Source organism: Rhinolophus ferrumequinum, chromosome 23 (assembly GCF_004115265.2).
Source record: "Rhinolophus ferrumequinum isolate MPI-CBG mRhiFer1 chromosome 23, mRhiFer1_v1.p, whole genome shotgun sequence".
Classification (NCBI taxonomy): domain Eukaryota; kingdom Metazoa; phylum Chordata; class Mammalia; order Chiroptera; family Rhinolophidae; genus Rhinolophus; species Rhinolophus ferrumequinum.
Window position 1 is genome coordinate 17,250,375 of NC_046306.1, and position 125,450 is coordinate 17,375,824.

The 125,450-nt window shown below is 45.5% G+C and overlaps 2 protein-coding genes across 3 annotated transcripts; one reads left to right on the forward strand and one right to left on the reverse strand.

Moving 5' to 3' along the window:
* The first annotated feature begins 35,124 nt into the window (after positions 1-35,124).
* Positions 35,125-35,475, forward strand: LOC117016163 (60S ribosomal protein L28-like). The gene has a single exon (XM_033095285.1). The coding sequence runs from the start codon at positions 35,125-35,127 to the stop codon at positions 35,473-35,475; it is 351 nt and encodes a 116-aa protein (XP_032951176.1).
* A 14,289-nt stretch (positions 35,476-49,764) lies between these two features.
* Positions 49,765-120,759, reverse strand: DHX35 (DEAH-box helicase 35). Of its 2 annotated transcripts, none has more exons than XM_033095249.1 (22): positions 120,613-120,759; positions 115,052-115,185; positions 110,923-111,015; positions 103,703-103,780; positions 98,207-98,311; positions 96,395-96,456; positions 95,489-95,558; positions 92,794-92,853; positions 86,035-86,147; positions 84,555-84,651; positions 83,524-83,682; positions 81,136-81,346; positions 77,264-77,388; positions 73,462-73,516; positions 70,231-70,326; positions 68,290-68,384; positions 66,535-66,612; positions 64,775-64,904; positions 61,761-61,842; positions 59,658-59,729; positions 57,085-57,196; positions 49,765-51,006 (listed from the first exon to the last, which is right to left on the reverse strand). In XM_033095249.1, exons 1-22 carry the CDS (start codon positions 120,650-120,652, stop codon positions 50,962-50,964), a joined length of 2,112 nt encoding a protein of 703 aa, XP_032951140.1. In that variant the 5' UTR covers positions 120,653-120,759; the 3' UTR covers positions 49,765-50,961. The 2 variants fall into 2 exon arrangements, with proteins under 2 accessions (XP_032951140.1, XP_032951141.1); XM_033095250.1 differs by having other exon boundaries at positions 98,207-98,331; positions 120,613-120,674.
* Between the last annotated feature and the right edge of the window lie 4,691 nt (positions 120,760-125,450).

Consider the following 125,450-nt stretch of genomic DNA (forward strand, 5'->3'; position numbering starts at 1 on the left):
CTCTCCAAATAACTTCTTTCTTTTCCTTCCTGGTGATTGCTTGGATGTGTTAAGAGCTTTCACCTCCAGGACTTCCCATCCCCAGACCCTGAATGAAGGCTGGTCAGGACACCTGTATCCACCCAACTGGAGCCTCCTTGCGCTGTTTTTCTGAAGCGTCGGGCCCCACTTCCCCCTGACCCTCCAACCACAATGGCATTCTCCGGGCTCCTTGGACACATGACGTCCTTTGCTGTCTCAGGGCCTTTGCACTCACTGTCCCTTCTGTCTAGGACACTCTTATCCACACTCTTCCCATGGCTGTCACCTCATCCTGCAGGTCTCAGCTAAACGTCACCTCCTCAAGAGGCTTTCGCTCTCCATCCTGTCTCCGTTGGCACCCCGCCCCTTATCTCTATGTCGGCACCCTATTTATTTTCTTCATGGCGCTGGTGTCAACTTCTAATCACAAATGTATTTGTTTTCTTCCTCACAGTCTGTCTCTCCCAATAGACGATATGCCCCTCTGGGAGGGAGGGAGAAATCTTTTGTTTTCATGACAAGCACAGCACCTGGCACAGAGTAAGAGGCTCAGTAAGTATTTATTGAATGAATGAATGAATGAATGAATGAATGAATGAATGAATATTCCAAAGTCACCCTAGTGATACAGGCTTCACAACACCTGCTCCCCGTTCTGGAACTCCTAATGGAGTCACCAGGTCAAGCTTACAGACCACAGTTAACCCCCCCACTAGAGAGCCCCAAAGCCAGCAGTTGGGGCCCATTGTCAAGGCCAGAAGCAGACCCAGGACCAGCCCAATGCGCCCCCCTGGGGGACGCAGCTCACATCACGCGCCATGTGAAAAGTGCCCCTGGGGCTGTGCACGGCAGAGCCTGTGTACCATATAGACCCCAGCTGCAGTGCGGCCAGGCAGGGCAAACAGATACTCCCATACAGCTCGCTGTCACACAGCGCTCTAGAAACCTTTGTTCAGCCCTTTCCTCAAACAAAATCTTACGTGACAACCAAACCATAAAGGTGGCACTGCGTCAGATGAAGTAGAAGCGTGTGCAAAGCCTGCCCTGGTGGACTTCAGAGCCCTGGAGGGTGAGGATACAGGGCGTAGAGGCCCCGTGGACAGGGCACCTATGCACCATGGTGCTGACGGCAACATCTTATTTGCCCACAGGCTCGGTTGGGTCTCTGGAGAAGCAGAGGCTCCGACACTAAGTGGAGACAGCACCGGTCCTGGGTGCAAGACCGGAAGTGTGAACTCCTTCCAGGACCACTCCCAGACCTTAGGCACCTACCGCTTTCCTCCACTCCCCAAGCTGGAATCTCCAACCCCAGAGGCCAGGGCCTGGACTGCCTCCAACACACTCCAGTCCACTCTATCCACACTCACCCCCACTGGATCTCAGAGGAGACATAAATTGCCGGAAGCTACCGAGAATAAAAGGGAATGTCCCACAGGAACTGGGGGCCCCAGAGGCAGGGCTGGTACCTGCTTGAGAGGCTCAGAGAAGGAAATAGCATGTGAACGCAGACTTCAAACCAGACGAGAACTGAGATCTCCACGTAGCTGCCCTGACCCAAGCTGCCTAAAGGAGCCTGAGCTCCCAGGAAATCTCCAGCCAGCCCCTGTCCCCTCCTGCCAGGGCTCAGCCACCTCCTGACCTTACTCTCCTCCCCCAGGGCAGGACTCCAGCACTTCTCACCCACCTCCATGCTACACACACACCCTGGAAATCAGGGCTCGGATGATTACGCTGAAAAACCCCATGCAATGCCAGGTACGAAATTATGCACCAAGTAGCATAGCAAGCAAAATCAGTTCATCTTCCCTTGGTGAGCCAGGTGTCAAATCTAAGTACGGGAGGAAGAGACGGAGGGTATTGGATTCTGCGTGTCCTGCTGAAACTCTGGCGAGAACCTGGAAAGGTCAACTGGTCACCCTAAGCCCCTTCCCCGGGCCAGAAGGCCAGGAATGAGTAACCACAGCACAGCACCGTCTGGGAGTAGCAAAGAGGTTTTCAAAGACCGGGCACCTGCTTCAGGAAAGAGGTGACATTTGAATCGAGACCCCGAGGGTTCTGTAGAAGCATGAGCAGGGTGAGCAGGGAAATCTAGGAATAGGGAGCAAACGGAGCAATAGCCCGGAGGCACAAAATTGCATGTGGACCTGGCATCTACATAGCTGTTGGGCAGGCTAGAGGTGGCTGCCAGGAAAGGAGTCAGCTGTTTCCTGATTCTCAGGGCAGGTGCTCCTGGTCACCATCTAAGGGAAGTGTGGAAGAAGGAGGGACTAGTCAAATGAAATGGGTACTGAAGCAAAAAGAAGTAACATGACTTACCCAAGACTGCACAGTCAGGAAATGGAAGAGCCAGACCCTGTGGGACGCCCACTCCTCACCCCTAAGCCTCATACTGGTTAGTAACCAGGGAGGTTCCACACCCTGAGCCGCCATGACAGTAAACGCTACAATGGGCTGAGCCCTGGGGGCCCTGGGTTAGGCAGCTCTCTGCTGCATTCACGCTACGTAACAAGCAGCCCCAATATCTCAGCAGCATACAGCGATACTCACAGGTCAGTGGTCAGCAGGGCGGGCTTCACTCCTGACTGCAGCCCACATTCTAGTCGGCGCCACAAGACTCACATTCGGGAACCAGTGACCGACTGGAGCGTCCTCTTCTCGTGACAAATAGAAGAAGCACAACAGGGGTGAGCACAATGACACAATGACCACAGTCCTGAGCCCAGCTCCGCCTCTGGCACCCAGGCCCCCTTCCCCTACTCCCAGCTGATGCACTCAGCTCCTTCCTCGAGCCCACCCAATTCCTCCTGCTGTGCCCAGGGCCCCATAAGGATATGCCTTACGCCCTCTACCCAGATCACACTTTATTGCCCCCTCCCACGGGGTCCGCCTTCCTGAACTAAAATCGTGCCCGGGAGGCAACCTCAGGAGAAAGCGATGCCCCGGAGACGGACTCTGCTAAATGCTGTCCCCAGGTCCAGGTGAGAGCAACGAGAAAACACCGTTTTTCCTATTCCCCCAGCTGCCTCAAACACGCCCCAGCTCAAAGGGAGGGTGGCCCCCTCCCACATATCCTGACCCTGGTTCCTAAGCCCCAAGAACTCGTTCTTCTCAGTTAGGGCTCCAGGACAAGGGAGGGCGTGCTGAGAGCTAAGAAGCCACGCTCAAGAAAATATCAAACCCAAAAAAAAAAAGAAAATATCAAACCAGAAAACTTCTTCTTGATTTGGGCACAATGGGAGGAGAGGAGAGAGGAGGAAAGGACCTGCTGGCTTCCTGCGTTCTTAATTTGAGGCTCCAAAAGGAAGAAATAATAACAACAATAACCATCCTGCTGCAGCCACAGCACTTCCCGCCCGGGAAGGCGTCCGAGAAAGTGCTGACGGGGAAGGCTGACAAGCCACGTGTATTGTAATTCACCCCATAACGGCATCTCCAGGGCTCGTGGATTTCTCATTGAAAAATTATGTGATGTCTTCTTGGAAACCCAATACTGAGTTATTGATATCGTGAAGGCAGCAGCCTCACCACTTGCAGCTTATTAGCTTTATACTTTCTGAAGGACTTTTTTTCCCCTCTAATTTTCAACTTGGTTTTCCCTCTTCAGTTTAAATTGGCCCATTGCGCTTGAGTGAGTGTCTGCGAGTGTGTGTCTGGGGAGTGGGTGTTCTGTATACCTGGGGGTGCGTGCCCTTGGAAGCGTGTCGAGTTGTGTATTTGCGTGTTTTTCTGGGAGGGTATAAATGAGAGGGGGTGGGCACACATCTCTGTGCGCTTAGCTGGGAGTGGGAGAGGCTTCCAACTCTGCATATCTGTGTGGACATGTCCACGCACAAATGTGTGCATTGTGTGTCTACCTTCACGTCTGATGGGCACGTGTATAGGGGTGTATCTGCATGTATAGTGCAGGTGTATGTATAGGTGTGCGTGTGAGTATGTGTGTAAGTATGGATGCCAGATATGTGCAGATAGATGTGGGGGTGTAGACATATTTATATCTGAGTAGCTACATGTATATTGGTGTGTGTGTCTGTATAGCTGCAGGTGTGTGTATAGGTATGTGCCTCAGGACGCATACAGGGGTAGGTGTACGTGGATGTGTGTGTAGGTGCATCTTTATATCGGGGCAGCCGTGGGAATGTGAGTGCGTCCGTATGTCTGTCCACATATCCATGTGGGTCTCTGTGTTTTTATAGGCCTGTTCATATATACGTGCCTATATGTCTTTGTGTCCCCACGTGTCCTTAGGTCTGCACATGTGTGCCTGGGAGAGGCAGAATCCCTATGTTGTGGAAAACCCGAGTTCTGGGGTCCCATGGCATGGGGTCCAATACTAGTTTTGCCCATTGCTGGCGGTGTGACCCGGGGCCATTTTCGTAAGCTCTCTGGGACTCAATTCTTCATCTGCAAAGTGAGGATACCGTAGCCTTATGAATAGAGTTGTGAGGACAAAGTGAGCTGAGGTATGTAAAGCATATGGTCCAGAGACCAGCGAGCACTCAATTCACATGGGACACAGTGTCTGTGTCAGAGGTGGTGGCCCCACACCGACAAATGGCAACTTCTGTTTCCAGCTCGTACCTGCTTGAGCTCCAGGATGTGAATTGAATCGTTTTTGTGGCTGGTAGCTCCATGCAGGACGTTTACAAAGATGCTTCGTGGAAGTAACAGCCTTGGTTCACTGTGAACCACACTGCCGGGTGTTGGACGCGCGCCTCGCCCTGTAGATGAGGGACAAAGGTGAGTCAGGCCGCGTGCAGCCACGCAGGAGCTTAAGCCAAGAAGGGCACGGTGGGGGAAAGGTCTGGAATGGAATCCACAGGGTACATAACGTGCTCTGAGATCCCACGGAAGAACCCTGCAACCCCAGTATTGGGAAGGGAACAGCTTCATAGAGGGGCTGGCCCTCCAGCTGGGCCTCAGGGGGTGAAACAGATTTCTGCAAAAATCCTGGGAACCTAGAAAGAGACAGGGCCTTGCATGTTCTCCCTGGAAGCTCTCTCTGCTCCTTGGAAGTGGGCTGGCTCTGGGGGCTCAAGGAAGAGAGGTGAGAATCCCAACACCGGGATATGCCTGAGTTTAGGGGTTTACGTGGCCCAGAGAGGAGAAAGAATCATCCTGACTAGCTGACGTTGGGTTGCTCATCAATGTAGGGAGGAGCCACTCCAATGAAATCTAGAAAAATAAAAAAACGTGACGCTCAGCGGCTTGCACCCAAGGGCACGCAGTCTTCAAAACCTGGGGTATATTTTATACTGACAGCGCCCCTCAATTCACGTTTCCAGGGCTCGGTAGCTGCTTGTGGCTAACAGCTACCGTACTGGAGAGCACAGGTCTAGCCTTTCAGCACCAAAAAGCCAAATTCCAATTTGGAGGGTCAGTACAGCACCCTGCCCTCCTGGCGAGAAAATGACTTTCCTTCCTTCCTGCCAAGGCTGCAGCAACTGGGCAAGACCCAAGTTTAGGTGTCAGTACTGGACGGGTGGGGGCTGAGAGCACGGCGGCTGCAGCCAGCGGCAGACCTGGTGGGAAGAGGGGACTGGAGGGCAGGGAAGGGCAGGAGGCAGAGCGAGAGCCTGGACCAGACAGCAGCAGCGTCAAGGGCTTCAGACGTCGCTCAGAGCAGATACGTGGGACGGGAGGAAGGAGGAGGGAGAGGTGGGGGAAAGGGAGACAGCAGAGGAAGGTGTGAAAAACCTACTGTGTGCCAGGCTCTGTTTAAAGTAACCTTGTACAGATCATCTCATTGAGTCTTCCCAGCATGTGTATGAATCTGCTATTTTCACTTGAAAAGGGGCATTGAGGAGCATTTGGGGACCTCGCCGTGACTGGAGGGTGGGGAATCACCCTGTCAGGCCAAGCAATTAAAACAAATTGTCCCATTCAAGACACCGACAGTGCGCCCCGCTGAGAAATGTGGAGAAATTAGCCTCATTTTACAGGTGAGGAAACTGAGGCTCGAAAAGGTCAGGTGACTTCTAGGCACATGGTAGGTATTCAATAAATAATTGTGAAACAAATTATTAAAAATGGCTTGGATTCTTCCTTTGACACCTGGGACAACTCTGTGCCCCTTCCCCGGTCACCCCCCAGGTACCCCAGGTACCCCAACATCCAGAGGACACCTGGGCTTCCTCTACATTAACAACCTTCATCACCACCCATCCCTACAATCACAACTGAACCCCCAAATCCTCTTTTCTATCCTCCTGCTAATGGTAAAGAGGGCAGAGGAAAGTTGTCGACTTAGAATCAGAAAATCTGGGTTAAAATCCCAGCTCCTTAGTTAGGTAGCCTTGGAAAAAGCCATCCATCCTTTCATTCATGCTTTGATTCACTCATTCATTCATTCATCCATTCATTCATTCATAGCATATGCAAGTGCTCTGGAGTGAGGCAGCCTTGCCTATGGTCCTGCTCTGTCGCCTACGCTGTGTGAACAGTTCCCTAACCTCTCTGAGCCGCTCTTGTAAAACAGGCCGGTAACAGGACCCGTCTCCTCACCGCACGTCACGCGTTCAGCCCAGGCGTTTCATCAGTCAGTCTCCTGGTGACACCTTATCCAGTGAGTATTTACAGTGTACTGTGGGCTGAGATCCAGCACGAGCAAGATAGAAATGCACCCCACCCTCAAGGAGCTGTCATTCTCGCGGGGGGCAGGGCAATCAAACAGCCACTGCAGTGCCCACCACGTGACAGGAACAAGTCAGTGCTTGCCCGCTCACACGCCGCCCCCACCCCTACCCCTACCCCCAACCCACGCCCCCCCCACCACCCCCGCTTCCTCTCTTCTTTCCCTGATCATCTCCCAGGCATCCTGTGCATTCCACGAGGGACCGCCATTGCCTTAACCCCAAGTGGGACCAATGGCAAGTGGAAATCCGGGTGTTTGACATGAATGTGAGAGAAACATATTAGAACTCAGAGGTCAGCAGAGGTCCCGAGCTCCAAGTGTGGCCAGCACTTTGGGACGGATGCCCAGACCACACTCTGCCCACCCCCACTCAGACCCAGGAGGGATGGACCCCGACACAGACCCTTCCCACCCACCAGGGTCTGCGCATCAGGGTTTACTTAGCAGGCGGGGGCAGCCAACACCCCCAAACATTCCAGAATCAGTGGCTGCTCCTATGCTATGATAAAACAGCACAAATACCAATATGGAAAAAAGAAAAATGTCCTTTTTATTGGATGCTTGTAAATACCCCAGATGGGAATGTGTGTGCGCACACACACACACACACACACCATTTTTCTTTCCTTTCTTTTTTTTTTTTTTTTTTTTTTTGTCTTGCAGAGAAAGAGAAAGGGCCCCCAGCATTACGCTCCAACCCCTTTCCCTGGAAAAGGTGTTCCGAGCTGTGCCCCAGTAAATCTGTGTGACTGAGTTAAAAATGTGTTATTTCTGTTTTATTAAATGAATTGCATCATTAAATTACATTATAAAAGCTAAAAATGCACCATTAATTTTCAAAAACAATAGTAAATACATCTCATTTCTAATACATGATTCTGCATTTAATTATTGCCCGGGGCCTTTCCTTTCTTTTTTTCCCAGCCTCACTGTCTCCCTTTATGCAGACTCTATAAATGGAGCTAAATTGCCAAAGAAATTTTTGCCAAATGTCCATAATGTGAAAATAAATGAATTTGTAATTGGCTGTTGCACAAAGAAAAATTACTTTTTGATCTCAGCTCAGCCAAGCAAAAATCTACCTAGCTCGAGGAATAAGATACACACACATCGAAGGAAATGAACAGAGAGACAAAGGAGCAGCAAAGTGACTCTCCGAATGAAGTTCTCTCTCCTCCCTGCCTCCTTCCAGCCCTCCAGGAAATCTGGCCTCGAACAAACCCGGCAGAGGGGCCAGGCCGGGATCCAGCCCTCCAGGCGTCCAGCTCTCTGCCTTCACAGGGACCCTGACATCCAGCAGGAACATCATTCACCAGGCCCCAGTTGACATCCTCTCTGTTCCTTCTTGGGCTGTGAAACCCTGAGCAAGTTACTTGACTCCTCTCTACCTCCACCTCCTCATTTGTAAGATAAAGATCCTTTCTCCCTATCACGGACTTGTCAGGAGGTGTTGTGGGTTGAACTGTGTTCCCCCACAATGCGTACTTGAAGTCCTAGCCCCCAGGAACTCAGAAGGGGACCTTATTTGGAGAGAGGGCCTCTGCAGAGGTAACCAAGTTCAAGTGAGATGCTTAGGGTGGGGCCCTATTCCAATATGACTGCTGTCCTCTTAAGAGGAGGATTTGGACACAGAGACACACATAGAGGGAAGACGATGTGAAGACTCAGGGAGAAGACGGTCCTCTACACGCCAAGGCTGGAGGGCCTGGAACAGATACTTCCCCCACAGCCCTCAGAAGGAACGGACTCTGCCACGGCCTTGACTTTGGACTCCAGAACGGTGAGAAAATAAATTGCTGGTACTACTTAAGCCACTCCGTTCGGGCACTTTGCTATAGCCACCCTGGCAGACTCACACAGAAGTTTTTGAGACATTAACTCATGTTGCAGACATGGACCAGCAAGGGTGGCATCTGGCTCTTCCTACCATTATTCCAGGATGATCCCAAAAAGAGGATAGAGCGATTTGGGGTTGAGGTGTAAGGTTTGACCTGAACACCTAGCTTTGCCTTTGTCCCCAGGATCAAAGGGTCTTGGGAGCTGGAGTGCCCCTTGGACACTGAAGCAGTCCTTCTCTGGACCCCCTCCCCTCCCACTCCTAAGTGTCACACCTGACCTTATCATTCCTTCCCGGGGTCACGTGCTCCCTGGTACAGAGCCTGACATTGAAACCCCGTCAGGTTCAGGCTTCAGCCACCTCCTACACCCAACCTCCTACACCCACCCACCTACACCTACCCTCCTGCATCACACCACGGCAGGATGTTTTTCAGAAATTTCGGACAGCAGATTCCCTCTCTTCTCTCTTTCTTTCTTTTTTTTTTTTCCTTTGTTTCCCCTGCATTTTGAGCCTGTACCCCGAGCCTTTTGTATGTTCCTGCTCCCAGGATTTTGGAGAATAAACTAAGAGTCCCTGCCAGTTGTCTTCCTGGCTTTGATAACAAGCTCAGAGCCACTGGAGAGGTGGCCAGAGCAGGAGTGTCGGGAGAAGATATCCTAGACCACCAGGAGGGAGGAGGGAATTTCGTCCCAGACAGCCCATGACCCTCCCCATAGACGACCCAAGGAGTCACTGCGTCACGCACTGAGCAAGACCCCAGGCCTCGTGACACCCAGCCTGGACAGATAGGAGCTCAGGGGGGAGAAAGTCACGGGCTCCAGGAACTTCCATGAACTCGGACAAGGAGAAAATCAGCTGTAGTGGCCACTCAGAGAGCAGAGTTGAAGACTTGTCCCCATTGTCAGATGCCACCTGAGTCCCCCAGATTCTGGTGAGACCCCAAAAAGGCAGGGTCTCAGGACTGATGGAAAGTGAATTTCCTACCAGTTCAGGGGGCCCGGGGCAGGAGTTAGAATCAGATTTAATTAATTGAAAGAAAAAAATCTAACTGGATATTTTCTCCTGATCTGAGTTTCTGCTGTGAACTTCAAAAGAATACATCCATGTAGGGCCACACCCTAACTCCTCACTGTTCCTTGAACACATGGTGAGTTCTTTCCCTCCCACTTTGCATGGACTGCTCTTTCTGCCTAAAATAATGTACTTTTCTCCTGGCTCCACTTGAAGAACTCCTATTCACCCATGAAGCCCCATCTCCAATGTCCTCTCTTCTATGAATGTTTCTCTGGCCGCCCCAGGCTGAGTCAGCCACTCTCTGGACTTCCCAAGGAGCTTCAAGAAGGAAGGGCTGAGTTCAACGTACCTAGTTATTCTGTCTTTGCAATAAGTCTTCAAGGATCAGCAATGCTCCCCACTTCCACTCGCTCACCTTTCCCTGCTCTGGCTTCCCTGTCATAGTCATAAAATCCATCTCATTTCCATTTTGACAAACAACAGGCAAGTTGGACTCATTTATAAGAGGAGGAAACCAAGGGTCAGAGTGGTGAAGGATTCAGCCAGGATCACACAGCTCAGAAGTGATGAGCTAGGATTCAAAGCCAGGCAGTCTGGCTCCAGAGTCCAAGCTCACAGTTGCTACATTTTCACTGCCTCTCAGGTAAATGCCATGATTAAATTTGTGTTTGGACAGGTCACTCCAACTGCTTTCCCACAGGGGTTCGGTGAGGGGCCCCGTGGGACTTCAACTTGTCCAGGCCAGGAAGTGGGGGAAGGAGGACAGCTGAGGACCAGACGGGACCTAAACAGGCAGAGGCAATCAGAACAAATCTTGTTCTCAGCCACAAGCCCAAACTCCCCTCCAGAGAAGCTCCCACCTGCGTGAGTCTGTTGGGAACAAAAAGTACAGGTAGCATCTGGAGTTGTAAGCTCTGAGTTCCCAGGGAGGGATCTGGCCAGGGCTGGGCTGGGGTCCCAGACGGCCGCTCTCCAGCCGGACAAGGTCTGTAGGCAGAAGGCAGGACATCTAGGCAAGGGGGCAAAATGGTGCCAGGCGGATGGCCAACATCCCTGGATGCCCACAGATCTCTTCTGGCCCAAATGGGCTTGAGGTAGGGTCTAGGAAGACTAAGCCCCCACCCCAGACATAACTACCACCCCCTCATCCCTGGGGGATACTGAGGAAAGAGCGAGTGGGATTTGCACATTGAGCTTCCAGCGAGAGGATTTGGGGATTCCTTCAGAGAGGCTTCTGAGCAGAGCCAGCTCTAAGGGAGCAGAGAGAAAGCAGCAGGGCTGAGATGCAGAGAGACAGAGAGAGAGAGAGAGAAAAAGAGAGAGAGAGACCTAGTGACCCTGGGTCCCCAATTCCTAGGACCCAGGGTCCTCCGGCGTTTCCCTCAGTGCTGGGAGCTCTGCTGTCTTGAGTTTCTGCCATTTGCTACCAGCAAGTTCTGTCCAATACTTCCCACTTGAGTTTCATATACGTCCTGCCACTGTAACAACCCCTCACTAGTCAAGCTGACTTGAGGGGTTCTGTGTTCTACAACACAAGAGCTTCAGGTCACCACCGCCCCCCGAGACCGTACCCCACCTCAAGCCCCTTTCCAGCAGCCCCAGCCCTCGGTCCTGCACCCACTAGCTGCTGACCCGAGGACGCCCAGAATGACTCCAAATGCTGAGCCACAAACCAGGCAGTTTGTAAAAACAACCTATTTTCCCTTAGTGTACATATTAATTACCCCGAAACAGGTGCAAAATCAACCTCGCTTATTATTATTTCTTTGAGCCCGTAATGGCAGTTGCTGCGAATAAATTCCGTTAACCCAGGGAAAGGATTTATGGCCCCAAATTTACACCAGCCATTTAATCATAGCACCTTTGCCGCAGACAAGACTTTCTGAAGAACAGTCTTCCCGATTTGTCAGCGGGAAAATGGCCTCATATAAACGTTTGGAGGAAGTAAATGCTAATCCAAAGCTCAGTCTTTCATTCTCCTAATTGCCCAGGGAATTTAAAGGAGACAGACTTATTTACTCACAGCAGGAAGTGAGCTGTAATAAAGCATCACCATTGTGGGCTGACAGAGCCCCCCCACAGGGAGGGGGAGGGAGCCTGGGGATTTACACGGAGGGGAGTGGGTGGGTGGGCCACTGGGTGATGAGACAGCCCCTTGGCTCCAAGACTCTCCTGCATTTTAAAGAGGTGAGCTCTTGGAGCTGAGTCCATTCAAAGCAGACACATAGCTGGGAGGACATATCAGTCCTTCCCTCAGGCAACCCGGGGCCTGTCTGGCCCCCACATTGGCTGCAGGAAGGGTTCCTGGGAAAGGGGCAGGTTAAGCCCCCTCCGCTATCCTGGGGAAAAGAGGAGAGAGACTCAGAAGGCTTGCGGGGAGAGGTACCATGGGAGTGGAGGCAAAGCCCAGAAAGCCAGGACCCCTGCAGGGAGACTGAGCTCCAGCTCCCACAGTGCAGGGGGGGCGGGGAACCTCCTGTGGGGACCTCAGGTGCTGAGCAACAGAGGATGACGCCCCCAGGGGCTTATGAGCAGACCCTGTGATGCAGGAGAGACCCAGGATAGGATGGGGAAGGTGGGGAGACAGGGCTCACACCTCCACCCCATTCTCTCTTCTGCAGGGGCTCAGCGGCCCTGTTCCAGGGTGAGCAGACTCCCTGCCCCGTGGCATCATAGTCAGGACTGCTGAGAAGTCCTCCTATAACATAGGACGTGAACCACTTAACCCTCCAAGTGCCACTGTTTATTTAGCCAATCCCCTACTGACATCCATGTGGGTTGTTTCTAATATTTCACATCACTCGAGAATTTGCCAAGACCACTTCCACCACATTCTATTGGTCAAAGCGAGTCACAAGGCCAGCTTAGTTGCAGTATAGGGACATAGACTCTATTTCTTCCTGGGAAGGACTACAAACTACTGTGCTCGTGCTTTCCATTTATCACGGTCCACTCTCTGCCTCAATTACTTCTATCTCTCCCCCAGATTCAAAATATATGCTTTATCTCCCCCCCAAAAATGTCATCCCAGTATGGCTTCGTGTTCAAGCTTAATGTCCAGGACCTTACCTTCCTGTCTTAGTCCGCTCAGGCTGCCATAACAAAATGTCACAGATTGGGTGGCATAAACAACAGAAATTTATTTTCTCTGGAGGCTGGAAGTCCAAGATCAGGGCTCCAGCACAGTCGGGTTCTGGTGAGGTCTCTCTTCCTGGCGCACAGTCAGCCACCTTCTCACTGTGTCTTCACGTGGCCTCTCCTTGGTATGGACATGGAGAAAGGGTGAGACTTCTCTGCCTCTTCCTCTAAGGTCGCCAATCCTCTCAGATTAGGAACGCTGTATTTCTCACGATTCTATAATTCAACAGATTCTTTTGCTGGTGGGCTTACCTAGGGTGACAGAATCTGATTCAAGTGTTGGGAGCACTATGCTTCATCATCAGTCTACCAGTGGTCTGGGCACATGAGCTGTGTCCATGGGACTAAATATAACACAGCAAGAAAGGAAAGACAAGTGCTGTAAGTTTCCTCTTTAATGCAGTAGGAACCCCTGGAGCTAACCCTGCCAGTGCTAACACTGTCAGGTTCATTACCAGAGGGATTCATCAACAGAGGTATAAAGCAAGGAGGTGCCAGTGGAGCTCTATGCTGTCCTTGACACACCTAAAACATGAATTCCCCACTTCAAGAGGGGCTTGGCCAGACCTGAATGTGCTAAGGACTCAGCTTTACGGTGACAGAAGAGAAAATGTCATCCAGAGAGGATTAAATGGCATCGATTGGTGGGGAACATTTCAACCAGGAGAGGGGATGGCTGAGGGGACAAGATCCCATTGCTCTGGATCTTAACTGCCTTTGGAACTACTCGGTTAGTTCTTTTGCTTTAAGCTATGACGTGCACAAGCCGACTCTATGCTTTGTACCTGCCTCTTTTCATTTTTCAGTTCATCCTTATAACAAGCTGTATTCGTTGGGATTCTCCAGAGAAAGAGAACCAATAGAATGTGCATATATATGGCAATTTATTGTGAGAAATTGGGTCATATGATTACAGAGGTTGAGAAGTCCTGCGATCTGCTGTCTGCAAGCTGGAGCCAGTGGTGCAATTCAATCCTTGTCTGAAGATCTCAGAACCAGGGAAGCTGATGATGTCTCCCAGGTCAAGCACAGGAGAAAATGAGGTAAGGTCCCAGCAAAGACACCGAAGTAGGAAAAAGAGGGGGGAACTGCTCCTTCCTCTACTTTTGTTCTATTCAGGCCCTCAGCCGATTGGATGAGGCCCACCCCCATGGAGGAGGACCATTGCTGTACCCCGTCTGCCAATCCAAATGCTAATCTCATCCAGAAACACCCGCAGACGCACCAGAAATAATGTGCATCCGGCACCCTGTGGCCAATCAAGTTGACATAACATTAACCATCACACACACAAGGTGGTTGGAACTCTGTTATCCTCAAGTTCAGGGTGAAAAGACTGAGGCTCAATGTCTTCTTCGTTTGGGTTCCCCCAGAAAGAAACCCTGAAACAAGGGTTGAAGTGCAAGTTAACGAATGTGGAAGGTGATTCCTGGAAACACTGGTGAGCGAGAGGAGGTGAGGAAGAGAAGGAAAGGTAACCAGTAAAGAGACCATGATCAAACAGGTCACAAGGTGGGCAACTGGACGCCCACACGCCTCAGCATCGTCCATACCCTGCAGGTGGGGCAGCTGGGGCATTTGTCTGCCATCTGTGGAGGGCTGGCTGCTCCTAGAACATTAAGTCTCCAGTGCTTTGGACTTCCCTTGCATGCTGAACACCCCGAAGCCAGAAAACTGCCACACAGGCAGTGGCAGGGGTTTGCAGAAAGTAGTCTTTGGCCTATCGAGGTGCACTGAGGGAAGGACCAATAGCTTCTCCTGCACTCAGGCAAGTGACTTATACCTGTCACTTGGCGAGGGTGCGACTGAGAAGGATTTGAATCCAGCTCTGCCAGACTCCAAAGGGCTCTATCTTGTACACGCTGTTGGCAGTGGTTTCCTGACTGGGGTGAAGAAGGGGCTGGGAGCCACCGGCATCAGGGCAGACCCTCGGTGGAGGCTGTGGTTTGAGGAGTTAAGCCAGAGCTTCTCCATCAGAGCTCGCGGGGAGCAGGGGAGGCCAGCGTCCCAGGGGGGATCCAAGGTGAGGGCAGAGACTTGGGTTGCACAGACAGAGGGGACGACCTCGTGACCAGGGTCCCTGGAAGACACTGGCGATAACTTCTCCAAGAAATAGCCCTGGCTATCGCCAGGCCTTACAAGGATGCAACCGCCACATGTCTTCTTCACAGGGGCTCTGGAAGAGGGACCGTCACCCTCATCCTGTAGGTGAGGACACTGAGGCTTCGCAGACAGCGAAAACTCACCAAGCCAGTAAGCTTCCGAGCTGGAGTTTGAACCCTTTCATTCCCACTGGTGAGAAATCTTTGTTGAGCCTCTCCCGGGTGCTAAGCTCTGGCGACACAGCAGCAAACAGAAGAGACAACGCCCTGCCCTCATGGAGGCCGCAGTCTATGGGGAGACAGACCATAGCAAGTAAACAAATAAATGGTGCCTGGCACTAACAAAATAATAACAAGAAGACAAAATAAGGGTGCCGGTGCGTACCAGGCAGAGGCCGGGGCACAGGACCCAGAACCACTGCTGTATTATTAGAAGCGTCCAGGGTCCCTCTGCGTCTCCCACACTGCACAGAGAGATCCTCTTGGCCAGGGCTGGGATCTCTGGTTTAAGGCAGGACACAGCTTTCTCCCTGCCTTGTCCCAGCCGGGGCGCCTTCGACCCAACCTCCCCGGCCACGCTGGGCTCCCAGCTCCTGGCTGCTCCCTTCACCCTCCCAGCCCACCAGCCGCCCTCCCTTCTCTTCCCTGGAGTCACTCACTTCCCCAAGACAAATGGCAGCTTCTTCCTGCCCATCCATCACTGTTCCTGGGCCCATCCATTAGCAGCTGCTCCCCTGTCCTGCTCCCAGCCCCACCGTCCTTGCTCAGGGACGGGGTCCATTGATCAGAGACCCATCTGCCGCTTGTCACATCCTGGCAGCCCTGACAGCATGAGACAGAGCTGTTGCTGGTCAGGCCAGCCTGAGGCCAAGGGAGAGATGAAACTGCCCCACCCTCAGGACTGGGGAAAAGGCCAGGGCCCCCACTGGGAGGGGTGGGGGGGAAGGGGTCCAGGTACACCCTGCCCAGCCAGAGGCTGCTGTCTGGGGTCCTCCAGGGCTAAGTGGAAAATGAGTTCCCCAGGACAGTCTTGCAAAGGCTCCCACACCCCCTTCCTAATCCAAGTCTGTTCCAACCTGGATGTGCAAGGCTGAGGGTGACGGGGCACCTGACCTAAATGTGGAGGGCCCTTCCCCTCCCGAATCCAGCTCTCCCCAGACTTCTCTTCAGAGTGCCAGGCCACACCTGAACTTGTCACGTTCTCCCAACACGACGCTTCTCTGAGTTTCTTACCAGAAGCCCCAGCCCAGATGTATCCACTGGCCCACCCAGGTCCTCTCACCAGCCTCTTCCCCCTGCTAGGTGACTGAAGAAGGTGACCTATATGACCACTGGACCCCTGGCTTCTGGCTGTATTTGGACAAAGAGACGCACTGGAGACCTGAAGGAGGGAAGAGAGAGAGGTTGGGGCATTTATCCCCTGGCCTCTGCTCACAGCCCCCACACTCAGCTATCACCCCGTCTGACTGGGTCACGACACTCAAACACCTCCTGAGTCCCCATGCCCAAACAGCGAAAGTGTCACTGTTCCTGGGCCCTTCCATCAGCAGCTGCTCCCACATAGGAAGACCTTCTCCGTGGGGCCCGTGCCCCTCCACCCTTCTCTCCATCACCTCCTCTCTCTGCCCACCTAGTCTCCTGCTTCAGGGCCTTTGCTCATGCCATTCCCTCCATTTGGAATGCCTTGCCCACATTCTAATACAGATAAAGGTATCCCTGGTCTCATTAGAAGATGAGCTGCTAAGAAAGAATAGGAGGTTTTGCAGGAGGAGGAAAGAGAAAAGTCCCCTTGGGAGGGAAGAGTGAAGAGCTGCTGTGCAACCTGCTGGGGAGGCCGGGATGCCCTCGGTGCTCCCCTGTCGCCTCACCCATGATGCCTCACCAAGGGGCAGCGGGACCCGGCAGGATTCCCAGGCTTCCCGCTTCCTCTCCTTTGACCCGGCTTCCTAGCCCCTCCCTCCCTCCCAGACCCATTCCTCCAGCAAATAGGAACAGTTACTGCCCTTCCCTTCACACACATCTCCCTCGGGGTCAGTGCCACTCCTGCACCTGGGACTGCCTGCCTCTTGTCCAGTCTCTCCTTCCACATGAGGAGTCCATGGGACCAGAGGGCCATGCCCTCTGCGATCCTACACCCTCCCCCCAGATCATGTTCCAGGTACCTGCACCCCAGAATTCTCTGCCCAAATATCCTCAAGCTCACTCCTCGGATCTGCTGCACGGGCCTCTTCCCAGGTCTATGCTCCCAAGACCGACCATGCCACTGGCCCGGAGATGGTGACCCAAGAGCAGCAGGGGGGTGTAGACGGAGGTCAGACACGGAGCTGGGGTATCCACATGCATGCACACAGCGCCCTTCACTGTGCGAGGCAGAGCTGGAGTGAGAGGAGACGGGGACGGGCCAAAGCCTGCGGTTCCATTTGCACTCTTGCCCCAGGTCCTAGAAATGTTCGGGGCGAGCCTGTCCAGAGTCATAGGTTGGGGTCAGCATCCTCCTTGCCCCCCTTTTCCCCCAAAGCTGCTTTCAAACTCTATCACCCTGTACCATCAGGTAAAAGTCCCCGTGTTCTTGTGGCTCACTTCACCCACCTCTACCCCTGCGGCCGGCTACGTAACTTGCAGGGCCCAGTGCAAAATGAAAACGTAGGACCCCTCGTTCAAATAGCAAGAAACGTGCCACTGAAAGCACGAAAATATAAAACTCTTCCCTTTCGTTCACGGTTCTGCTCTCTGACTTGGCCTGTCGTGGTGTTTCTATTTGCTATTTACTGTTGCGTTCCTTCAGGCACGGGGACTCCTGTTGGCAAGTGGAGACCCTCAGGCCCACGTGCACAGCCCACTGGCTACCAGGATCCCTATCCTGCCAGCTGCTGGGCCCATGCACCACGCATGACGGTTGGGGGTGTAGAGGCCAATGTCCCCTTGCCACAGGCCTGCTGCCTTAGCCCACACGTAGACAACGGACAGGAAACACTAAGCACTGAAACACGGGTAGCAGATATATTATTGTTGTTTACTGTTTGCTGTAGCTCAGTGGTTTCCAACCAAGGGCGATTCAGCCCCTGTAGGGGCATTTAGCAAAGTCTGAAGACATTTTTGGTTATCACACCTGCAGGGAGGGGTACTACCTACTGGGGAGAAGCCATGGATACTGCTAAGCATCCTACCTTGCAAAATATAACCCCCTCCTTACTAGAGTTATTCGGCCCAAGATGTTAATAGTGCAGAGGATGAGAAACTGCCGAAGTAGATGCTATTTAAGCCCATTCATCTATCAAGAAAAAAAAAGTTTCCAACTCCTACTCCTGCAACTCAAGTTTCTACCACAAGGTGGCGCTTGAGCTAGCACGACTCATATCGGTGGATAATTCACAGCCTAGATTCACAAATTATTCTTTTCCATGATGCTTTTCTACCAAAAACCATGTCCTGTAAGATAGCAAACCATGCTCAAAGAGCTATATGGCGCTTCTTCTTTATACAGCATATTACAGAGCACGCTCACCCACATCCTCTCCTTTTTCCCTCAAAACACTTCTGGTATCATTCCCACTTTACAGAGGAGGAAACTGAGGCTTATAGAAGCAGTTCTCTCAAAACAAGGGCCTCCTTAACGGCATCACCTCGTTGTTGGTGGGGGCCTTCCTGGCCTTGATTTGAAGTCCTGATTTCACACATTCTGCGAGTCGAGAACCCTTCCTATGTTTGAGGAATCCCCCCGAGCTGACCCCCTCTGGCCTCTCTCTTTGTGCTCTGCATGAATCTACCTGGGCACTGGAGGCTCATCACCTGAACAGGTGGTTCCCAAACGTGTCTGCATGTTGGGATCCCCTGGGGAGCCATGGAAAGTTCTGGTGCCTGTGTCCCACCCCAAGATTGTAAGTTAATCTGGAATGTTTTAGAGATCCCCAATGTGTAGATAATAAGCCTGGCAACCACTGCCTTCACTGGCATCTTTTAAAATAAATTCCATTCTTCTCAAGCATTTCACTACTTTATACATTTTTTCTGAAGCGTTAAGAGGTCTTCTTCCATGTCTGGAACCCAAACACTCACAGCTGTTTCCGTCCCCCTCTCCCCCCTTGGACAGGCAGAGCCCCATCTCTGCCGTGTCCTACCAGAGCATTCACCCCACTTTCAGGCCTTGCCATGACTTAGGATCTGTTGCAGGCAGGCTTGTCGAGGAAGATTTCCCCCCCTAAAACTGCAGTGTGCTTCTGCAAAACGAATTTCTGACAAAACAAAAATAATTCCCAAAATAATCAATAAATGAATTTCTTAATTTTGTCACAATTATTTATAAAGTAAACCCCATCCAGAACAGAAGTTGGCGGCGCGTGAGCATCACCTGGTTTTCTTTTTCTTTTTCTTTTTTTTTTATTTTATTATTTTTTAAATTTATTGGGGTGACAATTGTTAGTAAAATTACATAGATTTCAGGTGTGCAATTCTGTATTACATCATCTATAAATTACATTGTGTGCATCACCTGGTTTTCTGAAACCCCCGTGCCCAAACCACGCCCCAGACCAATTCATCAGAATCCCTAGGTACAAAGCCACCGGGCCATTCAGTGTGCGGCCAAGTCTGAGAGCCGCTGGCCCAGACCCGGCCGCTTTAAGTGCGGCCCCTGGGCTAACCGCATCAGCATCATGCTGGCTGCTTCAGAAGATTCATTTTAACAAAAGGCATCACTCTAGAACCAAAAGGAAGTCAATGCACAGACCTGGGTACAATCTGCCCCCCTCTCCACAGACCTTCAGCAGCTAACCATCCCAGCCAGCTCAAGTTCAGTGCCTGTAGTCCTTGCACCCCGCCCCGCTCCTGGAAACGGTGCTTTCCAAGGATTGCTTGGTGGTGGGAGCCAAGGAAGGGGAGGTGGGCTTTTCATAAGCCACAGCGTTTTCCAACCATTTTATCTCATTCATTTATTCTCAGTCACCCAGTTTGTCCACACATTTATATTGAGTGTGTTCTATGTCCAAGCGCTGTGCTCGGTGCTGGGTGTGCCACGGTGAACAGGGCAGATACTCCTGTCCCCGTGGACCTTACCTTCTGGTGGACATTCAGGCAAAATGCAAGTAAACAACCAAAGCAACTCTTTCAAAATTGCAAGTTGTGATGAGTGCTGAAGAGGAAACCCACAAAACATTGGGATAAAGAATCAGAAGGCACTCACGGACACTTAGACAGTGTCCAGGTGGCCACTCTGCCGAGGGGAGGACAACCTGGAACCTGGCCTGAGAACTAACCAGCCCTATGAAGCGCAGGGAGGTGCACAGAGGCGGCAGAAGGCATGGCTCAGGCAGAGGTCTCTCCATGGGCAAGTGTCGGATGTTCCAGAAACACAGAAGAAGCCAATGTGGCTGAACCAGTGATTCAGGGGGCAGGCTAGACAGAAAAATGCAAGAGACAGGCAAGGAGCACGGCCTGGGCGGAGTCAGATTCCACAATATATGCAAATATGGGGGAGTGATGGGATGTTAGTAATGTCTTAGAAAGCTCCTTCTGGCTGCTGGCTAGAGAACAGCCTGGAGAGAACCAGTGTCCAGGCTACCTGGGTTCAAGTGGCAGGGCCTGCACCCTTCCCATCTGCCCAAGCTGTGCTGTGCACCTTGGCAAAGGCAGGGGGTTGGGAGGGAAGAGCTAGGAAGACTTGCTCACATTCTCAAAGGGTTAACTGAATATCTGCTATATCTTTCAAATGCAAAGTCAGACAAATAAAAGTGTATTCTCTGGAGCCTGTGTTTCCTACCGGAAACAGACAGAACATAGCCTTCCAGAAGACCTGTACCCATTTACCTGCAAACGGTGGGAAGAAATGCTGGTTAAAAAACGGCCTGAAGGGTCTTTGTCTCAGGACTTCTTCTCTTCCCTATAGAACCTCCTCACCTCTACCCTGCCTCCTGGCAAACGAGCCTGAAAATGACAATAAGGAGGGGGCTGCCAGGTTCCGTGGCTTTCTAGCAGGGCGGCTGCATTATACAGCAGGGCATCATTCTCGTCCAAGTCATGCACGTGGCGCCCCCGGGAGTCGTGCAGCCACACACAGAGATGCTGCCCAGGACGTGGGGTCTAGTGGGAGAGGGAGGCAGAGATGCCAGGTTGACGTGCTTGATGGCAAAGAAGGAAGATGCCCATCTTGAGAGCCGTCTAAAGAAACTGGACGGTGCGAGAGGGACACGAGAGGCTAGTGGCTTGAAAGGGCCGTGGGACAAGAGGGAGACTTTCCTTAGATGGGGAGAGCCTTGAACATGTCCAGATGCCGATGGGGAGGACTCAAGAGAATCCTCACTACATCGAGAGGCATGAGAAACATTAGCATGGAATCGGGACTTTCGCTGGTATTTCTTTGATGTCGGGTTTATCAGTCAAGGTCCCCCAGAGGCACAGGACCAATAGGCTATGGAGACGTAGATATGATATAAAAACAAGATTTCATATAAGGATTTAGTTCACGTGATTATGGAGGCTGACCAATCTGAAGATGTGCAGTCAGCTAGTTGGATAGAGACCCAGGAGAGCCGATGGTGTAGTTCCAGTCCTAAAGCCGGCAGGCCTGAGATCCAAGAAGAGCCAATATTTCAGTTCAAGTCCAAAGGCGGAGAAAAAAAACAAAACAACGTATGTCCCACCTCAAAAGCAGCCAGGCAGGAGAAGTTCTCCACTTACTGGTTCCAGGGTACCTCTGATGCCTACAATCCTGCCCACAATTCTGTCCACAGTCCCTTGTTTATATCTCCTCAGGATTCTGGTGAAGTGTGCTGAGGGCCGGCTTCCTGTGGGAGCCGACTGGGGGGAGCAAGCAGGAGCCCCGCCCTGAGAGTCTGCTGTGGACTCTCCTCCTCACAAGTTTGTGTAAGGCCCTGTGTTCTGAAAAGGCTCCAGTCAGCCCACAGGGTCACCCTAAGCTAACCCCACCCCCCCTCATTGGGATGATGAATTTGGGCCCTTAGCTGAGCCCAGGTCACTTTCTTTTGATGCCTCTCATTAGCTGTGTGACCAGTGGCAAGTCAGGTGACCTTTCTGAGCCTCAGTTACCCCATCTGTAAAGTGGGTATAAGACCTTACCAGGGGCTACTCTCTGCAGCTGACTTCATCCTAAACTGTGGACTCTGTCTTTGGGGAGGATTAAGTTTGGCCACTCACTCATTCATTCCCTCATTCAGGAACTAGACTGCCCTCTGGGCTGCCAGACTGTGTGTCTGACCATTATCCATCAGCTTAAAAGCAGCTTCCTTCTCTTTTCTCTCGTCTTCAGGTCTAAGGATTTTTTTAAATCAACTTTATTGAGGTATAATTTACATAAAATAAAAATTTATACATTTTGGGTTTATAGGTCAAAATTTTTTTTAATGTATATGCCTGTGTAACCCCCACCCTTGTCAAGACGAGCACATTTCCATGACTCTGGAAGGTTCCCTTCCCTTGCAGTCAATCTCCTACCCACCTCTTCACCATCAAACAACCATCAATCTGATTTCTGTCTCTTTCCCTCACCTTAAGTTTTCGTTTACTTTTATTTTTGCTGGTATGTTTTCTTTTTCCTTTTTGCTTTAGAACACACGTCTCCTTGGTAAAATAATATTCATTTTTCTGCCAGCTACCTTCTTCAATCATTGGTGATAATGGCCCAATACAACACATACACACAAACCCACACACCTACACATACCTACATATTTACGCACACAATATATTCACTCACACACCCACACTCACACACATACATAAAATACACAGACTCATACACATATTTTAGGTTAAGGAAAAAACTTTGGCGAGGCTCAAGAAGACATAGGTCGGGCCGGCCTGGTGGCTCAGGCTGTTAGAGCTCCATGCTCCTAACTCCGAAGGCTGCCGGTTCGATTCCCACATGGGCCAGTGGGCTCTCAACCACAAGGTTGCTGGTTTGAGTCCCGCAAGGGATGGTGGGCTCCGCCCCCTGCAACTAAGATTGAGCACGGCACCTTGAGCTGAGCTGCCTCCCGAATGGCTCAGTTGGTTGGAGTGCAGGCTCTCAACCACAAGGTTGCCAGTTCAATTCCTCGAGTCCTGCAAGGGATGGTGGGCTGTGCCCCCTGCAACTAGAAAATGGCAACTGGACCTGGAGCTGAGCTGCGCCGTCCACAACTAAGACTGAAAGGACAACAACTTGAAGCTGAACGGCACCCTCCACAACTAAGATTGAAAGGACAACTTGACTTGGAAAAAAGGCCTGGAAGTACACACTGTTCCCCAAGAAAGTCCTGTTCCCCTTCCCCAATAAAATGTTTAAAAAAAAAAAAGTAGACATAGGTCAAGGTAAAACAAAACAGTTTTGTTGTTATCGAAACCCTTCATATTGGTACACACACACACACACACACACACGCACGCACACACACACAGCGCCCAAAGCCGAGAGCCATTCACTACCACCTTCTGCTCCCCTGTCAGAGTCAGAGCACGAGGAGAAAAATCGGGATTCTTGCCCTGTCTCAAAAGTAAAAGGGACAAATTAGTTTCTTGTCAGTGCACTGCAATAAATACATTGTCATTTTTATCCCCCAGTGAATCATAGTCTCCATTTCTCCCGTAACTATTATACAGTCTGCTGGCACTATATCATTTTTTGGTAATTTTATTTTCACCAATTGTTTTATGAAATTTTTGAGTTTTATGGACACTAAAACAAATCTAGCCTGCGAGTGTTATAGCCCTTTAAATCATCAGCAGGAAATCTCAAGGTTCCTCCAGACTGTGGTGGAAGGAGGCTTTAGGGAAGAAAGATGGCCCCTAGCTTATAAACTGAGCAAAAACCCAGAGATAAGTTTGTAAAAGGGACATAGATCATGGCGGGTGAGAACTGGGGTGTAAAACATCTCCCTGCTCAGTTCCTATAAGAATAAAAATGGACTTTTATTTAGCAGAAACACTAAAGTAGTTGGGGGAACGGAACACACAGTCTACCCAAGCTTTCTTAGCCACAACCACCTGCATTTCCCTCCGAGTCTCTGTGAGCCACACACCACAGCCAAAGAGAAGGGGCAAGTTAGGGACCCCTCAGGGAAGCTGGGCATGACCGCGATGTCCCCACAAAACAGCCCTCCTGCGAATGTCAAAGTCACATCCCTGTGATGACAAGTGACAAAAAGGGATAAAAACAGATTCTAAAGTGCAGATGAAAAAATAGAAAACCCAACAAGATGAGAATAGCTAAATCGATTTGGAAAAAGCCTGGCCTTACCAATTATTAAAATGCATTATAAAGCTACAATAATAAAAGCAGTCTGTTACTGGCATAAGACTAGACAGATAAATCGATGGAATGAAATAAATAACCCTGAGTTAAGAACTTGGCCTATGAAAATTGAAGGATCACGTATCAGTAGAGAAGGGATGGATTATTCAGTAAATGCTATCTGTAAATTGGGCTATTTGGGAAACAGTCCATTTAGATCTTCATCTCATTCTAGCCAAAAAAATAAAAACTAATGGGTGAAACGGTTGCAAGTAAAAATAAAACAATAAAAGGCTAGAAGAAAATATAGAAAGAAAATGATTTGATGTCTGGATGCATAAGGTTTTATCCATGACCTTGGACAAAACTGCCAAAGAAAAAGACAGACAGATTTACCTTCCAAAACGCTTGTATGCCTGTATTTCAAGACATACAGGTAAAGGTCAAAAGTCAAACTGACAAACCTTTTTTTGTGTGTTTTCCATATATGACAGTAAAAGGTTAATGTCTATAAAGCGATAAAGAAAATCACCGGCCCTTAATACAATGGGCAGAGGATAACACCCTATAATTTAACAAAGAATAAATATAAATATCTCCTCAGCATAGGGAGAACTTTCCAACCACACTAGTTGTGATGGTTAATTATATGTGTCACCTTGACTGGGCGACAGAGTGCCCAGATATTTGGTCAAACCTTATTCGGGGTGTGTCTATGAGAGTGTTTCTGGAGGAGATGCACGTTTGACTTGGGAAATTAAGTAAAGCCGATTGCCCTCCCCAGTCTGGGTGGGGAAGGCCTGACCCTCCTCCAAATAAAACAGACTTCTTCCTGCCTGGTGGCCTTTGGACTGGGGCCTCAGCTATTTTCCCACCATTAGGACTCAAACTGAAATACTGGCTCTTCCTGGGTCTTGAGGCTGCTGACATTCAGACTGAGAACTACACCAATCGGCTCTCCTGGGTCTCCAACTCACAGACTCACCCTGCAGATCTTGGGGCTTGCAGCCTCCACAGTCATGTGAGCTAATTCCTTAAAATAAAGAAACAAACGAACAATCAAACAGACGAGCAAACAGGCATCCTAATGGTTCTGTTTCTCTGAAGAACCCTGAGTAATACAATGGTCCTCAGTGCGCAGGATGGGAACAGGGTTTGGTGAGGTTGGGGCATAGTTTTCCTACTCCAGGAAGCCAAAGGAGGGTGTCAGGGCCAAACACAGGACTGCGGTAAGCAGGTGAGTTTCCAATACTGGAAGTCACGGAGGCAGGGACGCGTTAGGGTCCGTGGTTGATATCCACAGGTCCTGCCTGCCCCACTTCCATTTCTCCTTGCATGCGTTCGAGCCGCCTGGTTTTACCCTGAGCACCAGCCTGCACTCACTGTCAGGCCACGGGGTTTGAGCTGGGCTGACCCAACCTCTGTGTGAGCACCAACCAATACATGCCTGGCCAGGCAACACGCCACATCCTGCCAGGCCGGTGACTGGTTCACAGCAACGTGAGTCAATCCTGGGTGGACGCTGAAACTATCATGAAAATAAAAAACCTTCTTAGCTCTGGGGTGGCTAAGCCGCGCAGGTGGAAGTCGAGGGCTATCGTTGCCATTTTGACTGAGAATCAAGAACACAGAACGGAAAGGAGCCTGAAAAGATAAAGCAGAGTAGATTCCTGTTTGACGCCCTGGATCCGGCTCTTCCTGAAGGCAGACAAGTCTCTAGATGCTTCGATGATACAAGTCAAGAAAGTGGCTGACAAATGGAGTTCAGAGCTCGGAGAGCAAACACAGGAACAGGACAGAAACAAAGGGTAGAAATCAGGGGCAAAGCGAAGGAGGACAGTGTCATTCCTGAGACATGATCTTGAATGGGTAGGGCCTCGGAGGAAAGGGGGGGACCGGGGCTGTCTTCCCAGAGTCTCAGGCGCCCGACATCCACCTCCCTAGAGAAAGAGAGAGGGCAGGGGACACGGTCTTCCACTCTTCCTGAAAGCGCCTCTCTGCCTCTAAGGTTCTGCCTGCCCTTCTGGAAATCCTCTGTGCACGTACCATCAGCGCCTGGGCGTCAGCCTCCCAACACCAGATGGGGGATGAAATCCACTGCATTCATTAGTCAAATGCCAAAGGTGCTCGTTATCCCCAGTGAGCTTTGCAGAAAGGAGCCCAGTCTCATGCTGTCTCGTTCACCTCCCTCTTATTTCCTCTTGCACCAGCTCCTCACCCAGCCCCCATATCTAATTCCTCCAAGCTGGGTCAACTCCCTAAATGTCCCTCATCCACCCTCATTTCTCTCTGTCCCCACTGCCTCCCGTGAGCCTAAACTTCCACCATCTCTCCCTGGACCACGTTGCGAAACTCCTTGTCCACCTCCCAACTTCCCTTCTTCCCCCGGCATCTTTTCTCAGCTCCAGCAGGGCGAGCTTTCCGAAATGAAAATCTGAAAATGGTATTCACCTGTGTAGGACCCCCCCCCCGCCCCCGCACCTCTGCACTGCTCACGGCATCTTTCACAACGTTCGAGTCCGAACGTGATCTAGTCCCAGCTAATGCCGCAGCTCTGTCTGTCTGTCACCTTCCTCGTCTCTCCCCACAAGTCCCAGGCACCCCTGTTTTATTTTCTCCAGCGTGCATTTTTGTTCAGTACACTTTCTGTTCTAGTATAGCATATATACAGAAAGGAGCACATGTTGCACGTATGGAGATTTACAAAGTGAACACATCTATGAAACCAGCACCCAGATTTTAAAAAGAGAATATTACCTGGGCCCCAAAACCCCTCATCAGATCCTCTTCTAGTCACTACCCCACAAGTGTAAACACTTTCCTGCTTTCTGGCCATAGATCCCGCTGCTCATTTTGGATGTAAATGGACTCATGAGATAGCGTCTTTTGTTTCTGGCGTGTTTGGCTCAACATGATGTCCATGAGACGCATCGTGTAGCAGGACTTTGTTTTCAGGGCTGCGTAGTATTCCAGTGAATGACTATACGACCGTCCATTGATCCATTCTACTGCTGATAGACACGGGGATATTTTCCAGCTTGGGTAATTGTGGCTAGCGCGGCTGTGGACATCCATTGCATGTGTATGCTTCTTGACAGACATAAGCACTCATTTCTCCCGCATCCTGGTCCTGGCATTGGAGCAGAGGCCACTTTGCCCAGAAAGGAAGCTCTCCCTGCGTCCCTCCTGAAGCTCGAGGAGGCACAGTACAAAGGGAGCACACACATGCAGACGCACACACATGTGTACACACACAGCTTTAGGAGCCGTGCTCAGGGAGCACTCATAACCATACACACCCACAGGTGTCATGGCTCTGAGAGGCCGGCTGGCTGGGCACACACTCCCAGGCCATCCGTCCACACGCACGCCCATTCCAGGTGGGTGACTCCCGACCCATGTGTGAACACACAAACACACAAACAGATCCACACATGAACTGTTGAATTTGTCTCCCCTGAGCTGTTCTCTGCTTCCAGAAAGATAAATGTCCTCCTCTCACAGATGAGCTGCCGACCCCACAAATCACTGCTCCTCGGCTCCGGTGCCCTCCCACCCCCCGACCCTCCCCCATTACTCATCCAAAGGGGAAATGCAAAGAGTGATATTAATTAGACAAGGACGGATCACTGCACTGGGTGGGGAATGGCTTCACTCCATAAAGGGCCGTTTCCCTAGCAACCAGGGCAGATGCTGCGGTGGGGGGGGCCCAGGAGACCCTCAATGTGGGGGTATGGGGGACTGCAGTCCAGGGCCATGTCTAGCAGGAGAAGTTTAGGGGCCCCAGGAGCTGGGGAAGGGGCACTCCAACCCCAACCCCAGGCACACTCATAAATTTTGCTTTCCAGGCACACAAGCAGTGAAAGGGAGATTGATGACAATCTGTCATGTCTTGTATTCTACATTAAATGGTGCAAATCTTGCCTTTTTTTTTTTTTCCAAAAGCTTATCTTTTGCTTCCAAAGAGTTGAAATTTCTAAAAACCGGTTTTAGTTTTAAATGTGATTACATGTACAGGATACTTGTTTTTTAAAAATCTATGTAGTACAAAAGTACATAAAGCAAAAAAGTGAAAGTCCCTGTTTTGTAAGCCCAGCTTTACTCCCCTGAGGTGGCATCATTACCCATTTCTAGAACTTTCTACAGGCACATACAAATATAGATACAGCCAGCAGGGTAATAATAAATCTATCTCTTACATAGCACGTCCTATGTGCCATACACACTGTTCTGAGCGCTTTATGTCGATTTGCTCATTCCATACTCTTCATAACCCTATAAGGCAGACACTGTTATAAACTGCTTTTCAGATAAGAAAGGTGAGGCCCAGAGGCCAGTGTGTAGCAGAACCAGGATCCAAACCCAGGCAGTATGGCCCAGAATCCAAACCTCTGTCTACCACACACTGCTGCTTCTTGTAATCCCTAAAATGAAATGCTAATTTCCATCTTATTTTCTGCCTTTCTGTATAGAATCCTTGAGGTGATAGGTCAGAGGGGGAGGGAGGGCTCCAAAGCTTGTTGAAGAAGAAGGCGGCGGCAAGGGAAGAGGGGCTGGGAGCTACAACCCAGGGGTGCTGGGTATCCTTCTTTGCCGCACCCAGGAGGGAGGGCTGGGGCGGCCCCGGGGATGCTGGCATTGACTGCCACAACTTCCGAGCCACATGAAGAGACCTATGCCCTGGCTTGGCACAGAGGAAGTGCAGCTGTCCATCTTCAGAGGATCGTACGGTTTGGGAACACAGGAAGAGGTCATCTGGGTAAACACCAGCCGCTCTTCCCATTTGGCTGGGCCATGTCAGCATGTGTTCTCAGGGCTGGGGGAGACCTCACAAGGTGTCAAGTTCAACTCCATAGCAGAAGCGTCAGCTCCCCTGTGGCCGTATCAGGGATGCCGTGCTGTGGAAAGTCCTCATCATTCGGAGCTACAAGCTGGATGTCTGTGAGTTCCTCATCCCTCCAGGGACATACAGAGAGAATGGAACCCCCATTTACATGTCAACTTTCATTCCTTCGAGAACAGCACTCTACCCCTGTGGGTTAGTTTCCTAGGGCTGGCATGACTCATTACCACAAACTCGATGGTTTGAAAGCACAAGAAATTATTCTCTCACAGTCCTGAAAGGCCCTCCAAAATCAAGGCGTCGGCAGGGCTGGTTCCCTCTGGAGGGTCTGAGGGACTTAGTTCCACGCTCTGCCTGAGCTTCTGGTGGCTGACAGCAGTGGTCAGCATTCCTTGCTTGTAGGTACTACCTCTGTCTTCACACCCCCTTCTCCTCTTTCTGTGTCTCCTCTTCTTATAAGGACACAGAGTCACTGGATGTAGGGCTCACCCAGGTATTCCAGAATGATCTCAGCTTGAGATCCTTACATTCATTACATCTGTCAAGACCCTTTTTCCAAATAAGGTTGGAAATATTCGTTGATTCCAGCTGCTAGGACAAAATACCACCAACTGGGTAGCTTATAAACGGCAGAGAGTTCTCTCTCACAGTGCTAGAGGCCGAGGTGCTAGCCCCGGGTGCCCGCGTCGCCATGCGAGGGTTCTCTTCCTGCTTCACTGTGTCCTCACATGTCGGAAGGGCTGAGAGAGCTCTGTGGGATCTCTTTTATAAGAGCACTCATCCCATTCACGAGGACTGTATCCTCATGACCTAATCACCTCCCAAAGGCCCCACCTACTAATGCCTCACCTTTGGGGGTTAGGATTTCAACATAGGAATTTGGGGGCTGGGGACACAAACATTCAGACCACAGAAGGTCACAGTCACAAGTCCCAGGTGGACATATCTTTTGGAGCTCCTTTATTCAATCTAATACACCCCTGAGTTCTTTTTTTTTTCTTCTGACATTAAGTACCTCTATGAAGTCACAGATTACATTGTAAACCAAGACACCAGAATGTAAATATACAGCTGAATGCTCCCTCTTCAAAATAATCACACGGAGGGGGCAAGCTCTTAGTTTTAAAAGGTTGCCGTTGCTGAGTGCATGTTGGAGCCTCTTCGGAAGTATCTTCACTCCCTTTGGAAGCATCTTCTGGATGTCCTCATTGGTGCCACATCTCCATCCTCAAAGAGCAGAATTACCTTTTTGGAAACTAGCTCCACATCAGAAGAGAAAGGAATAGAAAGGGCTTCCACAGAACGAAAAGCCTTGCTGTGGGCTTCCTGGCTGGGTCTCTGCATCACGTAAGCCCTGTGTCACAAGCTGATGGCAGATCCAAAGCACTGCTCTCCTCTGACTGGCTGCCTGGAGTGACTTTCTGAGTTGCGACAGCCCTCCAGGCAATGGTAGCACATCAGAATCCAGGAAGCGGAGGCGCCATATTTGTTAGGCGCCCCGAAGTTCTTTAGTCTGCCAAGAAAACAGCATCAGTTTTCCTGCCAATCCTCAGATGGCAAAATGTCAAGTCCATTTTATTCCCATTGGTACTGGTATAGCCTACCTAATGGCCCTCAAAAACCAGTAGACGTTTTTCCATCTTTTCCACCAAGATGTCCTAAGAAGACTTGGCAGTTGGTCAAGTTTAAAGTCTTGAAGCACTAACAAATTTCATCAAGCTACAAGGAGCAGGGCTGAGAAGAGCAAGCACTAGGCTTAGAGTTTGGCCCACTTAGCTCTGCATTGACTGGAGTGAGATTTTGAGCCACTCTGAGCCTCAGTTTCTTTGTCTGCAAAATGGGGATACTAATACCCAACTTGTATATCAATGCTGCAAGCTCTCTAATAATCTTTTCTCTCATCTTAGGCTTCAGATTCTTCCTAGCAATGTCCTTGCCAGTTCACAAACACCCCATTTCCTCCCCCACTCCACTCCACTCCCTCAAGTCCTTTCTGGGCTACAGTTACTATCATGTTCTGGTTAAGCAGCTACTGATTACAGGAAACAGAGGCCCAAGCACATTCGTACTCACAGACAGAGGCTGATCCAAGACCACTGAACAAAGCATGGGGGGGCCCTCATGGCCCAATGTAGCTGCCTCCACCCCTGCACTTACACCAGTGTTTCCCAACCCTCTTCACATGATGACACACACAGAATGTGATAATATCACTAAGCCTGGCTGAGTGAACAAATGAGTCTGTTCTGGCCAAAAGCTCCAGCGTGGGGGCTCCACCAGGCCAGGCCCACCCCACCTTTCCAAGGACAGAAAGGATCTGCAACCCAGCATCGTTGGAACCCATTTAGGATCCACCTTTCCATGCAAATGCCTTCCACCTGCTCTCCCTATGTCTGTGTCACCTCGTTCTCCAGAGGGAGAGTTTGATTGGTCATTGGCTGGCCAATGGGTTGACTGACCTTGGACCAGACTGCCCAACAAGCAGACAGATTGCTTTCAAAATTGACTGAAAGCAAGAGCTACAAAAGAAGTTAAGGAGGCGTCCACTTGAGATGTAGAATTTGAGCCCTTCGGAGGAGTTGGGGAGAACTCCTTGCACTTGGTAGGAGGGAGAGATTCAGGGAAGCCGCTGACCCTCCAAATCTCAGCTTGGCGCCTGGCACGTGATAAACACCCCACACTGCTGAGCCTTGAGTTGCTGAGACGATTAATGCTGATATTCCTAAGGAAGAAGGCAAGCGGAGTAAACGGGTGAGACACGGAAGAGAATCTGCTTGATGCCGGACTAAAGCAACACAGAGAATGGGGGGAACATTTCTTCTCTGTGCCCTTGTAACAGTTTCACTGATTCCCGGGGGTGAGGGTGGGGGATGGAGAATTGCTACCAGAACCACAGGGCCCCCAGCTGTTTGTTTTCATATTACACACGTATGCTCAGGTCGCTGTCATTACATCTGGGGATCGGGGGCTGAGCACCCACTAAGCTCTGGGCACTTGGCGTGGTCACCCCTCCCCCACTTGAACCTCTCCTGGCCTCGTGCTGCCACGGAGGGTGCAGCATTGAACTAAGTGGACAAGCCCTGCCCTCAGAGGGCTTCTCTTCCAGCAGAGCAGTGCAAATGGAGCAAATAAGCACCTGGATACATAACACGTATTATATAATATGCATCATGCCTTTTGTATTGTGTACTGTATTTTACATAGATATAATTTCAGGTAGTGAGCCATGCAGTGAAAATAAATACTGAAGCGGAGTAAAGAGGCGGAGAATGAAAGAGGTGTTGTTTTCGGTCAGGTGGGCAGGAAAGGCATCTGAGAAGGTGATATTTGAACAGAGACCTAAAGGCGTGCAAGTGTGAGCCAAGGAAGAGCTGCAGGGAGAGCATGCCAGACAGAGGGAACAGCAAGTGCTGAGTCAAATCAGAATGTGCGGAGGAATTACTCAAGACGTTTTTTTTAAATGCAGATCCCTTGGTCCCAGCCTCAGAGATTCCGGGTTAGTAGGTCTGGGAGGGACCCAGCTATCTCCATTTTCATGTTCCTCGAGTAATTCTGATACAGGTGGTCTGTGGTCTTACATTTCTCCTGTGGTGTAGGTGCTCGGTCATTCTCAGTGAATCTGCTGTATGCTTTTCCAAAAGCCCAGAGGCTTTAGGGTTTAAGACCTACAACGCTGGTTAAAGTCAGCTCCCAGAGCGTGGCAGATCCTCCCCACCCCTTCCTGCGCATCCATGTGGCCATCACCGTCTGATAATGGGGGCTCTGGATGAGCGGACTGGGGGTTGCACAGGCTGTACCTGCTGGTGGCCAGCCAAATACTCGGTCCCTCACCCCAGAGCCCTGCTCTCCTAACTTAGGGCAAGGTTCAGTGATGAGAAATGCCCCCTTCCAGATGCAGGCTTGATCCACCCACTTGGTCCCCCGGCATCCACACTGCACCCCTCAAAGACTCTGCAATAAGCAGAGTCATTGTGATAAAGGCAGCAGTGGGCTCTGGCAGACGGGGCTCACATCCCAGGTCCATCCCTTATGGACCACATGACTTAGGGCCAGTAGGAGAGGACACACGGAAAGCTATTGGTACAATCTCTGGTTCACAAAGGCGTTTCATAAAATGCAACCCTTAATACACATGATGTTACCATTTAACTCAAATAAATTTGCTGTACCCACAAGCCCAGTCTCCATATGGTGGCACCGTTAACAAAACACGTTCCAATAATCGGAAAGTTACTGGAAGTCATCCTACTCTTCCTCTGCTAGGATCCCTCAAAGGATGTCAAAGGATGTCAAAATCGTCACCCATCACACCGCGTCCTACGATCCCATTTGCACAGCCTCTATCCTTTGATTTTCTCACCTCTCCTCACCCCCCAAATCCTCTTTCTCAACTTCCGGCCAATACATTCTTTAACTTCTACCCACACGGCCCTTCACGTTTTCTTCCCCTTCTTCTTTTCCACATCTTCTCTCTATTGTAGATCCCAGCCTTTCAGATACAACTTTCCAGGCTCCACTTCTGTCTCCACACCCCCCATAATAATCATGACTGTCATTACAAATGTTGCATCTTTGGGGCGATCGGCAGAGGAAGTGACGATGTTTAACCCACAAGCACTCATGCTCATACCTCCAATGCGAATGGTGTGGGCTGTAGCCTGTGCACGGATATGCACACATGTGGCAGGCACATTTGTGTACACATATGTGATGTAACATGCATGTGTGTGCCCGTATGTCACGTGGCCATGGTAGATACCAGCATTGCACATGCATCCTTAAGCACACATATGCACATTTGTACACACATGGGCTATACCACGAATGTGTGTGCACACGTGTGGACATTATGTGTGCTGTCGCATGTGCATATACATGCACAAACATGCAAGGCACATTTGTACACATCTGTGCCCTAGCACGTGCCTATATGTGCATGCACATGCCGTGTGTAAATGGTGTGTGCTGTAGCGAGCACACATGCCCACATACACACATGCCATGTGGGCTCCGGGGTTCTGTGGGCAGGCCTGTGTCAAGGCACAAGACAGGCCAAACAGCAGCCAAGCTAGCCTCCCCACAGCCAGTCGTCCCTCCCACTGGCCTCAAGAAACAAAGACAGTTTAGCAAGAACTCCCCAGCTAAGCGGTTTTTATAAGACCTTCAGCCAGCAGCCGCCTGGCTGAGCTGAACGTCTCACTTTATTAGTGAGTTTGGCCTTGGGTGTCTGGCTGTTTGATCAATCCTGCCGGGGGTCAGTGATATTTCCTCCCAGCCCCCCGCCCCCGCCCCTGCCTCTCCACGCACCTGATGAACAGCGGTGCCCCTGGACCGCTGATCACCTATTGATTTTCCCGCGGAGGCTGCATCCCCCGCCAGCTGCCGTCTCCAGTCCTGTCACCGGGACCACTTGGTGACTAACTGATCCCCCTGACCCCTCCCAAGCCCCCCTCACTTCAGACCTAGCTCCCCTCCCCGCTGGCCCATCCTGCCCAACTGGCTTTGTCTATGTCCAATCCCTACCCTGTCTTTCAGGGCTGAGTGCTAGGGCCACTGACACCCAAGTCAAGGCCTTTTCCCAGTGACCTACCTGCTCCCCTCCCCCCCAGGCAGCCTGGCTTTAAATCCCAGCTGTGTGACCTTGGGCAAGTCACTTCAACCCCCTGTACCTCAGTTTCCTCATTTATAAAGCTGGGGCATATTAATACCTACCCATCCTATATATATGGCAACAGTTTCCAAAGTATGCTCTGGGGACCTCTGGGGGTCCCTGAGACACTTCTGGGGTATCCATAATAGTTAAAACTAAGTTCATAAAAACACAAAGATGTTCTTTATTTGTCTTTTTCACTCCTAATTAAAGATTTTTTTTTAACTCTCAGTGGAGTGTTCCAGAGACTACATGACATGTGATATCTCAAAAACTTGAATGCAGAAGCAGATATGAAAAGCCAGCTGTTTTCTATTAAGCCTGACATTATGGAGATGTGCAAAAATGTAAAACAATGCCACGCTTCCTTTTTCTTAAATGTTTTGTGTTGGGAAATATTGTTATAGCTCATAAAATATTTATGTTAGCATGTAATGTGTTTATTACTGCGATTTTAAATTATAAACAAATATTATTGCAATTTCTCCATTTTAACTCCTCAGATGGTAAACAGTGACAAATATGACCCACATGAGTAAGAGCTCTGAATAATTTTTAAGAGCATAAAGAGCTCTTGAGAGCAAAAAGTTTGAGAACTGGCCTCTATCCGTCTCCGGCTGCCACAACGAGGGGAACGTGCCGTGTCCGCACATCTGCAATGGATGGTCGTGGGCAACTACTCCAGCTTCCTGATCAAACGGAACAAGCAGACATCCAGCACCGAGCCCCGTAACCTGAAGGCCCCCAACTCCTTCCACTACAACGGTCTGATTCACCGCAAGACAGTGGGCGTGGAGCCAGCTGCCATCGGCAAAGGTGTGGTGGTCATCATGAAGCAGAGATCCGGCCAGCGAAAGCCGGCCACCTCCTACATGCAGACCACTGGCAACAAGACCGCCCGGGCCACCCTCAGCAGCATCCGGCACATGATCCGCAAGAACAAGTACCGCCCGGACTTGCTCATGGAAGTCATCCGAAGACCAGCGCCATCCTGCGCAGCCAGAAGCCTGTGACACTTAAGAGGAAGTGGGCTCGCCCCACTAAGAGCTCCTGAGCTCCTCCCTCCCAAAGCAATAAAGCATGAAGTGTCAGCCAACTTTCCCCCCCCAAAAAAAAAAGTTTGAGAACTGTTGGAGGAGACCCAAGATGGCGGAGTAGATAAACGCTGTGCTTGCCTCATCCCGTGAGCACATCAAAATTATAACTAAATTATAAAACACTCAACCTGGAGAATCCCCTGAAGTCTGGCTGAACAGAAGTTTTATAACTAAGGATATAAAGAAGCCATGTTGAGACTGGTAGGAGGGGCAGAGATGCAAAACAGGCTGGCCCCACACCCACATGTGGCAGCTGAAAACGAGGATAGCTATCTCTAGTCCCACTCCCCCCACACAAGAACGCAGGATATGGTGAGGCCAAAAAGGAATGCCCACGGAGCCATAGATAGGGGAGTCATTCCACTACATTCTCACTGATGGCTGGGTTGGAGACATGGGAAGCAGGAGCCACACGATCCATAATCCGCCGTCCACTTCTCTGCCAACCCACCGCACTTGCTAGCTCAGCCACGGCAGACAGTTATATCAGTGGCTAATGACTAACAGGTAACAGCTGATGGCCAACTGCTACCCGAGCCAGCACCTTTCCACGCGAGGCCAAGAGCCTGGAAACTGCTCTCTGGGACTCTGTCCCCACATTTGGCCACAGAGGTTCCCCATGAAGGAGTGAGAGGCTGACACCAGGCTCCCAGCCCAGAGTACTGGTGCCGGGAAAAGGAGCCCCCACAACTTCTGTGTGTGAAAAACAGTGGAGGTTCTGACCTTCCACGTAGGACAGAAGGCTGCAGGAAACCCAGACATCCTTTTAAAGGGCCCTTGAAGCACTCACCCTGTGCTCTGGCGGAAGGACAGTGACTCTGGGGGCATTGGAGAAAGACTGAATTGTGTAACTTCAGGGCTAGGACTGAAGAGACAGTCCCCATTTTTCCTGTGTGGAGCCCTACTCCCATGCAGCTGGCAGGCAGGCGCCATTTTTCCTGTGTGGAGCCCGCCCACACAGGCCAAATCTGAATCTGATTGGCCTGGTGAGCTCCACTGCTCCAGCCTGCTGACTCACTGAGACCCAGCCTCACACAACTTGTGAAGCACAGGCTTTATCAGCTGCTGAACCTTACAGGAGCCGGCAGGTGGCAGCAGGCCTCAGAGTGTCCTGGCTTTTTGCAGAGCTACCCCAGACCTGGTACTGGTGGCAGCTGTCCTCAGTTCGCATCGTAGCCTCTCCCACTCACCTCCAGGGTTAACACAGGCAGCGAACAACCGCAGGTTACTTTGTAGCTCTTACTAGGTAGTTCCCGGCTGGTCACAGGCAGTGAGTAACCTGGGCCTGCACAGGAGCCCCTCACAAAAGGCCCCAGAACCAAAATATTTAGAGGGTGGCTTCAGACCAGAGCAGAGCACCACCCAATTAACCCCACAAGTGGCACACCCAAAGGGCAGTCTCAACAGGCACCAGAGCCCACTGGGGCAAACCGCATTCAGTGGGGTAAGCCACCCACACAGCAACCTAAGCTGTGGACATGGCCAAATCTCACAGCCAATCAGCCTAAGGATCAATCTCACCCACTGACATGCCAAGAGCCACCAAGGCTCAACTATAACAGGAGGGAAGTTACACAACCCACACAAGGGCTACTCCTGGAAAATCCAGCTCAGGTGACCAAGGAGACTAGCCAGGGCCCCACAGGAAACCTACTACATAAGGCCAGCTGGCCATGACTGACAGACATAGCTGATCTACCTAATACATCGAAATAAACAGAGAAGCAGCCAAAATGAGGAAACAAAGAAGTATATCTCAAATGAAAGAACAGGAGACAACTCCAGAAAAATAAAAAATAAATAAATAAATAAATAAAATGGAGGAAAGCAACCTACCAGAGACAGAGTTCAAAACAATGGTTATAAGGATGCTCAAGGAACTTAGTGAGAACTTCCACAAAGAGAGAGCAAGCATAAAAAATGACATAGAAACCATAAAATAGAACCAATCAGAAGTAAAGAATACAATAACTGAAATGAAGGAATCACCAGCAGACTAGATGAAGCAGAGGATTAAATCAGTGTTTTGGAAGGCGAAATAGCAGAAAACACCCAATCAAAACAGCAAAAAGAAGAAGAAGGAGGAGGAGGAGGAGGAGGAAGTGGAGAAGAAGAGGAATCCAAGAAACATGAGGATAAGTTAAGATACCTCTGGGACAACATCAAGTGTAACACCATTCGCATCACAGGGGTACCAGAAGGAGAAGAGAGAAAGCAAGGGATTGAGAATCTATTTGAAGAAATAATGACTGAAAACTTCCCTTACTTGGTGAAGGAAACAGACATACAAGTCCAGGAAGTGCAAAGTCCCCAAAAAGATGAACCCAAACAGGCCCACACCAAGACACATTATGATTAATATGGCAAAGGTTAAAGGCAAAGAGAGAATCCTAAAAGCAGCAAGAGAAAAGCAATTAGTTACCTACCAGGGAGCTCCCATAAGACTGTCAGCTGATTTCTCAACAGAAACTTTGCAGGCAAGAAGGGGTTTGTACGAAATATTCAAAGTAATGAAAAACAAGGAACTACCAAGATTGCTCTACTCAGCAAGATTATCATTTGAAATTGAAAGACAGATAGCTTCCCAGACAAGAAAAAGTTAAAGGAGTTCATCACCACCAAACCAGTATTACAAGGAATTTTAGAGGGACTTCTTTAAGATGGAAAAAAAATCAAAAATAATAATAAAATGGCAATAACTACATATCTATCAATAATTGCTTTCAATATAAATGGATTGAATCCTGCAATAAAAAACATAGGGTGGCTGAAAGGGTAAGAAAACAAAACCCTTACACACAAGTATGCTGACTATAAGAGATTCACTTTAGATCAAAAGACACCCACAGATTGAAAGTAAGGGATGGAAAAGGTTATTTCATGAAAATGAAAAAAAAAATAAAAAACAAAAAAACCCAACCATGGGGTAGCAATAATTATACCAGACAAAATAGACTTTAAAACAAAGGTTATAACATGAGACAAAGAAGGACCCAGTAATCCCACTTCCTGGTATTTATCTGAAGAAATCCAAAATGCTACTTCAAGGGGACGTGTGCATCCATATGTTCATTGCAGCATTATTTACAATGGCCAAGATGTAGAGGCAGCCTGGGTGTCCAATGATGAAAGAATGGATAAAGAAGAGGTGGTACATATATGCAATGGAATATTGCTTGGCCAGGAAAGGGAATGGGTTCTTGCCATCTGTGGCAGCATGGATGGACCTGGAAGGTACTGTGCTGAGTGGAGTGTCAGACAGAGAAAGACAGATGCAATGTGATTTCACTTATATGTGGAATATAAAGAACAAAATAAACAAAACAGAAACAGATATGGAGAAACATTTTGATGGTTGCCAGATGGTAGGGGTGTTGGGGGTGGTGAGTGAAAAAGGGAAAGGAATTAAGAAGTACAAATTGGTTGTTACAAAGTAGTCATGGGGACGTAGAGTATAGCATAAGGATTATAGTCAACAATATTGTAAGAACTACAGATAATGTCAGATGGGTACTAGATTTATCAGAGTGATAGATGGGAGGAGGGTTTGGGGGTCAGAGTGAAAATGGTGAAAGGATTAAGAAATACAAATTGGTAGTTACAACATAGTCACGGGGACGTAAAGCATAGGGAATATAGTCAATAATACGGTAATAGTTATGTATAGTGCCAGGTGAGTACTAGACTAGTCAGGGGGATAGAGAACTTTTTACATTATACAAATGTATAACCATATGCCGTACACATGAAATTAATATAAAATAATATTGAATGTCAACTGTAACTGAAAAATTAAAAAGAGGAGGGAAAGGAGAAGGGCAGTAAGTGGTCCAAATTTCCAGATATAAAGCAAATAAGTCATGGGGGTGTAATGTACAGCATAGGGAATACAAGCAATAATAAATATTGTGATAGCCTGGTACAGTGCCAGATGGCTGCTGGACTTATCATGGTGATCACTTCTCTAGGTATATAAATGCTGAATAACTATGGTGTATACCTGAAACTAATGTAATATTGTATGCTAACTATATTTTTAATAAAATGTCTTTTTAAAAAGTTCGAGAACTATTGATACAAGATGCTGGCACACACAAAAACGATGCTAGCACAGTGCCCGACCACTGTAATCACTCAGTGAATTATTACTAGTAGTAGTCATCGTCGTTATCAATGGGCAATTTCCCCACTTGAGCTGGGGGTTCTCAGGAGAGTGGGCTGGGGAGGGGGGAGTTGGTGGAAACCTTGATTAGGGAGTTAGTTCCTGCAGCCAAATGACAAAGACAGGGTCCCCTCTGCGGGCTCCTAGAGCCCTCCCTGCTCTGCGCCTGGCAGCCCTCCTCACCTGGCACTCACTGTCAGCTTGGGGTGTTCAGCCCCACCGCCAAGGGAAGGGAGCACCTGGCTGCCCTTTGACAAGGCACCTGGCGCTGACTGCATCTTGTACAGCCTGCGTGCTCAGAGTCGCCCAGAGGGAGGCAATTGGTGCAAAGTGGGCAGAGGAGATGTAATAATAGGTATTCCTTGCTTAGCATCCATGTGTCAGGCACTGTTGTAAGCACTTTAGAAAAGTGAAGTCGTTTGATCGCCGCAACCATCTTATGTTGTTTTAAAACGTACCTGGGGCTTTGTTGCAAGCGGGTTTGGTAAGATGATAGATGCGGAGACATCTGCCTTGAAAGAAGAGTTTATTACTGACAGTTCCCAAGAGAAAGGGGGCACACCACAACATGCAGGGCCCTATGGAGAAGCGGCAGGGTTGTCAGGAGGCAAAGGAATGAGGGGAAAGCGGGGGCTAGAGCCTTTGTCGTGGTTTCACAGGAAGGACTGGACAAGCCAAGGGAAGCCGTTTAGGATCCTTAGTGTGAATCATCTTCGTGGGCTCCAGGCTATAGGGGCCGTCCCTGATTGTCTGGTACTTGGCCCCATTGTGACAGGGCAGGGCAGGGGGAGTATTGGCTTGGAGTGTGAGTTTTAAAAGGAGACCGTGTGGGTGGGGCTTTAGGTTGTCAGTTTGCAAATAAAAGGTGTGCTCTAGGCAAGTTGTTTAGCTAGTCCTGGGAGAGACAGTCCCTCCCTGGGTTTGCAAGACCCCAGGATGTCAAAGCATCATAAAACACACACACATACAAAAGCATGATTAATACAAGGATGTATACTATCATTATCTTCATTTTAAAAATGAGGAAACGAAGGCAAAGTCTTAAGTGTCATGTCTAAGGTCCCCAGCTGAGAGGTGGTGACAGCAGGACTTGAACCCAGCCCTGTGGCTCCCAAGGCCAAGCCCATAACCCCACCATAACACACTGCCTCAAGCTGAAGCTGCTCACTGGCTGGTCTCCCACAGACCAGGGCCAGGACTGGGATGGGGCCGTGCCCCAAGTGCCCTCGCCGTGGCCATGGCCTCCACCTCATGGCCCTGGCACAAATGGGCATAGCTGGGGGATCAAGCTGTAGCTCTGAGCGTAATGACTTTGAGCAATGCTCCCTGGTAGGTGCTAATCCTGTTCCTGGGCCACTACCCAAGCACTCTGGCCATTCAAGGCTACGGAAGGGATGGTTGCAATGGAAGAAATGCAGATATGGGGTGACCTGGGGTGGTCTGGACATCCCACTGGCCCCTCAGATTTACTATGGCCCACCTGCTCTTCTTGTCAGATTCTCAGGTCTACGAGGACCCTGACTGTGGAGCAGGACGCTGTGACCGTGGCCACCTTCAGGGAGCTGGCCTTACACCCCTCCCCTGCTTTGCTGGCTCCACTCTGAAGGACCCTGGCGAGCCACGTCAGTAATTAGAACTCCGTAAAAGTCGGCTGGTTTTATTCGATTTCTGCTTTTGATTATTATCATGAACTAGACCTGTAAACTAGGGAGATTCGTGCCTTCCTCTGGGAGGTGGTCAAGATTTAAGGACCCGCTGGGTCTAGTCCAGCTCTAAGCAGAGTGGGCAGAGCAGGGGACTCAGCCATGGGCAGTGGCGGTGTGTGCGTGGGTGGGGGCGCTCTTTCCATTGCGAGGTACTCCGCTGGGAGCATGCCTGGTGGGCAGGTGGCGAGAGTGCACCACAAAGGACACAGGTCCGGACGCAGCTAGAAAGTTTTCTGGAGGCACAAACGCGGGACGCCAGCGCCCCCTGCCGACCGCCGCGCGCCAGACCGGTCAGAGCATCCCGCCCTGGGCCTGCTCTAGAGGCGGGCGAGACACCGGCTCCAGCAGCCCCAGCCCGGAAAGGAGGTGGAAAGTCAGTCCTTGCCCTGCGCGGGGAGCGCGGCTCCGCAGGTTGGCCCGCCCCTGAGGGCACCGCAAGCCCGGGGGTATGGACCCAACGCAAACTGCATCCTCCTTGGGCAAGGCTCGTGACTGAGCCTCAGTTCCTCTTTTCAGGGAAAAAGAATTGGGGGGCAGAGGTCGTAGTCTTTCTCCACAATCAGTGCCCTGGCCTTTATGTCCTGTTCCCACCCCACCACTCCCCGCAAACCCCCAGGCGCGACACTTTCTGCAATTCCAAATTGCATGGTGCCACTTCTCCACTTAAAACTTTTCAGGTGCAATGGTTGCTACATAAAGCATTATTTTCCTATTAGAAACATGGGTCAGACAGACCCGAATGAGGGAACATGGAGCTCACTAGGTCGGTACCACCAACCCCAGAGGAATCACAGGGGATAGAAGCCCCCAGGTGTCCAGACTGGTCACCCAGAAGGGGGGTTCTCCCAAAGAGACAGCATTACCACGGTGGGTTCCGCTTCCAGACCAAGCTTCAGAACCCGTCAGCCTGTCTTGGCCTGGGTGTCATGTGGTAGACTGGTGTGCCTGGAGCTGCTTAACAATCTACCCCAAAACTTGGAGGCTACCATTGTATTATGCCCACAGAGTCTGTGGGTCACGAATTTGGACCAGGCACAGTGGAGATAGCTTGTCTCTGCCCTCTGGATTTCTGGGGTCGAAACTGAGGGTAATTGAAAAAGGCTGAGGCCTGGAAGATTTGGGGCTGGAGTAGCCCCTTCCAAGATGGCCTCTACATGTACATCCTGGCTCCAGGCTGGGATGGCTAAGGCTGTGTCCACTGGATTACTGGCAGGACCCTGTGCTATTGGCTGGCCTCTCTAGCACGCTGGCCTCAGGTGGTTGGCCTCCTTAGGCATCAGCTGGGATTCCACCTCCAAATTCACGATGTGGGTTCCTCCACCCCTGCTGGATGGAAGATGGCTGAGAAGGGATCCCCTGAACCAGTTTCAACAGCTGGGGGTTATGAGAAGAATGCTATGAGAAGGAAGTGCTGCAGGAAACAGCTCAAAAAAACGATTTGGTTCAACTCTCACTTTTCAAATCCAGGTACTTAGGAAAGGGGAGTGGGGCATGCAGAAAATAACAGGGAGATCAGAACTCAGGGGAAGAGTTTTTCAAACTGCTCATGCCCCTCCATGTTTGCTCTGCCAGGTTGCCAGAAGCAAGGGACAGAAAGCACCTGGTACCTCGTGCCCTCAGCCCACTGTCCCTGTGGAAGCCCGGTCCCACTTCTGGGGAGTCACTGCCTCCATATGGCCAGCAGAGGGCAGCACAGACCCACTCTGCAGTCAGACCCTGAGCAGACTGGCAGGCCTGACTCTACAGAGTGGAATTCAGGGCCACATCCAGGTCCCTCCATACCCCTGGCTAAGGATGGGGTGCGGCCTGAATGGGGGATCCTCTTTCAGCATGTGAGAGTCAGGGGAGCAGAGACTCGGTTGTGTTCACTGCCATATCTCCCAGTGCCTGATACACAGAAGACGATCAATACATATTTAGAATGTTGGGGTGAGTGACTGTGTGTGCAGTTCTCGGATCTGAAAGTGCTTCTGGGTGTGTCAGATGTCAGTGAGTCTGTGTCTGACTGTGCAGGGTCTGCGGGGTCTGTCAGGTTTGTTCCTGGCTGGGTCTGAGTGTGTGTCTAAGCAAGGGTCTAGTTCTGATGCCACCACTCACCTGGAGAGTCCAGCAGCCCTGCATGCCTTCTGCTCACACTCGCTCCCCCAGGAAGCCCCAGTGTCCTCGGGGAGACCCGTGCATGCCTCTGTGGACAGCTCCCAGACATATCCCTCCTCTCTGCTCAGCCCTGGTTACCTCTGTCCATGTGGGGGCCCCTTACCACTGCATCCCGTTCTTTCCTGGGGGTGTCTTCATGTCTCTTATTTAAATAAAAGGAGACCTCCTTGAAGGGGTTGTAGGGACGTGTCAATCATGGCACCGGGGACGCTAGGATAGGTGTGGAGAGAGGGGCAGCAGGGAGCCTCCTGTGACACAGTCGGGCTGAGAAGAGCAGGTTCCTGAGCAACCGCTGGCCCCACACCTTTGGGGAGGGGTGCAGCGGTGTTAACTCCAGCCCCAGCACAGACTCGAATGAATGAATGAATGTTGTAAGTTATGACTGGCCTCAGTTTACAGATAAGGAAACGGAGATGAAGACAAAGTTGTATCTTGCTAAGGCTCACACAGTTATCTAATGGTGGACTGGGGTTTAAACCCAGGTCTTCTCCACACATTTATGTGAAATTTTAGAAAAAACACAACTACTTTATAGTGATAAAAAGGAGACTAGTGATGCCGGGGTGGGGGGTGGGGGAGGGTGACTAAAGATGATGAGGAGGGAAGTTTTTGGATGGAAATGTTTTCTACTTGATGTTGGTGATCATTCGTGGTGCAGATATTTGCCCAAACTCATTGAACCATCCAATTAAAATGGCTGCATTTATTATATGTGAATTATACCTGGATCGGGGAACTGTTCCAGAATCTGCCCTCCTTCTGAGTCCTCAGCCCAAGCCAGGGTGGTTCCTAATACCCTTGCTCCGAGCAATGAAAAGTTTAGAATAAGACTTAAATGTAGTAAGTGCCCTAGTGGCCTCTTCCAATGTGCGCGTTGCCTTACCTGGCCCAGATTTCTCCCCACGATGAGGCGGTTCTTGGAAAACCAGACACCGGTGCTGATTAAACAGGTTCTCCGTGACCAGCCAGCCCATGAGAAGGACAGTCAGGAGCCGTAGTGGGGCAGCAAACACAGCTGAAGGTTACAGGCTCCTCGGATGATAAAAGATGGAGGTATTTTCAAAGCCTTCCACATCCTGTTCTTTTTAGCAGCAGAATGATCCAGGCCAGTGCTGAGGGCAAGAAGTTTCCGGACGAAACAGTGCCATGAGCTGAAGTAAAGAGACAATAGTCCCTGTGGGTTGAGAGCATAAATTCCATCTAAAGGACGCTGATCAGCAGAAAGGACTGAAGGATGTGATCTGTTCTGTGAGTTCCTGTCTTGGAAACATGGACGAGATGAACCTATGAGCTACCGTCCACTCCAGCACTCTGTCTGTCTACGTGGGGAGGGCTTTCCCAGTGAATTCATTCAGGGCCTCTGCTGAAAAGGGATCACAGGGCTACATGCCTTTCACACACGGCGGGCTGCCGTGGCTGACTTTCAGATGGCCGGTGAAAAGGAACTTCACCATGGCGTTTGTCGAATAAGTGTTAGTAGAAAGGGCATCGCACAAGAACACATATCTGAGTAGAAACGCACTGCGATGGGGAGGCAAGCGTCAAGACATTTCCTGGTGTTCATCAGAGGATCACACCCAGGGTGTAAGTGGTACCTGCAGGGAGATGAGCTGGGAGGCCAGCAGCAGGAACACTGAGATCAACACGTCAGTGGGGCCAACCGTGCACGCCTTCCGCCTGCCGACCTGGGGTCGCTCGTAAACCTGTCTAAAGCCTTGAAGAACAGGTAAGTGTCCTCAAATCCAGGCTTCTTGCACGTGAACATACTCGAGGCTCCTTCTTCCAGCCCGTTTTGTTTCATTTCATTTTACTTTTTCTTTGACCTCCAATCCTCACTCCCATCCTCCCTTTACCTCCTCCAGGTAATCCTTCTAATGTGCATTGTTTGGTCTGTATGTTTTTTGCAAATGTGTTTCTTGTGTGCACATATTATAAACGATAGTGAACGATACTACCGCATCTCACTGTTCCTTCCTTTTTGCACTCAGCTCTTTTTAAGGTCCAGGTTGTATGTTGTCTGTGGTTTGAAACTGCTCTGTAGTGCTCCGTGGTATCCTCCACAGAAGTTTCCCTACACATTTTCTCCCGGTGATGGACATTATTCCACAACCACACTGGGTGAGCATCTTTATACACGGATCCTTAAGGACCAGGGTGAGAATTTCGTTGGGAACATTTACCCAGACATGGAATTTCTGGATAGCGGGGAATGCACATACTTCATCTGATGAGTTGTGCCAGGGGGCTCTCCAAAGATGGCTACACCAACGGTGCACCAAGGTCCCCACCTCCCCGCCAACACCTGGCATCTCCCACCTTTGCAATTTTTGCTAATCTGATGGGGTGCAAAGTGATATCTAATTGTTGCTTTAGTTTGTGTCTCTCTGATGATGGAATTTGAACATCTCTTCACAGGCTTGGTAGTCTTTGGGGTCTGCTTTTATAAATTGTCCCTTCCCTTTGCCCACCTTTTTCTATTGAGGTTGTCCTCTTATTGTTGATTTGTAGGAGCTCCTTGTATATTCTTGACAGTTAATCCTTTGTTGGTTTCAACCATTGTAAATATCTTCTCTCAGCTCCCACAACTACAGTTAGGCCTTTTGCCAACCACAAAAACAAATTAAGCATATTAAGATATGAAAGAAGGGGAGTAACGGAAGTAAAATGAAACAGAAGGCAAATTGTTAAGGGGAGTATACAACTAAGAAAATGAGAAAATGAAAATAACGAAACAAAATATTTATATATAAAAAACAACTAAATGAGATCTTTTTTTTTGTACCTAAAAATACAAAATAAAAGTAGAAACAAATAAATGGAGTGTAAAACAGACCAAGAAATTAAAAGAAATGCTAAGGTAAAAATATTTTTTTAAAAGAGTATAAAAGGGAAGCAACTTCATGGTTAAAAACGGAAATAATGCCAACGTCAGAGAGGTAAAAATTAAAGGCATAAAATATTCTCACAAGTGGAAACAAAAAAGCAAAGAAGACTAAGAGTAAACACAGTAACAGCAGACACTAAGCAAGCTCCACAGTACTTGAAACAGAAAACAAAGCTAGTGGGAATAGAGAGAAAAAGGCTAAATAAACCAAGTGAGGGCAGACTGGTAGGTCCTTATCGGCCCGTCCTGCCCTCAGGGCCCCGGGGCCCGGGTGCAGCAGGCCAGAGGCAGGCAGGAGCCTGGACTACCTTTGGAGCCTGTCAGGATTCGCCCCATCAGCCCGGGGCCAGTGAAGAGCCCTGTCGGCACCTTTGTATTCAGAGCCACTGCGCAGGCCGTGGTCAGTGGACAGGCCAGTGCTGGACCTTTGCTTAGCTGTAGCGCCTCTGGCATCACCCTGCCAGAGTATGGCATCACCATACCCACTCCCTCATGAACCTGCCAGCCTCTCTGCATTCTGTAGAACCCACAAATAGGGGCTGAGGCCACGGAGGCCAAAGTTCCAGGGGAAAATGCTGCGTTGGGAATCTCTTTGGCAGGCAAGGAGACAGCCTGTTTGAGCAAGTTCAATACCACCTAAGAGTGCACAAGAGAACATCTCCATGTTTCATCAGAGATGGCAGAACGTGATCTCGCCAGGGGGAGCAGACGGCAAGGACCAGGGACAAGCCCTCTCCAGGTCTGCCATGCAGACTCTAGCTACTCACTCGAAGTGGCCAGCGGCGTGACTTGCCTGACTATTTCCTGACTATTGAATAAATTGCCTGGCTATTTCCCACGTCCATGACAGAAACAGATTGACAGGAAATCCAGAATGCCATCACCTTGTTTCAGCACGAGTTAGAAAGCTGAGGAAAAATCCAGATGAGTCATTAGAGGGTGGGAAATATCTGATCTTATCTAAAGGTGAAGGAAGGGACACGGGGGCTGAGTCCTGCTAATTTGAACCCTTCCAATTATATAAAGACAGGTAGTCCCCCAGCTGCTGCGAAAGTTCACTCGAAATTCAGCTGCTTGGCCAGGCAGACCCATTGCCCCAGTTAGGATGCTTGGTGCTGATGTCGCCAGCCAGCTCACACAGTCTGGTCAGCCCACAACCCAGTGATTCCCAGCCAAGGATTTCTTCAACTGGGTGTTTTTGTTTTCAGCTGGGAGACTCATGTATAATTGCCGGAATTTTATTTTTCCAAGGAAAACATTTTTTAAAACTACCATCATTTTCTAAAAGAAAAGAACATTTTCGTAGCCAAAAGACGAGAGGAGGGTGTTTTAGATAGAACCACTTTGAGCTTTATGACATGCTCATTATTCCGTGTTTCCATGGTGGGCGGACATGGGTACCCACTGCCAGGACCTGCCTGGAATTGAATTCCAACCCCCCTGATCAGTGCTGTGGGGGAGCAGCTTGGGGTGGGATTTAGGCACATTAGGATACGTATGACCTGTGCAAAAACAAATTTCTCAACTGTCACTCCACCCTGATGCTCCTCCTCCTGATTGCCCAGCCAGCTGGTGGCTCACCTTCCTCCCAGGTCTCGATGTCCTCACGTCTTCAAGACCTGTCTTCTTTACCCGTAGTGTCCAAGCCACCGTATTAGAATCATCTGGTCTGGAGCTTTTCACCCTGCAGACTCCCGGGTCCCACTCCCAGAGGTCTGGTCCAGTTGTCCCAGGATGGGGTCTCGTGGTCGTCCCGACATGGTGCCCCAGCTTTCTGTCCCCACCACTCGGCCCTGTGAAATGACTGACAGAAGCCGTCAGCACTGGGTCCTGCAAAGCAGAGTTGACAACCGGGACAGCACGCCAGGGAACCGGAAATGAACCGGAAGCAGCACTTAGGCCACCACGTGAAAGCATTGCTGGTTACAGGCTGTGCTTACGCCAGGACAACAGCAGACAGAAGCATGGAGGTGGGTGACGGTGCAGCTCTCCAAGTTCACAGCCAAAGTGAAACACGCTCGGCTGGGAGGGGACACGCAGGCGGCAGAACGTGAGCGCCACCTGCATGTTCCCAAGGAAAGGGTCCCGTCATGGGGATCCTCTTTTGGATGCTCTCTGGCCTCTCCCCACCACCTTGGTCTCTGCAATCTCCACACTCTGTCCTTCTCGTCACCCGACCTCATGCTGGTCCACTCATTCAGCCGCTCTCTGTCAAACGGCTCCACCCCCATCCCAGTGCCATGCATACCGCGCAAGCAGTCCACCACCGACTGCTGACTAAGCGGCCAAAGGACCACTGGCTGGACCAGGGGACTCCATGTGATGGCACCGTGCAACCCTCAGGGAGACCAGCTGGGGGAAGGACCGGCAGGGCATGGCCCACAAGCACCCCCTGCTCCCCCACCAAGTTCTCCAGCACAAACCCCCCTCTACCTGTCACCGGACACCTGGCTTCAGAAGGAACACACTGCAAAGTTGTGATCTCATTCACAATATTTGGAAAACCATGCGGAGCCTGAGGGGACTAATCCTTGTGGAACTACTTGGGGACAAAGCCTTGTGAGTTGCTAGGCGATCAGGCCCTGCTGGCCGTGATGCTGTCTCTCAGCCAGGCTGGCACATCACCCCAACAGGGCGGTGTGGTTCTTCAGGTACACGGGAAGGCCACGATTTTGTGGCGGCCGGCCCGACAGTGAAGAGCCCTCTCCCCCCACCACGGGCTGCCACATAACACGGTAGGAAGCTCAGAGGCCAGCCCTGGGGAGGGCGGCTCTGAGAGGTGGTGACAGGACCATGTGCTCGTTAGCAGGCCCCCCAGATAGAGGCGGCCATCACGCCGTGCTCCCCCCAGCCTCTTGTCTGGTCTCCCACTTTGATTCTGCGCTCTCACCCACAGGGTGTGGATCTGACACCCTTTCCTTCAGAAAGTGAAACGCTCAGCGGGGAGGGGACACGCAGGGGGCAGAACATGAACCATCTGTACATTCACGAAGAAAGCGCATGAGGACCCAACAGAAGCTTATTAGCATCAGCCCCGGTCCTCACTTCAGACTTGATACAAGTAAGTACCTTCGACTTCTCCATAGAACAATCCCAATCAGAGGCTGGTTTAAACAGCATCCCATGGTTTGCTCTGGTAAGGCCTTGGTCACGCGATCTGGCTTACGAGGCTTCCCTTGTGTATGGGACCCCAAAAGCTGCTGTACGTCACAGCATCAGGCTTCTTAGCTAATGTCAGCCCTTCACTCAGAAGAATTAAGTGGATCATCTTAAAATACAGACCACGAGAACCAGGATGGGAGGGAATATATTTACTTTAGGTATAAAGGTTTGCCATTATTAACAAGTTAACACTATTATTTACATGTTTAAAAAATGGAAATAAAAATGACACACGTTTGGTGCCAAAAGTGGCACATCCAAACTAAGATCAGTACAAAAATAAATTTTCAAGCTACGTGTTCTTAAAATAAATGTCACTGAAACAGGAAGGGGGAAAAACAAAATCTGGATCGGTCGCGTGTTGAAATGCACACATCACAGCGAAGAAGCCTGGGGCAGCAGTGATCCAGTGCCTGCTGGAAGAGCCGCCCCCCGTGTCCTCGCAGGGACCCAACGCACAAACAAAAACAAATAGATAAGTAATGTTCCTGAGCTACAGAAGCTTAGAGCTTCTAAACTGTTGTGACTTCCCGCTACAGAGGGTCCCCGATGGGGGTGAGCTGATGAACTCTCACTAGTGCTCAGCTGGTGGCATCAGGACAGGGGTTGTCCGCAGAGAAAGCTAAGCTCACTTGTGAAACAGAGAAATCCTTTGCTAACAAAGAACAGTGCACACGAGTCCTCTCTGTCGGTCACCAGTCCTTGCATGTCTTCTGGCCTCAGATAAACAGGGACACGGGCAGAGGGAAAACAGAAGCAGCTTGGTTCGGGAGTCCCGCCCGTCGAGACACGCCCATCAGTGATTTTCGCAGAAATCTGCAGCATTTCCAGGGTCTCATCCTTTCGTGGACACAGACTTATTCACACCTGGCAGCGGACCTCACTGGTCAACACAGCCGTGGCCCTGCCAGGGAAAGCAAAGCCAGCCCAGCAAACCCTCTGTCCACCCGACGTGGCGCTTCAGCCTGCAGTGGCTAACTTTCCTCTTTGTTTCCCAGGAAGCTGGGCCAGGACTGTGTGCCTCCTGGAAGTGGCATGCTGGGTCAGCGAGGGTGCTGAGTGAGCAAAGAGCCAGGCTGTGCCAACTCCCGCTCTGCCGGGGTGCAGCGCAGCTGGACGCCTGCCCATGCACAGACGCCTCCGGGACCCCAGCAAGGAATGCAAATGCTGAGGGCAGCGGGAAGGAGGACCTAAGGAACGGCTGCAGCCCACGTCAGAGCGGCTGGAGGCTCCACACGAGCCGATGCCAGCTCACCTCCCCACCAGGGCTGGGGGGCAGCAGCATGGAGGAGAGGGCATCAAGCAGCCCTGCAGCTGCAGCCCAGCTCTGCTCACTGGTCTTGGACTTTGGCCCTTTTGGCTTTTAGGGACAGGTGCTGCAAAAGAAGAGAAAACATCGTAACTGGGGTTGGTTAGACAAAGAAACCAGACTTCACCACAATTCCCATCTAAATGACCAAATCCAAGCTTCCATCTGGTCCGCACCTTCTCAGTAAAGGCGGTGCCCCTCAGGTAGTTCTCTGCAGGAAAAAAAGCCGAAGTGAGCAACCGAGGAAATGGCCTTCAGTTAGCCACAGCAGTCCGAGGCCCAGCCTGCCATGGCTCAACCTGGCCACACAGGGCTCTCCCTGTGCCCCGACCACAGGACAGCACTGCAGACAAACGCCCGTGCTCAGGGACTGGGCTCAGGCTGGACATCACCTCAAGTTTCCATGAATGATCAAGGAAAGGTATCCTCCCATTAGGAACAGGGAGAGTCTTCATTTTACCAAGCGTCGCAGGCAGGTACCCCGAGTACAAGGCCCCGGCCTCCCAGAATCCTGTGCAAGTCAAGTGCAGGGAAAGGGTACCTTCTGAAGACACATTTTTCTTTCAGAAATGTCACTTCCTACCAATATGCATAACATAGGAGGCATAATATTATGTAACTGTGGGCTTCAATAATAGGAGTAAGGAGACAAGCATTCTTTATATTCCCATGTAAAGCCCAAAGCACTAGGAACCATAAAATATGCATTTATGGCAGCATGTGTAAATATTAGCTTTCAACACAGGACTTCTTCAGTTCACCAACTGAGGGACCCTTGATACCTCCTTACAAATCACACACAAACAACGGAGAGACAACTAAGGCATGTTGCTCTACCACATGGTGGGGTGTCCCCATGAGGAAATCCCCGCCGTGACGGCGGGCACAGTGGGCCTGCCCACCCCCAGCATGCTCAGCGCCCACACCCGGTTTCTTAGCGCACCACGTGGCCTTGAGACAGCAATCCCCAGGGCCGACAGGGGACTACAGAATGCAGAAGAAGACGCAACACCCCACCACGTGCAACATAAGAGATGAGTGAGTGGACAGACACGAGTCTAAGTGAGCTGTAAGAGGTCACTTTCTAAGCGCTTATGCCTGACCAAGGACCAGGAGAGGTTCTTGCAAAGGCCCTGCTTAAGAGGGTTTTCTCGATTCCAAAGATATCTCTGAGAATCACGGGAAAAAAATTAAGGACTGAAAGACAAATTTCTCGAGCAGGTTACCCTGTTCTTCTCCTCCCCAGCTGTGGGTCTTGCTGTATTTTTCTCTAAATTCTCTCCTCCCTGCACTTCACCTGATGTGACCCCTAAAAACTAACGTTAGACACCCACAGCCTTAGCTTGGGAATGGGAGGTGATATCATCATGCCTGTGGGACCATTTTTGGTGCTTGTTTCGGGAAGGATGTTGAATATAAACAAAGCCGACTCTGGACCATTTCAGGCCTGTTTACAGGGTGAATGACACTCAGATAAACAATGGTAATGGAAAGTCACCAAAGGTGCCAGGAATAGAGTCGAGGATGATCTGTGGGCCCTGGATGGTCACCAGGAGATACACTGTGATCAACAAAGAAACATCTACCATACATGGGCAGCCGCTAGAGAGCTGCAGGGCTCTTGGAGAAATCAATTCATTTAGGACAAGTTAATGGTAGTAACTCTGGACTGTTTACTTAAGACAGGGCCAAGGTTCCTGGAGAATTTCAGGGCCTCTGCCTGTACAATGAAGTTGTTGTACCAGGTGATTTCTAAAGGCTCTGAAAATACTCTGATCACAGGCAGTGATCAGAGTGGAGCTGAGGAGCTGAAAAACAGGCATTTGGAGAAAAGAGACAAATGCAGAAATTTGGCATTGTCATTTTCTTCACACTTCTGGGCTATTTGCTCTTTAACTTTGTGGGTTTGACCTAAAGAAACTGTAATTTTGAACTGAAAAGGGAAAAAAATGACTTAGCTTCCAAGTTAATTCTGTTCTCCAAGAGGCCAAATGAACCCAAGAGATCTTCAGGTGTCTCCTTCTCTAACTGCTCACATCCTATTACTCTGACGGGCCCGTTTACAACGGCACCATTCTTCTCAACTTCAAGTTCGCATTTCTAATCACTTCTCTTGGACATCTGAAGCCTGCGGCTTTCCACCTGAGAGGAGTTGAAGGAAAAGATTTTCCTTCACTTCAGGTTTATCCTTGTCGGCCCAACACAGCAGAGACAACACACTCTGCATTTTATCAATCCTTGCAGCTGATCTCATTTCTAACTGAAGTATCTGTCTGAGGATATGTGAAGAATTACACAGGTTTTAAATGTTTTGTGCTTGATTGGATAACATTTAAATATTATAAGAAGATTTAAAAAGCACAATTGCCCTTGACCTTGCTGGAGGGAGAAGGATGAGAAGATCCTCCCATTTACAGGGTCCCAACTCAGATGTCCCCAGGGGTTGAGCCAGTGAAAGAAGAAAGTAAAGTAGAACGATGGCACATGGAGAATGTCATTCAGAGCAAGCAGTCCTTCCTCAGGTCTTACTGACTGTGGCCAAGCAGAAACTCAGGCCCAGTGTCAGCAGATTTAACACTTCTTTCAAGATAAACCTGAAATCCATATTTAATACGAAATCTCCAAATGTTTAAATGCACCAATCAATCCATATTTTGGTTTGAAAACACTGCAGTCTGGTTATAACCCTGAAGAAGTTATAGGTTTTGGACTTACCCTTCTGTGGTAAATGATGGTAAAACTAGACAAATATCTGAAACAACTGTTTGCAGGCATTGGGCAACAGACAGCATGGGGCTATGATCCTTGAGCAAAAGGAAACACTCAAGGTCAGCTCTATATTCATCCCAGGTCTCCACCTGGCTCTCCAAAACTTGGCACAAGGAAGTAAATCCTAAATAGAAACCAAGAGTATTGCTGGGCAGAGGTAACAGATCAGTGTTCAGGGTGCCTGAGATAGCGGGAATTCGTAGCACAGGTCATAAGAAGGGAGTAGTCCCAGAAATCTACACAGGGCTACCCGTACTGTTAAGCAGCACATGTGCAGGCTAAGATTCGGTAAGGATGGCAGAGAAAAGCGACTGGGGAGTTGTGAGCGGATAATGGAGATTCTGGAGATCTATCCAGTGCTTGAGACACTGGAGTTCTGACCAGCCAGAGTGCAAAGACCTCACTGAACATCCTAGGCATTCAGTCGAGGCATCAAAAAGGTCATGATGTCTGAGAAGTATGGCCACTCTATACCTGCCCTATTAAAGCCTAAAATCAAGGTTTGGTGCAATTAATCTGCCATTATTAACTGTCTACTAGAAAATAACTCAACATTCTTTAAAGAAAAAGATAATAAAATACAGACTCTCCACTACATAGCATATATACAGCATAAACAACAATTTGCTAGACAAGAAAAGCAGGAAAATGAGACCCATAACAAAGAGGGAAAACAATCAAAACATGAAATAGACCAGAGAATGATCAAGATGTTCAACTAGTAGACAAGCTCTTTAAAACAGCTAATATAAATATGTTCAAAGATTTAAAGAAAAAGATGACCATAATGAGCAAAACACAAGCAGAACCTAAACAAAAAAATTAAAAATTAATCAAGACAGGGCCGGCCCGGTGGCTCAGGCGGTTAGAGCTCCATGCTCCTAACTCTGAAGGCTGCCAGTTCGATTCCCACATGGGCCAGTGGGCTCTCAACCACAAGGTTGCCAGTTCAACTCCTCGAGTCCCGCAAGGGATGGTGGGCAGCGCCCCCTGCAACTAAAATTGAACACGGCACCTTGAGCTGAGCTGCCGTTGAGCTCCCGGATGGCTCAGTTGGTTGGAGCGCGTCCTCTCAACCACAAGGTTGCCAGTTCGACTCCCGCAATGGACGATGGGCTGCGCCCCCTGCAACTAGCAACGGCAACTGGACCTGGAGCTGAGCTGCGCCCTCCACAACTAAGACTGAGAGGACAACAACTTGAAGCTGAATGGCACCCTCCACAACTAAGATTGAAAGGACAACAACTTGACTTGGAAAAAAGTCCTGAAGTACACACTGTTCCCCAATAAAGTCCTGTTCCCCTTCCCCAATAAAATCTTAAAAAAAAAAAAATAATAATTAATGAAGACAATGAAAGTGCAAAAACAGAAAATACAGAAATGAAATATTCTCTGGATGGGCTTGATAGCAAATTGGACCCTGCAAAAGAATTGACCAATGAACCTGAACACAGGTAAGAGAAACTATCCAAACTGTAGCACAAAAAACTAAATAAATAAAAGATTAAAGCCTCAGTAACAGGTTGGACAAAATCAAATGCTCAAACATGTAAGTAACTGGAGTTCCCAAAAGAAAAGAGATATTGGAGAAGGAAAAAAAAAAGTATTTTAAGGAATAATGACCCCAAATTCCCCAAATGATTATTAAAAAAAAAAAAAGTCTCCAGATTCAATAATCTCAATGAACCTCAAACAGGAAAACACAAAGAAAAGCACATAACAGGTCAACCTGCTGAAAAATCAAAGATAAAGAAAAAAATCTTAAAAGCAGCAACAAGAGAAAAAAAAGACACATTACATACACAGGAGTGACAATAAAAGTGACTGATGGTCCCTCAGACACAATTCAAACCAGACAGCAATGGAATATACTCTTTAAAGTGCTAAAATGAAAGACAAAAAAATAATCTTTCAAACCTAGAATTTTATATACAGAAAAAACATATTTCAAAAATGAAGATGAAATAAAGATTTTCAGAAAAATGAATGCTGAGAGGATATTTCATCAGTAGACATGCTCTAAAAGATGTATTAGAGGCAGTTCTTCATGGAAAAGATATCAGATAGAAACTGGGATCTACACAGAGGGATGAAGATGACAGAAAAGATAGATATGTGGGTAACATGAAATATTTTTTTTCTTGTTTCTTAATTTCTTTAAAAAACAACTGTTTAAAACGATAACAATATATTATGGAAATATATGTAGAAATAAAATGTAGAAAAAAGCAATACATATGACAACATACATAGAAATAAGCCATATGTAGAAATAACCTATTAACATAAACATATACATAACATATGTAGAAATAAAATATACGACAATAGCACAAAAAATAGGATGGGGAAATGAAATACACTGTTGTACGTGTCTTACATCACAAGCTAAGTAGCATAACACCAACTCAAGGTCAATTGTGATGAGTAAAGGGTGCATATATAATCCCTGGAGCAGCCACAAACAATAAACCAAGAAGTACCAAAAGCCATTCGAAGAGATAATATGGAGTACTAAAAACTATGTGATTAATACAAAAGCAGACAATAAAAAAGGGGAAAAAATGAACAAAGATTAAATTGGACAAATAAGAAAAGATAGCAAGATGGTAGACTTAAATCTAACCGTATCAATAATTCATTAAACGTAACTAGACTAAACACTTGAATTAAAAACACAATGCAGACCAAAGAAAACAAGTCTTTGGGCTCTATTTAGCCAGGAAGCTTGTGAACTCTGATTTACCTGTTTCCATGCCAGCCTTCCAGATATTATTACCTCCCCTCAATTAAAATCTTGCTAGAAGAATGTATGGCCCTTTTCTGCAACGGATGAACCATTTTTTGTGTGTAAATGCAGAACATAACACTATGAATCTTTTCTCCAAGGCTGACTACCCTGACTGTCCTGCAGGTGGGCCTGCCGTGGAAGACGAGTATACACAGTAACGCTGGGCTCAGCATCACACCGCTGCGTGTAAACCCCCTGGAGTTCCAGCCCGCACACCTGTTTACAGTCTTTCGAGGACCCTCATCAGAGAATATCTGTGCCCCTCCTGTGAACGTGGTCCAAAGTGTGACATAATTACTTTGGAAATGGTTTAGAAGAGCAGAGGGAGAAGGAAAGAGCTGAAGATACATTCTCTTTCTCATGTTACGAGTTGGAGGGATTTATGTTTAAATGTACTTCACTATAAGCAAATGGTATAGTGCTTTTACCCAGAATGTTCTGGGGATGTGGTAACGGCCATTTCATCCTATGCACTATTGGGGGGGCATAAATTTCAGCACTGAATTGGAGAATGAAGGAGTATTGAAAAATATGAAGAGGCAGGATAACAGGCGGTTTGGGGGGACAGGCTCTGTTCATTCCTACCGTTCCTTGTTGATAAAAGTGGGGAGCCAGCTCCAACAGCCAAGCAGATTCAATAGCAGTCACATCTCTCATATAGTACTTGGAGGTCTGCATAACTTCATTGTAGATCACCCTGAAATAACACAGAAACAGGAGCTAGTTTCCTGTATCTTATGATGAAAGTCAAGAACCACAACAATTACCGACAATGAGTTTTTTCCCTTCACCTTTAGTTAAGTATCTATTCTGTGAGCCAGGCACTATATACTAAACAAATGTACACTTACGCGTCATGACCTGAGTGGATAAGAGCGTGTCCACTTGTCAGGTGAGACGCTAAGCCCTACGTGATCTCCAGAATATTTCAGTTCTCAGCACAAGACCTGTCTGGATCCTTAGTCTACATTTACAGAACTCTGAAGAGAGCCTAATGACTTTATTAGAAAATACAGAAATAGAAGCAAAGGCTTATTGGATTCTGAAAGGAGCTGGGAATTCACTGTAAAGAGATACAAGGGAAGTTTCTAGAGTGATGAAAATATTTTATATCTTATTTGGAGTGTGGGGTTACATGGGTGTATATACCGGGGATGCCAAAAAAATGTATACACAGTTTAAGAAAGGAAAGAATTATGTTAATTGTAATACTCAATATATACCAATAACAAAAGATGAATACAAGTCATGTTTGACTTCTGCGATTACAAGAGGTGCTCAAAGTGGTTACCATCAGGGTCCAGACACTTCTGATTACGGCGAACTACTGCTTGAGCATAGATAACATCCCTTAAAATGTGTATACATCTTTTTGGCACCCCCGGTAGTTGTCAATACTCTTTCACTACATATCAATTACATCTCTATTTTTGGGGGGGCGGGAAAAAAAGGCTTGCCTGAGGCTGAGGTAACAGCAAATCCCCAGACATTCGATATGGAGTGATTTTAGATATAGATATTGGTTTCTGATATAACTGAAGTGCTGTTTCAGGGCTTCCCTCACAACTATAAACACAGCCACACCACCGCTGTCTACCCCTCAAAAGCCAGAAAATAAGTCAGCTGATGAAGGTCAGACCCAGTAAAAGGGGGGCCCTCTGCAGAGAGGCAATGGGGGGCAGGGGGCTTTTTTCACCACCATTATGGCATGAATCTGCTTCAGGACTAGCTCTATTTCCTCCATCCTTTCTTTGACTTTCAGGGCTCCTTGGGAATGAAGCAGGAAAAAGAAAATGTTTTTCTTTTAAGCAACTCCCACATTTAATCATCCAAAAGTCAGCAAACCCTTGAAAAAGGATCTAGAACCAATGCATTGCTTCCCTCTTCAACTTGCTCTGCACACTAATGGCCATCAGGTGACGTTTCTAGACCCAGAACTGACTAAGTCTCTCTCCAGCTAAGAAGCTTCTAGATCTACACTGGTTACAGGATAAAGTCTAATTCCTTGGGTAGGGAAACAGATCTCAAATTCTACCACTCACCCATCAGAATCACCTGAAGAGCTTGTTATAAAACAAGACAGACCAGTTTCTGATCAGGAGAGCAGGGTGGCCCAAGGATCTCCATTTCTAACAAGTTTCCAGGTGACGCTGATGCTAGTCTGGGGACCACACTTTGAAAACCACTTGTCTAGAATACCAAGTGTTTTACAACGGCCCTTTTTGTCCTCTAATTTTATCTCATTGTCTCCCCTACCCCGTCCACATATGCCCCACCCTCTTTCCAAGGTCTTCTCCATCTATCTGGTGTTAAGAGCAAGTTGTTTTTAAAACTAACAATCCTCTGTAGATCAACATTTTTGTAAAATACAATACAAATGAATTACCAGAAAAATGAAATTAAAAAACAGACGCACAACATACAAGCCTAAATATTTTATTATCAAGTTGGGCAGACATTAACCTATCAAAAATGCTCTAAAAAGGTGTAACTGCTACTCTCAGCTTCTATACTTACCTCTTCCTTCACAGGCAGTGCCACAGACAGGCACCTTTTCACACACCCCCTTTGGGTAGCCTTGGGCCAGCCACCCCAACGATTCCCCATTTCCCAAAGACAAGAGGGTCTTTTACCTTCGCACAGCTTTGCCCCTGCTACTTTCTCAGTCTGTATTCCTTTCACGTCCTTTTCTGCCTGAAAACTCCTGCTTCTACATCCACAGCACATGTCACCTCCTCCAGGAAGCCAGACCTGACTCACCTTGGCATATGAGGTACCAACCTCATCCCTTTCTCCACCCCCTTATCAAAGCCCTTCTTCCAAGTACTGGAATCTGTTGGTGTCTGCTCTCCATCGAAACTATGGGCTAGGATCCGAATTCATCTCCATCGAGCTGTGCCCAGTGCGGGGTTTAGTATCTAGTTCATGGGCAAAATGTTTGCTGAATGGCTGAGTGAGTGGAGAAATATCACCGTTTGCTTAAGGAAGACTTTGATAGAACGGAAATTCTATCAACAACTCCTTATAATGAAGTCAACAGACAGTATTGGGAGCCTGTACTCCAGGTGCTGGGCCAGGCAATAGTGACCCAGAGACGAACAAGAACGAGGCCTTTCCTTCAACACAGTTACACAGCCAAGAGGCCGGAGGGCGCTTACCAGCGAGGCGGCTTCTCTGCATAGAGGACCGACGCAGGGTGGATGTGCAATTCATGATCATCACGGATGGTCCTTGTAAAACAGAACAATTTTATCTGAAGCACATTTTACATACTCACAGCAAGACTTTCCTGCAGACGCATGTAATATGATAAAAAATGCAGGCAGACTGTACTTCACTCGGACAAAAACTATTCTCTTTTCTCTTGTGCCCATTACAGAGCCCTCCCCCACTACCACCCAGAAGTCAAGCGTAAATCATGCAAATAAGGGAAGAAAAGCAAAGCAACACGTGGACATTGAGAAAAAGAGGTTCTCTGCCAGCGTTTATGTTTATCTTCTGTAGGTTCTCTTTCAAAAGAATTTCCTTGGGAACAGAAATAACGCAAATGCTTATTTCTATACTTTTCTATTAAACAAAGGTAAATATTACACCTAAAGACTATGGGGGATAGAATAGGGAAAAAAGAAAGCTCTATATTGGACTATCCATTTCTCTGAGGAAATATTTCAAATTCCAACTCAGCTTTGAGTCAATTTAATTCAAAAAATATTTACTGAGCACACAACTAGCGGTAAGATCGGGTCACAAGAGAACATTCATACATTAGGATGTCGCTGCCCAAACCGTAATTATAGCGTTTCTGCCAGGGATCCGTGAGCCAGTCAGGGCCGCGCTGCAAGCTCCACCACCGAGCTCATCCCCTGCTCTGTAATGAAGCCAGTGCCCCCGGGGTCCAGGCTGTCCCTCCCGGTGGTCTGGTCTGAGTAACACTGAATTTTGTCTCAAAGGGACGCACTGACCGTGAAGCCTATTATGTAGCCCCCATCTCTGTTGAGGACACTGGTGAAAGAATTTTTTTAAATGCTAGGAGAAACTGCTAATGAACATTCTTGTGGAGAGTGGAACAATCAAAGTGACAACAAAATAACGGTGTCCACCGGAGATCACAGGCCTCTCCAGAGTTGCCTCAAACGTGGACAACCCTCCCCCCACCTCCCAGCCCCCCACCCAGTGTTGGGAAGGGGAGCTCATTCAATGGATGGGAACAGAATCGTGATATTGACAGGATAGAATACTTGGCCTGGAGTAACAAATACAACATACTAGAGATAAATGTAAAGTGCTAGATTTTGGTTCAAACCGTCAGCTACTAGGATACTTGATAGAGAGGACCTGGCTGTCAAAAAAAAACAAACAAACATAAAAGCTCAATGCAACTCAGGACTTGTTAACAAAGCCCAGTGTCCAGGACAGGGGACATCATGGTTGACCTCAAGGTAACAGGACTATAATGCTTCCTGAGGGGTAAAAACTAAGGGCACAATAATAAATGAAGGAAATCCAAAGAAAGGCTGGGGAGAAAGCCTTCTGATTGCTCTCTCATTAAAGAACAGATCACATGATCACTATACTTTAAATAACGAAGTTATGAGACTAAAATGAGCTGTGAGAAAAGACAGACTAAAAGTAACAATTCAAAGAACTGGAATGATTTAGTTTGGGGAAAATAAGGCTAAGCTATGCATTAGTTTTTACTGTACTTTGAAATACTAAAGGCATCAATCAGCAATGATTTTCTACGCCTAGAAAATGGAACTGGGAGAAACAGGCAGTAGTTTGTAATGGGAGGCAGACCCAGCACATGAAGAAACACATGTCAACATCCAAAGACACCAAATGTGGCTGTAATGTATCAGGGTAGGTGGTGGCTTCAAGCCTGCAGATCTCTGAAAACATTTTGAACTACCCATCCGCAAAATTACCTTCTCTAGGAAAGCTCATCTTTAATGGTTCCTTCTAGTCCTATTATTCTATTGCTAGAATGGAAATATTACCAGCCTCCACACTCATAGCTGTCATCCTCCTACAACATGTGGACGGGCTGAATATCTGAGGATCATTTCCATGAAATGAAGATACTTTGTTTAGAGCTATATAGCTAACCTCACGTATGGACTCATCTTTGGATGGAGGCACGATATCAATAAAGGGAAAATTCTTCAGTTTCTCTCCTTTCCCTGCATCTCAGCATTGTGCATGGGTTGGGTCATTTTTAAGAGTTCTCCTTTAATCAAGAACTTCACAAAGTATCACGTTACCTATAGGCTCCAGTAGAATGAAACCTCGCTGCATTGGCAAAGAATCCCGCGACGATGCACCTCAGAACGGGATCTGGATCTCCTTGACAAAGGAGCAAACAGAGTGATGCATGAGGCCCTCACCTGCCGTGTGCGCCGCGTGCTAGGCCGGCGCTGTCAGGCACCCCCCAGGCTACCTCGAGCCACCTCGGAACCATCTCCTGAATCGGCCCCAGCCCCATGCCTCCCAGTGCTGGGTGCCTGCCATGGCACCATGCGTGGCGGTCCCCACCCTCCCACAGTGGCTGCTGAGAGAAACATGCTGGGCTGTTCCTTTACCTGTTCCCCCAACCTCCCCAGGCCACAGAACCTAACAGAGCACTCCATTGGCTGGCCAGTGACCTCAGGAACTCCTTTTGAGGAGAGCGCCTTGTGGGAATGCTGCTCCTTCCATAAGGCAGAAACTGGGACATGACACTACAACATTATTTCTGTGGTTATAAGCTGGTGTATAATTCTTCAAAATTTTCAAATATCCCATTTTCAATGGTATCAGTACTGCTACAGTAAACGTCCCCCAAGGATAAAGACTGCCTGTTTATTAGATGATTCCCACAAGATACCTTCCAGATTATTCTACAAAAAGATAGTGTCAGTTGTATGGCTTGTGACACACCAAATTTCACCAATTCTAAGACTTTCTTTTTTACACTTTGACTCACTAAAATCAGGACAGTTGTTTTATAATTATAACTGACAGCATTTTTTTCTTTCTGAGTGGTATATAAAATAATGGCATGTCTTACACATGATGGTATTTTAGATTCAATGAAATAATTTGTTAGTAAATAAGTTCCCAAAAAGTGGTGTTTACAAAGCCATCAACAATGTTATGAGAATGTCAGTTTCACTGCATTCTTAATCAGCAGTGTTTTGGCAAAGAGGTACCCCTTCTTTAATTGCACATTTATTTGATTACTTCAGTATTGCTTCTTTTGTGAATTTTCTGTACCATTCCTTTGCCCATTTTTCAACTTGGAAACTATAGTGTTTCTTTTCTTAATACGTTAAATGAACTTGTTCTGTAAAAATGTTTTTAATTTTTTGTCTCATGTCTGCTGAAAACATTGCTCACTATTTGCTTTCTTTTTCTTTAATGTCTAGGCATTTTAAATTTGCATGTAGTTGACTGAGTTTCTATGATTTTCTCTATTGTTCCTTAGCATGGGATTGATAAATCTCAAATCCACCTCTCTAACTACAATCTGACCCAAGATCCAGTCCCTTCTTTCTAACTGCCTATGAGATATTTCCATGTGGAACAAAAGGGGTGAAAATTGGTCGTTGGGGAGTGGAGTGAAATCTGAAGGTACTACAGTGGTTGTGGCCCTCCAAAGTTCAACCTTACCTTACAAAAATCTTATTCTTAGTATTTAACTTTTCTCATTAGGAAGAATTTAAATTTAATATAACTTTTCTCCTGGACGAGAGGCTGATAATCAAAAACAGGTTAAGAAACACAGATGCAGGTAAGTGAGATTATCATCTACCTGCTAGGTGACAGCACTCGGTCAGCTTCTCCCCAAAGAGCTGCCCTTGTAAGCTTCCTGTTCCTCAATGACACCAACTTTAGCCAATCACCCAGGTGTCAGCTCTTTGCCCTCTTGTGAGGCTCTTCAGTCATCAGTGTTCTCTGAGCATCCTCCATGCTGCTCCCTCCAAGTAAGTACCTGTCTCCACAGCCTCCCTCCCTAGCGTGCCCTCTGCCACTGTTTTCTGATTCAACCGGCTCGCCTCCACTCAAGGCCTGCGGTGAGACCTCCCAGGCCAGCCCCCGCTGGACTCCGTCTTCCCTGCATTCCTACTACATCTGCCAATTGTTCTGCCCTAGTCACTGAGATGTCTGTCTACTCTTGTAACTTCCAAGAGAACAGATGATCTCGTACTGCAGTCGTTTGTCTATCTGTGTGAATCTCTCCCTTCACTGCACTGTCTCCCAAGAGTAACAACCATGTCTTCGTCATTTTTCAATCACTTGCTCTTAGTATAAAGGCAAAATAAGGCTCTGGAACAAAACTGCCTGGGTTCAAGTTCTGATTCCATCATACACTCGTTGTGTGACCTTCAGCAACTTACTCTGTCTCTTAGCCTCATTGTTCTCATCTATAAAATGGGAATAGTAACAGTACACATTTCACTGGACTATCATGTACATTAAATGATGTAAAATCTGAAAACACCCACAACACTGCCCGGCCTGTTATGGGCACTTAGAAAATGTTAGCAAGTACTAGTGGTGCTGAGAGTGGGGCAGAGTGCCTGGCACACAGTATTCAAGACAACTGCTGAATGAAAGAGCAGATGAAGGCATCTCTTCCTCACAAGTGTAGGTTCTGAGCCACAGAGACCTGGCTGCTGCTAACCAGCTGCGTTGTCCTGAACTTAACTTCTCCCTAAAACTTGACAACCCTTCTGTAAAATAAGAGTAGTATCACCTACACCTCATAGAATGGGAGATTAGGTGGGAGAAGATTTGTGGAACCCGTCATGGTGGAACCTAGTGTGTCCTCAATTGATGGTAGTCCCTGTCACTGCGAGAGGCCACAGACCCCGCCTTACATAGCACTGCTGTCTCACGCTGATGTCTGGGCTAAGCATACAGCACTTGCTTTACTAATACCTGTATTTGATAGTAAAATGTAATTTATACGTAATAGACATAACTACTGTCCACTTGAAAGTAATTTTTCTTGCAAAGCCCACATGGGAAAATGAACTATATATAATGTGCAATGATCTGAATGTTAACAATTCTTAAGTGTTGTCAGGGCTTATGAAAACTTTTTAGTACACAACAGCTCTCAGAAATAAAAATGGACCTCCTAGGAGAAACTATATCCTTTTTCCATGCAGCTTTTTGTCGACACAGATACAGAGCACACTGCTGCCTCACACAGCCCAGCGTGAGAACTCTGAGAACGCAACTAAACATAGCAAAGAAAGGGACATCACCGGTTGGGGCAGTTCATTCTTACCTTCACTAGATTTCTTCGGCACTTGAAACTTGACAAGAAGCTTTTTCAATTGTTCTCTTACGGTTGCAGCTCTGACAAGACCCTTGTAATTCAGGAAATGTTCCTGACACCACTGAGAGTTCTTATTGTGCTACAGAAGAACCCAGACAGAGGGAGAATGAGAAAAAAACAGAAATGTTCTCGACTACGGCGATATTGTGAAGACCATTATTTTCTCTTCCTCCATTGGCTTGCTCAATGAGACAAGATCTTCAATTCAGCTCATAACTGGCCCTTTTGTGCCCCATCTCTCTTGACAGAGATGCTGGCATGCTCACCATCTGACTGCTCTTTGCTCTCACTCTCTGCTTAAAGGGCAAATGAGAACTTAATGACAAGCAGACTTGTTTTCAACCTTAAATACCTATGTGAGTGGAACCTTCAGACAGAACCACTTCCCCGCGGTTCTTTGTAAATCAACTTTCCTTCCTTGGCGCTCTTTATTTGACTATATAGGCAAACAATATGACACTTGCCAATTTAGAAATAATTTGCAAATTACTATTATTTATTCCCAATGTATGATTTTTTTTCTATCAACAGTGCTTAATTTTGTCCTACATTCTTAACTATGATCATTACGCCTTAAACTAATTATTGCTGTTAGACTATATCTCTGAAATTATATTCTAAGCCAGAGAGGAAAGTGTTTTATATAAGAAAATATAAACCACAGAGGACTTTCCCAGAAGGCAATGCAACATGGCCCTGTACCCGCATTCTACTGTAGAGGAAGCTTCAGGTTGGGAGTGACACAATATGCTTCTACAAACAAATTAATCCCTAATTAATAATCTCAATAAGAGATCAAGTTTTTCTGAAAATGTTTCGTTAACTGAATAATAATCTTTCAAATCTCTGGTAAAACAAAAATTTAGTATTTTTCCTAGTCTAAGAATGCATTTAAGAAATGAATACAAAGCTATATACGATATCAGAGGGATAGTAGATTGAGGAGTATATCACTTTGTGAGGGGTGTAAATGTCTAACTATTACATTGTTTTGTACGCCTGAAACTAATTAAAAAAATAAAAAGAAATGAATACAAGATACTGAAAATCTGAAGTACCTCATTTCCCCCTTATATCCTTTCCTTTATACGAGTTTCCATTTTCATTGTCTTCATCGAACTCTTTAGATCTCTCATTTTAACAATTTTTACTGATAACTTTAAGCTGTATTATTTGCTCTGAGTTTTATAGACTATTAAGAAGAGTAAAAATTAACATTACCTATGGCTGAATGTGGGTAGGGTACGTGACTATATATGGATCCTTACCTAAATGTCTTCTCACAGCTCGTCTGGCAGCTGGCGGGGCGGTGGATATGTACAGTCTCAGACTCATAAAGACAGTCAGCTAAAGACTACAAGTTCCTCTCAGTCTCATTCATTTGCAAAAAATGTTAACAGAACTTCCTATTTGAATGTCGGACAGTGTTGTCCAGCAACGCTGGGTGGGTGGATGACAGAGTGAGGAGAGGGAGGCAGAGGCGCTAGCCTTCGACTGGTGGATCACACCTCTCGGCAGGGAAAGCAAGGAGTGATCCCTGTGTTCTTCCAGGCAAAACGGCACCACAAACGCAGGCAGGGGGCCCAACCCACAGATTAAACGTGCTGGCAATAATCTACTGGGAAAATAAAAAGGTCTCTTGGCCTCGCCTTCATGAACTGAGCTTCTGGATGTGCGGAGAGGACCTCTGCGGGGACAGCTGCGCTTACCTTAACAAATGCTTCGTAAACATTGAGCATAGTGAGGTGATCACCCTCTTCCACGGCAAATTTTCGGTGCACTCGAATCTGGACAGAACAAAACAGGGTTTGAAGCTGACCCCGGGGAGCCTCTTGTACTAGGTGTTAACACTAGACAACGAATAGCTCATGGCTTATGGAGCCAGAAAGACGTGGTTTGTACCATTCAGGTGTCCTGAAACACCGCAGACTGGTTACTTAAACCTTTCTTGGCCTCGACTTCCTTGATATTCCTTCTCGGGATGTGAAGCTTGACTATCAAGACTGCCGTGGGCTTCAGAAAATTCACTATAAAGTACGTGGCCCAGTTATTAGATAACAGTTACTGTTCTTGCCTCTCTCCAGTACCTCGTTCAGAACTCCTCCCAGCCCCCAACAGAATACAAGCTCCAGAAGGGCAGGGGCCAGCTGGCCGGTGCACGGCAGACACTCCAGGTTGCTAGGCTACCGCTCAGATCCCAGCCCTCAATTTTTCCTTCTGTAACACCCTGGGCAATGCCACCTGCTGCTATGGATTCAAGAAGCAGCATGTATAATAGAAACACAAGCATACAAATAAATTTATTGACTTCAGAATTTCCTCCTTGTATCAAAACCCACATAATCAATCTTCCGTCTTCCCTTCCACTCACTGAATAACAGACATTTCCTGATCACCTGCTATAGGCCAGGCACTTGTCCAATGCATTTGGGAGGTAACAGTGAATAAAACAGTGGTGGGAGAAGCATGACAAACAAGATAAATAAGCACAATATATAGTATGGTAAGTGGTAAGAAGTGCTAGAGGAGAAAAGTAAAGCAGAGGATGGAGATAGAAAGGGGATGGAGGGTGCGTTACAATTTTAGACCGAGCGCTCAGAACTTCAGTTTCCTCATCTTAAAAACAAGTTTAACAGCCCTGAGGCAGGACTGTGTAAAAGGCTAATAGAAAAACAAACAAACGAATGGAGAAAACAGACAAAACCACCTGGGCACAGAGGCAGGAAAACTTGGTAATCTGCAGTTACACACCTGTCAGGGAAGGTGACAACAGTCCGTAAGAAAATTTCCCTCCGCCCCATTCCACATCCAAACTCAGCCCCTTCGTGTGGAGGGCGCTCCCTGACTCTTCCAACAGGAGCCGACTTCGAACTCATCTTTGACCTGCCTCCATCAGAATACCTCCCCTCCGGGGTGCTCTTCGGTATCCTAACTTCTCCTTCGGCCTTTCCAACAGTCACTCTTTCAGTCGTCACTGATGCCTGGGCCTCGGGCAGGGCTTTGTCATCCCCTTGGCTTGATTCCGACAGCAGCAGACTCAGCCTGCTGTGCCTGGCGCTGACTCCTTCTGTCTCTAAGATGCCCACCCAGCCGCTCCCAGAGCCGCCCCAGGGACAGACGGCCTCCCTTACAGGAAAGTCAACAGGACAGTGATTCAGATGTGGGGCTCGGGACTGTGAGCGGCAGCTCCACCGTGGCTGTACGGCCAGGAATGGAGTCCCTCATCTTTCTGTGCCTCCATCTCGCAAAATGATGGTCATAGTATCTACCTCCCCAACTCCTGACGATAAAATGAAATGAACACAAAATGTCTGGCACCCTATCAGACACAGCGCCAACACTCAAATGCAAGCTGGTGTCATCGGCACGGGTCCGCTGTCAGCAGTTCCTGACAGTTTGAACAAGGAAGGCCCATATAGTGAAAGAGGCTGGTCTGAACGGCTGGGAGAGAAAGTGGGACTCACGGCCTGAGACTTCTGGTTTGAGGGGACCACAAAGATATTCTGGATCTGCATCATGGCTGCAATGCTTAGAATTTCCTGAGAACAGCCAAAATTTCCTATAAAACAAAAAGCATGTTTGATTTCAGTCATATAATGTGTCAATGAGAAGGGAAAGACATTGTCTGATATTTTCCTCGTACTACTAAGATCATATATTTACATATAGTTTGATTTTTTTTTTTTTTTAAGTCTGTAATACGTAAACACTTCACCCTGCTAAATGGCATGTCCTACACACGGCCCAGGTGAATGGCAGCCTGGAAGGCGCTACTGGTCCACCTGCAGCTGTAACCAAAGGACCCTTCCTGTAAGCCCCAGTGGGGGCCAGACTGGCCCCATCACTACGGGCAGGTGAGCTTTCCAGCTGCTTCTTACTCCCTTATGTGGACACCTAGGAAGGATCCTGGCAGAAGGCCGGAGAGGGAAAGGGGGCAGGGACTGTGGGCTGTGTCCCTTTTGCTGTTCCTCTGCTCCAGGACCCTTCTCAGAGGTGGCCTCCCTCTCAGTAAGGTTCCTCTCACCTGACAGACCTGAGGTACAGCTAGACCAGGGAAGCTCTGTGGGCTGCTGCTGCTGTGAGCACCTGGGACCAGAGTCTGCAGCCATCAGTCCTCCAGCGTATTAGACAGTGAGAGCAAACTGCACCTCCAGTCCCCTTCCCACAGCTTCCTGCCTCAGGAGTGATCTACTCCCCCACCCCAAACTACTCAATGAAAGCCTAAGGTCATTTGGTTGTTCCAAAACACAGTTATAACTAACTTTCACCATGCTTAGTCTGACATGCAATTCTGTAGATTGCTCGTTAACGTAAAAGTTAGATACAAGCCAGAAAAATCATTCTTTACTTTTCCTGGGGCGGGGGTCTGGGGTGGGGGAGATGACAAACTATAGTCTCTAAATGATTTTGTTTCTAAGTATGAGAAGATCTCCAGGTTATATATGCTTTGATTCCTTAACTCATATCCTCACAAGAATCTGAAGATGTCAGAGAAGTTGGGGACCCTTGCGCTTTGGTGGCGGGAAAACAAAATGGTGCAGCCACTGTGGATAACAGTACGGTGATTCCTCAAAAGATCAATCATAGAATTATCGGATAATCCAGCAATTCCACTCTAAGTATATACCCAGGCGAAGTGAAATCAGGGACTTGAACAGATATTGGTGCACCCATGGTCAAGCAGCATCATTCACAATAGATCAAAGGTGGAATCTCCCTAAGTCCATCAACAGATGATGGATAAACAAAATGTGGTCTAACATACAACGGAACATTTATTATTCAGCCTTAAAAAGGAGGGACATTTTGACAAATACTACAACGTGGGTCAACCTGGAAGACATTACACCATGTGAACTAAGTCAGTCACAAAAGAACAAATATTGCATGATTTCACTTCTATGACGTTGCTAGAATAGTCCAATTCATCGAGACAGAAAGCAGAATGGTGGTTGCGGGGTCTGGAGGGAGGAGAGACTGGGGAATTAGTGTTTAATGGGTACAGAGTTTCGGTTTGGAAAGATGAACAAGTTTTGGAGATGGATGGTGATGCTGGTTCAACAACAATGTCAATGTACTTGATGCCCCAGGGAACTGGAGATTTAAAAGCAGTTAACCTGGTAAATGTTGTTATGTATTTTTTCACCACAATAACGAAAAACTTCCCTGTTTTAAAACAAAAATCTGAAGGTGTTAGTGCTAGGCCCCTAAGAAACAAGCAAAAGTGTTTATGAATTAATGACTGACACTGAATCACAAGTTAGCAATATGCCCCAAACACAGCTTCAGGAAACGGCTCCCTCACTAATCTCTTGTACCCTCTTCCCCAGGGTGCACAGAATTCAGGGAAATAACTCCTCTAACAGTCAAAATAAAATCAGTGAGAACTGCCAGTCTCCACCCACCTGATTCAAGCAGCATTTTTGCAAACATGGGATTCAAAGGAAACTCTGCAATTCTCATGCCAAGTGGTTCAGTGAGGCGACAGTCTTTGTCCAGACCTGCCATAGAACAACAACAATCAGAAGGCACGTACCATTGTGTTGGAAGATGTACATTGTGTTGAGAGAATAAAAGATGTTGCATGCTAAAAAAAAGGGATCCGAAAGATGAGTCATGTACTACCGAACTCAATCTGACACCAGAGAGCCGTTATATTCAAAGAAGAAACGATCTCCACTGAGCTCCTGAATACTCAGTTTTAAAAACGGGCACGTCCAATGGCTTCCATTCAAGAACTTAATTATAAAGAAACGGCCCTGCAGCCTCTCTCGCTCCCACACTCTCCTCACTCACAGCAACCCCACTCTGGTCCCACTACACCCCACAATCTGCTCCTTCCAAGGGCCCAACGACTAGATGGTGTGAAATAAAAAGGCATTTTCCTGAGGGGCTCCAGCAGCTTCCAGCGAACCCCACTCTCCTGGTTCTCTGCCACCTCTCATGCTGCTCCCTCTTTGTCACCTCTGGGTTTTCGACCAGTCTCTCACATACCGTTGACATTCCAGGATGGCGCCCCGTGTCCTCTGTTCATCTCTTACTGGGTCAGCAATTACAAGGTCATGACCACGAATCTAAACACTTCCCAGATCTCTTTGGTGCCAACACCAGAGCTGTTTATCCAACTGCCTCCTGGGTAGTTTACGGAACTAGGCAGGCTCCTTCTATTCCCCACAGACCTCCTCGCCTCTCTACCACTGGCCAATATCCGCGAATTGAATTCCCACGTAGACTATTGTTTTACTACTGTTTAGACTGTTCTCAGGATGTAGTATTAAAACAAATGCTGCAGAGCTCAGAGCAAGACAGAAAAGGTCATTTCTCTTCTGTTCCCATATAACGATCTCTTTAAAGGTGATAATTCAGCTTGAAACTAAGTTAAGTTGGGTGTTTCCCTCTACCTTTTCCAGCTAATTTAGGGCAGTGAAGAAATAGAAAATATTTTAAATGTCATTCTAATTGAAGGAAAATCAATCCAAATGAGAAACGTCTATGCAGTCGCGTTTTCCCATTCTTATTATGGATTATCCCAGGAAACCTTGCTTTCCAGTTCCTATTACATGCTTGAGAACAGGGGATGGAAACCTATTCCAACATACACTCTCTCTGGGCTGACTTGATGCAGACCCACCTAAAGGCTTTTAAATCGCTGAAGATCTTTTAAAACAGTAACTGGCTATTCCTTCACAGAGAAGTATCATAAACATAACGAATGAAGATGGACTCTTACCTCACCTCATACAAAAAATTAACTCGAAATGGACCATAGACCTACTAAATGTAAGAGCTAAAACTATAAAAACTCTTCAAAGAAAACATAGGAGAAAAATCTTCATGCCTGCGGGTTACCTAATGGTTTCTTAGATATGACACTCCAAGTGACAAAAAAAATAGGTAAACCGAACTATTCAAAACTTAAAACTTTTGTACTGCAAACGATACCATCAGAAAAGTGAAAAGCCAACCCACAGAATGGAAGAAATATTTACAAATCACAGATCTGAAAAGTTGTACCCGCAATATATAGAGAATTCCAACTTAATAGAAAGACAATACCGCAAAGATAAAAATGGGCAAAAGATTTAAATAGATATTTCTCCAAAGATATACAAACAGCCATTAAGAATATGAAAAGGTGCTCAACACCGTTAGTCATTAGGAAAACATAAATCAAAACCACGGGATACCATTTCATATCCACTAGGATGGCTAAAATATAAAAGACAGATAATAACAAGTATTGGTAACTTCTTATTACGTAGAGAAATTGGAGCCCTCACACACTGCTGGTGCAAATGTCCACCAAAAACTTGTACACGAATGTTTATAGCAGCATTATGTATATTAGTCAAAATGAGGAAACAACCCAAATGTCCACCATCCAAAGAATGGAATAAGCATAATATGTGGTATGTCCATGCAATAGAATATTATTCGGCAATAAAAAGAAATGAAGTATTAGCATTAATACGTGCTACAACATAGATGAATCTTGAAAACATCATGCTGAATGAAAGAAGCCAATCATAAAATACCACATATTACACGATTCCGTAATATGAAATGTCCAGAATAGACAAATCTATAGAGATGGAAGGTAGACAGCGATTGCCTGGGGCGGGGAGGGGGAGGGGAGACGGAATGAGGAGTGAGTGTTCAGGGATACAGGTTTCTCGCAGGGGTAATGAAAATGTCGTAAATATTCTAAACTTGTGGGGATGGTTCCACAACCTTGGGAATATACTAAAAACTACCGAATTGTACATTCTAAATGGGTGAGTTACACCTCAATAAAGATGTTAAAAGCAAGAAAAAAAGACTCTCAAAAGACAAAACCTCCACTAAAACTGAATAACAAAATGGGCATTATGCAACATGCACAGAGAAGATCCGTACTTGAGAGGTGAGTGGAGGTGACATTTTCTGTCTTAAGGGAGAACACATGTTCCTCCATAACTCGGTGTTTCCTTCCCAGACAATACCACAGGCTGCTGTTCTACCCAACTCTCCACAGGGAACTCCAGGAATGGAATGAAGGAGAGTGAGGGAGAGAACACTGAGCCGCGGATTTCAGGCTGGGGTGGAAGGACGGAGAAGGCCTGGAGGGATGACATCCGAAATACTGGTAGGGGACCTTCTGGATGTCTTTAGGAGGATGGCTCTGGTGATGGCTCTTCACAGCTTCTGATGTACTGACATGCTTTCTAAATCCATTGTCATGACTGGACTTCATGTACTCTTCATCTAGTTATGGTTCCACCTTCTTATTTCCATAAAGCTTAAGTGCCATTAAGAGGATTATACAGAGGGTGCCAAAAAAATGTATACACATTTGAAGACAGGAAAAAACTGTATTAAAATCGTAATACAATGAATGACGCTAGCATTCATTTGATTAACGCCACCTTTTGAGCGAAATGTCATACTACACATTGCCACCGTAATTCAATTCAACTTCGAAAAGTAATACATAGATAACGTCTCTTAAAATGTGTACATTTTTTGGCACCCCCCAATCTATGGGGAGAACCAATCCCATTCCTGAACATACGACGAGCCCCAAAGTGAATACAACCTAACAAGTATTACGTATTATAACAGATCAGAGAACACATCATAATAAGAGACAGGCGTACCTCCCAGAGCGTAAAGTAACTCCAACGCTTGCACCATCGACTGTGCTGGAGGGGGCTGTGAAAAACATTAAAATACTCCTAAATTAATTTGTTTGCATAACAGACATAAAAGTGTGACTATTTCTTGCTTAAATCCACTCTTCTGAATCGTATGTGCCCCATACTTCCCACCCTCCACGCTTCTATTCACAACGTCAGTGTCTCTTGAAATATCCTTCCTGGTGATGGATGGAAGGAGAACAGATTCTGGGTGGTGAACACACAATGTGATTTATAGATGATGTAATACAGAATTGTATACCTGAAATCTGTGTAACTTTACTAACAATTGTCACCCCAATAAACTTTAATTAAAAAAAAAAAAAGAAAGAAAGATCCTTCCTCTCCTTCTCAGCACCCTTAGTACTGCTTGGTCTTTAATCTCAGTTTGATTAAACACTTCCCTTTGAAGCTCTCCCTCATACTTCCCTCCATCAGAAGCGATGGGTCCCAACTTTGAACTACCTCCCTATTTTTCCCAAACTCTCAGCAGACAGCTCTAATTTTTACTGCATAGTCCCAACCTTCAACCACGCTAGAAGCCCTGTGATCCTGCAGTACTGGTTGGTGAGTGAGCTTTGTTTTGCATCATTCAGAGACCTGCTCCAGGCCTTGCCTGGATGAGTGCACTGCCATACGGGTGAATCTGAATTCCCGAAAAATCACAGAGAATGCTAGCGAAGCTGAGGTTAAGCAAAACTCATATTGTGACCTTCAGTCTGATTCTCTAGATCCTTATGTCCTTCTTTCCTTCTACAAATCTTTACTGAGCATCGACTACGTGCCAAGCATCATAAATATTTTCTGCTACATTATTTCATGTCTAATAAGCCAGGTAATAAAACTATAGTACTTTTTCAAACTACGCAGCTTTTTCCCCTCTAAATGCATTCACATAACAAATGCATTTTGAGTTATCACACTGTTTTAGTTCAGTTTTACAGATGAGAAAAGTAAATAACAATAGGTAAAAGACATTTGAACAAGGTCATATAGTTAGTTAGTGGCAAAGCCAGCAACTGAACTCAGGTCTCATTGTTTCCAATCTACCCTACCCGCTGATGGCCAAGGACAAAGCTGTCCTTTTAAAAGTTGTGATGACAGCATGTACACACTTAGAGGGTAGGAACTAACCCTGGTTCACTACACAAAGTGTAGTCAACAAGCCATTGTTGACCAAATCATGTAACTGATACACTAGGCTTTCTTCAGGGCCACTGACATCCTGCTTTACAAAGAGGCAAAATACACAGCACCTAAATGGAGGAGCTCAATCCCTCTGGGGATCTTCTACTGAGATTACTGGAGACACAACAGGAATCGCAAAGTACTGAACAAAACTAACAAGATCCTCTTTGACTCCTTTCAATCCTTGGCCCTATTTGGAGTCAATCCCTAAGTCCCCTAGAAATTCGCTCTCTGAATTTATCATCAATCAAAAAAACAAAACAAAATGAAATAAACCCCTCCTACACCCAAATCATATCCAAAGTATTTTTACCTAAACATACATTTACTACATTTATTAGCATTTCTCTGTAGCCACATCTGATTTGGGATCATATGCAAACACTGCTTTAAGTTGGAAGGACTGCGTACTCGTATGTATATTTTAGCTTGTTTTTCTCACTGCATGGCTTTCTGTGTTCATTGTTTCCTGTACCCACAGAAAGCTCGCAGTGATTCCTTGGGATAGCTGCCTAATATCCTAACAAGGTCAGATGCTGTAAAATAAGTAATTTTCTTACTACTGGGCAATTGAATTGTCTTCAGTTCTTTGCTACTGTAATTAACACTACTAAATACACAAAATTATATGTACCTTGTGATTTCAATTGTAAAAAAACACCATTTCAGGGGAAAATAACCAGAAGGGTCTAGATGAAGGTGAATTTGTATGTATTTCCCTCCTTTTTCAGTCGTCCAAAGTTTATGCCTTTCATTATTTATATTTTTAATTTAATATAAAATGATGCTATAAACATCATACATGTACTTCCTTCTTCTTCTCCTCCTCCTTCTTCTTCTTCTTCTTCTTCTTCTGCTTTAGAATTATTTTTTCAGGAGAAATTTCCCTGAGAAGAAACACCAGGCATTTCTACGACTCATAAAATAATGTAAGCAAGTCCTCCATGGGGACTGCAACAGAGTATGAAACCACTTTCCCAAGTTAGGTCAGCTTTGGATGTTAACATTTCTGTTTATGTTTGATCAGTTAATTAGCGTAAAGTGGTACTTGACAGCATTTCAATTTTACTTCTCTCTCTTCTGCAGAAGTTGAACATGTTCTGACATTAGTTTACTATTTCCTTTAGCTTTTCCTTTGGTGGATATTTGATTTATTCTAAACGATGTTTGAAAACTCTTTGTAGTTTGTGAGATGTTGATTCATCATTTTTGCCATTATGTTTTCCTTTAATCTTAGATGTGAGGCTTTTCATAAGCTTTGAATTTGCATTTACTGTTTGTCTATTCTTTATAACTTCTTGGACTACACACCAGTAAACAAAGGATATAGTTTCTCCAGACTTATGGCAAACACAATTGTTTTCTTTGGGAGGGAGACTGATATTTTTCTATTCCTTAATTTGCTTAATTTATCATGAGATATGTGACATTAGGGACTTTATTACCCAAGGATCCAGACCTGCCACACCACTTACCAATGCAGTTTGGACTGAACAAAGAGTTAAAATACACGTCTTCAAATCACAAAAATTCAAGGACATGTGACTATTTATTAACTAACTGATCTAGTTATGCGGAAGTGTTTTATAAAGCACAAGAATAACAGAAGAAGTCACAGAGGCAAAGATAAAAAGATTTTACTATTATGGAAATGTTTAGAACATCTGCACATTACAAACAAAAAAACAAAAAGGCAAAATACAAATAACTAGAAAAACTATTTGCAAGAAATACTATAGACAAAGGTTAATGTCTTTAATAGTTAAAAGACTGAACTTTTTTAGTGACTGAAAGTCACTAATAAACACTAATTCTAACAGATAAATGGCTTAATGGAGAAGTATAAAGTAGACAATAGTTTTTTTTTAAAATTACTTTATGAGAAATCAAAATAATAAGGTACAGATAATATTCTTCCTCCCTTCCTTTCTCCCTCCCCGCCATCAATCAAATTCACAAAACTCTAACAGAAGACAATATGGCGTGGTAGGGGCACAATGAGTCATTCATGCACTGCTGGAGTTTACACATGTAAAGCAATTTGGCCTCGTGTCAAGGAACTACAAAACGCCTATGGCCCTCTGACCCAATAATTTCACACCTGGAGAACTGCCTTAGGAAATAATCAGAAACGCAATCAGCCACAAAGACCTTTCCTGCACCTTCTCCAACGCCCTCTTGGTTCCCCCAGTTGTGACACTCTTTCATGCAGGCCTACACATACGCACTGTCCTGGATCTCTCCACCTCCACTGACCTAGTAAAATCCCACTTGGGTTTCAGGTCTCACCACACACATGTCTAACGGGGGTTGGGGTCCTTTCTTTGTCTCCCCCAGCTTTGGCATATGCACTGTAATTACCGATTACTTGCCTCTCTTCCCCAGCAGACAAGAACAGGAATTGTGTCTGCCTGGTCTGGCTGTATTCCCCCATACCCTGCACAGGGCCTGGTGCAAAGAAGACACACAAAATACAAGCAAAGTGGAAAAAGAAAGGCGACGTGGTCTCAAACAAGGACATTTCCCTGTGAGCCCTCCAGCCTCCCTACGGCCGCAGGCAGAAGGCAGGACTTACCGACATGAAGTGGAACCTGAGGACGTTGTCAATTCCTAGCGCTTTCAGCTGTAGGATGACAGGTGCCAAATTGCTCCGCTGCATCTCAGGAACGGTGGACTGAGGCAGCTTGTCAAAGGTTTCCTCTGAGGACAGGAAATCAGAACCGTATGGGATCATATGTCATGATCCAGTGCAATCATTATGCCAAAAAGACACATTTCCTTCTCTAACCAGAGGCTCTAGGATTCCAAGATCAGGTGCATGTGATATCATGATATAAAGTTGTTTCATATTTAGCAAAGACCATTCCATTTAAAAAATATTTTAGCAATTTATGTCTTTATAAACAATACATCTTTATAAAAGTCTGTCCTTTTACTTCAGGATGCTTTTTTTTAATGTGCTTTTTGTCAGCAAAATATTAAATCAATGCAACAAGTATTTGCTGAATCACTTGGTACCCAGTTACCATTATCTCTGCTCTCAGGATGGAGTAAGTCAAAAAGACCAGGACCGTGCATATGAGCAAAGACCAATTTTAAAATAAATCACCAAATAGTAACCAGAATATAACAAAGGACCAAATCTTATAAAGAGCAAAAATTGTCCAAGTCTAACTTTTAAAATCAATGTGCCAGACACACACATCAAACCCAGAATCTGATGTTCCCCAATCAGATTAGTGAATGCTTCAGGCCCCATCGGGAACAAAGAGCGGCTTCCAACAAGCAAAAGCACCACCAGGTACAGGGGTGCCAAGATGGGAGGGACAGAGACTTTGAGAGGCCTTTTTATAAAAGCTAGACAAAAGGGTGGGGAAAAAAGAGGGAAGAAGCAATTCAATCCTGTTTGACACATTCAGAAAGTTTGTGGATTATATAAAGAATGCTCCACCCACAAAATCCTGCCACATCAGTCAACACCTTTACACACACTCCTTAACAGAAGGGTGGACCAAGTGCCATTTACATTGTAACGCTTTAGTTAACCAGAGAAAAAAAGAACTGAAATAAAAGGTGTCATGAAGAAATAGCGCCATCCCTGAAGAACTTCCAAAAGGTCTCTGAGAAAATAGACAACCAATATTCTGTGGGCTGACTGATACAAACTGCCCAATGCATGGGTCAAACTGGAAGGTTCTGGATTAACAGGCAACATCAGGAAGTTCCCAGAGGGAGATCTGCATTTTCCAAGCACCCTGCTGACCAAGGAAGAAGCCAAGTTATCAGGTAAGAGGACCACCCTGCTGAGAAGACGCTGACAGGACATAAGTGCTTCCTGAGTTCAATGACACTCAATTAAACTCTACTGAGCGTATGAGGCACTGGGCCAGGCGCCCCAGGAGCCTTGGGCCCAGGGCTCTGAGAAGCTTCGGTGATATGAAGCGGCCTCGGACCAAGCCCAGAAACAGTGATCTCTGAGACCCGGTCCCAGTAAGGGGTTCCCAAAGGGAAAGGGAGGCTCAGGGAAGGAGGAAGCACCGCTGTTGGAGGAAGGCATCTGAGGTATCTTCCTGAAGAAGTTGCCATTTGGGAGAGGAATCGAAGGATAAGGGGAATGTGTTGGACAGAGGAAACAGCTCAAGGAAAAACATCAAAGGAACGAGAGGTGGATGTGGGAGAATAGAAGGTATATCCAGGAAGTGTAGTTCAGCTGGGCTGCAGCATACAGAAGGGATAGGTGGACAACGGGAGAAGATAAGCTGAGAAAGAGTCATGGAAGGTGCTGAGAAACTCTTAAGGGTTTGAACAGGTGGCAACCTGCTCAGAGCTGCACTCTCAGCAAGTTCCTTCAGAAAGAGGCTAGCCAAGAAAGCTTAGAGGTTAGATCTACTGCATCCCATTAGTGTCAGATGGGCCTTCCCCAAACCCCCTCGACTAACACTGCGCAAGCTAAGGACGCTAATGACCTTTGAATCAAATAGACCTATCTTCAGTCTGCATTCTACTACTTGACTTCTTTGGAGCATGACATGATGCTGGCCGTTTCCTCATTAAAAATAACAAGATCCTCAAAAAAGTTCAAATAGAATTATCATCTGATCCCACAATTCCACTCCCACGGGTATACCTAAAAGAATTAAAAACAGGTATTCGAACAAGCACATATACACACGTGTCTTAGGAGCAACTATTCATAATAGCCAAAAGGTGGAAACAACCATCAACTGGTGAATGGACAGACAAAATGCGGTCTATCCATAAGATGGAATATTATTCAGCCATAAAAAAGAGTGAGGTACTGATACAATGTAGAGGAGCCTGGAAGACATTTAGCATTCATTATGCTAAATGAAGCAAGCAAGACACAAAGGGTCATATATTGTATGATCCCATATATACGAAATATCCCAAACACATAAATCCATAGAGACAAAACAAAGATTTGTAGTCTCCAGAGGCTGGGGGCAGGGAGGAATGGGGAGCAACTACTTAATGGATAAAAGGTTTTCCTTTGGAGGGTTGGAAATGTTCTGAAACTAGATAGAGGTGGTGGTTACACAACATTGTAAATACACTAAATGCTACCAAACTGTTCAATTTAAAATGGTTAATTTTATGTTATGTGAATTTTATTTCAATACTTTTTTTTAAATATCTTGAAGCTTTCTCCCCCTCTGAATTTCAGGATGCCTTTTAGTCCTGGTTCGCCCTCTTTCCACTCCATTCATTCTTTCCTACCACCTCCAGTAGTGGAAGACCCTGACCCTTCCGGCCCTGGTTCTGCCTTTTCCCTCCCTCCCAGGAACACTCCTTACCCAACTCCAACTCCTTGTACACTTCAGTCCCTCTGCCTGATGTGCTGACATCCCACCTCCAGCGCTATCCCTTCACCTGGATAACTACAGGGCTGCCAGTAAGATCAGGCCCAAATACTCGATTGTGACGCCTTCCCCACAGGACAACTCCCCGCTCTCTGCTCCCATGGCTCATTCCGTTATGGTGACACTATCGCACCATGATATGCCGATCTGTTTGAGGGTCTGCTTCTGCCACCAGGCTGTCAGCGACCACATGTGGCCACAAACCGTGTCTCACCTAGCCCAACATCTCCAAACCCTAGCACCAGGCCTAGCACACAGTAGGTGCTCTGTAAACATTTACTGAAAGAAAGAATAATGTCAAGAACTGAACAAGGGTGATGGTAACAAGCAAGGAAAGAAAAGAGAAATGATAAAACCCCCGGATCTGATAAGTGACGACACATGGATACTGGACAGGGAAGGAAAGTTAAAATGATGTGAAAATTAAGTCTGGACAATTGAGAGAAATCTTGGTACCATCCCCCACAAAAGAGAAGTGTAGAAAGAACAGGTCTGGGCCATCACCATCTGTCAGTGAGGTGTCTTCCAGCTGGACAGAAGGCTCCTTTACAGTATTTTTTTCGCTCCTTTGGAGCCTAGCATGGTGCATGGCGCAGAGCAGGAGCTGACCAGCTATTTGCTTTCTATCAGTGAGTCTCAGGATAGATCTTGCCATTCCAGCTCTGCGAAGGTGCTCTGAACCAAAGGTAAAGATGGACAGAGCATTCAGGGATCCCAGAACAAGAACATAGCACATTAAGCTAAAGGAGAGGTAAGGACGGGATGTGAGACACACGTCCCAAGCTCCAGGGTCACAGGGCTGCAAACAGGCGAAGCCCAATCAATAGGTGAGAGCAAGGATGGCACATAATTCATAATTCATGGGCAAGTGTGGGCCACCGGCGAGCAGTAGCCAAGAAGTGCTGTTTAGAGTGAGAAGGTGGTGGGGATCAGGTGACAGAGGGCCTTGTGAGGGAGGTCTGGACTTTATGTCAAGTCGTGCTCACTGAGGGTAAATATTTGTAATACTCTCCAATGCCCAGGCAGACTGAGAAAGTCAAACACCCTTAAGGAAAGCCACACTAACCTGTATAAAGGCGGTAACACTTTCCCGAGCGGCTGCGGCCACCACGTCCTGCCCGCTGGTTGGCTGATGCCTGGGACACTGGGACCACCACCAAGCACTCAATGGCTGTCCTGGGATTGTAAGCTCGGAGTTTCACGAAGCCACAGTCAATCACATATACAATCCCGCTGACTGTAATGGAGGTTTCTGCCACATTGGTGGCCACAATCACCTAAGTTCCCCACAGAAAGAAGAGTCAAAATAAACGTTATTTGGTTCTTTTCACACTTAATGAACTATTCAAAATCCTAAAAGATTTAAAGATACTTTTCTGACGTTGGTGAAGCTATATGAGGCAGTTTGGTACACTGGAAAGAGCATGAGTTTTAGGGTCAGGGGGTCCTGGGTTTGAATTCTCCCTAAGCACGTGACTTTGGGCAAGTTACTGAACCTCCTGAGCGTGGTTCCTCATCTACGTAATAATATTTACCCCTCTTTCCAGGGTTGTGGTTGAGATTTAATGTGAAATACACATAAAGTGAGTGCTACTTGGCCGATAGTAAACATTCAACAAATGTTAGTTTTCGCCTTTTACACAACTAACATAAATCACTGCCTTGTACATGGATATTCCTTTCTTCACTCATATTCTGGCTATTTTCTGAGGGTCTGTGTTTTGCCAAGTCCTGTCCAAGGTGCTGGGGATATACGATGATATATAAGATAGATAAAAGCCCGGATCTCCCAAGGTCTGCATTCCTGGGTGTTTGGGTGGAGAAGCAGTGAACATAAACAAATAGGTAACTTCAGAGAGTGACAAATGCTAAGAAAGCAAAACAAAGTAATAATGCAATGCTATGTAGTATTTAAGGTGTTTATTATATAATAATAGGGTGTGCTACTTTGGATCGGATGGCCAGGGAAAGCCTTTCTAAAAGATTATTTTGAGCTGAGACCTGAGTTACAAGAAGCAGCCAACCCTACAGAGACCCAGACAGAAGAAAACGGTTGGAAGAGAGGAGAAGCAGCCAGTGCAGCCAGAGTCCAGATTAAGTGCAAGATGAAATCGGAGGGAAGCAGGTACCAGACCACGCATAGTCTCTGGGCCCTCGTGAGATGTCTGCATTTCATTCCAAGTGCACTGGGTGCTGCCCCTGGAGGATTTCAAGCGGCAGGGGATATATACAGAGAGCACTTAAAACTCTTTGAAAGGCACGTGTACATCTATCGTTTTATAAAAATCTTCTTACCATTTTTACATAACAACAGTTAAGATTTTACACTATAAAATCATCTATCTTAAAGTTATTAGTGATGTTTTACAACTAAAAAGCGAGCCTTGCGGTTGAGGATCGCATCCCAAGACACTGAGGAACTCAGGCACGGGACCCTGGCCTCCTGGCTGGCTGGCCGCAATTCACACTTGACCGGGCAAATGCGAGTTGCTCCATCCCCACTGTCAGGAAGCTGCGCCTTGTCTTCCAATCTGAACTGGGAGTGGATCCTCGGACCGTCCCACACCTACTGCATTCTCTGCCCCACCTGCTGATCAGTAGCTACTCTAAGCCACCGCCAGGCCAGTCTCTGACTTCCTCGTCTAAGGGAAGGGACAGCAGAGTCAGGCCCAGGGGGTGGATGAGCGTTAAGCAGACTGGCTGCCTGCTAGCTCCTTCAAATGCTTCCCACCACACCCTTCCCCACCCTAATTTCAAGGCTAAATATTTTTCAGCCACACCTTGAATTAATTGACTTAAGCATGACTCTACAGACAAGCCGATGCTTCAAGCCAATGGTTTAGGAACGATTTGCAGCAATCGGTCTATTGTTCCTGACTGATCCCAAACCACCAGGACAGTCCTTCAAGCCAAGGTGGTATTGTATCATGGGGAAATACTAGGCAGGCAGGAAAGAGGCAAAGATGCCACCTGCTCTGATCATCACCATCAGAGGGACCCTTCTGTGGGGCAGGTTTAGAAATCTTTGCAACACATTATTTACTGTGTGCACAGAAACATGGATCTAACATTCTTTTATTTTTCCCATAAATTTTATTGGAGAATATTGGGGAACAATGTGTTTCTCCAGGGTCCATCAGCCTTCAGGTGGTCGTCCTTCAATCTAGTTGTGCAGGGCGCAGCTCAGCTCCAAGTTCAGTTGCGTTTTCAATCTTTAATTGCAGGGGGCGCAGCCCACCATCCCATGTGGGAATCGAACCAGCAACCTTGTTGTTGAGAGCTCACGCTCTAACCAACTGAGCCATCTGGCCACCCCGGAAGAAACCTCCTATTTAGGAAGTTTCACTTTAATTAAAAAACAAAACAAAACAAAAAAAACTTCCAGTGCCTAACGAAGAGCACCAACACAAACACAGATGGCTGCAAACACCCCTGGTCACTGGGTTACTCTCACCTTCCTGACACTGCGTGACACCCTTTCAAACACTTTCATTTGCTCAAAGGAAGGCAGCCCTGCATACATGGGGAGAATCCGGAGGTGCCGCTTCATCCCAGTCCGACCTAGGGCTCGAGCCTGCTCGATCAGCATAGACACGACAGTTTCCACCTCTTCCTAAAATCATCGAACCGGGAATCAAAGAAACCAAGATGAATTTGAAGTGTGTCATTTCATCATATGAAAGAAAATGAAAGTTGGGATCAGGATTTGAACTGTGGTCAGATTCATGACTTTCAGCGCAATTACTTTTCACTCTGGGGTAGTATTTAATCAAAGTGGTGCTATTGGGTGAAAACGTGCAGCTGTCAGATTAATTACTGAAATTTATACTATCAGCAGTGAGTACAAGAGTTCATGATCAACAAAAACAATGACTATTTTACTCAGCTTTTAGAGAGCATGGCAAGCAAAGTGTGGAATACATATGAACAAGCTGTGGCATATAAAATCACAGTGAGCTTTTCCAAGGAAAGATTACTAAACGGTCGAGGCTGTTCAACAGTGGAAAAGGTGATAGCTAGAGGGTACTTCTGAACAGAGTGACAACCTCGAGTGAGCACTCGGGCTTGTTCAGCTGTCTTTCCCTTGATGTGCCCACTTACTATCCCAGGATGAGCTGCAAAGGTGTCACTGGGAAAGACGCATGCAGCAGCAACATGCATGCATGAAATGTACCCAACGCAATGTTGAATTGCGGTAAACTTAATAGCCCACTGACTGAAATGTGTAACATACTTCGGAATCTGCTAAGAAGTTTAAAATACATGTAACCCTCTGCCGAGAGAACAGGCAGGAGCTAATGACCCTTTGACAATGTAGTCAGGAGACGAATGACATCAAACCAAACAATTTTTCATGCAATCAAGTAACCACAAAATACAAAAAACACAAAATAAATGACTAAGCAAAGTAAGAGTCCTCCGCATTAATTCTGGTGCTGCCTTTACGTGCCTGTTCATCGTAGAGAAAAGGTCCAACGGAATTACCTGGCCAGTAAGAAATGCTAATATGTCTCCGTCTCCCTCCGTCTGGTGAATTTTCATCACGGTCTCCACAGTTGATTTGATATAATCTGGAACAGGACTGAAAAGATGTATGAGAGCAAGTCATTACTAGAATGTGCACATTCGTTATAGATCAATTACCCTGATAATATGGCAGCAACATCTCATGAAAGTTCGTTTGGGCCTGCCCAACATGTCATCAGTATATGACTAAATAAAATAAATATTCACTTTTTCTTTTTTTAAATGCAGCACTTAAAAATAATTCATAGTTACATGCCAACTCTGACTTGCTGCTTTCTTTGCACAGAAATAAGAACAGTAAGCCCATGCGAATAGATGTGCTATCTTTAGCATGCAAAGATGCCTGGCCAGTGAAAATAGGGGGCTCTTTCCAGTGCTGAATCCCACGCTCTTTCCATTTTCCCTCCTGACCACTGGCAGCATGTCGGAGGTGGACAGACGGAGCTGGTGAGTGTACTGTCCGACTAGAACAACTCAGCAGTCAGGCACACTCTCTGGATTTATCAGCCACTGTACCAGCTCCTGGCCTTTGTCCAGTGACTAGGTGTAGGAATTAGGATGACCTCATCCTGTCCAAGGGGGCTCCTTCCAAAAATGTCAAGCAGGCTTTCTTGCTAAGATGCGGAGAGCTGAGAACCAAATGATTCAACAACATTGCCCCCACTAACGGCAATCGCGTAAACCCCGCTTCTGAAAACTGTCAAGCCATCTTCCCAGCAACCTCGCTACCTCTTGGCTCTTTCCCAAAGCTACTGACCACAGATGCATAGGAATTGCACACGGGCACAAGAGTTTTGACTAAATTCAGCAGTGATCCTGAGCAGGGTTCCAGAACATCCTATCAAGAACAGGAGACACAAAATACAAATACGCCCTCCTCACCAGCCTGGCCCATCACCCGTGTGACAGATGCAGTTGCTTCTCATTCCACAATACAGGCCTAGCTTTCTAATCACCATCGTTAAAAATACAAGTGTCGGGCCGGCCTGGTGGCTCAGGCGGTTGGAGCTCTGTGCTCCTAACTCCGAAGGCTGCCGGTTCGATTCCCACATGGGCCAGTGGGCTCTCAACCACAAGGTTGCCAGTTCGATTCCTCGAGTCCCGCAAGGGATGGTGGGCATCGCCCCCTGCAACTAAGATTGAACATGGCACCTTGAGCTGAGCTGCCTCCCGGATGGCTCAGTTGGTTGGAGTGTGTCCTCTCAACCACAAGGTTGCCGGTTCGACTCCCGCAAGGGATGGTGGGCTGCACCCCCTGCAACTAGCAACGGTAACTGGAACTGGAGCTGAGCTGCGCCCTATACCGCTAAGACTGAAAGGACAACAACTTGACTTGGAAAAAAGTCCTGGAAGTACACACTGTTCCCCAATAAACTCCTGCTCCCCTTCCCCAATAAAATCTTAAAAAAAAAAAAAAAAAATGCAAGTGTCATCCAACCTTTGTAGGTAAAAGATATCCACTGGAAATGTTCGCCCTTCTACTGTGAGGATCACACACGTATCCATGGTTGGGTCACTGGTTTCATTTTGATTGAAGAAATCCCGAAATTTCTTTAAAAAAAAATTAATTATTCATTCCTCTCGGAAAAAAAAGGTTCATAGTAACTCATGGACAGAAAGAAAATATAAAACTGGAAGAGCAGAGAGTGGGTAGTAGATATTGGATATGTATAATACAGACTATAGGTTGCAAAATAGTTATTTAAAATCACATTTTTATTATTGCAATGTTGAGGAATCACATTTCAATGACAGACTCTTTACTACAGTTTGATAAAAATAATAAAAGCTAGATTTCAAAACTGTATTCACTGATGCATCTGAGTTAACATGTAGCTGTGGTATTACTTATCTTACCCTATCCTATATGTTTTATTGAACCAAAAGTTAGGTCAAAAGATTCAAGTTAAATACAGACTAAAGCAGGTTGATTTGTAGTTCTAGTCTGGAAAGCACAGAGCTAATCACACAAGGTTATCAATTTATAAAGGAAACCTGTACTTCTTTGAACAGCAGGTACAGTCCTGGTACCATAGGTATAGGTATACCGGGGGTGCCAAAACCATGTATACAAGTGGACACTTTGGACAACGTTGCTCAAGCAGTAGTTCACCGTCATCAGAAGTGTCTGGATGCTTTTGGTAACCACTTTGAGCACCTCTTGTAATTGCAGAAGTCAAACGTGACTTGTATTCATCTTTTGTTATCGGTATATATTGAGTGTTACAATTTTAATACAGCTTTCCTTTCTTAAAATGTGTATACATTTTTTTGGCACCCCTGGTATATTTACTACAACCTTCCCAGTAGATTTTGGGTCACATCATGCACGGCAAGGACAGTGTCTTCTCCATGTTCATACGCCCTACAGGAGTTAGCACAGAGCTCTGGAGGAGGCAGGTCTCCATTAGATACTTCTCTGACACTCCCACAGAACCCTGTTGAGAGAACTGGCTCTTGGCAGTTCCTCCCAAACATGTGGCCATGTCTTCTTCGATGGCACTTGGCCACCAGACTGGCAGACTGGACCTGGCATGAGAGCTCTGGCCAACAATGGGGCAGGGAGATACCACTCAAGAGCCCCACTCAGGGAATGTGACCCAAGACACCCAGAGAAGCTGAGCCCGCGAAGAGCTGAGTGCCCAAACTGGTGGGAAAGTGAGGGCTAGACGGGAAGCTGCTGTGCCCGAGGCTGAGGGGGCACAGACATCCCATTAGTTGGAGTGTGTCATTATTTGACCCCGAGTGACCTTCCTGTTCCCCAGCGATATTCCAGCTCCCCAGAGGCCTGGCGGGGCATTAGTTTCTATTCTCCTAAGAGGCCTAACTATGTGATCACGAGTCCTGACTTCTTTATATCCCCCAGGTATCTGGACTAAACCTGCTCATGCCGGCTCCTGGAATCAGGGCGCCCACCCGGTACACTGAGGAACTGCATCAAACACCAAGTGAGTGGGCCTTGAGGAGCACCTCTAAAAGAGTCATTGCATTTAACGACAACATACTGGGATACTGTCGTTAACCTCAAAGCTGTATGTGAGAAGAGTGAGCACAGACATAAAAGCGCCTCATGCCCACAAAAGAACGACACTGTGCTATGAAGAACCACAGGGCACCATTCTCCGCTTTCCTTTCGGGTAAATTCCCTTTGAGGGACTTCGGCCTTCCTGTGTCCTGTGATGTGCAGATCACAGACACACTAGAAGTGATGCACGAACAAGTGAGAAGAGACACCCCTCTAAGTCCAAAAAGAGTGAATACTCTGGGGGCACAGGTGTGCAAAGAAGCAATCATAGCATAAATCGATGCAGAATGACTCAAAGACCAGAAAAGAGGTACAAGTTATAATCAGAGAGCATGAAAGGTCGCGAATGATCGGCTATTAGGGAAGGCAGCATGGAGGTAGCGGGCTCCGTTGGCTAAGCCTTAACGGATGACTGCAAAGGGAAAGAGACACCCTTTCCCAGGATGAGAGCAGAGTGTAGACCAAGATGGAAAGGGGCCCTGGCAGAGGAGAGAGTCCAAGGTCTAGGGCAGGCCAGCCTCATGTCTGAATTAGCCCTCTGGTCTACAAAATGAACAAAGTGCTATCTACTCGGCAAGGCCGTTCAAATTGTGCGGTTCCAATAGTGTGACAGCAGCTGGCACAGGTCTGCCCTAGAAGGAGTGAGCAGTAAGTGATGTGTTATCACTCTAAAGGGACCCCAATGCCATCCTGCACCAGCGCTTTATTAGATGGGCAAGACGAAGGCACTGAGGATGGGCATGATATTATCAGACCTACGCTCTGGTGCCTGACTCGGCTGGCCATGTTGGAGGCCAGCAGACTAATTAAGGAACGTATTTTAACAGCTCCGAGGAGAGACAATGAAAAGCGTGAACTTGGGCAGGGGCAGTGTGAAGGCAAAGCATTCCAGAGGTTATGACTGATGGGACCTGGCAATCAGGGAGTGTGAGCACATGCCCATGCGCACTGGGGAGGATGGAACAGCTTCTTACTCAATCAGGCATTAAAAACATCCCCAAGCAATGGAAGTCCTGAGTCTGAATGACTGACAGCAAAAAAGGGACTGCCATGGAGAAGCCGAGAGTCGCAGGTTTGTAGGAGTCACAGGTCCATGAGTTTCGGTGGTCTGTGACTAGACAGCAGGCCAGTCAAGATGGCCTCAAGCACCAAGCGTCTAGTGAACCAGGGGCCATGGAGGTGGGCAGCCTGGAGGAGGAAGAGGAGAAGTCATCAAGGAGGCAGGGGAGAGGGGACATGGCAGGGCTCTAGAAGCTGCGGGTGAGGGAGGGAGATTTTAGGAAGGGCTTGACAGACAGGCTTTCTGGACCAAAAAGGCAAGCAGAACAGGGAGGAAGCTGATGCCTTAACAAGGCTGTCGGAGGGGATGGCTACCCCTTAGCTGCTCAGGAATACGTGTGCTGAAGAGTATAGATGGCGAGTTACTCTTCCAAGAAATAAAATTCCGCATTAATTAACTGAGAAGGCACAAGATCTTAATTCTTAAGATGTTTCTCTTTTATCTTGATTTGGAAATACAAAATACACAGAAAATTACAGGCTAAAAAGAAGATATCCTATCAACAGTGCATGCATTCTGAGGCAGAATGAGGGAACAGGAAGAGTGAAATGGGTTCAACACACCGGAAAGGGAGAGTCTGAGTCAGGTTTGGAAGAGGTGGGGTCACACTGGCACAGACACACAAAGAAACGTAAAATGACATAAAAGACGAGCCCATGAAATGGAATGTAAATTGTGTGCACATCTGCTGGGCTGTCTGCCCAGCTCACCGCAGCTTCCTTCCATGGCAGCTGCTCCCACCTGACCTACAGGAGTGGGCTTCCAGCAACCACGTCTACACAACATGCCCACCCTGGGCCAACAGGCCTGGGCCCATGCAGAGAGGTCCCAAGTGGGTACCTGACCCCAGCTGACCCCAAGGTCCTTCTCCAAGAATCTGGAAAGAGAAATTAGCCTTCCCCAAGTAACTGGACCTGTGACAAAAAACAGTGGGAGTTGTCAGTAATCCTGTTTTCTGCCATGTGGATACAATGGTCAATAAATACTTCGTAATTATACCCAGTCACGTTCTTGCTTAATTAGGCTTCCATTAACAAATCAGCTAAATCAATCCAGGCAACTATGTGACCAGCCCTTCGTAGTCCACTTGCCTCTGCCTCTCAGCCACAGTCACGGGTGTCTTCACCTGCTTCCTGGGCCACCTGGGGCCCTGAGCAAAACCAGAGCAGGTGGTACATCTACCTCTCTAGGTAGTGGGCCTTGGAATTAGTCTGTCACCCACAGATCCAGCAGCTGGGCGACCAGGAATGAGTTCTGGCACCTGTGCACCTGTCAGTCAGATGCTCCTTAAGCCACGCCCTTCCCCGCTCCCGCTCCCACACCCACTCCTACTCTTCCTCCCTTGCGCTCAGCCCACTCCATTCCTCTTCCTCACGCTCTTACTCTCACATGGGAACCATGTACCAGGTCCTCCCCTCACACACACGCAGACCACACCTTCCCCCTCACAGAGGAGACCCCGGGTGAGGAAGGATGAAGGAATGAATGGCGCTAGCCCCCCAAAGACACGGCTGACCACTGCTGAGGTCCTGGCATGTCTTGCTGCCTCATAGTGGACGCGTGGCATGACAAATTTCCTACATTCTACTTTCCCACTTAAAAAAATTACTTCCAAAAAACCCATCTATATCAACTATAGTAGGCAGAACTGAAAGAAGCCGTTTTTTAAAATCTCTGTGCCACACCAAAAGCCAAAGAAAGGCAATTATAAGCAACAAATATTATTTAACAATAATTCTAAGACTTGGACATTATAGTTTTCAAACGCAATAAAAACTGCTGGGAATGATTTTTTTAAATAAAGAGAAGGGGGTAACAAAGCTAAGAGGTACAATGGACATGCTCTGTGCGACTCAGCCATAGAGCAGGTAAGAAGGAGGGAGGCTAGGTATGGTCTTCAACATAGCATTCCATTTCCGGTCAAGATGGTGAAGTAGCTTATTTGTCTTTCGCTATATAATTTACTTTAGTTCACTATTTTATGAATTAAAGTCTTATTGGGAGCTTACCTATGACACAGTTGGCATATGTCAGATGCTTAATAAATCCATGAATGTTAAAAAAAAAAAAATAGCATTCCAGCATGTATCATGGGTGAAGGGCATGAGAATTAATTAAAGCTGGCGACCAAGGATCTTTGACCCAAAAGTTATCATGGGTAGACCTAAGACTACAGACTCCTACAGCCTATGAGAAGGCCTAAGAAAGCAGTCTGGGCACACATGAAGATACCTCTCTTAGCCATGCTGAGTTTTTTCTCCCTCCAAGTTGTTCTGGATCCTGAAGCCACAGGCAGCCCATGGGCCAGGAGGCAGGCCCCTTTCATATCGCAGCTGAATTACAAAACTGGCCTCCTGATTGGTATTTCCACATCTCTCTTGTCTCGTCTACACAGCACCCAAAGTGACCTTTCCAGAACCCAAATATGACCAAGTTATTGCCATAACCACACACCCTCCCAGGGCACCCAACCAGGTGCCAGAGAGTTTCTCCTCCTTTGGTTGGCCTACAGGGCCTTCTTCCATCATCTGACCCCTACCAAACTTTCCATTTTAATCCCCCATTTTTTCCTATTCAATCAAAATTCATTCAACCCAAAGCGCCTACTCTGTGCCAGACACTATTTTTGGTAAAAGGGATAAAATAATGAGGAAGACAAAATCCCACTCTTCATGGAGCTTATTTTTAGTGATGGGTGACACACAATAAGCAAACACTTGGATATGCACATAATGTGAGGTAGCGAAAAGTACTAAACAGAACAAAATCAGCAGAGTAAGAGGATGGACAGCAGCACGGGCACTATTTTAGACAGAGTGGTCAAGGCCTCAGGAAAGAGAGTATTTGATCAAGACTGGAACGAAATGAGGGTCGAGCCATGAGAACGTCTAAGGGAAGTACAGTCTAGAAAGAGGGCCCCCCGAGAGCAGAAGCACGCTTAGGTTTTTCTGAGGAACAGCAAGGGGCCCAGTGAGGCTGCAGTGTAGGGAGCACTGCAGAAAGAGGAAGCCAGAGGCAGATCGCCCCCTGTAGGGCCCTACAGGTAAGGCAGGCTTCCACCTTACAGTGATTCCCAGCTCCTTGCATACATGGTTGCACACCTCTGTGTTCTCTGCATGCCCCATCCCTGCCCATCCGGGCAAACTTCTGTGCATCTTTCAAATCCACCTGGGATGTCTGTCTTCTGTGAGAGCTTCTGGACACCAGCCAGCTAGAGTTAAGAACTCACTCCTTGGCTACCTCAGCACCTTGAACAACATACTGAACTATAAACACACACACATATACATATGTATGTATATACGTATATACACACACACATACATATACATATGTGTGTGTATATACGTATATACATACGTATATATATGTATGTATGTGTATATATATATGTACACATATAATATAGAGGGTGCCAAAAAAAGTGTATCCTTCCTTTAAAGAAAGGAAAAAACTGTATTAAAATTGTAATACTCAACATATAGTCACATTTGACTTCTGAAATTACAAGAGGTGCTCAAAGTGGTTACTATCAGCGTCCAGACGCTTCTGATTATGGCGAACTACTGCTACATAGATAACGGCTCTTAAAATGTGTATACATTTTTTTTGGCACCCTCTCTATATCAAGTGGTCAAATTATTTGTTGTGTTGAACTGCTATTTGAACTAAAATATGAGTTAAGAGAGAAAAATAATATAAATTTAGCCATAAAAATTATAACATGGAAATTATTACACATACAGGGAAAACTTCAATGTAAAAAAAATAATAAAACTAAATATAAACGCTATAATCGAAATAAATGCCAGAAATATAGCCTCATACTTAAAAAAGTAACAAAGGAAGTTGTGAGAAGAGAAACACAGTATATACAGAAACAAGACAAGTAGGTATGTAATAATGAACTCAATTAATTGCAGGTTAATTTCCACCCACAGGCTGAAAAGGAGTGTCCTCTGATCTTACGGAATCTAGGTCATCAGATGTCCCCATAAGGAAGGTGGGCCATTCTGCCAAAGATAAGCTCCTGCTACAAGTAACTTCCCACGCATATGCCCAATTATTCCAGTGCTCCCAGTGGGCAGGGGGAGAGGGGAAAATGTTCTTACCTCTGCATCCAGAGTGGCTGAAGCCACAATCAATCGAAGATCCCCCCGCTTTTTCTGAATCTAAAAAAGAAGGCATCAGGAAACAATCATAGCAGTGCAATATTTATGGATGAAATCTGAAATATGAAATTTACTTCATAATAATTCAGTGTATTCTTTGGATGAGGGGGAGCTTACAGATGAAACAAGACCGACCACAAGTTGATAACTGTTAAAATCATAGGTTAAAAGGGGGTTCATCATGCTATTCTTTCTAATTGTATAAATGTATAAAAATTTCCAAAATGAAAAGCTAAAAAAAAAAATGTTATAGAAAGCATAAAGGAGCTTTAAGACTTGAATTTGAATTTACCAAATTCAAAAGTAAAACCATTTTTTCATGAAGTATTACTCTGCCATAAAAAAAAGGAATGAAATCTTACCATTTGCAACAACATAGATGGACCTGGAGGATATTATGCTAAGTGAAATAAGTCAGACTGAGAAAGACAAATACTATATGATCTCACTTATATGTGGAATCTAAAGAACAGAATAAATGAACAAACAAAACAGAAATAGACTCATAGATAGAGAGAACAAACTGATGATTGCTAGATGGGAGGAGGCTTGGGGAATAGGTGAGAAAGGTGAAGGGATTAGGAAGTACAACTACGTGGTCACAGGGGATGTGAAATACAGTATGGGGAATAGCCAATAATGTAAAAACTATGTATGGTGTCAGATGCACACTAGACTTATCGGGGGGATCACTGCATAAATTATATAAATGCCTAACCACTGCGCTGTATACCTGAAACTAATATAAAATTATGTGTGTGTGTATATATATATACATACATATATATATGTATATATATATACATACATACATACATATAGTCACAGGCTATAAAATACAGCCTAGGGAATATAGTCAATGGTATTATAATAGCCATGTACGGTGTCAGATGGGTAGCAGACCTGTTGGGGTTATCACTTTATGAGGGGTATAAATGTCTAATCATTATCCTGAAATTAATAATAATAATAATTTTTTTTTTCCTGACACCTGGGTCTCTGGATAGTCAGAATCTACGTACACATCTATACAGTTAAAGTATAAAAAAGGACTTTAAAAGCAAACAAACAATAAACAATAACATCAAGATAGAAATGTGGGTAAAAGATATTAGTAGTCAATCAAAGAAACAGATGATCGACAGGCATAGGAGAAATGACCAAACAATTATAGCAAAAATACGTAATAGCAATGAGATTATTCTTTCATCTATTACATTGGCAAGGATCTATTTTTCAGTGTTGGCAAAGATTCCGTGAAATAAGCCCTCTAATTATATTGTTCCTAAGAAGATAATATAAACCCTCATAAATAGCAAAAAGGCCAAGGAAGAAAATAATACTCCAAATAACAATAGCAGCTAACATACACTAATTTCTGTACTATTCCAGGGTCTCTGAGTACAGTTGTGCAGCATGTGCACTGCACAAAGATGCCAGGCAGAGAAGGCTAGGGCATGTGAAATCCAGCCCACCCTCCCCTCACCTCGCTCTGGACATTGTCCCAGTGGGGGCAGCTTTTCTAATTTGCACAAAGGTACCTCATAGTCTATTTGTGACCGTGTGCCAGGCGCCATCCTAAGAATTTTACACTGTCTTACTTAAGCCTCACAACAAATTATGATATAGAGCAGCTCTGTGAAGAGAACTGTCTTCAGTATGGAGAGGTTCTGTCCTATGCAGTAGTCATTAGGCACACGTGGATACAGAGTCTTTGAAATACAGCCAGTAGGACTGAGGAACTGAATTTTTTGTTTTATTATATTTTAATTAATTTATATCTAAGGTGGTTAGTGGCTATTATATCGGAGAGCATACCAGCGTAGATACAGATACTTCTATTATCCTCATTTTAGAGATGAGTAAACTCAGCAGCCAGCATTTGAACCCAGGCAGTCTGACCCGGAATCCATGTTCTTAACTCTCTGCTCTACCATCTTTCTCTAGACTCCTGGGATTGGGAATTGATCCAAAGAAAACAATCAGAAAATACAGGAAGGGAAGAGAGGATGGAGGTAGGGTGAAACAAGATCGGCCACGAGTTGTAATTATTGAAGCCAAATGATGGGCACATGGGCATTAAACTTTCTCTCAACTCTGGGGTATGTTTGAAATCTTCTGTAATAAAAAGTTTAAAAAAAAAAAAGGGAGAGAAAGAAAAGAAACAGAAATGCAACAGATTTACTTACCATGGTGCTCACTGAGACATTATTTAAAATACTTCAAATCTGGAAGCCATACAAATGCCTAACAATAAGGGAAGGGTCAAATACTTTATGGTAGAGATATGTGATTACATAGTCATTAAAAATAATGTCTTCAAAGAATATTTAAGGACACAGAAAAATGATCTTGATGTAATATTAAGAGAAATGTGCAATATACAAATGAGCACACACAATCCAATCCCTATGATTCCAACAGAGACGCATCTGACACATGCAAACAGAAACATAGAAAAATGAAGAGAAGAAAACACATCAACATTTTACCAATGATTTTCTCTGGGTAGGATTAGGGATGGTTTAAATTATTTTTCCTTCAGATTTGGTTGGATTTTCCAAATCGCTACAATTATTTTCGTTATTAGGCAACCACACAAAACAAAAACCACAGTCTGGCAGCAGAGTCATACCTTTTTCAGCAAGCCGATGGCAATGTCTGTGTACAGGGTCCTCTCGTGGGCTTCGTCCAGCATGATGGCACTGAGAACCAGATGGAGGAGCTCCGTGAACATCCAAACAACCACCCGCATATCCCCACCCGCATCACCAAAGGGATTTCGGGGTGTTCAGCCCCCCACGCATACACTTTGTATCAAAATAAAGTCAAGGAACTCCTCTCAGACAAGGAGGTAACTCTTCAACTAATAAAAATGGTGACATCAACATATCTTGGTGAAGAAAAATGGTACGTTTATTGCGATCTTGAAAGCTTTTTACCACCCACATTGGATTCCACTAAGATCTAATACCTGAGTATTACAATGTAAGAAGAGCATAGAGCACATAACTGGAACAACAGCCACCCACTTAAAGATTGGGAAGCTGCAGAAAACACCACAAAGAGGCACATGATCACACTGGGGCGCACGGGTACCAGGGAGTCAAACGTGACATCCTTTCCCAGAGACCACGGAGCCTGGGTGGGACAATTTTAATGCTGCAAGTGATGGACGAAGACACACCAGGAAGGAGAAAGTGTAAATATTATTTGGACTCTGCATATTACATTCAACAAAACGCTGCCCCCTTCGGTGATGCGACTCTGCGGTCACCATCCAACCTGGGGTATAAGAGAGGCAAGATAAATAGGATAAGGCGACAGACTGTTCGAATAACAGCCGGGATTTTAATTTGCCCTGTTTGGATTGTCTGTAAATGAAGAAACACATCGAAAGGGGTCGAAAGAGCCAAGGTAAGGAGAAAAGCATTGGGGTGGCTAAACACAGATGTGAACCCCGGTTATTAACACAGCTCCCTCGCAATCTACTTGTGTACTTTTGAAACTTTAGGAAAGTTATAGGAAAAAACACATTTACCTATATTTTGTTAATAGAGGATCAACCATCATCTCCCTGACCAACATTCCATCTGTCAGAAACTAAAAAACAAAAACAAAAAAGTTTTAGAAATAATTCATTTACACTGTACATGATTTTTAAGTTCAAGTTCAACTAGACAACCTCTTTTCCAGCATGTGTACAATACAATTCCCACAAAGGACTAGGAGGAAATGCCCCCAACATTTTAGTTATGAAACAATGGAACTGCTCCGAAACAAGACTTCAAACCCAGGACCCTCAGCTGGGGTCGGCAATTGTTTTAGCAGAATGTCACCTGCATTTACTACGTGAACGTCAGCTAAGTCCCTACAGCTATGGACTTGCAGCTCTTGAGATGATTAACCTCCACTACCCCTGATATTATTTTAGGGAAGCTGACAGCGGCTGTGGTGTCGGACTGCTGGGAGTTCAGGTCCTGGCTCTCTGTCTTACTAGTTGTGTGAACCTTGGGCAACTTACTAACCCTCACTGGTTGAACCTGAGTCCTCACTGGTGAAATGGAAATAATAAAAGCCTCTACCTCCGAGGGTTATTGTGAGATTTAAGTGAGCTCGTACATGTAAAGTGTTTCGTACAGGACCCAGCACACAGCGTTCAAGAATGTCAGCTGTTATCATTTAAGATGAATGAAGGTTTATAAAATGCTTTAGAAACATGTAGCAACAACCGGATGTCGTTACGCTCATCCCGAAACAGTTCAGTACTTTAACAAGGCTGAACATCTCCCTCACATGCTGTGTCTTAGCGTTTTTACTTATTTATTGTTTATAAGAGCAGGGTGAATTCCCATCATGTTTTTCTTGGATCTGGTACCCGCTGCAACAGAGACTCAACTGCAAGGAAGGGGAGAAACTGCCACCCATGACAGACCACCGGTGGAGAAGAGAGCACCTTCAAGTTATGACCAAATAGAATACAAAGGCTTTTCATGAAAGATTTAAAAATAATCATTTGGTTATATAATCCATTGAAATTCATCTAAAAATTAGCTAGTCTCAATATATGTGATGATACAGAAGAATATGCTCTTTACCTAGCAAAATGAATGTCAAAATACGGATATCTGGAAAATAAGGTCCCCATTTTTACAAATCACTATTTTCAATTTTCCTCTATGCAAATTGAGGCAACAGAGAGTCTAATAACCAGTTTTCACTTCACAGAGCATTTCCGTTGCTTTAGAGCACTATTTGATTAGACGGATTCCAGCACAGTGGTACCCAGGAGACATTCTGTTGAGTTGACTGTACACTGATTGCTAATTATTTTAATGTCAGTAACTAGTTCAAAGAACACACATGTAAAATCTATCGTCATGAAAAAATAAGAAAGTTCTAACTTGTAAAAATAACATTTCTAAATTCGACACTTTACCAATTTATACTCCCTTGTCCCTGTTTTCAGCCCTTTTACAGGCAAGTTTCTATCTTTAGACAGCTCTGTGGCTCAGTGGTAAAGTAATAACACACACAAAAGGCAAGACAGCTTTGAGCTCTGGTTCTATCACCGATGGGCACATAATGTTCAGGCAAGACATTCAACTGCCCAGTTCCTCACCCTCTTCAGCTATAGAACCAAGAGCTTAACCTAACTTTCAAGGTCCTTTCAGGGCTAAGAGTCAAGCCTCTGCACCTCCCAGAAGACTAAACTCTCTGGGGGCCGGGGTGATTTCCTGCACTTTCTGCCACGGTAGCAGTGTCCCGTCAGCAGTGCGGCTGCAGGTTTTTAATTCCCCCCAAATAATCTTCTTCCTTATTCGCAACAGGAAGAGCAGCTTGAGCACGTCACCTTAATTCTTGTCGCCAGCGGGTCAGTACAGTCGTCAAAGCGGATGCAGTAGCCCACCTCGTGGCCCAGCACCGCACCCCTTTCATCAGCTACTCGCCCTGCAACCTTTGGAAAGAAAGATCATGCTGAAAATAGAGACAGAGAAATTACTGCACAGAACACACACTATGGAAAATATAAAGGTCATTTATTTTTTTAAAATCGTATGTGAACACCGTGGAAAATGAAAAGAAAAGGTGCAGGTTGTTAGAGATTTATTACCTTTATATATCTCACCTCATTCTAGCCATCAACTTGAGGCCACTTATAAGAACATAGTCAATAAAAACAGAATCTCACAAAGATGTTACAGATCAGGATCAAAGAAATGACAGATAGAATTCAAAAAATCAAGGCCAATGAGAAAATTTTTAAGACATACATATGCCAAAGTTACTTAAGTTGAGCTACAAATTCAGCGCTACATTTCCTGGTGGCCAAAGCAAAGAGGGAAGCAGAAGAGATGACAAGATTCACTCTGTCCCTAAAGCCTTCTTTGGCACACCAATGGAAGACAAAGTTTCATGTCTTCATGCCTTGAAATAAGTACCTTCCACTGGACCATGAAGGCAGGAGAACAGGAATGATCATATTCAATACTGGACCAAGTGCATTTTCTCTTTGGAGAAAAGAATAATGCTTCCAGAGCAAGATAATCTAAAACAATTTACAACAGTCTCCCAGCTACCAAAACTATTAAAAGAGGAAATAAAGACAAGAATGCAGATTAAAAAGTAAAAAATGGCAGATGAGGAGATGAGATTAACAAAGGATCCAAGTTTACACAACAAAGCAAAGGTAGAAAACAAAATACATAATATAGAGGGTGCGAAAGAACTATATACACATTTTAAGAAAGGAAAAACCTGTATGAATTGTAACACTCAATATATACTGATAATAAAAGATGAATACAAGTCACGTTTGACTTCTGCAATGGTGCTCAAAGTGGTTCCCATCAGCGTCCAGACACTTCTGATTGCGGCGAACTACTGCTTGAGCACAGGTAACAGCTCTTAAAATGTGTGTACGTTTTTTTTGGCACCCCTAGTATTATGAAGACCACTAACTACAGATACAATTTTCCACCCACCAATATGACAAATAAAAGGTGAGTGGAAGAAAGAGGAAACAAGGAACCCAATGGCAAGATGTCCTACCTGCCCAAGAAGGCTTTTCAAAGGTTATTAACTCAGGAATAGAAAATATCTGAAATAATGAATAACTATAAAAACGGAAGCGCAATAATCATATTCATTTACTTTAAAAGAAAACAAAGGATGTAAGATTCATTACATAAACTACCTAACTAAAAAGAACCAAAGGAAGCAGTAGTATAGAGGTTTCCTGGGGACCTGGCACATCCACCCCAACATGAGGCAACGTCCCCATGCAGTGGGAGGCCTGGGTTTGGAATGTGGACTGGCACAGAGGAGTCCTGCAGCAGTTCATTGCTACAGCCACTGGGCCACAGCAGCCCCGGCTCAGGAACCCGGAGGCTCCCTGCACACAGCTCTTCAAGCCAACCCCCACCTCACCCCACCCCACCCCCCGGAGTTACCTGGCCATCAGTGTTTAAGAAACTGAAGAGCAGATGAGGCGCAGAAGTGGCTCTGCCTAACGACCTGAAGTTACAGATCTCAGAGGCCAAAACAGCATCAATTGCCCAGCAGCTGGTCTACACCACGCAGTCTTTCAAAACATCTTATGAAACCTGAAATTCATCCTACACTGTCCTAACTCTGCAGGTTATATTTCCCAACAGGCAGTATCACACCGAGACAGTTTTGTTATGGTTATTATTTCAATTTCAACGCCGAGATCGTTATACTGTAAATCTCAGAAAATGGCACAGAGACTGTGTGCATAGAAATACTAGTTGATGGGAAAATAGGCTTATAAGAAAGAGCATAAATGAACCAAGCCTCTCCATACAAACATAATCATTTTATCGGTCTATAAGGTAAAAACCAAACATATTTGGTTCTATGATTTCACTTTTATATATTTGCTACTAAAAGTATGTGTTTCATTTTCAAACTCTTTTTTAAAAGTTTTATTTATGATCATAGCACTTGACATTTGAAAGGTCATATTCCATTGGCTTTTTAATAGATTTCTTTTTACCTCTATTGATTCAGTTCTAATAACTTCATCCATTGGACTGGATAAATATTATCTTTCTGACAGGAGCAAATAAACAAAGGGAAAGGGAAGTAAAAAGAAAAAGAAAAACCAACCGCTGAGTACCTATTACCTGCAGGTACTGTGTCCCAAGCTTTTATAAATTGTTATAACTGTGCACACAGCCCATGATGGGGGGGTGGGGCAAGATACCCTCCTTTTCAGAGAGAAACTGCAATACAACAGGCTCAGAGCCTGTTCAGAATCACAGCTCAAGGCAGGGCCTGGCCTCGAAGCCAAACCAAGACCACATGAACCCAATGACCACAATCATTACTAACTGCTTACGCAGCCTCTATTCTTAGGCTCTGAGACTTTTCAGATTTCAGTCTGTACACAAAGTACTTTTTGAGATGTAGCATTTCAAACCCGACAGCTCTATTAATACTACAGTTAATTTATACACGTGTTGTTCTTTCCAGAGTTAAGCATGTGGCTTCACGGAAATTATGCATGTCTACAAATCTGGAGGTAAAATGTAAGCTAAGAGCTGGGATTCCAAACCACAAATAGGAAAAACTGCTCTAGTTGAGTCTCTCTTGCAAATGCAAAAGATTACATACTTTCCAAACTGTTATCTCCATTCTTACACACACATCTAAGACTTGGAAAATGTTTATCAATGATGTCTAACTTGAAGACGATTAGAAAATGAACTTTGGGAAAAAGGATGACACAATAATTAAAACTCAGTCCAGAGCAAAAATAACTCTGGGAAATAGAATAAATTTCTTGTCTGTGTCAAAATAGAAAAATGAAGGCATTTTTGCCCCCACTTCCCTCTCTCAGAACCGATTTGAAATAAAACATATTATCAACTAAAACCTCCATCTTCAATGAAAGGAGGAGACAGACGGGAGCCCAAACGAAACACCAGGAAGGACAGCTGCCAAATAGGCTGAGGCCCGAATCTGGAAGAGTGGCCCCCTCTTCCTCACACTCAGAGCGGGCTGCTGGCTTCCCCTCCGGTAAGAGCTACCCGCCTCGGAGGCATGGCTGACAATCCTTGTATTAGGAAGACAAGCAGCAGCAGTGCTCAGGCCCAGGAGACACAGGAAATGTCTCAAAGGGGGACCCACTTTGAAAGCAAAGAATCTCAAGGAAGGGGAAGTTGAGGGAGAAGAGCAGACAGTCAGGAGCAAGCAGCAAATCCCAAATCAGGGAGCCCGGAGAATTTTATAGTGAGCCATGACAGTACCTCTCAAATCACTGAGGAGCGTACTGCCAGATCTTCATCCTCATCCCCCCCCACAAGGGAAGAGAAGAGACTTGGTGAGAGGTTGTGCATTGTCCGGCCCAGATCGGTACAACCTCACAATTCTGCAGCCATGAGAAGGACTAACACAAGCCCGCTGCATTCAAGCCGACTACAAAAGAAAGAAAACCGGGAACATGAGCAAAAAGGGCAGCTTCAAAAGAAACTTTAAAAGTATTAACCAAAGAAGTAGGAGAATTCAGAGAAATCCAATTGCCAAGAAAACACGAGATTCAGCTAAAAACAGCTAAAGTAAGAGATGCAAAGTCAAACAAGAGTCGAGGAGAAACAAGGTCTCAAACGTACAGAGATGAGAAGCCAGCCTGCGGATGTCCTCCAAATTTCCCAGTCTGGACATGAAAGACGCTACAGGTGCTTTCCAAAAATTTGAATATTATATTCCTAAAATGAATATAATGCTATATTCATGCTATATATAATGCTATAAATATATATATATATAATGCTATAAATGGCCAGTTACAAAATTAAAGGAACTTCTTTTCCACAGTGTCCATAAGAAAAAGCAAATCTGAATCAACCAGGCAGGAGTAACACTGAAATACTATTCTACTCTCTTTGTAGAAAAATAGCAGAAAATCATTGTCACGTGAAGAGGTGATCAATAGAAAGGCAGCCAAAAATTGCAGGAAAAAAAAGATTTACAGAAAGGTGTCAGCAGTTAATTACTAAAAGCACAATGTTATTTTCCTGGATTTTTGAAAAATGTCGATAGTATTATCGGCTTTTAAAATTTATAATGTATTATAATATCTCCTCCCATTCTAAATATTCACTTCTCTATCTATTAAAGAAAAACATTCAAACAAGTAATTATGAGACGCAGGTAGAGATATAAGGGAACTAAAACAGAATAAATTTGACTAAAAATGATGATGAACATTGTGGACAACTTGAAGAAATCTCACAAAACAAACTGGAAAAGAATAGATGATTTTAGAGATGGGAATAAATACTAAAAACAGACAAAGGAAATCTAATATACACTTAATTGATGTTCTTAGAAAAAGTGAATAAAATAAATGGAACAGAAAAGTATGCCAAGATACAACAGAAGAAAACCTATCTGATATAGAGAGATTTGAACCTGAATATTAAGAGTACTTCCATATTTAAGAAAAAATGAGACAGAACAACCAGCATCAAGATATACCCTGGTGCAAAAACAACCTTACAAGCACTCAAGCATAAAAAATAATAAAGAGTAATGAGCAATTCAAGATTGGCAAACCATGGAAATAATTAATGACAAACATTACAACTATTTAAACTAGAATTAAAGTTAAATACCTATGGGAGTTATGATTACAGAAAAGAACATATATTTATAAATCTTGAAATAAAAATTATAGTACTGCATCTACAACAAATGGAGGGAAGAAAAAGGTGGAAAGAATAAATGTGCTAGTTTAGTCTTACAATAGGAAACTAACTATAGCTAGTAAAATAAGTAACATCCTAAAGTTTTTTGTGGTCTTTATTCTTAGTTTTCAAGCTTTAATGAATTATCTTATGGTAAATAAGTATTTACCTGAAGTTCAGTAACTATTCCTATTCTATTTCACTTGTTTTTTTCTTTTATTCAATTCAACAAAAAGCAAATATGTCTGTATGATCCCATTTTTATAAAACTGTTTCTATCCATCCAACCAACCATTCATCTTTATGTGAACATAAAAGAGAAATTTGAAATAATGTTCGTAATATTTTTGAAGAATGGTGAGGTTTGGGTTTTTCTTCTTTTGTTTTGTTTTGACTTCCTCTGTATTTTATTACTACTTAAAAATTCATAATGTATGGATATCAATTTTATAAAAATAATTAGATCATAGTTCTTTTTAAACTGAAGAATTAAACTCTTAAGGAGCAACATCATATTCATTTGGAGCTTTTAGGAAACAAACAAAAAAAATAAGTCACTGAAATACAAGACACAGACGGAGCCTTTGCAATATATAAAAAAACAACAACAACAACAACAATAAACAGAAACTCACGGTAACAGCAGCCACTCTTCGAGGCTGGGTCACTCCCACAACTCTTCCTTCGGCTGTCCAACCAGCTTCTGCAAGGTACTTCAAATAAAATTACATCTAAGTATACATCCAATATCATTTCTCCAGAAACAATCTCCCCCAAGGTGACCCCACATTGTCTTAAAATCACTGAGAAAAGAAACAACAGATGGTTCTTGTCCCAGCAGACATTTTGGAAATTATTTTGCAAATGAAGGATCTAAGGCTTCTAAATGTTAGGTGATTTGTTTAAATTCACATCAGAGGTGATAATCAGAAGAACCAAGGCATAAATTTAACATTCTGACTCCTCCATCTTATAAAATTTCCATGTACTACAGCCATCTCAACGAATAAAAAAACTATCCAGGGATCACTCCGAACAGTGCTAAATCTGTAGAACAAAGAATTTTAAAGTATATACAGAGACACCTCAATATAAATATCAACCATACAAAATATTTAAGCCAGATTACATGGAAATAATTAGATTTTATATACATGTATATATTCCATTAGTTGATATTCGTATACATAAAAATTTGACTGTAAGCATTTATCTGACTTATGCATTCATTTGATTATAAGCATTTGTAAAATCCAAAATGGATAACAGTGTTTATCAGAGTTACGGATTTTCATAATGTCTAAATTGTTTTACAATGAATATATAGTACTTTTACAATAGGAAAAAAAATTTTAAATGTTGGTACATGTATTATTTGCTCATTTGTTTAAAAGAACTAAAGGAAGGATAGGTCAGAAACTAAACAGAATAGTCATCTATGGAGAATCAGTAGAAAAAGGGTGGAAAGAAGGGAGAAATGGAAACAGGGCAGCAGGGACGAAGAGGGACAATGCTTTGAGTAAATCTCTCTGTGTAGCTCTGACTCTTAGAACCACAGTCATGTGTCACATACTCTTCAAATACCCCCAAAATGAGCAAAACCAACCAGCATGTGGATGGAAATCAAAAGGAAATACAAACACTAACAAATGACCCTGTCTGTATTACAAATGAATAACATGATCACACTGAAGAGGGCAGAAAAGACAAGAACTAACCTAAATAACCGGAAAACCATACCTTGACCGGAGGCTGTAAAGCTCAAGACAAAAAGAGCTGCACATAAATGCTGTGATCCAGTGAATCAGTGTTAGTAAACGTTGTAATCCAGGTAGTAAACGTTAGTGAATGCCGTAATGTAATTAGTAAATATTAGTTAACACCCAAAGGTATGGGTTAGCAATTCTAAACCTATTTTATGCGTATACTAGAATTTAACAAATAAGTAAATTGATTGTAGGTAATAGGATCTGAGTTTCTGACTGTTGGAGAAAAGTTACAGATAAGGAAATGCTAAAATGAGCCCTATGGTGTTGAATTGGAATCAAAAGTATGAGCATAAATTCATGGTGCGTGCGTATATATATACATATATACGGTCTGACAATTAAGTTCACGAACTTGTTGCACCAATGTTGCTAACCTTTTTTTGATATCAGAGGGATTATTCATTATGAATTTGTACCAACTGGACAAACAGTTAACCAAGTTTACTATTTGGAAGTGCTGAAAAGGCTGCGTGAAAAACTTAAAACGACCTGAACTTTTCACCAACAATTCATGGCTCTTGCATCACGACAATGCACCAGCTCCCACAGCACTGTCTGTGAGGGAGTTTTTAGCCACTAAACACATAACTGTATTGGAACACCCTCCCCACTCACCTGACCTGGCCCCCAATGATTTCTTTCTTTACCCAAAGATAAAGGAAATATTGAAAGGAAGTCATTTTGATGACATTCCGGACATCAAGGGTAATACGACAACAGCTCTGATGGCGGTTCCAGAAAGAGTTCCAAAATTGCTTTGAAGGGTGGACTAGGCGCTGGCATCGGTACATACCGTGTTTCCCTGAAAATAAGACCTAGCCAGACCATCAGCTCTAATTATTAAAGTAAGACCCTGCCTAATATAATATAATATAACATAATATAATATAAGACCGGGTCTTATATTAATTTTTGCTCCAAAAGACGCATTAGAGTTGATGGTCCGGCTAGGTCTTATTTTCGGGGAAACACAGTAGCTTCCCAAGGGGAGCACCTCAAAGGTGACAGTAGTGATATTCAGCAATGAGGTATGCAGCACTTTTTCTAGGATGAATTAGTGAATTTAATTGTCTGACATCAGTTTGTTATATACATATATATGTATATGTACACACGCACACGAAACAAATATCCATGAATCCATACTGATATACATAAATAATTGGATAAATAAACGAGAGAGAAAAGACAGTTCTGCATTACAGAAGATTCCATTTACCAAAGGTAGAAGGAAAAAGGAAAAGAGAAAATCATCCCTAGGCAAACACTTGAGTAACTGCTGCAGACGATCCAGTGAGGGATGCTACAAGTAGGCAAAAGTTTGAAGAGAAGCAGAGTATTTGCAGTCTGATAATATCTCCCGCAAGATATTTATCAACTACGAAGGGAAAGACAGTAAATTTTTAGGCAAAACCTGGCACCTTAACCAAGTGATCAAGATTAATCTCACCAGTGATAAGGCCCGGACATGGCAAAACGTCCTGTGACAGGAGGCACAGGGACACATCATTTCTGTGGTATTCTTTCCCAAAATGCATACGCTCGTTCTAACGATGAGAAAACATCACACACACCCAAACTGAGGGACACTGTATACAATAAATGCCCAGTACTTTTCAAAAATGTCAAGGCCATTGAAAGACGGAGAAAGACTGAGAAACTCTCATAGACGGGAGAGGACACAGAGAAATGACAACTAGAGGCCATGTAGGGCCCTGGATCACAGTGCTGAAGAATATTAGTGGGAGCACTGAGGAGATTTAAGCAAGATCTGTAGTCTAGCTACTATGTAGTATGGTACAAATGGCAATGACCTGCCTTCCATGACTGCACTAGGTAGTGTGAGGATATAAGGGAACTCTCTTATTTTTGCAGCTTTCCTGGTTCGTCTAAAATTAGCCCAAATAATAGTTTAGAAAATGACTATAAAGAACAAAGTGTTTTACTATGTAGGTGTTTTTGTGATTAAAAACTGTAAAGTTTCTCTCTCTTGTATTAAATATGTACACAAAACACTACCAACCACCCCAATCAACACAAATGCAAAAACCAAACAAGAATAACAGCTAAGATTCATCAACAAAACATTACTAAGCGCCAGGAACTGTGCTGAGCGCCTTTCAGGCATAACCTTATTCAATCGTAACAACAAATTCTATAAGGAAGGTAACAGCATCATCAACAATTTAGAGATGAGGGAAAAAAGCACCTCCAAAGACACAGATAAAAACTTGTCCAAAGACACAGATAAAAACTAAGAGCTGGGGATTCAAGCTCAGCATATGAAAGCCTTGCCACATAAGCAGGACACCATTGTACCATCCAAAATAACACATGCAAACCCGCAGTCTCTTAGTAGTAGTGTTAAGCAACAGGAACGTAATTTCCATAGTAATAAAGCATCTATCCACAAAGCCAGTCTCCTCAGTACCCCTATGACTCAGCCTTCCACTGCACGCTTGCGATTGCTGACACATGGAAATTTAAACATCCCGCAGAAGCAGGTGTAGTGGTGACATCACGAGGCAGTGGGATGTCATGGATGGAGATCGCTGAATTCCATTACAGTTCTCCCTACTCTTTTTAAGGGTCATCCAATCTGGTCTTCTAGTTAAAGAGTGGGATTAAGAATAACTCCACAAAAAACGGCTCATAAAAATCGCAGTCAAGTGTAGGGAGCGGGCTGTAAGCTGACGAGGGAAGCCTTGCCTCAGCATCTTCCCAGAAAGTACAAGATAACATTAATACAGCCACAGACATACAAACTTGCAAATACACAGAACAGAATGTTCTACTGATACTTGCTTGTTCTGCTAATACTTGCTTGTATAGACAATTGTTCTAAGACTGTATATAAACCGTGTGTGAAACAAAGACTGCGCCACTGCTCCGCCATCCACGGACAGTGGACCTCCCAATCCCAGCTCTCCTGTCTCTGTGTCTTTTCTTTATCTCCTCACCTTTCCCCCTTCAGGCCGAGCCCTCCTGGCTGCGTGGGCCGCAGCGGTCAAGAGCTTATTCTCATAGTCTATTGTTTGGACAGAGCTGTCGAAAAAAATACCATCCAGGTTCCACATACAATTTGTGAAATTTCAAAACTGCTGTTTGGTGCTTCAGCATGCTGTATTTGTCCACGGAAAGATATCATATAAACGTAGCAAAACAGCTGGTTGAAGAAATACCTTCTCCGTATCCTTGCCATGAGCTCAGCCTTTCCAATTTTCCTGGCCCATAACTCCAATTTAGTTTCACAAGAAGTTGAAAACTGTGACTGTCTCAGAGAAGAGGAACTGAGGGGTGAAGAAAAAGAGGAATAATCCTTCTACAGAAGGGGTAGCAGACACCTGGACCAATAACATGATTTATCATAATGATCTTAGTCATTTTCACCAGCAAGGCGTACGAGATTCGCTTTTTACTATTTATTCCTTTGTGCTTTTCGAATTTGATACCATGGGACTGTTTCTTATTCAAAACACACAGTACTTATAAGAAAATACAGTTCCTTAAAAATAATTAAATTCACATGCATATGCCCTTTGACACAGCAACTCCATAACTGCTGTATCTATTCTGTGAGTATATCCACATGTGTACAAAATGATCCACCTGCAAACTGACTCATTGCATCATTGTGATAACACAACACTGGAAATCCACAACCTAAATGTCTATCAACTGGGAACTGGCAAAAATAAATTATGTAGAATCTATGCAACTACTAGAATCTGTGCAACTGAAAAAAGAGAACTACACATTAAGTGAAAAAGGACAAGGTACATTAAAGCTGTACAGATGCTACCATTTGTATTTAAAAGAGGGAGAAATATATACATTAATATATTAAAAATACACACACACATACACACACACATATTCCTCTATAATTGCAATTTTTAAAAATCCTCTATCCAAGAAACTGGTAACATCAGTTACATGTGCATAAAAGAAGTATCACAAGATAAAGAAGAAGAGAAATCTTTCTCTTTTTATCTCCTTTTGTGTCTTTTAAATTTTAAATCATGTGAACCTATTAAATATTCAAAATCGACTTTAAGTATTTTTAAAAGTCCAAAAACAAAACAGACTGCCTTTCTTTGCTGTGGACTGGCGGTTGCGCAGGCTGGGCTCTCAGTCCCTACTCCTCTCTCTCCTCCAGGCCATTCTTTCCCTGGACGCAGCCCCTCAGCAGGCCCTCTGTTCCCTGGCAGCCAAGCCTCGCCGGGGGAAATGACCACATTGCTGTGCTGTCCTGTATTATGGATTCAAATATCGGCTACCCATCCTTGTGAGAAGATTCCATGCACTGCCTCTCTAGTGCTGATAGGCCTGGCCACGTGACTTGCTTTGGCCAGTGAAATGTAAGCAGACCTGCCACTTCTGTGAGAAGTTTTAAGAGCCATCTCATGATGCTGCCATCTCCCACAAGATGCACAAGTCCCAGGTGAGACCTGCATCCTCATCCCAGGTCCCAGTGATCACCTGAAGCCGCCCACATCTTGGGTCATCAACCCAAGATGACCACATAGTAGGAGGAAAAGAAAACTGTGTTAAGCCACTGAGATTTTCAGGTTCTTTGTTACCACAACATAGTTATATTAAGCTGACTAAATAACCGCAGGGACCAATTCCAAAACAAACTACAATCATCTAACCTCGCATGGCCTGTCCTTTACCTCGGTTCTATTTCCCCCGCCCCTCGTTCCTCTCTATGGTGTCCTCATCCATAAAATGAAGATAATAATAGTACCTGCTTCACAGGGTCACGGAGGACTAAACAGATTAATGTGTTTAAAGTGATCACGTTATGTAGTACTTACTATAATTATTATTTGTTTTTTTAATATTACCATTAATATTATTATTGTTTTTATTATTCCTGTCAACTAATAATCTCGCAGTAATTTAACACGGCCCTTCTCTTACGTCCCTCTGTAAGAAGCGAGTAATTTGCCAGGATCTTCATACCATCTGCACATATGTTTTCCCTCCAGGTCACCATTTCTTCTGCTGCCCTTTCTCTACAAGGTCACTCCCTTCTGTCTACCTTCCCCTAGATCACCTGGGGAACTTTTAAGGAATACCTATGTCTGGGCCCCATCCTAAACCCATTATTGGGTTGGGCAAAAAAAGCTATATTATTATTTCTTTATAAAAGTTCAAAAATAGGCAGCTAATCTATGGTGTTGGAAGACAGAATAAGAGTTACCCTGTGTGTATGTTTGTGGGGTCAGGAAGGGAGAGAGGGCAGGAGACCACAAGGGGACACAGGAGGTCTTCTGGGTGCTGGTAACACAGGTGTATTTACTTATTAAAGTTTATCAAGCTGTACAATTATGATATTAATACTTTCTGGTATGCATTTTATACTTCAATAAAAATCTATGTTAGAAAGGAAAGAGAAACCTGCAAGGACTCTCATCCCTGACTACTTAAATATCATTCTTCAGCCTCCGTCAAGGCTCTTAAAACAGACTTTGACATCACCCTATCTTTCCACCCTTGACCCCAGGTGTCCACTAACATTGATCCCCAAACACTTCTCCACCCCACTATCTCTAACCACAATATTCACTGGATTAGAAAATCTTCCCAGCCAGCTCCCCTTGACTGTTCAAGGTCTACTTCAAATACTTCTTTTACAAGGCCTTCCCTGATCCTGCTTTCAACTTTTATTCACATGAGATACCATTTGGCTTGTAAGAGAGATTTCTTTCATAGCACTGCATGATTCTGTAACAGTCAATTTTTATTTACAACTATAAAAAGTATTCATCTCATCCCGCCTCTTCAACTATAATTGAGGACAGAAGCTATGCATTACACCTCTTTCAATGAGTCCTCTTTGCTCCTTTCAGAATATGGCTATTCAATTATTATTTTGGAATTATAATACATTGAAGATGACTGTACTTCAGTACTCAAAGAAATTATAAGCCCCAAAGGTTTAATAAAAAATACCTAGTTGGGTTGAACATTTCTCCTCTGAGAGATCTTAAAAATGCAAATGACAGTCAAGAGAGTTCTCAAGTTACAAAACCCTTCCAATCAAATATAAGTACGAAGACATTTAAACATATACTCACTTGTGGAATCTGCGTGCTTTTCCCGCATCCCGTTTCTCCAACAATCACCACTGTCTGATAGTTTTCTATCAAGTATAATATATGATTCCTTAGCTGAAAAAAATATAACCATATATTGTAAATAGCCACACATTTTCTCAAAAGACCTAAACAAAAATATCTAAACATTATGAAATGAGCTGTTTACCAAAGGAAAGTAAATTTTAAAAAGAATTATAAAAATGTAATTCCAACCCCCAGGTACTGTTGGTATCAGTATAAGCTGATACAATTGCAGTTGAGTATAAAAACTTATCAAAATATATAATGCACATGCCCTTTGATTCAAGATTTTCACTTATAAGATGTTATATTACAGACATACATGTGAACAAAGATATGTATGTACAAGCATACTCATTGAAGTACCGTGAAAAATGGCCAAAAATTCAAACAGCCTAAATGTGCATCAAGACGGGATTGGTTAAATCAGTTACGAGCACTCCAATAATGGAATAACATGCAGTTGTTAAAAAGCACAAATGTCTATTTGTACTGCTATGAAATGGTCACGAAGATCTGTTAAGGGAAGAAAACAAGATGCAAAACAGTGTGAATAATGCACTAGTATTTGTGTTTTTAAAGAAAGGGTAAATACAATAGGCTCTAAGCCGTCTTTGGGAAAAACAAAACAAAACAAGAAGCTGAGAACAACCTTATATTGTCTCCAGGGAGGGGAACAGGGTGGCTGGGGAGCAGGGGTGTGAAGAACTTTGAATTTTGTACAACATGCATGTATTATCTACTTCAATTTGTTTCATTGATTAACTCGTAAAATATTTTCAAAAACAAATATTTTACAAAAAAAATATGCTTTCACCTCTACCTCTAAATCCAAGTTCACAATAAAGCACTCATATGTTACATCGAATATTGCAGCTGAGCCTTCCTTTATCCATTCAGTGTGAGCAGCAAACACTGGTTTGGATACAGAAAAGTCACAGATAATTCCAACATCCTATCTACTTAGCTTCAAAATGCACTTGTGTACCCACATCTAATTAGAGACACACCTCTAGAAAGTCATAAAGGCAATCCATAAATACCTGGTTTGGAATGAAGTAAAAAAACTGCCTAATCCTCCCACTCCGACCACTGCTCAGCTCATCTGATTCCAAACCAGCAATGTGTTTGGTGAAGACTAGAAGAGCCAGGCCGCTGCCTAACACGCTAAAGGAGGCATTGGCTGTTTTGGGTTTTTGAATTTGGCATTGTTTGGGTTCTAAATATGCATTTCTCAAATCTTAGTGTTAAAATCTCTTATATTTGTTTAAAAATGAAGATTCCCAGCCCTACCTTCAGGGTTTCTGATTCGGTAGGGCTAGGGTGGGGCCGAGGAATTTGCATTTCTACAAGCACCCAAAGGAGATTTGGCTGCAGGTGGCCTAATGACTAGTCTAGATGCTTTCTTGTCAGTTGCTTACACTTTGTGCTTTCTTCTTCTTGGGTAAGGAAAGGGGAAAAGTTTGAGTTCTTTGCAGGTATTTTGTAAATGGTAGATCCATCCACTGGATGGGTGAGATAGATGGATGGATGGATGGATGGATGGATGGACAGACGAGTGGGTAGATTCAAGGAAAACTTGAAAGACAAGTTGAGTACAAATAGCTAGACAAGGAATTCCAAGAAAGGGAAATAACATAAGCAAAGAACGAAGATGGAAATAAGCAAACTATATAAATTCTATTAAAGGGGTGCTATAAAAAGCCCATGAAAAACTCCAGGTGTGGCCTGGAAATGAGTTACGAGAGGTGTAATTAAGGCTGCTTTGTGAAAGGCCTTGGACGCAGAGAGAGAATCTGGACTTTAGCTGAGAAGAAGCATATGCTGTAAGGGGTTTGAGAAAACTGGGCAGCAGCATACAAGGTTGATCTGAGTATGAAGAAACTGAAGGCAATAATTCATACTTCTTGTGTTAAATACGAAGCATTGCAAGTGGGGAAAGTCCAGTGTATCACACTGGAGAGAGAGATGACAAAAAGATTTCCAGTTTGGAGACTGGGAAAATGACAATACCACCGACAGGCGCAGGCAGGGAAATGAAGGAGAACTGTTGAGGAGAACAAGACTGAGTTTCAAAGAGGCTGAGTTTGAGGCAGTGAAAGGACAACCTTGCAGAGCAGTGCCCAGGGCCCAGGGCCCAGCCTACAAAGGCCGGCAAGGGGAAAGCCAACTTGGCTTTCCAACTTGTAAAGGCACTGGGAAATGGGGTGAGCTTTAGGTTTACTGATGCTTTAGTTTCAACTTGTTTTTAAAGCTACTTTGACTTTTAGTTTTAACAGGAGAAGGGGTGGTGAATGGGTAACTTCTTATTCTTTTCGTCTTCTAGATTTATCTTTAACATCTTAATGAGATCTTAAATATGCTTAACCTCCACTTTGCTTTTTATCAGTAACTTATACCCTTCTTCTTACCATTTTAATTTCATCAGTATATGTTAACTTCCTGCTTACTTGTTTCATTTGTTGTTTCACTTATTATATTTTATAAGTACAGGTGGAAGATAAGGATCAGTCAGGAAAAGACCAAAATTAAACACGTGGTAAACAATAATTATCCTTGTGTTCGAACGTTTACTACATGTCAGGTATTTTACTAAAATGCTCTACGTGGATTATCTCATCTGGTCCTCAACAATCCGAGGGAGGTACTATTAGCCCCATATTATAAATAGGAAAACAGAAGCTCAGATGGTGAAGCCAGGTCACACAGCACACAAATGACGAAGCTTAGGTTTGAACTCTGAACTCCAAACACTTCATCACAACTCCAATTACGTCCCTCAACAGTGAACCTATAATCTTATCTCCTGAGGGTCAAACTGGTTTGCATCCACACATAATGGCTGAGGTTAATCACCTGAGAAAGAAACCCAGAGGCTGGCGGTACACGAGTGACTAAAATGTTTGGGGCCACATAAAACTCTAATCAAGGTGGGATGGCTAAATTAAGAAGGATTCCATTTTATATCCACTTGGAGAAAGAATATGTTCATAGAAGAGGGATTATTAGCACAACCTAGACAAAGGGGCTCCTTAAATACAAGAACTTAGAGGAGAGTAACATGCTGGTGGCTCCACCTACTCGGGTCATTCCAAAGGTATCACCCTTCATCAGAGGTTATACGTGTATGAAATAAATATTCTTCAGCTACATCTAAATCACCTTTGGCTCTGAGCCCACTTCCTGATTACAATTTGGCTTCCCATGTGGACTTGGCAACAGGGAGAAAGTGTGTCCAAGCACTGGGTCCATCTGTACTAGAAAACTACGGCTCACTGTAAACAAACATATTCCAAATTCTAGTTTACAGTTCTCTCTCTTGTGAGATGCCAAGAGATGCATCCATTTCATGAGGGTAATGGAACTAAGTGTCTGGATATGCACACGGTACATAATAAACACACCAAAATCACGTCACCACCTTGCTGGGAGTTAACCTCCCAAACAGAAACCACCTCATATTCCCAGTTAATCTTGTTTAGAGATATATGCCTTTAAAAAGAAAGCGAAACTTGGCCATATGTTGGTTATCTGTTGAAGCTGGATGCATAGAAATTCGTTGTGCTCTTTTCTCTACTTTTCTGTATGTCTGAACTTGTCCATAATTGAAAGCAAAGCGGGGGGAGAGGGAAGAATGTTATTCTACTTCTTTCAGTTTTCAATAATAAGATCGAACTGAAAAAAGTCTTAAGGACTCTGGGGGGCCGGTTAGCTCAGTTGATTAGAGGGTGGTGCTAATAACATCAAGGTCGCGGGTTCGATCCCCACATGTGCCACTGTGAGCTGCGCTCTCCTTAAAAAAAAAAAAAAGCATGATCTCATAGAAGGAGCATGTTTCTAGTGTTTCCTGATGGTCCAATAAAACAGACTACTATTAAAAAAAAAAATCTGAAGGGCTTTGAAGATTTCTAAGGTTAACTAACACGTATATTTTGAAAAGTTAATCCCTTCAGATAAGGTCATCTCTGAGCTCTTTGTGTTCTAAAGAACCACTAAGAGTAAGAGGACGCTATTCGCTTCAGTGCCAAGTATAAAGCTATGGCAGACTGCTTCAGGCCGAGAGACTGAACATGCTTACTCAATGTACCTTGAACACTGGCAGCTTCTGTCTCTGCTGCTCTATAGAAAGGGCAGCATAAGGATTGTAAACAACGGTTGTTGCAGAGTTTTCAGCTAGACTTTGTCTCTCTTCAGAGATGCTGACGCCTGGTCCCTCTGTACCTGTAACAGAAAAAAACTTTTTCAGATTCTCTGATACAATGAACAGAAAAAAATGCGCATTAGTTACAAATTCAAAGATGAAGATACACAACAGAAGCAATTCATCTGATCTCCAACTACTAAGAAATACTCAGTTTTAACTTCAGGAAAGCATCTAGAAAAGTATCTATGAGAATACAAAAATCGTCTCTAAAAGCGTCACTCCAGTGTCAGGAACAAAGGAGATGACAGTCCCACTGGGCTCCAAATTGGCCACACATGACTGTACTTTACAGAGGACAATGTTTTTAGTTCTGGCCTCCATGTCGTTATTATCACTGAACACTTCATAAAAGTGACAGAAACCCAGTGGGAATTAGCTGGGGCAAAGGATGAGTCCTATTACTCATGGCAGGAAGGTTCCGAGACAACTGGAACCAGGGACTCAAATGCTGCCTGGCTTACTCCTACTTTCATCTCTATGCCTCTCGACAAGTTGCTTTCGGTCCCCTAGGCTGGCTTCTCTACAGGAGCTGGAATCAAGGCTGCTGACAGTGCCAGAGCTCAGGCTCACAAGTCCCCCACCAGTCATTCATTCACGCACCCACCAGGGACGGAAGTGCAAGAGATACAGCATGAACACTGCAGACGCAGGCCCTACCCTCGTGCACCTTCCTTGCTTCTTTTAGTCTTTCTCACCACAGAATGTAACTTGGTGCATGAAGCGGCAGTAAGTGCTATGGAGAAAACTAAAGACCCAGTAAGGGCGACAGGGAGTCCCAGGTGTGTACTATTTGGGGGGCGGGGGAGGCTCTTTTCCTCCCAGCTTAGGTCCAATGCCCAGCCAGATCCAATCAACCATGGCCAGTGGAGGGGGATGCAATAAACGGCAGCCCCCACTTGAACCACAGAATTGGAACAGTTGGATAGGAAGTGCTGTTCCAAGAAACCACTGTGCTGAGCAGATGAAACCACAGATACACGACAGCTTCTTGGTAAGAACAATGACAACCTGGGTCTCAGAATGGTGAAGAACAGGGAAGCTATGTCCCATCATGAAAAACTATTTCAAGGTACCATGGATTTTTAGCCTGGAAAGGAAAATGCTTTAGGAGGAGCACAGGTTCAATTTTTATAATCAGCTTTCGTAACTTTTCATGCTGCTTTGTGTAGCTCTAGGACAGAAGTAAGAGTAGTAAGTAAATAGCACAGGGTTCAGAATTCAATTCAATATAAGGAAGATATTCCTAAAAGTTAGAGCTGTTGAGCACGGGGGTCTGGTACTTTGTGAATCAATAAAAACCCTCCCTAGAAGTTCAAACATATGCTGCACAGCTTTCTGTTGGGGGTGCTACAGGGATAATTACGCAAAATAATCACCTCACAGGTCTTCTGACCTCAGAATCTGTAACGCCATAAGAAAGTACAGGGACTCTGTGACAAGAATATTTAGCCCAGTGATTGAGGTTTACATTTGGGGAGGGGGTCCCAGATCCCTTCAATAATCTAATAAGGCTATGAACACCCTCTCCTGAAAAATACACCAGAAGGTAATTTATCACAATACAAAATGCTGGAGGCCCACAAACCCCCTTAGCGCTACATTTAGAATCGCTGCCATAGATCTCTGATCCCTCCTCCATTTATTTTTTCGAACATAATTGTCTTCCAGAAATCAGGTAAGTGGGACCCTGCTTGTTGGGGAAGGTCATCGAGTAGATAAGGCTGCCAGTCTGATCCACAAGCTGGACCCAGGCAATCAGAGGCTCCTCACCCACCTTCCTGTGTTCCAGAATGTGAACTCCGCTCGCCTTCCCCGGGCTAGACGCTGCCCAAGGACAGGGCCGTGTAATGACGAGACTATCTGGACTATGTGCATGACTAAACCCAGGTAAGGCCCCCCCCTTGTATGTTAAGACCTCTGTATAAAGTTGTAAGACTTGGCGGGTGGGTGCAGCAATCCACGTCTTGTGACTGCCCAAGACAGCCTCCTATGTTAATTCCCTTGTGTATTAACCTGCCACCCACCAATCTGAAGGGCCTGCCTTTTTCTTTGCTCTCTCCCTGCCCTCTGCTACCCTGTTTCCCCAAAAATAAGACCCAGCCAGACAACCAGCTTTAATGCATCTTTTGGAGCAAAAATTAATATAAGACCCGGTGTATTATATTATAAGACCCAGTCTTATATTATAGTAAAATAAGACCCGGTCTTCTATTAATTTTTGCTCCAAACGACGCATTACAGCTGATGGTCCGGCGAGGTCTTATTTTCAGGGAAACACGGTACCTATCCGTGTATGCACAGCCCAGTTAACTATAGTCCTCATCCCACTCTCTATTACTTCCACCCGGCAGATTCACTTAGTTAGGTTGCCTGAAAGGCCCCTGAGCTTGTGACTCCCAGCCTGCAGGATACGTTCGTGATTCCAACATCTAGCCTTACATCCAGCCTCAGCCATTTCCCTGACCTTCACCATGTATTTCCCACATCCTATCTTCACACCTTGAACTTCAGTTTCCTCATCTGTAAAATGAGAGTGATACCGCCATCACAGAGATATTGTGATGGTTTAATTAAAATGATAGAAGTAAGTGACCAGCACAAAGTAAGGGCCCACTAAGTGTGGACTAAAACTCATTCCCACCTCAGTTAATGACAGACAGTTTACCTATTAGACCAGTGGTTCCCAAACTTTGATGCTGGAATTAGCTGGTGAATCTTTAAAAAATACTGACGCCCAGTTCCTAGCCCTTCAGATTCCTGGTTTATTGTCATGCGGTATGACAGCAGCAGGATTTTTAAAAGCTTCCCAAGTGATTCAACTACACAGCAAAATTTGAGAACCATTTACCTAGATAGCCAGCCAATCCAGACACCTGAGTCAGAACTTCACCTTCTCCTATATCTGCCTCTAAAACGTCTCTCCAATAAGGTCCCTCCTCTCTGCTCCAAAGCCAAAATTAAGGCTTCCAACATCTCTCCTCAATTTTAGTAGGAACCTTCTCCTACAAGTGTCCCTGACTCTAATTTCCTCTCCCAACCATTCTGCACAGCACTGCCAGAGTTATCTTTCTAAAATAAACCTGATCGTGTCATCCCCTGCTTAAAAACAGTGAAGTCCAAATTCTTTGGCCAATACAACATCCCAAAATATACCTTACCACTTAATGCCATCACGCAACTCAATTATTTTGGGTTTCTTTGGACATTCTTGAGGCATGCATCCCTGTCATACGGGGCGGCCTGCAGGGTCTGCGGGGGATCCTGCGGACTACGCCATGTGTCATGCGGGGCGGCCTGCAGGGTGTCAGGCCAAAAAGGAACACCCACGGAGCCATAGGTAGGGGAGTCATATTACTATATTCTCGCTGACGGCTGGATTGGAGACACAGGAACCAGGAGCCACACTGTTCGCAACCCTCACTGCTCCACTTGCTAGCTCAGCCACCATCTCCTTGCTAGCCCCCATTTTTTGCTAGAATAGCCACAGCAGTTATATTAGTACCCAATGGCTCACTGGTTACAGCTGACGGCCAACTAGCCACAGCTGATGGCCATTTGATCACAGTCGACAGCCATTTACTACCTGAGCCAGCACCTTTCTATGTGAGGCCGAGAGCCTGGAAACTGCTTTTTGGGGCTCTGTCCCCACAATCCCACTTTGCTTTTGTTCATGCTGTATCGTTTGCCTAGAGCTCCATTCACCTACCTCTCTATGGAACAAACCCTTATTTGTGCTTCAGTGTCCACCTCAAAAATATCACTGTCTTTATGAAGTATTTCTAATCCATACATTCGGTCTGTCCCTCTCCTCTATACTTCCATATAATTATAATAGTTAATATGTGTCTAGTGCTAACAGCTTTATATGTATTCTCATTTAATCCTCAAAACAATCCTTTGGGTAGGCGTTTATGCCCAATTTACAGATGTGATAATTGAGACTTTGAGCACTTAAGTGACTCTGCCAAGTCACCAAGTTAGTAAGTGGTAGTCAAGGATGGGCTCTACTGTCTGACTCTAGAGCCCATCTTCCTTACCACCACCTTTTTCTGCCTCATTTTATAATCTCTTCTAAAGGGTATCCGACATCATAGAATAATTGAGAGAGAGACAGAGAGCAAAGCACAGCCCTAGTCATCTATATCTGTCTCCCGACAACATGGTTAGGTGTTCAATAAGTATCTCCTCAATGAATGAACTAAATAATGGAATAAAACTCTTAGAGGAATCCCATGTTCTTTAACTGAAATAATTCATTCAGGCCTTTATTATACTTAACACTTTGACCTGTTATTAAACACCTGACTAAATACAACAGTGGGTATCTCATTACCTAATGGGACCTTAGTTTTGGCTGCAAATAAAAGTCAGGATGGATAATTGGCTGATAACTTGAAATGCTGAATCATAAAAATGTTGTTAAATGACAAACTACGGATTAAAAAAAAATAATTAACACATCCCTTGCGTGGGTTTATCTCCCACGTTACGTATATGCATGGTCAGAATTTCAGAGACGCAGCCTAAGAAAATTTTTAAAGCTTTCCTTGTATTGCCTTCTCTGTCTCACTTCATTTTTGCTCCAATATACTTGGCACATCCAGACCTACAGAGGTGTAAAGGGGGGTGAGGGGACAAGCAAGTGGTGGGGAGAGAAAACTTTTGTTTTTCACAAGGAATTGATGGGAGGGGAGAAGTAATGCATCTAGCTGGGTCTCAACGTGTACACATTCAATAAAATCGTGATTGAGAAAATGAAAACAAAACAAGCAAGGCGTTTTGAGACTGAGAATCCTGTTAGTCTGCAAGACTGGAAGCGCGTGACAGCCAATGTGAAGGTGTTCACTTTCTGGCAGACACTCGTAGTAGAAAAGAACGACCCTAAAACAAAAGAAAACTTTCCCTTTCTATGAGCACTTACTCTACGTCAGACAATGCGTCATGCTCGTTATTCAAGCCTCCAGAATGTTATTACTCTGCCCCAAAGGCACTGTTACTATGTGGCAGAGCGGAAAATTCGAACCCAGGCAGTCTGATTCCTTAGCTTGAGCTCCTAAACCCTGAGCAACACTGCCAGTCGGGTTCCACTGTAGCCCCAGGGCAGTAACAGGACACGCGTGGGCGCTTTAGCGTTTCCCCATCTCGCGGGTTGGGCAACACAGGCATCAGGAGCGAGAAAAAACGCAGCCGGGGACCGGGGAGGCTGAGAGACTCAAACAAGGTCACACAGAGAATCTCTACGTAGGTTGGGAGCGGATCCCCGAACCTCTCGGGACCACAGTGGGCGCCTGAGCCGCACAGCCGACCCGCAGCACCTTGGCGACGGGAGCTAGCCCGCCGAGGTCAGGCCTGTGTGCAGGTACGTAGGACTCAGGACCCCAGCCGCTGGGCCATGACCAAAGGCAGGCCGCTACATCTGCCCAGCGTTCCGCCAAGGGCCTTACCTGGTCGCCAGAACTTCACTGGTCCCAAGGGCGCAGCCATGCTGGGGTGAAAGGTCACGAGGAAAGCTCCACCCCTCCGTCGCAAGCAACCCCCTGGAGGGGCGGGGGGTGTGGCCCACGAGGAGCATAGGCCCGGCGCTTCACGCGGTTTTATGGCCACGCCCCCCGTGGCCACCGCCCCCTCTGCTCCACGTGACCCACGGTCGTCTTCCGAAAGCCTTCCGGCCCCGCCTCCAGGCCCACGTGACCCACACCGGCGAAAAGGGCGCGCTACTCCGCTCTCCTTGGCCTGGCGGATCGCGGTTCCTAGTGGCCTTCCTAGTGGCCTTCCTAAGAGCGTGGCGTGGCTTAGATGGCGGCCGCACACCTCTGGAAGGGCGAGCTTTGGGAAAGGACTGCTGGCACGCGATGGGCATGGTGGCAATATATTCCATTTAACTTGTTACAAGCTATCTCAGCTTTACTATTTCTCTCTCACTCTGCGTGTTTTCAAGTGGAAGGATAATAATAGTAACTACCTTGTGAGTTTGCTGGTGCAGTAAATACTTCCTGGGTGCCCAGGTACTGCATTTCAGCCCCTTCATGGAACTTCTGTCTAGGGAGGCAACAGTTATAAATGCTCGATAAGCAGTAGTATTTATTATCAGTAAACAAAACAATGGGAAAGGGTATGGAAGTCTTCAGGACCCTTGAGAGTAATGCTGAAAAACGGGGGGTGGGGTGGGGGGGGAGTGGGGGTGACGGGTTGCAATAAGAGACTTAGAAATGGGTAGATCAGTTAGGCTAGGAAACCCAGGGTTTCCAATTTGCTCATATGATTTAAATGCTTATTTAAAATACAGATACTAGGCCCCCATCCAATCTTGAGTCAGAACCTCCAGGGGCATGGCCAGGGAACCTGCATTTTAAGAAGCCCTGTAATGATTCTTTTCGTCAACCAGCTTGAGAAAGATTCCACTAATCCAAAGGAAAGTTAATGAGGATTAATCAACTAAAATAGAGGAACTATTTTATGGGTAGGCAACTAATTGGAGGAAATGAGAGGCTTCAGAATCTGCATTTTTAGAGCTCTGAAGAAAATTCTGCGTTCTTTGAAAGAAATGACGTATCGTGCTTCCCCAAAATAAGACCTAGCCCGGACAATCAGCTCTAATCGTCTTTTGGAGCAAATATTAATATGAGACCTGGTATTAATATTATATTAAGACCCGGTCTTATAGTAAAATAATACCGGGTCTTATATTAATTTTTGGTCCAAAAGACGCATTAGAGCTGATTGTCCGGCTAGGTCTTATTTTTGAGGAAACACAGTAGTCGTGGAAAGATCATTTTGGAAACAGGTAGACATGATTTGAAATCCGAACTTTGCCATTTCCTAGCTCCTAGCTGTCATCTAATATTTTTAAAGGCTGTATTAAATGAGATAACATGTAAAGTACCGAACAGTGTAAGACATAGCAGGCATTCAATCAATATTAGCTCTCCTTAACTCAAATAGAGCAAACCCACCAAAGGGGGAAAACATCTGAATTCACATGTATGCATTCATTTTCCAAATATCTTCTTTGGTTTATTTCCATAATAATGAAAATAATGTTCAATACATGATAATCCCTCTGCCTAGAATTATCCATCCATCCTTTAAAATATCCTCATAAGGGTCAACTCTAAGAATTCTCTTACAGTCTGGTTTAAGCATTCCCCCTCTCGAGGCTCAGAACCTGTGTGCTCACTGTTGGGATAACACTTACTTAGCTATCTATAGTTAATCTGCCTCCACTATTACGCTGTAAGCTCCTTGAGGACAGGACCATGTCACACTCAGATTCCTAGCCCATTAACAGTGCCTACTGAGAAATGTACGAGGTCGGACAATTAAGTTCGGGAACACATTGCAACGATGTTGTTTTGATATCAGAGGGATTATTCATTATGAATTTGTACCAACTGGACAGTTCACCAAGTTTACTATTTGGAAGTGCTGAAAAGGCTGCATAAAAAAGTTGGACAACCTGAACTTTTCACCAACAATTCATGGCTCTTGCATCACAACAATGCACCAGCTCACACGGCACTGTCTGTGAGGGAGTTTTGAGCCAGTAAACAAATCACTGTATTGGAACACCCTCCCTACTCACCTGATCTGGCCCCCAATGACTTCTTTCCTTACCCAAACATAAAGGAAATATTGAAAGGAAGATATTTTGATGACACTCAGGACATCAAGGGTAATACAATGACAGCTCTGATAGCCATTCCAGAAAAAGAGTTCCAAAATTGCTTTGAAGGGTGGACTAGGCACTGGCATCGGTGCATAGCTTCCCAAGGGGAGTTTTTCGAAGGTGACCATAGTGATATTCAGCAATGGGGTATGTAGCACTTTTTCTAGGATGAGTTTGAAAACTTGTCGGAGCTCGTATATGTGAACACCATGCTTTATATTTATTTTTAGTTCTTCATAACATTGATCCTTGGTTTATTTTTGTCTTATTTTCAGTAAAGGCCCAAATATAGAAAACAGGGTTTATACATGAATACAAGGGAAAATTAAATAAGTGCCACTTTTTATTTCTGTTTTATAAATGACTCATGACTTATATTAAGAAGGCTTCCTATTTACAAAGGCACAGTAGATTAAAGTTGGAGTAGACTTTAATCAACATCTAGTCTAACTACTCTGTTTTACAGAAGAAAAAAAAACAACTGAGACACACGGAGTTTAAAAAGATTGGTCAGAATCAATGAACTAATTTTGCATCAGAACTAAAAACTAGAACTCAAGCATTCCAATTCCCAGGCCACCACACAGACCACTTAAAACCATTCATGCTTAGCTCTTCTAGATGAGAATTAGTTTATCTTTCCCAGAAAGTTCTCAAAGCCCAACTGTAACCTAGTGGGTTGTTTTGCTTCTTACATAGACCTCTACTGGAGAAAAGGCCTAGGTAACAACCTAAAGGTTGATGGTGTGGTTTTCCTGTCACAACTCAGGAATGGTCTCAGTTGACTATCTTATCCTTCCTAATTAACTATTTTCAGAAAGAATGGCCTAAAATAACAACTCCAAAATTAAAACCATTATTTCTTGGGATGGCATCCAGAATTTATTTAGTTCGATGCCAATTCATTTTGTTTGATCATTTTGTCACATAGAGGTACATTTTGCAACTTCTGAATAACAGGTTTTCCAAAAAGATACTCCTCAAAATCGTTTCATGGGTACACTATACCATGTTTCCCCGAAAATAAGACCTAACCGGAAAATAAGCCCTAGCATGATTTTTCAGGATGACATCCTATGAACATAAGCTCTAATGCATCTTTTGGAGCAAAAATGAATATAAGACCCGGTCTTATTTTCAGGGAAACACAGTAGAAGTTTGTCTGTGCCTATAGGGTTTAAGGGTTACTTTCTGCCCTGAAATATTTCCAGTTCCACCATCTTGGCCACATTTAGGAAGCATAGGATTTCGGAGTTTTCATCTTTGTACCAGCTAAGGCTTTTATGTAACAAGTGATAGAAAACTCATTCTCACTGAAGCAAAAGTGGCTCATAAAGTCCAAGTGTAGTTCTGACGAGACATGGCTGCAGCAGGACACATAACATAATCAGGGCTCATTTCTGATCATATTGTTCTGCCTTCTACTGACCTGGGTGTCACGTGGTACCTAAATCGCCATGTCAACTCAACCAAACATCCTCTCGGCCTCAAGCCTCTTTCCAAAAACTGGTGGTAAAAGTATCTGGCTATGTATCCATCCGAGGGCCAACCAATATGATGTACACACACTCCACCCCAGACCAAGTGAGGTCACCTCCACCAAAACCACATGGACCAAGAGTGGGGAACAGAATGATTCCCCAGAGGGAAATCTGAGGATGACTATCAGAAGGCAACTGAATAAATGAAGCAAAAATAACAGATGTCAATTATACTATCCCTGTAGTCACGTACTAAAAATCTTGGCTTCCTAAGAAACATCCTAGCTGCCCTTAGGGTCTGCTCCACCAAGCCAGATCAGAGAGCTCTCTCCCAGCCTGAAAACAGTTCGTCCTTTGCAGAATTGCTTTTACTGAACTGTCCTGTTCTGGGATTGTCCACTGAATCAAAGGTGCAGAAGCCCTCTGCAACTTGTAACATATGTAAACCTGGATGGTTTGTTGGCTCACACACAAAGGATCAAGTTCACACACGTATTAGCATAAGCAAAAGTGTTTACTTAGCTCCAAGGATTTGGGTACAGAGGTGTGGAGAGATCTACTAGGAAGGAGATTCAGCTGCCAGCGGCATGTGTCACGTCGGCCTGAAGAACACACACGGCTATGACACTGGACAAGTTGGGGGGCAGGGGCGGGGGGACCTCCTGAGATTGGCCAGGGGCTTTCTAGACAGGATGACTGTATGCTTCAACTGGGACCCTTCTAGAATGAAAGAGGGTGTTCATGGGCGTAAACTGGAACTCTGCCAGGCAAACGGGGGTGTATTTCTAGGTGGCACCAGGGAACCGAGCATAACACATTCAACGTCAGGTACACATTCCAGGCTCACACAGGACATAGGTTTAGACAACTGTCCTTAAGGAGTTCAGTGTTTGGGCACACCCAGCATATCTGTCATTGTGTTATCAGAAGGCTTAACAGTATCATTTTCATGAGAGGATCCTTGTGAGAAATTCTTACCTGATCTAAGTACCAAGGATTGTTCTTCCTAGACTTGGATTTACTTTAATCTTCGAGACATTCTGAATGGTGGGTCTGACCAGGTTTCTCTTTCTGCCTTGGCTACTGAGAAAGAAGCTTTAATGTGCGGCCTGACCCAAAGTAACAGTGTTGGTCC

What these genes read in the sequence shown, in the direction of transcription:
- LOC117016163 (XM_033095285.1), top strand. Translation starts at nt 35,125, where the DNA reads ATGGTCGTGGGCAACTACTCCAGCTTCCTGATCAAACGGAACAAGCAG.
- DHX35 (XM_033095249.1), bottom strand. Translation starts at nt 120,652, where the DNA reads ATGGCTGCGCCCTTGGGACCAGTGAAGTTCTGGCGACCAG. An exon ending in CCTCTATTAACAAAATATAG is followed by an intron (nt 95,559 to 96,394) that starts GTAAATGTGTTT and finishes TCTGGTTCTCAG; the next exon opens with TGCCATCATGCTGGACGAAG. An exon ending in CATTCTACTGGAGCCTATAG is followed by an intron (nt 59,730 to 61,760) that starts GTAACGTGATAC and finishes CTGTTTTACAAG; the next exon opens with GACCATCCGTGATGATCATG.